The sequence below is a fragment of the Thunnus maccoyii genome, chromosome 12, assembly GCF_910596095.1.
Source record: "Thunnus maccoyii chromosome 12, fThuMac1.1, whole genome shotgun sequence".
NCBI lineage: Eukaryota > Metazoa > Chordata > Actinopteri > Scombriformes > Scombridae > Thunnus > Thunnus maccoyii.
In genome coordinates, this window is record NC_056544.1 from 22,372,847 (window position 1) to 22,500,666 (window position 127,820).

Genomic DNA, 127,820 nt, shown 5'->3' on the forward strand with positions numbered 1-127,820 from the left:
CACTAGCTAGTTGCTAACCATAGCTGCTGTCTGTTTGACATTTGGTGTCAGGCAGGTAGCTAGTGAACATTAGGTTTATCACAGCTGATTGGTTGACAATTGCTGACTGCTACTATACAGTATAGTTGCTGAGAAGAGTGAGATTGAACCATACAAATTTGCAGGTCATAAAAATCAAAACAATGAACTACAGAGCTCAATAATCTCATAGTTTGTGTGTTATGTAGGTATTTTTGAATGTAAGAAATACCGCTTCATGCATCTTTAAGGAATGCTGTATGTTGCTGAGCTGCATTCACATGAGATGATTTCACTGATTTTGTGATTTACTGTTTACCTCCTCAAACCTAATTCCCAGAATACATCCCTCTTTGAAGATAAATCCTCAGCTGCACACACAAGAATGTTTGTGAGAATATTCTCATTCAAAACAATTGCTATTGTATTGTAATGTCAGTGTGAAACTGGATTTTTTCTAAAAGTTTTATGCAGAGCTTATGAAAAAAGATGACACAGAGATTTATGGTTGACCACAACAAACAGTGTAATGAGGAACATTCATGGTCTATGAAAACAGCAACTCCCACAGTGCACTAAATCCAGGAAGGTTCATGAGTTCAGTTCGAGTAATCGGCATCTTAAGTGAAGAAGTCATGTGTCTTCATTTGCCAAGTTCTCTGCTTTGTCTTTGTTTTTTGCTCTTTTTGTCTTTTTCTATTTTCTTGTCCTCTCTCATCTTTTGCATCTCTCCTGTGTCTTCTTAGATTTATTTGTTTTTAAGTCAGTGGTTCCCAAGTAAACTGCTCTATTTGACATCCTTAATTTTTTTCTCACAAGTATGATAACAGGACATGACCTAGCTATAGGTTTTGTATGTGTCTCATTCTGTTTGTAAGCCTCCACATTCGGTGTCAGCCAGTCCCTCTCCACTATCAGTTTTTACTGCTGACGTCTGGAGACAGGGCTCAAGGAGACTTTGGCTCATGAAATACGAGATGCTTGGGGCATGTTTACATTATCACAGACCTCTCCACTTAACTCTCCATAACACTCTGTTCACTGCTGAGGGGAAAGGCATCCATCACACAGGCTTGACAAGAAACATGAAAATAGGATGGCCTCTCTTCATCTATGTCAATCTTCTGGTACACATGGAGGTTGAGTACTGCAATATCTGATCTCATTCTCATATTAACTTTTCCTCTAATATCATCACAAAGTAAACATTTCAATTTATCCAATACTTTGGTTTATGACCAAATACCTGCAAAACTAATGACATGTCTGTCAACCTCAGATGTACTATGTGTTTTGTGCTAATTAGCAAGTGTGTATAAGTACAACCTTCAGAGTGCACCTTTTTGATGTGTTCAACAGACTCAAACCTCACGCAGCACTTCTTAATATGTGTACATATCGGATGATTTTTTTGATTACTGGAAACACACAGAACAAAGGGAATTTACTGCTTAGAAAAGAGATCTGTATTATGAATGTAAATTTTAAATTTGAATGAAGTGCTTGGTTGTTGAATAAAGTCTAACATAATAGACCGATTGGGCTGATTGTTTGATCAGTGGTGTTGTGTTTGCTTCTCTGCTGCTCCCATCTGGTCCACCATGACAAAGGGTTGACTTTGCAGTATAAAAGCAGAGAATCTGAAAAAATTTGAAAGTGAGAACACACCTTCCCACTTTCTAACAAACTCCCACTAGGTGAGGCTGTCTGGGTACCACATGCACCTATAATAAGCATGCCCAGACAAACATACATTCCACCTAGTGGTTATGCGGTCTGCAGTGTCTAGTATGCATCCCTCTCCAACCCCCAGGCCGCCGCCACACACTGCCTTCTAGCTGGATAATTCATAGTAACGAGGAGCTTTTGAGGTTACATGTACTTATGATCTGGAAGAGGACATCTGAGTTCAGAGGAACTGGTTGTGACTTTGTTCTTACTGCAGTTGTTTGATGAAGGGAACCATCATTCAACCAGAGACATGGGTTCAAGTGCTCCCTGTCATTTAGGTGAAGTAACTTTGCCTGATATCAGACAGAATTGTCAACTTGTTGCACTCCAAAAATTAGTCAACTCGGGGGTGTGGACAGATTCAAAAGTCTGGACCCAGGCAAGAAGTAACTTTGAGCACTCACTGAATTTCTGTCTGATTCAGAGTTGCTGACTGCTATGTGGAGGAAGCAAATGGAAAGATTTTTTTCCACAGTCATCATGAGGTATCATACTGAGTGGCATGAGGAAATGCTGCTGTACATTTAGTTAGAAGAAGTTTCCTGGACACTGTATATTGTTTCATAAGCATTGCAAATCACAGTAAATGTACACTCATATACAGAAAAATGGTCTGTCATGCATTTGAAAGAACTTTTATTATTTTTGGTAAAACTAATAAAGTGGAACGACTGTAAATGTGCAGAGATGTGTGTCAGTCTACTGTTTCTAGAAAGCAGCATGAAGAATTTTATTCTGAAACTTAAAAGTGTTCTGATTAAAAGCTGTGTCCAATAGAAAAACAAAGCCACTGGGCAACATTTTTGAGACATTCTTGTTTTTATAGCTGCTCTGGGTTGAACCGTGTGTGGAGTAGAGACTTATTATAGAATAATTATACAATGTCATCTCGGTACACATTGGCAGTAAATGCATCAGTTGTAATCATATGCTTCCAGCTACAAAGAGGGCAGCTCTAAAATCAAGTCTCCCTGAAAATTGTAGACTGTCCCCGAAAACAATCTATAAGGAGTTGGATGTCTGTCAGTACATTTTGTCAGCTGTCGGAGTCCTGTTTGAAAGGAAACTGAAGACTTTAGTTTGGGTTGTTCAGATTTTCTCTCTGCCAGCGCAGGAGGGCTCCTCAAATTAAACCAAACATTTTGGGCCACAGTCCCAGGAAGCAACATGAACAAGAGGTTCTGACATTTTCTGCCAAACAACTCGAAATAAAATAACAAAAAGAGCCAACCATCTGCCAGAAACCTAATATGTGCAGCCAGGCTGCTTTCAAGAAACTTTTTTACTGCTGAGCAAGCACAAGGTCATCACATCGGGTAATGAATAAATAATGCAAATAATGCAGTCCAACATCAGAAAATTAGCCACAGAGAATTGAACTGAATTCCACTTAACATTTTAAAGAGTTAAAGAGTGTCTGCTTTTATTTCCTTTTTAGATATAATTGGAAACAAGATTACACATGCCGCTAGCGTGGTTGTAAACAAGTTTACAACCATGCAAACAGCTCTGTGGGGCTGTACTTAGGTAAAGGGGTGTTTTGAGAGAGATATGAAACAAGGGTAGAGAGAGGGGTATGACATGTAACAAAGGTCAGCGAATCCAGAATCAACCCACAGAAGTTGCAGATATGTGCCATGTGGCTATTGGGGTGTGCCGGTACAAGGGTGCTTTAAGCTAATTGCTAATGTCAGCAAACTGACGGCATGAAAATGCTAACATGGCATAGTTTAGTGGGTGATGCTGGCATTGCGGGTAGCTCCAGGTCTGAAAAGTGAAGCTCCAAAAAGAAGTCCAATTGTATAGATGTCTATGAGAAAATGACCCTACTTCTCACATGATTTATTACCTCAGTAAACGGTTTCCTGATGAGTTTATGGTCTCAATTGCTCATTTCAAGTCTTCTTCAATATGTTGTTCATGATGTTCATTTTGTAAATTATGGCCCCATTTAGAGTAAAATAGACGATAAAGCAGGGTATGCCTTAGGGCATGGCTACCTTGTGATTGACAAGTCACTACCATGGCAGTGCATGAGGTGCTGTAGTTGGACCCTGGGGAGCTCCTCCCCAGCTCCATGCTCTTGTCCAAATATGGTCATTTCTCATCACTTTTGGCTCCAAAAAACCAAGACGGCGACTGTCAAAATGCCAAACTTGAGGTTTCAAAATGAGAGTCCACCATGATAGATACTGGAAAAATGGCGGCCATTCAGTCCTATTGGAATTGCTCGCCCGGCACATACGCCAAAAAAAGTTTCTAGCTTCCGGGTTTGCTTCCGCGTTGTGCGGCCCACTGAATATGCGCGGTAGTGTTTCCCCCGCTGGCCTCGCCCACGAGCTCCCACTCAGCCCATAGACTTTACATTGTGATGACATCACGGATATTTAAATCGCTTTTCTCAACTCAAGGAAAGTTTTTCAAACATAAAACCTCCATGGATCAAAAGTTCATAATAGAAAGAGTCATAACTGGCATTGTTTGCAGTTCGAGGGGTCCTGTCACCAGTTTTACAGGCGTCTCTTTTACAATGGTGGTCTATGGGGAAAATCTTTTTTGGGCTGCAGGGGGATTTTTCACTGTAATACCGCGAGTGGTCACTGGGAAAAATTGGCTGCAAGGCTGAGCGGCAGCGCCCTATCCAGCTCTTATTATACATCCATGGAGTCCACCAACCAATGGGTGATGTCACGGTGGTCACGTCCGTTATTTTTATAGTCTACAATTGATCACCATCTTAGTTTAGCATGCTAACATTTGCTAATTAGCACTGAACCCAAATCTGAGGCTGAATGTCATTAGTTTTGCAGGTATTTGTTCAGAAACCTGAAAAAAGTAGAAAAGTATTTGACAAATTAAAATGTTGATCCTGATGATGCTGCTAAATAAAAACTTAAGGAATAACCAATTACACTAAATTACAAAATTACAATATTACAGTTCATCCTAAAGGGGACATGAATTTTTGCAACAAATTTCATAACAATCCATCTAACATTTAAGACATCTCACTCAAAAATACGAATGTGAACCTCTTGATGGCACTAGAGTTAAAGTCAAGAGAGATCACCTAAGCTAGTAGAAATCATCATCTGGACACCATGGATATCTGTACCAAATTTCATGGCAATCCATCAAACAGTTGTTGCTGTTTCAGACTGGCCCAAAGTGGTGGAATGACAATGCAATCCACATTGTCATTCTGCCACACCACTAGCGTGGAAAAAGCATAATGCCATTTAATGGGTAATTTCCTCCTGAAGCATTTGCTCCAAGACTGAGAGTCGAACTTTTTTTTAACACTTTCAACTCCAATGACATTTTAAGTTTGTCTTGATCTCACATTTTTATATTTATCAATACTCAGGTTCAGAGAGATCTGTTAGTTATAAAACTGAAAGGTATTGCCAGTTCATATCCCCAATCGGGTGGGAGAGTAATGTTGTCAAAAGATGAGAAACACCTGTTCCTCAACTCAGCAGCTGCTGCCAAAGTGCTCATGAGCAAGACATATTTTCTTGCCCAGTGGAGCTTCACAGTGGCCAATAGTAGAAGAATGTGGTTTTACAGAGCTGCAACCAGATGTGTACGTGCTTAAATATACAAATGTGCTGCAATTTTCTCCAAAAGAATAAAGATTTAAAAACTTGCTTGGCCATAATGAATCACACCACTAGTCCTGCACACACCGGAATCCAAAACAACAAATCAAAGCCACATTTACAGGCACAACAGGATTTGACCTTCTAAAAGGAAGTCCAGCCATTGATCCTATATTTTTTACACTTAATGTCTGTTATACCTGTACATGATCCAAACTATTATTTAATTGGCAACACCAGCACAATGTTCTACTAAATCTTTACCTCAACATACTGAGTGTCTGCTAATCCTATGGTTCTAATTTCTGCTTGTGATGAAACACGTAAATGCTGACAAATTTTCCAAAATGTGGTTTGGGTTTGTGAGACTATGGTTGCCGTTGCACTGTTAAATCTATCTTCCATCAGTACACAAGGAAAACCAAATCAGAGAGGGGGGGAGGGGGGGGGGGGGGGGGGGGACGACGACTCTATAGCTACCACCTGTGCTTCCATTCTTTGTTCCAGTCATCGTTAAGCATTAATTATTTTCAGGCCCCAAGAGCCCTGTTGTCCAAAAAAAAAAAAAAAATCTAAGGGCTTCTTGAGGAAACTCCTATAGTCTGGAAAACATTTTATTTTGGCTACTGAGGTTTTTATATTAGCCATTGGCACATGTAGGTCTATTCAGTCTCTCATTTCACATTCTTAGTCTTTCAGGAAACCAAAATAACAGCTCCACCCCACCACTTACTTTGCATTTAGTGTGTTGCATTTAGTTTGGATTATTGCCTCTCCTTCTCCATCAAATGCTCCATGCCCACGTTTATAAGCATATTTCTTCCTGGGAATTTTGTGAAAATGTGGCACTTATTTTTATCTACATTTTGTACCTAATTTAACATGATGAATAAGTGTGTTCTTCGGTGCTTCTAGGATTGCTGTTTCTAGAAGGCTGTCTGTCTAGGATACAGTACTGTGTCCTGTAATTAAGTTGCACTGGGATGTAGTGATGCTGTTCAGACCTCTTTCAAAGCCTAGGGGGCGGGTCCCGAGACAACTTTCCCGGCTGGTGATTTGATGAACGAAGGATTTTCCAGTGTCAGTATTACAGTTGGTTCAGGTTCACTCTTGCGGCGCTTGTCCAGCCTCCTGACTGTGCGCAACTCTCAGGGAGCATAGTGGTGTGCGCTTTTTTCATGAAAGCCCTTTACCATCAGTCTGAGAGCTGGGCTTAAGGGGGAGCGGATCTGAAGGGCCCAGTCTGGCTGTGAGAGGCATCGGTATACTATCACACATGGCGCTGTAGTATAAGCACACTTTTGTGGATTGTGGAAGGGATCGAATTTTATTAAAAGTCGCCCGTTTCTTGTACAGCTACGGGCGCTCACCATGGAGATGCAAAGGTGGGCCACCAGGTGGAAAACGAAAAGGTGGCTATGGGATTCAACGCTAACCGCTGTAGTCACAATAATTTTAATACTACAAGCTGCCAATGTCAGAGCAGGTAAGAAGATGCATGTTACCCTCCGCAGTAACTGTGCCACCTCCAGGGCATCCTGGACAGCTTGAGAGCTTCTTAAAGGCTGGCAGCCTGACCATAGGCAGTAGGCTTAGGTACCTATTAAATGAAATTCAGTTGATTGCCAGTCGCTGGGAAACCAAACTCACCTTAACTCAATTTGTACACCTTTTCAATGCTGAGTAGACCCCTTATCCAATACAACGGATTAATACTTTTTTTTCTTTTTTAATTTTCGAGGAAATGTAAACCTTATGATTATGTTAATAGTTAATTTAGCCTATGTCATATGACCCTGCAGTAGTCTGCTGTGACGTCAGTTGTGTCTGTATGCTTTGTTTAGGACACTGAAGTAAAAAAAAAAAAAAAACATAGCTTAAAGTATACACATTGATGTTTAATGAGTCTAAATTGATGTTAAATTGAAAGTGATATACGGTTTATTCTTGGCACAGGCACGGAGATGCTGCTCTCTCTTAGTTACTTCTAAGTAAATAAAGTCTGTAATCCAGGTGTGGTCCGCCAGGAGAGGATTGATAGTGTTGATTTCTTCTTGACACAAATACTCTAATGGTCCGCGTAAAGCGTGTGCGTATAAATGATCAGTGAGTACTGATTGCACTTGTTGCCTTTCTAATTCACACTCTACTGTGCGATTTCGGAAAAGATAATCACAAAAAAAAAATACCTTTGTGTATTGGAGTTCCATTTCACCACTTGGCAGTACTACTGGAAAGCGTTATGGTTTTACGCAGAACTTTTACGCGCGGCATTCGGTGGTACGACCATCAGCCAACAGATGAGTAAAGTACGTAAAGTCTGACCCAGATATCAGTAGTAGCCTAAATACATAGTGGTGAAATCAAATTCATAAAAGGCATCACTGTCTTAAGGTTGTGTGTTTCTTTTTCTCTGATAGGACTGCCTTGCTGATATCACAATCTGACAGATGTCAAGATCGTTTACTGTAGCCCATTTTTATATCAAACTTACACATTTGATTGTGAATTTTCTGAGAGTTTATAATGCACTACACATAACACTGTGGGAGTGAATCCTGGGAGTTAAATTCATATTCTGGCCTGAAGGACCACCATCTTTCCACATTATCCGAGCTCCCACTATGTCCAAGAAAGGGGCGTAGATGGAAAAAAGTATTTTCTCTGTGGGTCACATTAACTACTTCTTACTTTGAAGAATATTTCCTTTGTCTCTGAAGTCATACAGACATTCATACTGTACTGTAGCTTTAGCCAGGACAAATTTGTGTGTGTCTGCTGGATGCTTACTATTTGTGGTTATGAGCTCAGTTATCATGCATCCTTTAAGATACCTGCTTTCTTGTAACAAAGCCATAATACAAAATTAGGGCATTTCTCTTCATCCTGGCTTAACATTTGCTATCATAATACTGTTTCACCAAAAATTGTTTTGGAGTACTGTACATGATACATAAAGAAATTATTCAGCAGAGGGCAAATTGCTCCACAAAAATGAAAAGATCATGAAAGCAAATACCACAGGGGCAAGGCTTGCCCATTACCCATCTTTCTTCATTCTGACTATTTAAACTAACCATAATTGCATGATGTGCTAGCAAACATTTACAGGCTTTCCAATGTACTTTAATTGCTGCCTATGCTGCCAACTCTCAGTAGATGGCAGTGACACGAAAAAGACCGGCAAGCCATCCCGAGATGCTGCTGCATGACCACAGAGCCACAGAGACATTAAATCAGAATGTTGTGGATTTAACAACTCCAAACTTAAACATCAAATGTATGGCTGATGAGTTATGAGACAGTGAGTGCTGAATTTTTTGCCTATACAGCTGAAAATGGTATTTTAATGTGTCAGGGTCTGCTGGTGAAATTTCTTAAATGATTTTAACAGAGGTTTCTCGTGTTACTACATGCCTCACAGCCTCAGGGGAAATCACACTCCTTTGTCATGTTAGTAGCTTGTTAACATGGCAGACAGTATATCACAAGACTCCGACAGCAGTCAGCAAGATGTGTCATTAAAATCAGAGACTGAAAAATACCCCTCAGACACGGCTGTGGATAGTCTGGAGCTCCTGTGATACCTTTCGCACGAAAGAACTGTATTCTCTCTCTTGTGGTTTCCATCCTTATCATTAGAAGATGGTTTATTCCTTCTGAGGGGTGGAAGAGGAGTCTTTTTTTCAGGATATGTTGAAGGCATAGCATGCTGGCTCAAATTCCTGTGAGGCTGAAAAGCTTTTAAAAAGCTATGCATACTCATTTTGGGTCTTTAATGGTTTTGGGATATTGCCTGTTTTTCAGGGCTTCTGTGAAGCAATGGTTGTGGAAGGAGAGGGGCTGAAGAGTCAGGGGTGCGGGTGGTGGTGGTGGTTGGGGGGGGGAGTCCTGGCCAATTCAGCACATCTGGAATATATGAGGCCTTGAGGTATGCAGTAATGCAGAAAGGCATTCTGAAACTCACAAAGAGACCTTTAGTCCAAGCTTTTCTTTTTTTTTTCAAGAACCAGTAGCTCTGTACTTGGGACAATATTCAGAAGACCCACAGACTATTTTCCTTTTTATGAGGCATTTGGTGTGAGGTTTAAAACTTGGCGTTTTGTATCTCCCATTTGTATCTTATTCTGTCTGTCTTTTAGTCAGTCTTATAGGCTTTAGGACAAAATGAACCCAGTGTCTTTTAAATTACTCTTTTTGCTATGTCTGTCATGAAGCCTAATTTTACTCCATCTCCCTCTCAGTTGATAAAAGTTACTATGGGACTGAATTTAATCAAAAGAAAAGACTTTCTGCTTTGCTTGATTTCCCAGTAGTCTCGCTTTCTTTATGCTTATACTCTCGACAATTTTATTTCATGAACTGTGGCATCAGATGATCTGGACACATATCAGCATAAATTACTCCAGTCCCTTCCATCAGTTAAAGAGTAGATCTGCAGACTTCAAACGAACTAAAACTCGAGACACAATCCCCAAGGATGTGCTTGAATCAGGCGAGTTTGATTCACCACTCAAGCTGTTATTTTTCTGGTCACAGGAGAAGTAGCTACAGGGATGGGGCCTTCTCAGTTTAGTCTTGTGTATGTTTTAGTTAGGGGGGTATAGGGAGTGGTGCCAGCACCATAATGGGTTCAGCATGTGGATTTAAAGCTCCACCCATCAGACCCCCTCCTGGTCACTGAAAGTGAACAGGAACAGCACAATCAGCACTTCCTGGCTTCACGTGCCATAAGACTTACAAAAAAGGAAAATATAAACAGGCGGATATTTTTATTATAACATTTCTTTAGCTTTGATTATGGAAAAAATAGAAGAGGCCTGTGAGACAAGTATAGCATAACACAGTTTAGAGTCTACATTTTGCATAAAAAGAAGGAACATATGGTTCTTCCATTGATGGCAAAGTCATATGTGCGATGCAAAAAAAAAGGTTATTACACTCCATTCCTGTACATTATATTACTCTAAATTGTATTTTTTCCACCAGTGTATGCTATTACGGTTCACCTATGTGTCTCTTCCTGGTTCATGCAGTTTTATGGAGTATTATGCGGCAGCTGAAGAGATTTCCTGCAATGTGGACCAAAAAAAAGCTTCTGTCTGATCCCTTTAAATAATTTTCCCACAATGTTTTCTTGCCAGTATCAAACACATGAATCTAATTTTTTTCCCTAGGAAGCGAGATTTCAATTAAAGTCCTTATCTCCCCAGTGGGACTTTAAGCTGACCATTCAGACATTGTTTATCATTGCTGGGTCTTTGAAGGAGACACATCCTGCCTCTTGACTCTCTGAAAAGACAAATGAGCCAGAATAAAAAGATTTCTTCAAACATGCCCTTTTTCTTAGCACTGCTCTGTATGCACATCCATCCATCACAGCATACTGACCTTAAATTAATAGCCTCCTCTAACTTTATATTATTAAGCAAATGCAGCCTGAGGCAGACGTGCCATTAAATCTGAAATAACATTCTACCGTTCGTCAACATTCCTGTTTATACAGTACACTAGCCTTAAAACATACCCTATTAGGCTTTCTAAATTCCCCATAATCACAGTGTGACTAATGATGTGCTGTGGGGAGTGGGAGAGATAGCGGTTTAAGAGAAAAATGGTTACAAAGGGGAAAGAGAGAAACACTAAAATGAGTAAAGTAAAAGTCATGAGTCTCAGGAATGAAGGTGGTTAGACAATTGCAGGAGAGGGAAGAAATGAGAAACAGTGTTTACGACTGCATTGCACAGTAGTTTCACCCCTGAGTTCCAAGTCCATTGATAGAAAAGAGTCTAGTAGTGTTAAGAAGCTCATAAAGTGCCCCCCCTCTGTGATCTCCTTATTCCAAAGACTCAGTGATCAGCAGCAATGAGTTTTATCATCCCATAGACGCTGTAGATTTTGGCTATGGGGGTGATTGTGGAGGTGAGGAGGTTGAGTGCAATTATATCTGCTGACATAACATTTTTACTGCTCCTCTGCCAAAGTAGCTCATAAAAGAACAACTAGTTGTACTGACAGATTGGCCAACAAGCCCTGAGTAGGCAAAGGGATTGGTGTAAATGTTGACTTATCATCAAAATGCCAGGTCCTATTAGGTTTTCTGTAAACTTTTGAAATACGCTTACAATGGACTGTAAAATACATGCAGCTTTTACACTGTGTTCAGTAATAATACCTTATAATAAAAAGCATTTTTTTCTTTAACCACATAGAGGCCTACACCATCTTTGCTTTACTGTATTTATTTATATTTTAATGTATGTATTCAGTATTTTATGTTTAATTGAATTTATAGTGAATTAAATTAGTTTAACTCACATTGCGGCTTAAGCAGTCAATTGAGTGTTCATTTTTCACTTACAAAAGGCTGTGTTTCCAGCAGACTGAGAAACTTAAGTGATGCTTGTGAAATATCATTACATTACAATCTGACTTCTGATTGGGCAAATCATTTTTCTAATCTATACAGCTACATATGAATGCAGTATCCCAGACGACCTTTCAACCAAACTACGCTTTGAGCTTTCATAGCATGTTGGCATGCTAACATTTGCTAATTAGCACTAAACACAAAGTACAACTGAGGCTGATGGAAAAGTCAAGGGATCACCAGTTATTAACCAGAGTTATTACAAACATCCTGAGAGAGACATAAAAGTTTGTACCAAATGTTATGGCATTCCATCCAAAAGCCCATTATTGAGATATTTCAGTCTGGACCTAATTAGTGGACCAGCTGACTAAGAGACTGACATTGCCATCCCTGAGGCCATGGTTAAAAAGTATGAAAAATAAAAAACAAAATACCAAACATATTTTGGGGTGGGAACAAAGCAGTTCGGATGTGCCACCCAAAAAGATTCGACATTTGGGAAACATTGACTCAACACAGAGGATTTGGACAAATGTGCTCCCCAGAGAGATACAACGATGCAAATGTTATGTCTTTTGGCTGCCCAAGTATCATTGGGTAATAAAATAAATTCTTTGTTCTACCTCCCCAGCTGAACCAGTGGATGTACTGAAAGTGCTAGACTTCCAGAGCTCTCCTGAAGGAGTACGAAAAACAACAGGCTTCTGCACATTCCGGAGGGGATCCAAACCCGACATTGCTTACCGAGTGGGAAAAAAGGCTCAGATCAGCGCTCCAACCAAACAGCTCTTCCCAGGTAACCTAACCCCTTACAGTACATCCCACAGATGACCAACTTTCCCATTCACTTGAATGAGAAAGTGTGTCCAAACTCTGGACACGCCTTGTACTGCTCGCATGGTTTGTTAATCTTTATAATAAAAAAAAAAGCACGAGGATTGCTTTCCTGCTTCTGTTTTAGAGGCAGTTTGCATTTGCATGGTCACTTTAGGACTTACTTATGGAATATACAGGTTTATTGGATATTTAATTTGAACAATTTGGTGAAATGGAGGGATCTCATTTTCCTTGCAAACGCAGCTTTAACAGATCAACATGTAATCCCATTATAAAAAGAGTTACATTACCCTGACTTTTTTTTAAAAAAAAAGATGACTATTCAAAGTCAAACTGATTATTTTGTTTACTGTCTTGAACCACTTAACAGCAAAACAGAAACATCTTAAAGATATCTCTATTTCACAATAAAATTGCTAAAATGATGTACTAAACAGCTACAATGAAACCCTTCACGACAAACACCTGTCTTCTAAAATGCAGTGCAGATTTTCAGCAATTATTTTCTAGAAGACGCCCATAAATGCAATGATGTTTCAGTGGGATCCAATAGCCCTAAGGGGATGAGAGTCACTTAACACATGGTGTATGTCATGTAAACACACGACTCAAGTACAAAGAACAACACCAGATTTTTGTTATCTCATATTTGGAGAATCCCATAGTTTATTACAGCAAATCAATGAGAGGAATATTTCTTTTGATGTTTTGTGGACTGATCTTGTCAATAAAGAGTCTTTCCTGAAGTTTGATTGCTGGCAGACTCACTTATGCTGTATTTGGCTGATGTAGTGAAATCTAGCAGAGTTTTCATATTGAGTGTGTAATGTCTGACTCAAAGTCTGTTGCCCGGCTGTTTGTAAAGAAAAAAAAAAAAAAACAATAATGAAAATAAAGTCATATTTATTTCATCAGGAAGGAGTTCACTCAGAGAAATAGAAAAGGTATTTGACAGGTGGTTGCTTCTTCCTTACACTTGTTACTGTTCATCAGCTAATCTGATGATTTGATAATTAACTATAGAGGATAAGACCTCTGTCATTAATCATGGCTGCAGAGAACCAATGATCTGTGGACAGATATAAATAAGCTTTTTGTCTATTTTCAATCTTGCCAGAATATGAAACATTGTGTACTTAAAGCATAAATCAATTGTCTTATGATATAGAACATTAAAGTTCACATCCATAGGAGGCCTTCTCTATTACTTGGCCAAACTGTAAAAAGAGCCTCCAGTTGCTTATTCAACTCAAAATTGGCAAGATAGTGAATAAAAATTTAGTAGGAGCTGAGTGCTGTTAAATAAATTGTCCCTGTCTCAACAGTGCGTGGTTGTCTTTTCGAATTTGACTTGATTTCAAAGTACAAAATAAGTTGAGTTATTAGAAAGTAGTTTTCTGTGATTTTTGGCTTCAGTTACCTGCACACATTATGCTTTCAGGAGCGGAAATTTGAAAAGTATAATTAAGCTAGAGAGGTGAAACATTGGCGATGCCATGAAAGCAAAAGTGTCAAAATGTCCTCAGTCAGAATAATGTGACTTTTATTTGATCAGGATGAGTTAGTTTTTCATGGAACCGAGTTATTTATGGTTTTCAAAATTATTTTGTTTTGAGTTATATTTACAGCCCTTGTAAAAATTAATATGGCTACATCACCACTACTGAGTCCTTTCAGGGCATTGCCAAGTTCTCCTTCAGCTTCCTTAATAAACAGTTCTCCAGGTCCAGTTGTCTAGACGATTGGTTTTAATATGAGAAGAGAAAGTTAGAGAACCAATAAACTTGCCATTATTCAATTTAGTCATTACAATACAATTGCTCTTGTAATGACATCAGTCAAAAACTGATGTGTAAAAGACAAGGCATAAGGTGAAATGCAGTAACATGAATGCCTTGCATTAGAAGTGGCTACTATATGTTTAATATAGTCCAATGAAGAGGTCTCCTTTCAAAGAAGTATAGTTCCATAATTTCTGTAAGATAGGGGTAGAAAGGAAGAGTAATGTTTAAGTTAGAGGATTAGTTTGACTTTACGCAAAATATGCACCTACTGCTGGCAACCACTCATCTTAGCCTAGCACCTATTCATCTTAGCCTAGCTCAAAGACTGGAAAGTTCTGCCCATATGTTACAAAATGTCACAAAATCAGCCTACCAGCACCTCTTAATCTCACTGATTAACATGTTATGTCTTGTTTTTTTAATCTGTCTAAAAAATTAAATGTAAAAATTACACATAATACTTTAACTGTTAGTTACTAAGACTAAGCTAATTGGCGGCTGGCAGTAGCATCTTTTTGTCTAACTCAGTGCAAGAAAGCATAAAGGCAATTTGGCCAAAATGTTCAACTTTTTTTTTTTTTTTTTAATTAAAGAAGGGAGATAGGTTATAAACCTTCACTGCAACATCCTAATAGATGATAGAAAACCTTTTACTTCTACTACCAAACATCCCCACGAGAACTATTGAATTAAGTTTACAAATTTTGTAGTTATGTATTAATAATTATATAGATCTGAACCAGAGCATTGCTGTAAGACGTTAAATATACTCTGACAAAAAAGGTGCATTTACCTTGATCTTGTTAACTGCGTATTCATTGGTCTGGTTGATAACATATCAACATACATGCCTGCTGCTTGTTCCACCTTCAGGGGGGGTTTTCCCAGAAGATTTCTCCATCCTGTTTACCATCAAGCCCAAGGCTGGCCTCCAGTCCTTCCTGCTGTCTGTGTACAACAAGCAAGGCATCCAGCAGCTCGGTGTGGAGGTGGGCCGTGCCCCCATCTTTCTGTATGAGGACCAGCATGGCAAGCCTGCCCCGGAGGAGTACCCTCAGTTCCGCTCCATCAACCTTGCTGATGGCAAGTAAGTGACCAGCTGTTTCTCAAGAGGTCTTGAACACACTGGAGGTCAAATGTGGGTGGTAGATTGTTATATCTCCTGGATCTTGCATTTCTGTGTCCCAATGTACCAGATTGACTTTGACTTTTCAGAGTTGAATTTTCAAAAAAGTCTGTTGCAAGTCTTTGTTGACCAGCTCACAGCAGCACATTTTGACGCCCATTTTGAGTAATTTATCTTGATTAATAGGTTATATTTTATGCTAAACAAAATACAACTCTGCTTAATGTATTTTTCAAGCACAGAGACTGTATTTAGTGCTCCTAGCCTGGTGAACTGACACACAGCTCTTAGGATTTATTATCACCATTATTTGTTCAGTCATTACCATATGGAACAAGTCAAACAGTAATGACAAATAGATTGCTGGCAGAAAATTGATGACTGCCTTTTCTTTTCCAGATTATTTACAGCAGTGGTATACTGATATGCAGTAATGGGCAGGATCTTCATAAATTGCATAGTTGTTCAGTGACGCTGATTCAAATCACTGTTAAAAGTCACCATCAATCATTTGCACAAATGCAAACAGGAATGCCTTGAAACGATTCCATGTGTGGTTGTTCGTCTGTAATGAATTGTATTAGAAAACAAAACATTACAGTGTAAATATTCAGTACAACAATCACATTATAATTATAGTTTTGCAAAATGTAGCGTGCTGTAATGTGTAAATTGTGATACCACTGAAATATACTCTTTCAACAGCGACAGCAGTGTTTCAGCTTTCTCTGTTCTTGTAAAGAGTTTGATGAGAAGATCGATACCATTCTCATGTTTGTATGCTAAATATGAAGCTACAGCTAGCAGCCAAATTAGCTTAAATTATCTTAAAGACCGGAAGCAGGGGCTGACAGCTAGCCTGGCTCTATCCTGTAAAGTCACACATTTAAAAAATTGAGCTTTACGGTTGCTGGTAGGCAGATTTTTTTTTTTTTTTTTTACTTTGGACAGAGCCAGACTAACTGTCTCCCCCTGCTTCCAGTTGTTATGCTAAGTTTAGCCAATTAGCTGCTGGCCTCATAATTAGTGTACAAATATGAGAATGGAATTGTCATCTAAATCTTGGCAAGAAAGAGAATAAGCGTTTTACCCAATTAGTCACACTGTTCCTTTAATACACTAGTGATTGTCTTAAGTGGAAGTGGTTGTATTAATGACCTTTGATCTTGCGCTTCACAGATGGCATCGTGTAGCTATCAGCGTGGAGAAACAGAAAGTCACCATCATTGTGGACTGTAAGAAGAAGGTGACCAGGCCGCTCGGCAGAAGCGATAAGGCCATCATCAGCACAGAGGGCATTACTGTCTTTGGCACCAGAATCCTTGATGAAGAAGTCTTTGAGGTAAGGTGGCAATATTGAATTCCTTCTCACATGGGCTAGGCTGGTTGCCTGTGATGGCTATGGTGTTGTTAAAGGAATTGCTCTACAGTTTGGGAAATACGCTTATCCGCTTCTTCCCAGAGAATTAGATGAGAAGAGTTAAATGTCATAAGTATGGAGCTGTAGTCAGGAGCCAATTAGCTTAGCTTAGCTTAGCTTAGCATAAAGACAGGGAGCAAGATGAAACAGCTAGTCTAGCATCACTGCAGCAAAAAAAAAAATTGACGATTTTTACACCACGTAAGTCCCTGTAAAAGCTCAAAATCTCGCTTTTACATTTCTGTTTGATTATACAAATTAGATGCAATGTGTTTATTATGAGCTTTAGAGGTGCTAAGAGGCGTATTTTTAGACTTTGGAGAGAACTAAGCTCAACACCTCGTGTCTCCAGCTTCATACTCAAAGCACAGTCGCAAGTCTTTTCACCTCACTCTCGGAGAGAAAACAAAAAAGTGTACCTTCCAAAATACTGAGCTATTCCTTTAACATAATGCTTTCCTAGGTTGAAGAAGACTTTGGTAGACGTAATGGCTAGATTAGCTACATTGTTGCTCTTATTGTCTTCAAAAGTCTGCTTTAAGCTGTCTCCACCATTTATACAGGAATGTCTTTCACAAAATAATGCAGACATTCACCTCTAGATTGAAGTGATTATGTTTTGAAGGAGTTTGGAAGGCTTACCTAGATGCCAGTGATTTGTCCATTCTGGTTCGGTATGGATGTAATTGAAAGCATATTGTGAATCTTAGTCTCAATGAATCTCATTTACTATTGTGAAAGGGGACAATTTTAGTGTCTAATACTTTAAGACCAAACGCTTTAAGGCCAGACATTTTATTTGTCTTTCATTAACTTGTGCATACAGTAAATGGTGAATTTTATTGGCCAGAACAACAATATTGGCTTTGTGTACTTGGCAAGAGCCATGTCTGTGGAAAGGCTACTTGCACAGTGTGTTATTGAAAGTGTTCTTTTCTCTCAACACTGGTTGGATTTGTTTGAATAGTTGACTTAATAAAAGAAAGACTGAGTCCTAATAAGCTTCAGTTGTTCATATTGTAGAGTGTGTTGTTTCACACACATGAATTTTGCCTCTATTTGTCAGTTGATTCCAGGATATTCCTTCAATAACTGTGACTATCAAAGCTCAAAATCAGAATTCACAGCTCAGTTTATGGTTACTGAGGTTGCGATTATGAGATGGAGATCCAAGCTACCAGGTTTAGCACAGGTAACTCTGAGCTCAGTGGAAAATGTGAGCTGAATGCTAGTACAAAAGACAATAGCCTCTCTTTGATGTCTGCATGTGGAATGCTTGCTAAGTAGAACAGCCTGCAAAATGTTTGCCTCCAGGTCAGAGAGGACTTTCCACAGAAGATCCACTTGAAAATGGGATTCCACTCTTCTTCACTGATAGGCTTTTGGCAAACAAATCACCTTGATAGATATGGAGGTTAAACATATTGACAAGTAGAGGTCATGATAAGGAGAGGCAATGTGGTTTATTGCATTATGTTTGTGCATTTGGCATTTATTTTAACTAAGTACACAACCATAGTAAATTAGTTTTATAACTTTATGAACAGTAAAGAATGCAGTGAGTGAAAGCCATGGTCATTAGAGTTGGGACTGTCATTAAGGTAATTGAGAGTTGAGTGGAGAGGATAAAAGTAGTATAGCACTTTCACCAAGCCTTTTCTATTTTTAATGCAGATTTAAGACCAACCATTTGGATTTTGTGAGTGTTCTTTGTTTGAACATATATTACACTAAATGATGTAGAATTACCAGGTAATTTGTTTTGTTCTCTTTTTAAAAACCTGGAGAGAAAGAGAAAATGATTCCTTTTGTTCCAAGGTTTGAGGGTTTTTGCCCATTACATGGTGGTTTTTAATCAGTTTATCACACAAAAGCAATGCTGTGGTGGCCCGGCAAGACATTCAGCCATATCTTTAACTGTAAGTATTTCCACTTCAAGTTTAATTGCCTTAGATTTGTTGATTGCAAACTGGCTACTTGTAGGTGAACTGCACTGCTAATGGCAAAAGTTATTACTGGCCATGAGGGACTTGGTCAGTTATTGTACTGTATATTCCTATAGATCAAACAAAGTTTGCAAAAGTAGATGTAAGCCATGCGTTTGGTCCAGGATTTGTTGCTTATGGGATTATACCTTGGCATCTATTTCACATCTATTCCTCTGGAGGTATACTACAATCATTATACCTCAGAGGCTATGGAAACTTTTGGAAAACTGCTGGCTGTATTATCTAGACACACTGTGAAAATTTGAAACATCTTTGCAATTAGGTTATTGAGACCAGTTCTTCCAAGGTCTTGTATATATAAATTGCATTTAAATTGTGATATAAATCTACAGTATTTGTTTTTTAGTGGTTCTTAGGATTCCCAGACGGCTTTATTGTGTAAGTGTTAGGTAAATATGCTCTTCTGAGTAATGTAGTGGTTCCCAGATGGTGGAGAACAAAACATATTGAAAACTACTAGTCAGATTACCAGTTACTTTGGTAAATGGGTCCAACAACAGGCAATTTGCTATAGCTTGTCTTCCATTGGATTATTTTAAAAATGATACATTTACAGCCATCTAAAGACTAACAGATTAAGAAATTGTGGCTGTTTAGTGTACCAAGCCTGAGTTTCACAACTTTATAGCCATTCCTTAGTTTAATTACTGAGGTTTGCTGTGAGCTCTCTCACTAAAACTTCTTTTAGCTGTAAGCACATGGCTACCTTACTGCAGTAGATTGCATAAGCAGGTGTCAAAGCTGGAAGCACAGAGGAGAGTGAATGCTAGGGGAAAATATGATCAGTGTGTGCTTAGTCTTGGCTCAGACTGCACAGCTGTTTAAGAGATATGCTCACTGACCAGGCCTCCAAATGCCTTTTTTCCCTTTCTTCGCTTTTTTCTTCTTTTCAATAAATGCCACAAGATATGTGAAGTGAAATCATCTCCCCTCTCATTTTTTGCAAATCCATTCTTCAGGCTTTAAAGGATTGGGTAGGATTATTTGTTTGTTCCATAAATATGTGTGTCTGTTGATATGTATGTGCATGCATGCATAAAAGTATGTGCATGTGTGTGTGTGTGTGTGTGTGAGAAGGGGAGAAAGGGAGAGAGAGGCGAAGATAGTTTGTTTATGTGTCTGTCATTACTGCATACTTGGCTTTTCCAAAACGCTGCCCTTCAAGCAGGACAGTCCTTGGCAGAAGAATCTAACAAGGCTCTGATGGGCTCTAGACCTTAAATTGAATTGTTGTTTATGGTTGAGCTGGCAGGAAGAGAAACTTCTGACTGTTTCTCATCTGTCTCAGTCACTTCTCACCCTCCAGTACCTGTCACAAAAATGTTTTGGTTAAGGTTATGTAATAGGAATATAGTAATTAATTCATATTTGTATTTGTGTTACTGTTACGGAGAAGGTCTTCAGGCACCGCATGTGATATTTTCAACATGTATATCTGCAAACAAACAGATTACTATAAAGTATCTTTGTTATTTAACTTTTTCTCATTTTCGTCAATTTTACTTGATTGTTTTACATTTTTGTCTTCTACTGATGTAGATTTTATGATATTAGTGATCTTACCCTCTAAAAAGTGAATGAGACCTTTGGAATCCTCCTGGTGTGGTTTCTCCGAGTCTCATACCGCGTGGAGGTATACTCCCTATGGATCCAGTGATGTAAGAGAAAAAAAAGTTCTGAAAAGATCTTATAGTACCAGTTTGCCCTTTTAATCCCAGTTATTTCCCAAAGCCCCCCCTTTTTCAAATTATAGCTGCATCTGACCCTCTTGTCCCTTGTGCTTGTGACCAAACATATGACCATCGCTAACAGTTCCCAGCACAGCCAGGAAGTAATGGACCCAAGGTGCTTCTTAACATTTGCTGATGGAAAAGAGCAGAGCGAGGAAAAGGGGTGGGAGAGAGAGAGAGAAAGAGAAAGAGAAGTGAAGAAAGGGCAGGCAGACAAGCAAGCAGATGGTTCAAACAGTTCAACAGTTTTGTGAGCTACTGGCAGAAGAAATGTTTTAATATTCGAAGGGTGCAAGACATTTGTATGCCCTCAGTGCTTGAAAAGAAATCTTATCCCTGCACTGACCACAAAGGCTGCATTTGATAAAAGCTGGGAGAAATCTGGAGAGTATTATACATTTTCCTCTTCTCTGCTTCTTGGTTAATTGTTGTCCTTGTACAGTTTTGAAATTCCATCTGTCTATTTGTTCTTTGTGTTCCCCTCCCAGAGTTTGGAACAGCAGGCTTTTTAGATGATAAGTGTGTCAAGTGTGTGCAGAGATGGGTGCAAGAGATAAAATAAAGAAAATACAGAAGTAAGCTATGGCTACAAAAGATACTGCAAGTTTGCACAATATACACTTGAAAAGCAAAAACATATGCAAGAGTGAAACTTAAAAAACTGTTCATTTGAGCAGAACTATTCCACAAGGCCTCTGAGCTGTCCACATCTGGCTGATGATGCCATGGGAGGTTCAGTGTCATGGGCAGGTCACAGAGATATTGTCAATTTTCATTTGATGAAATGAAATGAAATGAATGAAATCACACATCAAGGTTTGTGGATTGTACTAAGTAACCTGGACATTGTTTCTGGAAAGGTCGGATGTAAATATACACTTTATACTGTCATCTACTGTAATCTCAAAGTGGGATTGCTGTTGTAAAAACCCTTAAAAAATCTTTTATACCCAGTTGAGAAACTGTACATTCCCAACCCAAATGGAATTCTGTTGTGTGGTATGCATATTGTATCTTTAATAGCAGTGACTTTATAAGTACTTTATAAGTTTTTAGATACCAGTTGATCACACAGACATATAATTTGTGATTTTGACGTCCTTTTTTTAAAACCTCTGCATAATATGCATTTGTGTTTTAGTGGGTCAGTCTGCAGATGCTTTGGGCATATTTCCAAATGTGTGTTCCAGGTGCTTTAATATCCCCCAGCTGTTCCTAGAGGCAAAGTGGTGACCTGATGCACCTGGCCAACAAGACAATAATCTTTCAACCACGTAATTACATACTTACATGTTGCTTCGTAGGCATTAGTTGGAACGACATAACATTTGTGTATAGTGTAGATTAGGGCTACAAAGTGGCCTCATTTTTGTTTGTGATTAATCTGCCAATTATTTCCCAGTTAATTGTTTAAGTATATGTCTATAAAATGCCAGAAATTAGTTTTAAAAAATTACCAGTATAATTTCCCCAGCCCAAGGTGATGTCTTCAATGTCTTGTTTTGTCTGATCAGCAGTCAAAAATCCAAATGTATTCGATTAAGAATAATATGAAACAGAGAAAAGAAACAAATCCTCACATTTGAGAAGCTCAGACCGGAGAATGTTTGGTCTGTTTTCTTGAAACAGTTGAAATGATGAATCAATTATCAAAATAGTTGCCAATTAATCTCGTGATTGATTAATTATCTATTGTTTCAGTTCTAGTGTAGAGGAAATTGAATGCATTTGGCCACATCCAAGTCAAATCCAAGACATTAACTCTTAAGACTTACTGCTGAGACTCAAACTCCTGAGATTCACAAATTGATGTTCATTCTAGTTTGTAATGTCTCCTAATTTTGACGCACCCACTTTAAACACAAGCACAGACGTGGGAATATATTCAAGGGAATTCAGCTATGCCCCTTGAATGGTTACCAAATGCAAAACCACTGCTGCATCTGTTAAGCTTCACAGGCATGTTTTCCTCAGAATTTGTACTGGCCAAAACAAGGTCTACCAGTGAAATGCTTTTTTAAAGAGCCATGTGTTAGAGCCATGGGTAAGATAGCAGTATTGATGAAATAGGCCCTGCACGCTAGCAAGTTCAGATTTAAGCACAGCCTAAGAAGAAGGTCTGTCTGTGAGGCTTAAGTCAGGGCAAAATGTCTCGAAGGCCAAAAACGAGGCTGGCACCCCTATTAAATTTGAAACTCTAAAGTTGATGAAGTCATAAATTAATTACTTAAAAAGTAGTCCAACAAAGGCAGGATGGGAAACCCCCCCCCCCGTGCCTGCTGTCATCATTGATGCGCTGCCAGCAGGAGCTATATGCGTCTATTCAAAGTTACTGAACGTCTTGATTTTTGAGGCCAGTCACATCCTTGTTTCTTGTGAATGAGGTAATGCATGCCCATAATTCCTTTATCACAATTCCCCCATACCTCTATCCTTCTGAGTGGCATTCGGAAGCTCATATTTGACGTTCTGCTAACAATGTGATGCCAAGGACGCATTTTATGGTCTGCTGAGGTCTTGTTTTATACCTCCCACTACTAGGTGATCATCCAGCTGCCAGTCATTTTCCTTAAGTGACTTCTGTTCCCAGTGGGTGTTGGCCATGTGTTGGGAGGGATACTCTTCACGGCAGATGTCAGGGTCACCTAGCCCAGGGAAAATCTAGTGGTGTCTGCCTGCTGTTTCACATTTGTTAGCTTAAAATCAGATGTGAGACCTGCACGCTGGAGGAAAAAACAGTGGTGTGCTTATTTCCACTACTCTTGTGTTTACTTTATGTTCTTTAGACAAAAGCCCGATGCAGCTTTGCATACTCTGAAATTGCTTTGACTATGGGTGGAATGTGGATGGAAGGAGAGTTTTCATAATCCACTCTTCTTTTGTCTTCGATCAGTCAGACGCTCTTCCTTTTCAGTTTGTCCTTTTATGCACTTTTTCTGTTGAATAGTTGTGTTTGCAGTGTTAAATGAAGGTTGAGGCATGTTGTATTTACACACACATGCACATTGTACACAGACGCATTAATAGATCAATTGTAGTGTAGCCTAGACGGATAATTTATCCCATTGTGTCTTTGCCAGCTCCAAGCTGAGTCAGGGCATTGCTGTAGATCATTCCTGGAACTCTGAGGAGGAACCTCAACAGATGCCAGAAAGATGCACAATCCATTCCAGACAAAAACATCAACAAAAGCACCAAGCTGCAGACAAGGGAATCACACAGGGTTAAAAGAAGCGAGGGGGAACGGTGTGGGGGAAGCCAATCAGGGAGTATGGGAGTGACTGAATAACTGAATAGCTTTATAAATGGGCTAAGTGTGTGTGGTCTCTAGACAAGCCCTGTATGACATTTTTGGACTCTCCTGGACATCTCCACCTACTTTTGTCTTGAACACATTCTTAATACACTGTACTTTCTTACAGAATATATATAAACACAGATATTGAAGCAGACTGTTGGAAAGAAAAAGGTCTTGCTATCCTGAATGTGTCTTGTCAGTCTTGACTGTCATCTCAGTTTCTGGCTCTGACTTTGGAACTATTTGTGCTAGTATAAAAAGCACGTACAGTATGTCGTGGTTGAATGACTGTCATTAGTTTGAGTCATTCTGTTTTTCATTATAGTTTTTGTTCACAATTTTGCTGGTCTGAGGTTCAAATTGTCAAACTTTCAGTCACAAGATCACTTTAACCTTTAGGACACTGCTGTCCAGCACTATTTTAATGAGCTTCTTATCATATAGCTATATGGAGGCATCCTGTCCCTCCAGAAATCCACACACAAATAGCTTAAATGCTGAATCTTGCAAGACATTTTGTTGCCTGGTAATTGTACATACATGAATAAAAACAAATTACCAGTGTTACTAAATCAAGTTTTAATATTCATTTGCATGAGTAAAAAAAGTTATTCAGTCCATTTGAATGAACATGAAATACTCAGTGCAGAATTAATAAACTTGTATGAAGGATATGAACTTGATTATCAACAAGATTGTGCGTGAGAGAGAGAGAGATAAATAGAGTGCATTTGTTCGATTGTTTTTTTTTTAAATCTCCTACAGCCTATCGCTTTATGACAACAACAGCAAAAAACATTGTTTGTAGCCGTTACTGGTTGGGACAAATGTGTAGTATTCAAACTGTCTTCATGTCACCTTCGAGAGCGAGAGCTTTTCTTGCCTGATCTGCATTTTACGCTAAGATCCTTTGGATTGTAGAGACCTGTAAAGAACCACAAGCTCAGAACAACAAGGCGAGACCCCATCTGTCTACAGTCAGTCTATTCTAAATTTCGAGATCATGTCAATAGTAATGGAACACCGCTGACATGTTATGATGTCAAAGGAGTCATGCATAAGAAAAAATGTAGTGTTTTCTTGTGGGAGGTAGGTTTCCATGAGTGAGTGATAACCAATATCGACTGATTTATTAATAGCACACCTATTAAATAACACAGTAGGTAAACTGAAGCTTACTGAACATATATCCCTCAGCTCATATGTAATATTTAAGCATGTTTATATTTCCTGGTTGTCATTTCAAAACCTGTTGAGATTTACTGGTCAGGTATGATGGGAACATGAGGCAGTGAATATCTAATGTATTCCAGAGGTCTAAGCTTGTACAGATGTTGCCTCCTGTAATTTAATGCAATCTGCATGTATGTGCTTCCTCTTTAGGGGCCACCGTGATCGCGGCCTCCTTTCACCTTCACACAGCACTTATTTTCCCTGTTTATTTGTCCTCTTTTTAACTTACTCCAGGTGGATTTTGGAAAGGCTTGTCGAAGCACTGGTAGAGGTAGATGCAGGTCAGCTGAGGTGCCCATATGGTTGATGGGTATAGATAACATCATGCGTATCAGTGGCATAGTAGTTCTTGGTTTAGAAATTCCTTAGGAGACAATCATGGAAAAAGAGCCTTTGGCTGATGGAAGAGTTCGGAGTGGGGATCTAATTTCCTTTTCCAAAAGCTCATGAAAAACAGACGGCCTCAGATAAGTGCAGACCTTGGTTATTTATCTGCTGTGTAAGGGGACTTGCCGTCCCTAATGGCTGAGTGAGGGGACGGTACAATAGTTCTCTTTTAAAAGCTTACAGACTCCCCTAAAGCCTTGATTTATTCCATAAAGTTATATGTAATTAATAGTCAAGAGACTATTGCCTCTAGAACTGTACAACATCCTCCTTGTAGTTTTGTGGTCACATTTTATTATCGCCACATTGTTGCAAAGCTGTTGTAATCAGGAAGAAGGTGCATACTTCATGGACATTAACATTTGGTTTCTATTTGCACTCAAGAAATAAAAAAAGTGTTCTCTGGAGAGATTTTAGAGATCGGAGATTGTAAGGTTGTATTGTAGGTGAAGTTTTTTGGATGTCCAGGGTTCAGGAAGTAAAAGTTAAATTCATTTTCAGCGTAGACTATGGGGTATGATTGGTAGTTGGAGCACTTCCAAGGCTTTTATACCTGTTTCCTGTGTACATAAAAAATGTAAGGAATGAGGTCAACTAATTCTGAAGAAGTCTATCATATCAAATCACTTAAAGAGCTTAAAATTCTGTCATGTGCATGCACCGCTAACGGAGTGTGAAAGATGAGGATTAAGTTTTGTAGAAACCCAATAAGTTTAAATCAGTCCGCTTTCAGATTCTGGATAAATCTTGTGTGAATTTGGCCACTACGCTTTGGGGTTTTGGTGTCAATTACAATAACAAAGTGTTCTGTCTTGGCTACAGCTTTAATTTGTGCCTCTGAGTTGCTTCTCCTCAACAGCAAGAGTGGTTGAGGCTCCTGGGTATTGTAGTATTTTGAGCCATTTGCCAAGCCAAACTGGAAAAACATGATTTCTCAGAAACTAAGTTGAAATGAATAAAATTGTTGGCTATAACATAGACCTATAGTATCATAAATTATCCAGGAGAGTTCTCTGTTGAAGAACATTGAGGATAAAAGAAAACTTTGACGTGGGAATTCACAGAGACTCTATATTCTGCTGACAGGCTGTTTTTCTTCTCCTTCTTCTTCCAGGGTGACATCCAGCAGCTGCTGATAGTGGAAGACCCCAGAGCAGCCTATGACTACTGTGAACACTACAGCCCTGACTGTGAAACCCCCAACCACCATGACACCCCCCAGGCTCAGGAACCTGAGGAAGAGGTCAGTATCTGGAGTGGAAGAAGGCAGGCTATGGGAGATGGATTGTCATTGGGAGGGAGTCATAGTTGTCCAGAAGGAGGGAGGGGAAAAAAGTTAAACTGGGATAGAGGAGGGGAAGTAGTGAAGGGTTTTTGGTTGGACTGCAGAAAGGATAGGAGAGAGGAATAGTTGTAGTGAGGAAAGGAGGGAGGGAAAGTAAGGGAGTGAGTAAATATGGGAGCTGGAAATTCAGGAAAAATGATAACAGGAATTTGGAAAAAGGCCTTCAGACTTGCTTTGTAAAATTTAGTAAGCAAAGGATGAAGTAAGAGAATAAAATAGGAGACCAATCCAATCCCCTTGAATTGATGAAAATGGAATAGAGCAATACAAAAATTTGAATTCTCCTCACTTTTTGTGTAAAGGACTGTAAACTATAATGAAACTTTTGAACGTATTTGTGGAAACAGTATCTAAGATTTAAACGTCTGGGTGGGCATTTCCAATGGCATCAGTTGACTGACATCTGACAGCCATTGTTTCTAGGAGATGAGCTGTCAACTGCGCTACTGGCTGAAGATCGTCATACGGAATAGCCAAGGATCATTGATGCAAGATGTTTTTTCCCCCTTTTTCTAACAAGCCCACATAGCATTGGTTATGTAAGTTACGGCTAAAAATTTAAGACTTCTGTCCCTTTATAGCATTCAAAATCTGGAGAGTGGAAGCCAGCAAGCTAGGCTAAGCTAGCCAGACAGTGCTAGCACAAATACGTACAAAAGTCAAAACAAACACCAGCAATATATATTTACTAAAGATGAAATTTAACTTCAGTTTGGATTTTATAAAAGAAGGCTGGTGTTGTTTTAAAGATGAGGGAAAAGCAAGGAAATTATGCTTTGAGGCACAGGGGAAAGGGTTGGGCGTTGGGTAGTAGGTGTGATTTGAGATGCAACAATGCATCACATTTCTCCAACCTTGTTTTGAACATTTTTCCTTTAACACTTTTCCATCTGCCAAAAGTAGAGAAAAAGAACTAAAATATTCTCTGTAAATTCTGTGATCTTTAAACGTTATTAAAACATTTCCTCAAGGCATAAGTACTTTGACAGAGACAGGCAGTTTCTATGGCAACTCTAATTTGTCTCTTTCCCTACTCTCTGTTTTCCTGATGGAAACATGCTGACATATCAAACACATTTTAGAGTTTGAACACATCTTCTGAATTTTACATTTTATTGCTACTGGCTCCAAAACATCACTTGTAGCCTCTTTAGCCAAATCTCTCACTTGAAATACAATGCTTTGTGTCAGAGCCTCGTTTTTCTTTTTTCATCTTCATTTTTGTTAATCTGCTAGTTCAAGCCTTTCTGTCGACTGACATTTTCCTTCAGTATTTCACTAAATAACTGATGAGCTCACACTGGAAACTTTTCCCTTTTCCCTGCCACGAAGTCTGAGCCCACTTTGGAGTGGCCCCGTGATTTATATCACTAACGAGTTCTGCAGGCTCTGCCCAGACTCCCAGGGAAATTTAAGCTTTTCCTTCCCCAGCTAGACTCCCAGTACCTGGAAAAGTAGACTTGAGATCCCTGGTTCAAGAAAAATCGGGAGCTGGTTCTCTATTTGAAAGTATTGGCTGTACAGTGGGTACCAGTCCTGGAAAATATAGCTTAATCTTCCAGTTTCTCTCAAGCAACAAGACAAGGAGCTTGTCAATTCTAAATAGACAGTAGGGAATCATTTGGTTACATGAACATTGTAAATCTGTTTTACTCATTGTCCAGTTTTGTAAAGTTGTAACAGGATTGTTCTTCCTACATTCCAGGCCAATATTTTGTAGAACTATTTAGTCCCGCACAATTGAAAACATTTCCTCCATAGAACGTAACTGCACACCAGTTTGTTTTTAACTGATTGACATCCCTTATTACTTAATTAACTAAACATCTACGATTCTTCAAAAGCATGGAGCATGGCTTTGACCTTAGCGTCTGAAGATGCTCCTTGACCTGAATCATGCTGCCTTGCAGTTGTCAGCCACATGTGTGCTTCTGGGTTAAAAGAGGAAAAGAGAGTGATGCAGGAGGGGGCTTTTTTATGAGCAGACTTAAGTATTTATGCCCATCATGCAAGACTGTGGTGAAGACCTTCAGCACAGACGCACACTTCAACACCATAAATCTTTATAAATCCTTCCTTCATTCTCTATCTTTCTCTGTCTTTCTCCCTGACCCTCTTTTTCTTCCTGTTTCCCTCTCATTCAGTCTGTCTGATTTGGCCAGGGCTTCTCTCTTGAGTGACCTCTCTCTGGGTCACTGCCACCGAACGGAGGCCAGGCCAGTATTGCAGCAGGCCATGGAACTTGTATTATTTTTATGAGCTTAGCAGTTGTTCCTGGGACCAATATTTATTTCTTTGCTGATAGAGCAATGCATGTCTGTTAACTTAATCTGCCTCCCCACTATTTTGACAGTGTCCCGAGAAAGGCAGATCAGGAGGAATTTTAAGTTTTTGACACAGGCCTAAGTGTTTAATTTGCATAATAGTGTTGGGCAGCACCAATAAATGTCATTGTGTGTTGGTAATTTAAAAGAATAGTTCGATATTTGGAGAGCTAATGGTAAGATGAGAGGAATAATGACACTTTAATAGCTGTCTGTTAAGCTGGAGCCAGGAGATGGCCCGCTTAGATTTGGCTCAAGCTTCTTATTTAACTTACAGAAATGATGTTCTCATCTAACTCTCGGCAAGAAAGCAAATAAGTATATATTTTCCAAAATGTAGAACTAGTCTTTTAGGAGAACTTAAAGAAACAGGCAGATCAGGAGGATTCTAAATTTTTAAATATAGGGCTAAGTTGGCTAAATTGCATAATCAATATGGGTAATGGGCAGTCCCCAACAAATGCCATTAGAGCTAATGGTCCTTGTTGAAAGCAACAAGGAGTTTTTGCCACTTCAGGTTTATGTCATTGCGTGGTGTTATTATGTTCCCTGTGTGGTGTGTCATATTAAAATTATCTCTGAAATGTACGTAAACCACAACGTAATATGCAAAACAGACCATATTATAACCTAGTGGGCTGTTTTGGAAATCTAAAATAGAATGATCTGTTAAAGAAATTAATAAGAGAGAACACATGTTATTTTCACTGAGACTGTTCTGAGGCTCCAGAATTTTTTTTTTTTACAATGATTTTACTTTCTGCTACTGTTTTCTGTATGTTTCCCTTAATCTACCAACCTGCAACAAGTCAAGAAAACAGATTTCTGTTTTAATTGGCCCATTACTGAGAGCCATGGGCCATTGTTGGCATACAAAGTACAAAGCAGAGACTGATACATTTTCATTGGCATCATATTAACCCTCTAACACCTTGGAAGCAAACAAGAATCTTAATCGCTGTTAGCTCGGTGAACCGCTCAATAGGGTCATGTGACATTCAGAGTGTTTGGGTGGGAAGGGAAGCATAAAGGAACGCTGCATTCATCCATATTCAAAATTGTTAATTTTTCTGATATGGATGTGATGTTTCCCCTTTCATCATTTGACCATGTTATTTCTAAAATAGCATGACAACACACAATATTGTGATCATTTAATGGTTTAAATTTGGTTTAAACTGTTTTGAGAATGACATGCTCTTACATACCATGTAAATAATGTACAATATGTCTCTGAGACATGGTGCTGCCTTATTTACATGATTGCACTGATTGCCCCCCATCCCTTTTCCCTTACAGTACACTAACTATGACTACAGTGAGTTATATGACTACAGTGAAGGAGAGATAACCACTGACACTGTCCCAACTGAAGGAGCCAAGATTGAGGTAACACCTCTACTAATATAGTTATCATGGCTGTTGTCATGAATAACACATATACAAGCATGTGATTTCTTGTCGTCAACCTTTCCATCTTTCATTGTCTCTCTCTTGCCCTCTTTCTTTGTTGATTTAATGGTCTATCTTGATGTCATTATTTCTATTTGCTATACTTTTAGCTAAATATATGCTATGTACTCCAAATGTATCTAAAAATAGGTCCACCCAATGGTACTGAGGATATAACAACAATTAATAAATAATTTACCCTCGTCACTTTAGTAATGTTTTACTTTGTGTGCTGTGCCTGCTTTGATTTCAGACAAATGTGGGTGGAGACTACTACACCGGTGAGTATGACTACAGCACAGTGGACGGAAATCAGCCTGAAACCCCCACTGAGAATACCGGACAAGGCCAGGTAACTTTTCAAATATGCTTTTTTCTTCTTTTTTTTTTTTGCAAATATCAAGACTTAGTGTTATCTTAATTTTGGTCAACAAGAGAAATAATGAACCATCTGACAACATGTTAAAGGAGGTGATACAATATGAAATCAATGTTTTTGATTATTTCCACAGCAGTCAATAGAGGCACAAAGATTGTCCATATCCAAACTGAAAGATACCCATTTATACAATAAAGGCGTCTTGAGGTTAGAAATTGGGAAAGATTATGTCAGATTTTATGGTGGAAGTTTATAACGAATCCTAGACAATATCCTGAATTTCTATAAATCAAAAGCTGTAGAGAATAAGTATTTTGTTTGGATAACAGATATTATTTGGTTCAAACCATAGGCTGGATATAAAGATGGACATAGCAAGTTGTGACATCACCCATTTGTTTGCATTGGAGGCAGTTTGAAACCCAGAGTTGCTGCTTACAGTTAGGGCCATCTTTTCCATTTGGAGCCAGAACCTCCCAAATAAGTAGTCTGAAAACATGATGCACTACCTCGGACCCAAATTAATGCTAGTTTACCAGGAACACTGAATGGTGCATACTTGTGCTAACTTTAGCTAACTAACGTCTTATTATTTTTATTCTTATTTTTATTTTATTAATGGAGCAATAATTTCCAAAATGACCACCTGCACAATATTAGAGGGCCTGAATTTAGTGATTTAGATGATAATGACTCATTGAAAAAATGTATTGACTTAGTATTTCATGAGAGAAGTTGACACTTTTTGAATGGGAGTCTATTAGAGCCAGAGATTTTTTGGAGCCAGTACCTAGTGACTGTCAGTGGTATTGTACTTTATGGGACTTCCACATTAGCTCAAATTTCAAGCCGTGGTTGTTGCCGTTTTGTTCAAACCTGCCCCATCGGATATACTTTTAGTTATCATTGAAAATGATCTGTGCATCAGCTGACTTGACCCAAACATTCCAATTTCTAGTTTTGAATTACTGTTTTGAAATTGAATACCAATAAAACTATTTCAAAACTGTGCTTCACTACCAACAAAAACATATTTTTATGATCTTCTTTGGAGGTTGAAACCCAACAAGGTTTCACTAAGATCAAACTGCTTTCTCCCCTCCTTGATTTTCATGAGACATCGCCTGGATAAAGACCGAAGCAGGAAAACTTTGTCATTTAATGAACCATAACCAATGGGAAATCAGTAGACAGACGCATCCTCTATGTTTCTGCAATATCCTGAATTTGGCAGATCCTGTCTTAATTTGTACTAAACCATCACATAAAACACAACATAATTAGGAACATTTGGGGGTTAAACTAAAACAATATGGCCATGTGCTTTGCCAGGCAAATGTCTGCCGACTGAATTGTGATGTACCTTGAGGTGGACAATGCGGCATCAGTCAGCTTTAGACATTACATTCATGAAAAGAGACAGGCCAGAAGGCTATCCATGGAAACTAAATATATACCATCCCATGATGGAACAATTGTCCAATTACGGAAGACTTTGATGCACTGGACAACTTTTTAGACAATGACATGGGGTCATGTTGCCCATAGACCTGAAACAATACAAAAAAAATACTATGAGTGGATGCTTTTAATAAAAGTGTTTTCCAGTATTGTGTTGTCAGTGAATAATTTAAGTCATGCTTTACAGTCTGTACGGGCATTTGCATTTTTGGGGGGCATTTTGCACTGGGTGTCACTGTTTAAAACTGATAGTAGGTACTATATTCTCTGCTGGTAGTTTGTTGCTCAAAACACTTCAGATTCTCTAAGTCTCACCTAGAGGTAGCCTTGGTTTTTGGGTTGTTAGATGCCCAGTTGTAGAATTAACTTTTTGGTACAAGAAATGCACATTACATTTATGTAAATGTAATGTGTTATAGATAAGATTAGCAACTATTTTGCGAATGATTCAACAGTAAGCCAAAGAGAAATAGATGGGTGAATTACAAGTTGAGAGTTTAAGCCCTGTGTATGTAAATCTTAAAAAATCATTACCTGTTGAGAACATGGAAGCACTCTAACAGAATGTTTAACCTCTAATAATTCTGTCCAGATGTCTTGGACTATGATAAGATCCCATCAAGTGAAATTTACTTTTGTGTTTTGCAATGAACTCAACTGCAAGAACAGCTTTTTACAAATTCAGCTTCGATTTTCACTTCATTGGGTCTTAATTGGTTCTTGAAAAAATGTTTGTCTGTAAACATTTGCATTTGACTTTAATGAAGATTGAAGTATTTAAGATTATTCTCTTACCCCACTAGTCCCTCATATTGTCAATTTACAGCATGAATATATTTTATATACCATATATATTTTTTTTTTGTCATGTAGTACCATATTTTACTGTTAACCTTAACATTACACATTAATACCATCAATGTGTCAATACTTTGGGACATCCCCCATTGTGCTTTACAGAGAAAGAAATGATAACATAAGATGTTAATGTTAATAACAGTGCCTGTTGACAAACATATGTGGAATTTCACATATGTTGAGTTTTGGATGCAATCCCAAATTAGACACATGAATATGTGTACAACTATGTTGAATCTGCCTCAGGGAAGTTTCAACTCAGTTGGTGAACCAATAATGTTTGCCTAGTTAACCAAAGTGCTAAATGCTGATGCTTTAACTGCGAATTATGTTATAAAAAACATGTGAACCATTGAAGCTGTTCACATGGTTCCAATTCACTAACCAAACCTCCATGTTCCCTCCCATCTTAACAACCCCTGCTGCCTCTTTGCGATGCCTGGATTGATCCCAGAGCTACGAAGGGGAAATTGTGGATGATTACATCACTGGTGTGGAACAGGTTGGGGTGGACCCCACTGTTGCTGTGGAAGCTGCTGCCCCAGTGGACCCCCAAGGGAAGGCGGATCCTTCAACTGATGTGTATGAGTTTAAGGAATACGACCTGAAGGGATATGACAACAAAGAGTCGTCATATGACTATAGTGATTATGGCGATTACGGCACCACTGACGCCAAACCTACATCTGCAACATATGAGGAGGAGTTTGGTCCTGGTGTGCCAGCGGAGACAGACTTCAGAGAGAGCAGTGTAAGTGCTGGAGTGGTGGTGGAGGGAAGTACGGAGGTGGTGGTCAGGAATGTAGGAAAATGGAAAAGACACTGGTGGCATTTGTTTGATGGGGTGTTTGCAGTACCCGTTTTGTTTGTTGTTTCTAATGGTATCGGGTTATAGCTTAGAGCATTCTGCATGCACATGCACCAAACACAAATACACCAGCAAGCACAGACACACACCCTGTCTATCTAAGTCTCCCACAGATAAACAGATGTCAACCCAGCTGTCAACACAGACACACCCTCCATAACCTCTTGACCCCAGTGACCTCTGCTGTTTATTAAAGACAGCTTTTCTCTGGTTATCCCACCAATGATCAGTTTGGATTACCCGATGACAAACTAGGTCTTAGGAAATGTTAGTCATACCCATTTAGATCAATATCTAGACCCAGACTGAAATATCTGCTGAGGTTGTGTCTGTAGTGGCTAGTTTCCAGCCCCTTCCTTGCCTCAGGATCCAGATTCTCAGAGGCAGGAAGTGACACAGTCCCTGTCTGGATGTTGGCTTGAGATCTGTCTGCCTTGGTTTAATCTCCACCACTCTATTAGAACTCTCCACCCCACAATCTCAGGACACCGCAGCCCTACTCTATGACTTTCTCAAAAAGCGTTTCCTCTTCAGGCTAAAGTGTACAATCTAGTGGTTTTTGGACACACTGCTGTAGATGGTTTGTGAATTCTTCTCATGTGAAGTCATTGTATGGATAGTGTCAGGTAACAACCCCTGCATTTGTGCGCAGTTGGGGTCTTTTTTGCAGTTACTGGCTTCAAGGAAGCTTAATAAATAGGAGTCAGACCAAAGTCTAAATTATAGCTTCTTGCAAAATGATTCTTGAGGTTTATTTTTCCAGCAGGCCGGGAAAAAAATCAGCTGTTTGCCTTAGCTAACTAAATCCATTTAAGCATGCAGAATACCAGTCAGCATTCTATTCCTAGCAGTTTTGTTGGTGTTTTGAGTCACCTCTATAAAAAAGAAGATACCCTTCAGGACAGGGGATCTGCTGCTCTTGGTCTCACTTTTTCAATTTTTGGCTTTCAAACCATTGATGCTCTGTCTTAAGCGTCTATCCCATTACTGTGTAATAAGCTCACCTTGTTTGTCTTATGTCCATAGGTGAGTGGAGGTCAAAGTTACCTGGGAGAAAAAGGAGAGAAGGGTGAACCCGCTGTCATTGAGCCAGTAAGTAATGCATGCATAATGCTATGTCATAATTCTGATCATAAAACTTACTGTTGAGTAGGAAGGCTTAGCTTTGTCCAAGCTACTTTTGTGTACCAACGTAAAGCAGCTGACATTCAAATGTTTGAAGTCACATTCAAACATTCCCCCAGTGTAAATGTATTTGAGACAGAAATATTCAAAAACATTTTGATACAATTCAGTTCACAGTTAAATATAATTCAGGATGTCTTTACCTGGCTTTACTGCTCATAAAGTCTGACAGCTAATTATCTATCTATCTATCTATCTATCTATCTATCTATCTATCTAGATTTATTTAGATAGATATGTTGACTGGCTTTCTTATCAACTAAGACTCTCCAACAGTTGTACTGAATAATTTAGAAGAGCCTATAAAAATGCAAAATCAGATTCTCTACATATTTTCTGGAGAATATGTTTTCTTTTATCTATTCTCTTGGACAGATACAGTAAAAAACATATATCTCTTGTGAATATCTTACACTATTAAATAGGATACTTTGATATCTGTTTTTCAGTTGTTTATGTATGTATCTTTATTTTTGTAGTTTTAGTGCAACTGAACTTAAGGTTTTGTTTATTTCACTGAAGCAATGATGAACAATCTTCCCTCCAGATGAGACATAACTAGGTCTAATGGCTGTAGACAAAACAACCACCGTCTACACAAAATGCCCTACAACATAAGTTCTTTGGAAGACCATCCTTTACAATTTAACATGGCAGGCTAAAATTGACTGAAATAGCAGCTGCAATTAACTTCTCTTCTCCCATACCATCTGTACCACCACAGTGTCCCATCCAAATCTTTGACCACACACACGCACACATTATAGAATGCTGCCTCAGATAGCTGAGCTATTGTTAACGTCTCACTTGTAGCTATAAGTAAACCCCTAAACCTCAAAGCCACAGCACCCACTGGCTCTCATTTCTTTCTCCTATTCTCTATTGCCTGTGGATCTACAGGCTGCCCTATAATGCTACTGTATCCACTTTTTCCTTTTTCAGGGGATGCTTATAGAAGGACCCCAAGGAGCCCCCGGCCAAGCAGTGAGTATCACGTTCTCCCACACTCCTGTCTGCCTTCCACAGATGGAGAACAGCTAAAGAGGGAAAAAATGTCTTTATGGAAAGAGCGTCAATCCTGATCGCCAGTGAAGCTTGAGTTGGGAGAGACAGTGAAAGTGTGTATTTGTGCATGAATGTGTGTACATCTGTGTCTGTGTGAGCACAAGAGAGAGTAGGAAGGGGGGTTGGGGGCTATTTTATCTTGAGGCTTATTTCTTTTTGAACCCATGTCTTTGCTTCTGTCTTTGTTGGCCTATGCATGTTAAGTATTGGATAGACTGACTGTAGTGGGAATGCTGGTTAACAGTACTTTGGGATATAATAAGTGTATTTGTGTCTCTCTGTGTGTGTGGTTTCAGGGTCTTCCTGGTACCCCAGGATTGCAGGGTCCCCCAGGTCCCACAGGAGATCCTGGTGAGAGGGTGAGTGAAGGCTGGCCTCATTTTAGAGCTGATTACAGCTGTTTCTGAGAAGCTCTGTCACCCATTTTGTACTCATCATGAACATTTCATTACACCCCTAACAGCCAAATGAAAAAACATACATGCATCAATTCATTTAAATTCCAAATAAGTTGCATATCAAGCAAAAATAAGCCATAGCTCACTTTGTGGGCCCTAATATACTGGAATACTGAGCCATCTTTAGCCATTCATCTTACTTCTAGAATTATGGGAGTCAGCATATATAAACACCCTTTCATTTGTTACCCTGCTGTCTTCTCCTTTATTGGAAAGTCGTGAAGTACACTCAATGCAATGGAATGAATAATACAATTGGACGCAGCTTGCTACTGCAGCAGGAGGGGGGGATTAGCAAGGAGGGGTGCAGGGAAATGAGATATGCCCATAAACTGTCAATATACCAACAAAGAAAAGTTCTGAGAAACAGCTGTGTTGGTATGCTACAGGATTTGTTCAAAGAGTTTGCTGTAAAATATGTAGATGCCTAAACTCCTTTAAACCCTTTTTCCCAGCACTGTGGGATTCCACTCATTTATTTGATTGATTTGATGACACAGAAAAAGTGCCGGTCCCCTCCAGAAGGCTGGATCTCAGCTTGTTTTTCCCAAATGTGGTGATTGCCCCCCACCCCTCTTTCATCACTCTTTTAGCACATCAATTCGTCTCTGGAGGTTAACCCTTGAATTGCTGACAAAAATATATAAACACGCCCCCCTCCAGTATGACCAGCAGATCTCGCCAGTACAAAAGACTTATTGTTCCACAGGGTAAAAGCGATTAGAAAATATGTTGTTGGTCCAAAGTCTGTCACCCCTCCCTTCATTTCCTCCCATGAGAAACCATCTTGCTAAGGATCGACAGGGGGATTAAAAGTGACTCTGTTTCTGTAGTCTTATGGTTTTCCATTGTGCAGTATCTGCCTGGACTCGACGTTTGATCGGCTCATTTCTGTCATGATGTGCTCCCTCCTTTCCCCTTTATCACCACTTTCACAGCCATGAAGAGCCATCATTAACACTAGATACAACTATGCTTACTGAAACAGCCACGGATGAAGAATATTTACCACCTCTGGGTAAAGGCAGATGGGAACACATGGCATCAATTTGAGCCAGCCAGTCTGACATTGCTTCACATGACAAGACTGCTAAATAGATCCTGGTTTCTCTGGAAACAGTGTGTACTACTTGGTCTTGATATTTAAGATACATTTTTGTCTTTATTAAATCAAAATCTAGTCTCCATTATAATTTAACTGTCAATTCATCATGTCATTATTCAGTATGAGCAATTTTTATGCGATCAGTTTGCTTTTTTATAGTTTTAAGCCACACTTCAGAGACATGGTTTAGGATGTCAGTCGGTCTGTCACTTAAATATCTCATCAATTATTGGATAGATGGCCATGGAATTTGGTACTGACAGTCATGGTCCCCAGAGGATAAATCTTAATGACTTTGATGACCCCCTGACTTTTCATCTGGCACCATAAATGCTTTTCCATCTGTCCAACATTTTAGTTCATGACAAGATTTCTCCAAAACTAATGACCCAGTTTTTCTCAGCCTGGGCTTTTTGAGCTTAATACTAACATGCTAACACACTAAACATTCCATACTTAAAATTGTTAGCATGATAATGTTAGCATTAAGGTGAAGGCACAGAGTTCAGATGAGGATAATAAAAACAGCTGTGCCTGACAAAGTATAGCCTAGACTCATGAAAGTTAAGCCAAATATGACAACGTAGAGCTGAGTCTGACAAGCTGAGCCTGAGATGATGTCCTTAAATAGCTACTGTAAAGAGGACTGTCAGGCCAAACATTTTTCCACATTTGTGGTAAGAATCTAAAAATATCAAAACTCTCTCCACATTTTTCATTCACCCACCAATTTTGTTTTCTGTGATGTAATAAGCATTATAGCCTCACTGGGCTGTGGAATTTTTTAATCTTGTTATAAAGTCAGTGCTTTCTTGCAGGCAATACCCTTCGGCCAGCTCATTCTTTACAGAAGGATTAGCTAGTTACATGGAATAGGCAACAACAATGCAGACCGTAGCAAAGTACCCTCCCATTTAAATTATTATTATTATTATAGATAAAGATGGGGTTTGCTATGAATAATTAGTTGTTCAGTCTCTGCGCTGTTACTTTGCTATTATTTGTTAGTACAGTTATCAGGTGTTTTTTGTTTCTTCCTGTTTTTAATTTGCAGTGAACCTCCAGGGGATTATAGAGAAGCAAAATAAATATTTTCTTGTGGGAAAATAAATGGCTTGCTTAACCAGATTTAATTAATTGTTCCTAGCAGAGTTGTGTACTGGTATACAAGTCAATGAAATAAGAGTTAATAATTTGACTTAAAAACTTTGATGATGTGGTTTGTTAACAACAAAATCCTATCAGTCCTTTAAAAAAGCATTATCGTACTTAATGGGGATTCTGTATATTGAGTGGCTGTTGACCTTACATGTCGGTCCGTATTGCATAACACATTCATTGGAAGAACCAACACTCTTTCTCTCCCCTGATTCTCCAGGGTCCTCCAGGGCGTCCTGGAATTCCTGGTTCAGACGGTGTTCCTGGGCCTCCAGGTACCATTCTGATGCTTCCAGTAAGTCCTGCCGCTTTCCACAAGCCCACTGGGCTGTCTTATTTCCATCACACACTGTTCACTCTTCATCTCAGGCACTAGCCCGTGAACTCACTTCATTTAGTAAGACTACCTCATAGCAACACCAGTAGGCCAAAGATCTCAACCTTATTTTCTTTGGTTTACAAATCACTTACCTTGTAAATGTCAGCCAGTGCAATGGAGTGGAACCAGTGACTGTGCTTTTAAAGGCTTGGTGACACATATTTGTGTGTGTGTGTGTGTCAGCTGCCTGTGCTTGTATGTCAGCATATTGATGTGTGAATGTGTGCATATGTGTGTGTGTGTGGCATGGTGACAGCTTTACAGATTTAACACACTCACTAGGGGGGACCATTAGATGTCTCAGTCTGTAAAAAAGGACAAGTAAGTTTGTTTTTCATTGTGTTTCTTTATGTTTTGTGGCTGACAGTTCCGTGCAGGCGGTGAGGCACACAAGGGACCTGTGGTTACAGCCCAAGAAGCTCAGGCTCAAGCCATCCTATCTCAGGCCAGGGTAAGTACTGATGTTAAACATGACTGAGGTACAACCCACTCAGTTTAGAGGACATTTTACTATGTTTTTATGTCTGTTTTTCTCTATGTCTGTATAGTCAGATACTGTATAACCTCACCCTAATGCAATTCAGATAGAAAAGTGAGGTCTTGATTGATAGGAAATACTGTGATCCAAATGATTTTCTCAGGAAAAAAGTTTATAAGGGAATGTTTTTAATTTATCCAGAAGCTGTGGTGAATCATAATTAAAGCAATCACTATTCAGAAGTCCCACTTATCCAATAAATTGTTTAATTCCCAAATATGGGCCTTGCAGTCCGATTGTGTCAGGGTAGGTAGTATACAAAGCAACAGCAGATGTTCACACCCACTCAGGGGTCCTGATAACCGCAGAACTGTTGAAAAATAGGCTGAATTATGCAGCTGTATGTAAGGCGCGATCTACAGTAGAACACATGGAGATCATTAAGTATTGCACAAACAGTTCTTATTCACACATTCATAACATTCTATGGACCTGGAGGGCTGCCAGAACTCATGTTAAGCAATGTGTAGAAAGCACTTGTCACCTTTCTATATTTGTCTTTTATTCCTGAGGTTTGGCTTTAAGGGAAGGAAAAGGGAAAAAAATGTCAAGACTTGTAATTTTTTTAAAATGCAAAGTGCATAATAGGCACAATTGCTGAACAATCTGGAAATGTTCACCAGTGCTTCTTTAATGATTTGTTTTCCCCACACCTGCACCTTCACAACCACAATATGCTATATGAGTGATTTGATCTTAAGTGTAGTGTCAAGCATGAATTGCTGTCCTTTGAATTAGCAAATTCACCCGTTCAGTAATCAGGCTGCAAATAAATCCCAGACAATTTTTTTGGCAGTACCACACTGTGGTCAACCATGAATAGGAACAAAGACCAAAGTGGTAAACCGTGAACAAGAACAAAGTAAAGTTTGCACACTATATGGTTTCATGCTATCCAGAGGTTAAATGGAAGGCTTTTTTATTAGGGTTTTATTTATTATTTGCAGACCCATTTTGGCATTAAGTCCAGGTAGTTTAATGAATGTTGTATGAATAGAAGTATAACCAATTCCCACTTTATTACAGGAACTACATGTAGCATTTTAAAATCCATACCAAATTCAAAACAAGATATTTCAAGTGATTGTAAAAAAATAAAAAATAAAAAAATAAAGCCAGCTTCTTATGTTAAGTTTCTAACTTTCAACAATTTCCTCATCAGGCCAAGAACAGATGATCTCAAGATCACATCAATGAATGTATTCATACATCCTTTTGTTAGGAGAACAAACATTGCTTTTTTGCCCAGAACCATTTGGTGCAGACAAGTGAAAGTGTCAACCCTGCTGGTGACCAGTGGTTTATGGGTTGTTTCTTTCTGATCCACAGCTGGCTATGAGAGGTCCTCCAGGGCCAGCAGGCATGACAGGAAGATCTGGTCCTGTGGTGAGTAGTTTTCAAGCACTTATCCACAATCACAGACATACACATATCGTTGATCTTCTTGCTGTCCATTCATTTCACAGTTAATAAAAAACACATCAGGTGATTAGCACTCCTTCCTGTGAAAGCTTCACCTCAAAGCATCTATCATTTCCTAACACACGCCCATACATACATGTGCACTCAGTCACACACATACACATCACCCTCTGCCCTATCTGTCTGTGAGGAAATTCAATTTTATACCATCAATACCAGATATGAAAATTGAATTACTATATTATAAAAAAAAACAAATACTAATCAAATAAAAATACTTTTATAACACATTACAGTTTATTTGTTATAGTTACAGGATAATCTCACACACACTTTATTGTGTCTTGTCTCAATGTGTTTTTTTACACAGCCAGTGCTATTTCTTTCTCAAACAACACATGAATGTTACACCAATCCTGTATTTCTTGGATACGGGAAGGATTTTGTATTCATGGAAAGATGCTCCAGGAGGTCTCTCTGTTCTATATTCATGATCCAAGTTTGAAATCTTACATTATGTGTGTTTGGATTTGCATTAGGTTCTTGTCCAACCTAGATTATACTGATATTCCAGCCAAAAGATGGGATGAGAAAATATTTGGCTTCAGTAAAGACATATTCATTCACTAAATCTGTATGTCTTTGTTGATATTTTTTCAATAGGGAGGTCCTGGTGCTCCTGGACTTAAAGGTGACAGTGGGGACTCTGGACCACAGGTGAGAAGTGTTTCTTTTTTTTTAACTCTTTAATAAGTCAATATACATCTATGAATAAAGCTGAACATGTCTCATCTTTCATCCCTTTTTATACTTGTATACATCTTAACATAAACAAATAGTAACATGAATAATGTTTTAATTTTCAGTGTTCAATCTTTTATTTATTCAACCATTTTAATGCGTTATTCACAGGGACCCAGAGGTCTTCAGGGACCAACTGGCCCCCCAGGAAAAGCAGGAAAGAGGGTGAGAGTATTTTGAAACCAGGAAATGTTATACTTTATAACTTTATTGTTTATTTATTATTTATTACTAATATTTCAGGATAACAAAAGTGCAAGGATCAATGCTTCAGTGCCCAAAGGCAGGCGCCCGTCTGGTTTCAAACATGGCCTTATTTCAAATAAGTCAGCTGCACCCAATAATCGTCTCTTTGTGTTGTGTAAATTCATAAAGTCATGTTTATTTAACTATAAACCAGTTTGAAAGATGATAGCATCGTCCCTGTGTTTATTCTGCACAACCATGGAAGATAATTCAATCTTTTTCTAATGTGATTTCCATGTAGCCTGACATGATATTCATGTGTCCTCCAGGGTCGTAATGGAGCTGATGGTGCACGAGGAATGCCAGGAGAGGCAGGGGCCAAGGTAAAGTACACACCAGGTTATCCAAAAATCCAGTGTTGGTGCTGCATTTGAAAAGTTTCTTGTGATGCCCTGTGTTGGAAAAGAGTGACACCTGCCATATTGACTTATAAACCAAACTGTTACTCTACTGTTTCAGGGCGACCGAGGTTTTGACGGCCTCCCTGGTCTTCCTGGAGAGAAAGGACACAGAGTAAGTATGCAGAGAGAACATTCTGGGTTTACAGAAATGAATGATCAGGGTCAGAGGACAAACAACATCATTAAAGACTGCTATCCTTTTCCAAAAATAAGAACCTACAATCTCTCATATTTCTAGCCGCAAATTCTCATTGATCACAGTCATCGCCGCTCTGTACCCTGTCCTTACTGCGGCATCAGGGCTGATTGGTAGTTCAAAGGCCACCTCCCATCTGTCTCATGTACAACTCAGTGTTGACAGACATGAATTCTAAACCAGTGGAATTCATTAGGGCATTTGACACAGTTAGAAGTAGTGGGACCGACTCCAGAACCACTTGGGCTGCCTTTAACCAGGCCTGAAGGAGTGCTGAGCTTGGTGTTTGTGGAATTTGGGCCAGTGTATAGAGTCAGAAGAGCAAGGACAGAGTTCACAGAAGGGTATTTCGAGACAGGCCTTCATTCCTTATCCTATACTGAGTAATTACAGGGCCACCAGAGGTAGGCAAGTGCATATAGAGGACTATATATAGGGAAACCATGTAGGTCCATGCCAATTGTGGTGACCATTGCTTAGATTAAAGGCAGTTTTGTTGCCATCTTTAAAACATCTGCTCTGTATGTTTTCTGAATTTTTGACCTATATCGTATTTTTTCAAAAAGTAAAAATTTGCTTTTTTTCCACTTAGCTGCAGGGTTCAAGTTAAAAGACTGTTCAATGACCCTGCCACTCCCTCTCTTTGTTAATGTCTTTTCTGTGATATTTCCTCTCCAGGGAGAAATGGGTTCTACAGGTCCTCCAGGACCTCCAGGAGAGGATGGCCAAAGAGTAAGTAGTACCACAGTCCCAATATATACTCCCCTGTTCTCAGCAGCCTTCAAAAATATTCTGCATTCCTGAATAATCCATGTTTTCTCTTTCTATTCCAATAACCCAGTCTTTCTCTTTCTGTCACAAAGGGAGAAGATGGCCAGGTTGGACAGAGAGGTGTGGCTGGAGAGAGTGTAAGTGAATTTATCATCATCTGTTGACACAGTGAGACAGGATTGTTAAACTGCAGCTTATAGAGCATCTTGGCAAAGATAAGAATACAATGAAAATATCTACTTTATGTTACTCCTTTCTTTTGCTGCTACAGACCTCATCCCCTCATCCCCTCCACTCCAAATGAATTCCAACATTCATTTTGGCAATTACCTAAATGCACAGTCTCGCCCTCCTCTCTTCCTGCAACTGTAACAACATTCCTGTCTGCAAGGACCATTTCATTTGTAATGCAACCGTGCCAAGTCAGAATGGCTCTGAATAATAGATCAGAAAATAGGACGGGGAAATATGTTGTTCTGTCATTACCCATGAGAAACTGCCATAATCTGCCCGGTTCAAATGGACCATAGAGTTTCATGAGAAATGTCATACCCAAAACAACATTGTTCGTCTGAAGAAATAGTTGCACAGCATTTCATCACACTGTCCATAAGATGAAAGAGCAAAGTAAGTGCTCTGATTGTAAGTGCGTGACTCTCAACTGAGATGTTGAGATAAGAAACAATTTTCATGCTCATTTCCTGAATTGCACCTGCAGTTACCATAGCTGACCACATGAGGTCAGTATTTTACATACTCAAGTCACACCACTTTTAAGGATTTTCAGTTTACCTAATAGAGTAATAGAATAGTTTGTTATTGCCTCCCTATTTTTAAATAAAACGGACAGTTTCAGACAGATTACAGTTTGGCTATATGTTTAACCAGTATTTTAATTAATTTTCTTAACCTTGTGATTTTCTTAATATACAGGGTCCTAGAGGTTTGCTTGGACCAAGAGGGTCTGCAGGTCCTTCAGGACAGCGTGTATGTACATCTCCCATATCACTTGATGCTCATACTAGTCATAATATTCATTCTAGCTCTATGAGATGGCAACTTTCTTTGTCAAATTCTGATCCCTGTAGGGTCTTCCTGGACTTGATGGGCAAGCTGGTCCTAAAGGAAACATGGTGAGAAATATGTTTTTTTTTCTGTGTGTGTGTTGGTGTGTATTTTCTTAGATATTTAGCTTGAAAGAGAATGGAATTATATGCAAACATTTGTCAAGACCACCTAAGCAATCAGTTTCTTTTGCCTGCCTGAGGCTAATTGAGGCTTAGTGACCTTTAACACTTGTGCAACATGACAAGAATGGAGGTCATAACTCATTTGCTAAGTAGAGATGGTGGTTGATGGCGGGGGGTGCCTTATCACAGTTCTCAGACCTTTTCCATAAACTACTGATGAGTGAAAAGGCCCTGATGAAGCTGCCTTAAGCTATAGTAAGGGATGAAACAGAAAAGCCTGTTTGTGCATGGTCCCATCATGCATTCAACTTTCCAGAGGGTCTCAGTGGGAGGTTTGAATGAGGATAACAGATGATTGGTCAAGACAGCTAAATAAGCCCACACATTGTCTGTGGTCACTGAGTCACTGAGCTGAAGAAACAAGCAGCTGTTTAAAGGACACAAAACAATAGAGAGTTGGTCATGCTTCTCATGAATATCTTCAAAGTTCAGTGTTGATCACAAAATATTTTAAAAATCAAAGCAGGACACTTAAAGGGAAAACTCACCACTGTTAATATGATGATTTCTTAAAACTAGGTCAGCTATGTAGTAGAAATATGCTATTAATTTTGAAATTGGTGCCCTATGACTAGAGAAAACTGAGAAAAAGGCTGTAGATTCCCCATATTGTTATTAAGGGGGAATCCTACAATAACAACAATGCATTGTGCGCAGTCTCGTCCAATCCACTACTAATCAGCTATTAAGGGTGTGTTTATGGCCAGCATAGCAGCCAGTTAGCAGAGACAAAGTATTATATCTCTTTACTGGGGCTTATTTTCATTTACAAAATGTTTTTCCTCATTGAGTCTGGATATATCGTACTGGTGCGCAAGGACTCAGTTTTGCGGATCTTGGCAGACCTACTGAGAGTTGCACACAAGCCAGTGCTGCCAGAGCTGCCTGTAGGCATTCAAAAAATCTCAGAGTCTGCCGTCTTCATTTCAGCTTGATTTTGGAAACAGTTGGACAACAAGGAACTGGGACCTAAGTGCTCAAGCTGAACGCAGCCACATAAGTTACAGGACACAGTCACTGCTGTGCTGTTCTGTATTCAGAGTTGGCAAAGTCTGAAATAATGTTCTGTCAGAAAACAAAGTCAGGTCTCCCAAAGCACTGTGAAGTTTGTTGCAGCATGGAGTTTTCAGTTCTGTCTCCATTCTCTCTGTCTGATTCTACAGCACTATATTCGGCCTCATAAGTTGTAATAGTTGCACCACATCTCTGCTCCAACATTATATTGTAAAGATAGTTGTTTGATTGTGTTAGATTCAGCTTTTCTGTCCGTGTGAAGTTCGAAATTCTCTGGTTTGCTGTTAGCGGAATCATGGAGAAATTCAGCAACGGAAGTTTGTGTGTCATGCTGCAGCTGTAACGTCGCTCTGGTGGTTGCATCCTCCTCCACACTCTTGTGTCTCATTCCACAGCGTGATATTTGGCCTTGTATAATGAAACTAGTAGATATATATTTTAAACTATTTAGTAGTATGATATCTTAGTGTCTGCTTTTCCTTATCGCTAGTTTACATGGTAGATTATGTGTTTTGACCGTCCTTGAAGGCACCACTACAGAAAACAGCATTACCGTAGTTCTTCCTTGCCCCCAACTATGTCATTATACACATCAAATGATGGCACTGGTGCCAGAGGAACAACAGATTTTGCAGCTGCACCCCAGGGACACAGACAACATCGGCAACAACTGCAGGCATTTTTCACATTATATCCCTAATTTGGATAGCGAGAGATAAGGTTAAAAATTGCCGAAATGGTCCTTTAAGTATCCAAAGTAGTTGAGCTTCCCAAAGGGTTTATGAATCCTTATTGTGCTCACACAAGCCTTTAACATATGGATGTTTTTTAAGACATCCTTAAGGAGTGAAGAACCCAAATGTGTTTATTGACCCCATTTGACTCTTAGATGAATGCCCAGCTTTGCATTTTGCACTCAAGGCTCTGCTAACAATCACTGTCAGACAACCTAAAATTCTCTGAATCAAGCATTTATTTTGTGTTTGTTGTAACAGCTGGAGCAGACTCCTTCCCAGAGGTCTTGTCTGTTTTTGTATGAGTTAGGTTTGTGACACACTAAATCTCAGCAGGGATACAAAACAACCCACCATTCCAGTTAGCTTTATAAGTCTTAATCCATACCCAGATGGCTCTGTAGCCCCACAGAGTGTATTTAGAACAAACTGTATTTCATAGCCAAACGTAGGTTTTGATCAGTTACCAGATTTTAGGGTGATTGGAATTAAACATAACTTTGAATAATAGAGCAGAACACAGACATCTCTGATTCATGATCCAGCGTTGTCACTTTAACCAATTTATGTAACAATAGTCCAGGTCACCCAAAGCTCACCTGTTTTACCTAACCCAGTACCACTCTTTTGATGTGGACAAGTATATTTTCCCTTAAATTCTTTTAAAAACGATTTTTAACATGAAGTTCATTGGAACAAAAGAAAAGTTGCACCTTATTACTTTGTAGGTTTTGCCATTCATTGCCATTTTACATAAATTAGATTAGTTTTTGACTGTTTTCATTTAAATGTATCTGAATTCTTTGGCAGTGTTGTTTGTTATTGTTCTCAGGATACACATTAGAATAATACTACAGAGTGAATAGAAAGCAATCAATTGCAGCGAATGGAAATATTAATCGCTTTCCTTCTTTTTCTTTGTTATGTACAGGGTCCACAAGGAGAGTCAGGGCCTCCTGGGCAACAGGGTCTGCCTGGTCCACATGTAAGTTTATTTCCTTTCTCTCTTTCTCTCTCTGTCTATCTCTCTGTATCTTTCTCTTTTTTCTAACCCTGTCTGATCCCTGTGTCTCTCTTGCTCTGTCTCAAATTCTGCTCTTTTGCTTTTTCTTCATTCCTCTCTTTTCATCTTTCTTCTTCTTTTTGCTCCCTGTCCTATTCATGCTCCATCCTCCTTGCCATATCCATTGTGCAACGGGGAGTACTATGAACTCGGACAATTTTGACAAAGAAAAACATCCCTTCTGTCCTGCTGAGATGAGACACATTGTACTCATTTGATAGTGCTTAACCTGATTACATTGTCCAGTTGGTGGCACAGTGAAAAATATTCCATTTTGTAGTCATCTATAATACAAAACAGTACACCCAATATTGTAGCCAGGGCTAAATGTCCATTGCCAGGTAAGATTTTCAGTCCGGCTTACGCTCACAGCTTGGACAGGATGGCGTCATTCCCTTGGAAAGTGTTAGTAGGAACCTATCCTGATGGTATACAGGTTGAATAAATAACTTGTTCATTTTAGTTATACCTGGCTAGAGACAAATGAATGCCTTCCAGCGAAGGCATTGGCCTGTAGAAAAATGACAAAGTTTGCTTTTTTAACTGTTAATAATTTTTATTATTCTTCATTAGATGAATGCTCAAGAAAATGCGTGGCTTTAAAATGACTATTAAATGACTGTTCAAATATAGAACTCTCTTTGCACAACTGAATGAACAGATCTGAGTAATCAGTGTGAAATAATAATAATAATGGTTAGAATTGTAGAGGGGATAAGTTGAAGACATTACAAAATAAGCAAATCACTAATACAGCACACCACGAAAATTAGATATAGACCTTCCCAAATTGATTTAACAGGAGCTTTTCTCCCAAATGTACCATTTAATGTCATATGAATATCTTGTGGAAAAAGTCCTGAACTAAATTTGGCTGGCTGTTCTAATAACAGACCTATCTCCATTGTTTTTCAGGGTCTTGTGGGTCCTCAAGGTCCGATCGGGCCTCCTGGTGAAAAAGTAAGTATGGAGGGAACACAGTCACCCCTTGAGTGCTCCCACACAACTCTGACCTCATAAGTGATTCTGCAGATACACTGCTGTCTAAGCTATACATAAGCCTTTACTAGCTCGTCTGCATGGCAATGAAGGCAAGGGATAGACACACATGGACATAAACACACACATCGAATACATAATTTATGACTGTGCCTGCATAAACACTTAGTGTGTATAAATGAAAGTATTCTATATCAAGATTTTATGAGTTGTTAATAAAATTTAAAGCAGATGAACTTTTGTCAATAATCAGTCCATCTATTTATCTATTAATCTACATATATCCATCTAACTATCATTATCTTTGTGTAGGGACCTCAAGGTAAACAAGGTTTGGCTGGCCTCGCTGGTGCTGATGGTCCTCCTGTAAGTAACACACCTCTTAAATTTCCTTGCAATCAGTCAAAATACCAAAAGAAAAGATAATCAGCTGTTTATAAACTTAATCTTTCTGACTGATTTTATAGGGTCACCCAGGCAAAGAAGGTCCTCCAGGCGAGAAAGGAGCAGCTGTAAGTATAATGTAGTATGTTAATTATTTTGGATTTTGAAGTGAAGCAACCAATAATAGAAGTCGTCAAAGATTCATCAAATAGCATTTATTATTATAAATTGCACATTTTGCAAATAAGTATATTTAGCATTTATTTAGCCTCCTTAGGGTGAGGTTTAATATAACCGCACAATTTAGATATCATCGGGTAAGTTGTCTCAACAATGGTTGGCATGCACATTTTTTCCTTTCAGTCACTTATGTGTAAAACTACAATGATGTGGCACCAATAAAAATATAAATATAAAGTATTTGCAAATTAGTTTTTTATCGTCAGTATAGACTTTTTAAATATTGGCTCATGTGTTTAAGTGCAGTTAATTCATAGCAGTTAGTTCATTTTCAGACATGGTGATTATAAAGTTATTCCAACAATAGATTCTCAAGTAGAATTATTACAATCATATGTACATATACTATTTTTACTAGACCCTAACTAACCCTAACCCCTATCCCAATTTAGCTGCGGAGGGGTTACATTTCAATTCAATCCATCTGGTGTTTTATATCATCTTTCCTCCCTGTTGTGTTACCTATTTAAAAGAAACTACAGGCTTAGATCAAGCATCGTCAAACTGTTCAATACCAAAAGAGATAAAAGGGTTAACTAATTTAGTTGAGTTTGTTAAAATAATTATGGCTAGATTCAAGTACAGTAGGTTTTCAGTTGGTTTGTTTATTTTCTATTGTAATGCATTTGTCCAATATTTGATTTAAAATAATTTTGTTTTTCTTGTCTTCTTATGTGTATGTGTTTCCAATATGTCCTTGAGGGGACGTTGTGGAATAAATTTAATTGCAAATCATTGGAAATCAATGGAAAATATCTTCAATGAATGTTATCTAATACAGCAGAAACACTTTCAGCCGTAATTTACAGCCGTACATACTAATAGTCACTTCACCAATCACTTGACACCTTTCATGTCTTTTAGGGTCCTACTGGTCCTATGGGATCCCTCGGCTACCCTGGGCCTCGTGGTGTGAAAGTGAGTACTATCTTAGTCACACAGCACAATACTGCCATGATAAATTTCCACAATCCCTGAACTTTATCTTGACTCTATTCTCCACTCTTTCCAGGGTGCTGAGGGAATCAGAGGCCTTAAAGGTGGCAAAGGAGAAAAGGTAAACACCTTTCCAGTCTACTCCTCTTCCTCAACATGGTTGACAGATGTCATTTCTCTAAAAATGGACCATCAGAGTTGTAATTCCTTCTCAAATGAGGTTTCTTTCGAATTCAGAACATGGAAAAACTATTTAAGGCCCATCAGTTTGGCAGTTAAGTCCTCGTGCCACTGAGCTGTAATGGAGTGTGGAACATTAAACTAGAATGAGGCTGTTTGTGGGGCAATTTCACTGGGGATTGATCTGTTGCCATTGTCTTCTTGGATTGCCGAGGCGGCCTGTTGGTACTTAAGTGCCACTGAGCAGATTTTCCACTCGACTGTCAGGAAATTGAGGCTCTTGAAGGGTTACCTGAAAATACTGAGCATGTTGTTAAAATTATACTACTTTAATACTTCTGTCTTACAAGAAATCCTGTGCGACAAGTATCCAACAAGCCCAAGGTTACCTGTTAGGTTATATGCTTACCATAATTTATTGTATAATTGACCAAGATGTATTATCTTAATAAAATACGTCAGAAAATTGGCAGTATATATAGTGTGTGTAGGGAATACAGCTTTCATAAACCATTGATAGCAGGGCCTTGGGTAAGATTGGAAGCTGCATTCTGAATTTGAACCACCAGATGTCAGTAGACTGACACACAAAGAAAGACAGACAGCAACTTAACTTGAAAACTGCTTACGTGAATGTTTTATTTAATTGGCCACTAGGTGTCAGTATTAATATTTCCTGAGGACCCTTTAATCTTCAGCCAATAGTAAAACTGCCATGCTAAACTTTAACCATGATTCACATAAATGATCAATCAGTATTACTGTTTTTTTGATATTTAAAATATTTCAGATGTGAACTATTTTGCTAGAAGTTATGAGTTTTGTCCCTGTGATAATGGATAATAACACTTTTTTTTAAATCTCTGTCATCTTTAGGGAGAGGATGGATTCCCTGGCTTCAAGGGTGACATGGGTCTCAAGGGTGACAAGGTGAATCACCATCTTTAAAGAGAATACTGATGTTTGCAGCTGCAGAAAGTGTTAGGGTGGTAAAGAAAACGACATAGGTTACATCTGTTTTCTTTGCATCTAGGGTGAGGTTGGAGTATTGGGACCCAGAGGAGAGGACGGCCCTGAGGGCCCCAAGGGCAAATCAGGACCCAACGGAGAAGCTGGTGGCATGGGATTAGCTGGAGAGAAGGTAAATAATCAATACCAGCAAAGACTGAATTGTAAAATGTGGATTTTCCTTTGGATTAAAGTGTTCTATTGTCTTACTCAAATTCAAGTTTAATTGTGTATACAGTAGAATAGTTTTATACAGATGCAATTCAGTGTGATAATAGGTTAAACACGTGTATAAATACACTCATATATAAATAGATGTAGGAATACAATGGCTGTTGCAATGCTGTGGTGGGATTGAAAACCAGACCAGGGGAAAGGTTGCTCTTTAAGAAGTCCAATAGCAGATGTCTTTAATGAAGTGAACTGGAAAGACATAGGACTGTAGTTTTGTAGCTCTCCAGATCATCTTGAAGTTTAGATTTTCCCCACCTCCTCTCAGCTCTACAACAGTCTAATTTTAATTGGCTTATGTTGCCAACGTTTCTGCACAGAGCTTTGATCTCTGAGTATGTTGGTTCACAGCGCTGCTGCAGTATTCATACTCTAACAAATTAGTATTAAAGGTTACAACAAGACCTTTGCAGTTCACATTAAAATATGAGGATAAAAGTGACCACTCTGAACAGAAATGATGAATGCTTCAGTAAAGGTTTAATTTGATATCTTGTTTTTTTTTATTAGGCAGATAAGCTTGGATCAACATGTTTTGTAGCTAAAATTAGACTACATCATAAAAATACAGTAATGGTCCTACAGAAGAAATTCTGATTTCAGCAATTATAGATATGAAAATCTGAAAAAGAATTAGAAATCATGTCATAAGGGAGACTTGAGGAACATTACTGGCAGGTCTAAAATTGATTAGAATGTTATTTTAGGCATTTTAGTAAAATTGAAATTATCATTTGAAACACAGGTGAAATAATCTCACCTGCTGCTAATACAGCCTGTTATTTAAGTCCATTTTCAATACAACTACTGCTGTATCAATAATACATTTCACATTTTGCTGACATCTTCATCCTGACTTGCTTACACTGAGTGCAACAGTAGAAGTACAAATTTAAAAATCTGAATTTTTGCATTTTAAGAAATCAAAAGTTGCAAGAAAGAATTGGATTTATACTCAAATCAGGTATGACCTGACCTGCCACAGAAAGCCATCTCTACCTTAGTTTAAAAGTACAGGGGACAGTTACATCAGATTGGGTATACTTCTTAATGACCATACACCATGTAAAATGACCAAAATGGACCAAAGTGAATTCACATTTCAAAAAAAGCGTCTGCACATATCCCAAGTCAAACTTTATGGTTATAAGTTTATTGCCTTTTGCAGTGCTTCTGTGAACTTAACTGCAGTCTCAAACAATGTCTCTAGTGACACAATGAGAATTCATCATCTTTGTTATGTTTTTCTTTGCTCCTTTTTAGGGAAAACTTGGAGTCCCTGGATTGCCTGGGTACCCTGGAAGACAAGGTCCCAAGGTATTTGATGCGCGTTATAATATACTCTTCTGATCAATGCATGTCCCCACTACACTTGGAGGTCAGAGATCAGGGCCAGCTGTGTGTGTTCACGTCAAGGGCAATTCAGCAAAGAAGAAGTATGCCCACAATCTATTGATTTGCCTTACTGTTGTGCATTACGCATTACCTGCATGTGTGTACATACAGTATAGTATGTGAATGTTAACTGTATATATGTAGTGATTTTCTCAGTGACTTCATAACCTTCTATCTATGTCTGTCTGTCTGCTAATTTGCTGACTAACACTTAAACCAACAAATACAAACCCAAGCAGACACCTACTGTACTCCCACCACAACTCTTATAGGAAACCTAAGTGGCATGGTCACCTGCTGGAGTCATCAGCTGTCCTCATTTCTTAAACTCAGCCGATTCCAGACATAGTCTAACATTCGCACATTCCTTGCACTGTAGAGCTGACCACTGTGCCACAGCTCCACTATCAAGATGTGCTGCTGCAGCTGGTTCCTCTCTGCTGCTGTCAGCACTGACAGCTTGGCACTGATATGATGGGTCAGATACACCTACTCTCACAACAACCAGATAGGCAAGTCTCCTGCTCTGTATGTTAATGTCAGCAGGATCTGAGCTGAGCGTGGTCCACAAATTAATAAGAGACCTGGACAAATTACACGAGTCGGAGAGACACAAATTAAATGAGATGAGAGTCCCAATTCCAATCTATTTATTCCAGTAATTTGTAAGCAATTCTTTCACAGTGAAATAATTGGATGTTTCACTTTTGAATAAAACTTTTCACAAGTGGAACCAGTGTAATAAATATGTAGTAAAGTATGCAATGATAGCAAAAACAAGAATACTCGTTTGTTTGTATCCATAAATAATTTTAAGGCTGCCCACAAAGGTTCCCAGTGGGGAACTCTATATGCTTCAAAAAGCAGTTTTTGGAAAGACAATAAAGGCATGCTGACTTTGGCACTGTATAAACAGTGCCAAAGTATCCTTTCTATAGCCTGTATTCGAAGAGTTTTCTTCTTTTAAAAAAAGCTGAAGATATCTGGCTTTTAAAATTCATGAGACCCACTCTAAGTTAAAACGAAATATGAAGCTGTCTGTGGTAACATTTAATGAGGATGCTTTTATAGAGCAAATCCTTTATCATTTTAAAGATACTGTATTTATATTCGACACAAACTTAATATACCTTTTTTTCCAAAGTGGATTCACAAATCAACTGCTGTTCACTGTGTGTTAAAGTAATTGAGATAGAATCAAAAAAAAGCCCATTATCACATTGCACAGTAACATCAGTGTTACAAAATGTCAAATAGTCCTCAGGAGTAGGATCAGGGTCAAAGTCCTGGCGCGTTTGCAGCCTTTATCCCCCTCGATCAGCCTTTGCATGAATCTCCACTGGCTGTGTTTTTGGCTGCTGCACCCCATCACTCTCTGTTAATAGCTTTCCCACACTGTTAATTCTGGATGCCATTTGCAAAAGCTTCAGTGGACTGTCTTATCTCTGTGGTGCAAGTCAGGCTTGTCCAGTACCAGCTCTCCTTTCAGTTTACCATAACTGCACCTCTGTGAAAAACAAATTAAGCAGCATAGATCTTCCTTCCTGCTGTCTCCACAATGTTGGGCTGTTTACTTCTTGCAATTCTGCCCACGCCACCGTGTTGTGGTGCCCTTGCTTATACTGCACAGTATTATACACACTATACATATGCATGTGAACAGTAATGAGCACTATAGATGTGCATTGCATCAGAGAATGAACAAAAACCCAGACATGCACATGACCTTGCTGTGCAGCTGAGACAAATAAATGTTTAACTTAAATTGTTTAAATATATATATATATTTATCCTACCTAATGCTGCATAAAGTGAGGCTGTATTGGTAAGCTGCTTGGTACTCCTTTTTTTCATCCAACAGTGATTGCCCTTCCAGTGTTTGTTTGACTGGCACCATCGCCACTATCAGAGGGCACACAGCCTGAGAAAGCCCAATAACTAAATTGCTGATGGGTATCAAAGGGGATCTGCTGTTTCCTCTTCCTTTGTCTTTATTTGCTCCCACCGCCTGTTTTATCTTCCTATTCTGCTTCTTAACTGTGCTAACAACCTAACAGCACCTCTGTGTGTCTATTGTCAGAAAGTCTCTAAGTGGTGGGGAGGAGGAGGCTTTCCCATTGGGCTCTTTTGATGCTCATTTATCTATGTGGATCCAAAAATTATAAACTGTAACCCTATGATAACAATCTGCCGGATAGTGTGGCAGGACTTTCTATGTAAGAACTTCAAAGTTTCTCTATTAATTAGCCTTGGTCAGTAAAGCGCAAAAGGGATTTTGCTATTTCCTCCTCAGCCTCTGTGACATCGTTACTGGACAGAAACTATGGTCTTATTTTAAGCCCTGCAACTCTCTTATGTCTTTCCCATTCCTGCCTCTCTCTGTCTCTCACACTTTTTTCTGTACTTGCCTTGCAGGGCTCCAATGGCTTCCCTGGATTCCCCGGGTCGAATGGCGAGAAGGGCGCAAGGGTGAGCCACAAACTTCATTATTCTACCTCCTTTTAAAGACATTATACTCAGTCACTGGGGGCTTTCATATGTAGCAAAGGGGAGTACGTGTAGAAAGTGTCGAACACTGAAACGCAGGATGGTCAGTATGTGTTTTAGATAGCCACCAAGTCTGCAGTAGCAGTCACACATAACGTTACTAAGATGTTGCTGGTTTGAGTCTGACTGAAAGAAGCCAAAAAAAATACCATTACGTTTTAATTTAAAACATGTGTATCCTTGTTTTTCTAACCTACTTGTGTATGGCCTACACTACAAAAGTACACCTGAAAATGACACCTACATGTGATTGTTGAACATCTCATTCCAAAACCATGGGTATTAATAGGCTGCTGTAAGAGTCTCCACTCTTCGGGAATTCTTTGGAGCCTGACTGCAGGGGTTGCTCCAATTTGGCCACAAGAGCATTACTATGGTTGGGCTTTGATAGGCAATAAACTCTGGCATTCCAGTTCATCCCAACGGTGTTAGATGGGGTGAGGTCAAAGCTCTCTGCAGGCCAGTCAAATTACCAAAAATACCAAACTCAGAAGACCATGTGTTTATGTACCTCTCAAAGTTGGAAGCGCACCATTGTCCAAAATATTGCATGCTGAACCCCTAGTTTCCCTTAACTGAAACTAAGGGGCCTAACCCAAACCATGAAAAACAACCCCTGACAAAAAATACTAAAAAGTAAAAGGACAGAGTTGTCCAAATACTTTTGGATTAGGGCTGGGCAATATATCGACATTATATTGATATTGTGATATGAGACTAGATCTTATCTTAGATTCTGGATATTGTAATATCGTCATATGGCATAAGTTTTGTCTTTTCCTGGTTTTAAAGGCTGCATTGCAGTAAAGTGATGTAATTTTCTGAACTTATCAGGCTGTTCTAGGTGTTCTATTATTTGCCTTTACCTACTTTGTCATTATATCCACATTACTGATGATAATTTATCAAAAGTCTCATTATGTAAATATTTTGTGAATGGTCATCCCTACAATATTGTGGCAATATCGATATCAAGGTATTTGGTCAAAAATATTGTGATATTTGATTTTGTTCATGTCGCCCAGCACTATTTTTGATGTAGTGTAATCAGGATTTATCTCTTGAGGGAGGACTGACATGTATTCAACTGTGTGAACATAACCATAGAGTGGGTCCAGTTGAAATGGGTTACAGACGAAGGGATAAGAGGCAAGAGAGGCAATGGTGGGGAGGGTTATTGACGAGACAAGCTTGTCTCTGCTCTCAAACAGACATTGAGAGGCAGACACCCCTGGCCCCGGTGTGCTAGGACTGACAGGTAATTCAAGCTGTCAAGTGCCTCTGGGTAACCACTTACCGCAGCAATTTGATTATTTATTTTTGTCCAAAGATGCTCAGATGGTTCTATTTCATCCCTGCCTCAAACCCCTTCAGTATTAATGTTTGAGTGTATTTGTTATTATAGAATTGCTGAAGCTTAATCCTCTGAAATGTTATGAAAAACGTACTTACAATTGCTGATGACTTTTCCTTGAATCAAAGATTTTGTTTTTCTTTCTTAGGGAATCGCCGGCAAATCTGGTCCTAGAGGGCAACGTGGCCCAACGGTAGGCAATTCAGCTGTCTGCCAACTCTGCCCCAAGCCCTATACATAAATGATTTATTGTGCTCAAATGAAATACCTCTCCTTTGTGTGTTTGTGTACGGGCTTATTTTCTTGTCTTTTGATGGGGATATGCACTGCATGGGGAATCATAGAGATGGGCAGGCAAGACACTAGACATTGATTACCTGCCCTTTATATTTCTATCTTGTGCTTTTTACTTTTTTTGTTACATTTAATATAGAGCAAAAAAGTAAAAATTGCATTAATTTTCCTTACAATTACTTTATTGCTTTATATATCGTGCATATAGGGTCCACGTGGTGGACGTGGTGCTAGAGGACCAACTGGAAAACCAGGTGCAAAGGTGAGAGACAGATCCATTTTTGACTTTTCAAATTTTTGATGGTTGGACCAATGATTATAACATAACACCACTGTGTCTATCTACATCTAAGATTATTTACAGAGTGAACAGAACATGAACAAAGACAGTTAGTTTGAATATATTATATACCTGCAATGTAAAATGCTCACATATTGCATTTTTATTTGCGTATAAAACACAATTCTTGACTGCCAAATCATGCTGCAATATAAATGTGCTCCCTTGCTTATAAGACCCTAGTTTCAGTGCTCTACATAAATTTTACTCACACCTCATACTTTGACAGTTTTGACAAAGTCGACAATTCTTTCTCCTCAGGGCACCTCAGGCAATGATGGACCTCCCGGCCCGCCAGGAGAGAGGGTTAGTATCACATTCTGTTTTGATCAGTGGCTGTTACACTTGTGAATTGGTGGCAGCAGTCTGAAAATACAGTGTGTCCCATGGTCTTTCCTTGAATTTCAATTCAAAGTGAGTTACGGGCATTTTTTCAAATCAGAATCAGATCAAACTGTGTATATTCTCTAGCTGCTTCAAATTACTGATTATATATGTGTCTTTTATTATTCTGAAAGGACCCAAATCTGTTTACTTGACTCTACATCTGGCTGAAAATATTCATATGATATAAAAAAATATTTATAGTAAAAAAGTGGCTAAATTATTTATCAGTTACCATTTTACAAAAGCTGGATTTGCAGACTTCATTGTAATTCAATTTAATTCTACCTACCTGTTAAAGTTGTGTTGTGTCTCTCATCCACTTTTCTCTCTATTCATTCAATTAATTTTTTTTTCATTATAGGGACCTCAAGGACCACAGGGACCTGTCGGTTTCCCTGGACCCAAAGGACCCAATGTAAGTAGCTGCTGTCAAACTGTCATGAGAGTTGGCACCATCCACAACAAGTCCATGTTGACACTTTTAATATAAGCTTTTCAAATATTAATACACTCTTACAACCTGATGTCTTGATTTTTATGAACTGTCTACCTGTTCACCCCCAGGGCCCACCAGGAAAAGATGGACTGCCTGGTCATCCAGGACAGAGGGGAGAGACGGTGAGTGGGTAGTTTTGTCCATGAATGTGTTGTGTCGTGCCATTTGACCCTCAACATTGTGCATCAGCGCCCACTCACTCCCCACTCAGTCTTTCGCCCTCTCAGATAGGTTATACAAAAGATAAAATCATGGAAGACGATAACTGAAACAGCATACAAGTTGTGTGCTTAGGGTGAAAGTGAAGCAATAGAAAATGGAATATGGACATTGCAATACAGCAGAGCTGATTTAGTACATCATCGCAAATGTTAATGGTCACATTTTTCAACCAAACCTTTTGAGATTATAGATTAGTTGATCATTGACAACACTGCTGGTCATCAGGGCCTTTGATGGTATCCACTTCAATACATTATACAGTATACTAACTTGTTTTAGGAATAGTCGTAGGTATTATGACATACACATGTTTTTCTGCACCATTCTTCAATCACATGTCCATGCTGCATTCATAGAGCAAGAAATTCTCATATTTTGTTGTTTGTTGTAAGCATATTTCAATGACAGTAATGTTTAAGTGAATTTAATTAAGCTAAACTGAGAAAAGTTTTTCAACTTTTCTGTTCACCATGTGTGTAATTTTCTTAAGTCAAGTGCCATCATCTTGATGCAAGTGCAGTTATCTGCCCTATCAAGTAAGGCATTCATTTGTAGAAAATATCTAATTTGTTTAAAATTATTGAAGGCTGAGTTTGAGACCAAATGAGGTGTAAAGATGTCAATGTTTTTTTGCAGTGTACAACCAGAAGACCATAGACTGCTCTATATAACTGAAACTGTTACTATGCTGATATTAACAACTTACACTGTAATATAGTTCCCACTGATTTTCTACACCCTTACACACAGCAAAAGTAGACAGTATTGTACATACTATATAATCCTCCTTTTGTACAGTTAACAATAACTCTTTTTTCCCCTTCAGGGCTTCCAAGGAAAGACAGGACCTCCAGGACCTGGAGGGGTGGTTGGACCACAGGTAGATGTGCATTACACTTCACTGTTATGGTTAGGTTCCATCTCCCCCAATTGTGCACACATCTTGTGTCTATTGTTGGGGGCTTGAAACTAAAATCATGAGACACTGAAATTGAAGTATGCAGCTGTAACAACAGATGAATCTTGAAAAACAATACCCATATGCACAGATTGTAATCAAGAGGCATAAAATTTTTTGAAAAGCTTTAGAATTTTTGATGGCTTCAGTGAGATCTCCTGTCTTTAGAGAGTAATGAAGCGTGGGCTGAAAATAAATTATTCCATCTCATTAAGGCTCCCATTCAGCAATGAAAAACAGGAAAAGTAGATAAAAAGGTAAAAAGTATTTGTTAACCAGTGCTGTTTCAAATCTGAGGAATCTGAATCATAAAGTCCTATTGTCCTAAAGTACCACTTCTGTTACAATATTAAATCTCTTAGTCAGTGGAAGTTTTTATGGTACATTCACCTTAATGTGTCCTTGTTGTCCCTGTCAGGGTCCAACTGGAGAGACGGGACCCAGTGGAGAGCGTGGGCATCCAGGCTCTCCTGGTCCACCTGGTGAGCAAGGTTTACCTGGAGCTGCTGGAAAAGAAGGTGGAAAGGTAAACAAGCATTTTTCATAGCCTTTGTATGCTGCAAAATGAAAGGGCACAAGTTATGAGTATTAACATGTATTATGCTGAATTAGTTCCTGGCCTCTTTGTTTTTGCATGACTTTGAGTCATGGCTGAAGTTGCATGCAGTTAAATTATAATGGAAGTAATAACATCTTAAGTCAGATAAAGGTCTTTGGTGCTATAAAGAGTGTGTTTCTGTTTAAGTGTCATCTAATAGAAATGTGAGTTGTTCTTTTCACAAACACTTCTTATGAGCTTTTTAAGATTTTATGCAGTTTACTTCTGCTGTAATAAAACAGCACTCTTATTGTTAAAAATGAATGGTTTTAAAAGATTAAAGATTGAACATATTTTTGTAGAAGAGCTGGACAGGGGGTCTTGGTTTTGCAGTTTTAAAGTCTGGAATGTCGGTGAGATAGTGTTAAAGGAAAACTACAGTGATATAATAGAGCGGTACAGCAATTACAAACTAAACATGGTGCCTTTGTTTAATATCTGGTGTATTCCCGTCTTTATTATTCCTTTGATGGTTGTTTGTTAAAAAATGGCACATAACTTCTTTTTCGCCACTTCTTAATCAATTGCTGCTCCCACATAATAAGGTCTAATTTAGGCTTTTATCAAACAGATCAATCACTGTAATTGTTTTTCTTCTCTTTCCTTTGTTGTTTTCAAAGATTCAGCTTTGGTCATTGTTTTCACCTAAAGCAATTCTATGTTTAATGATTACCTGATGATATATCAGATGTCACATAAGTGGATGTTATTTTTTCTCTCTCTCTGTAGGGTGATCCAGGTCCCCAGGGTCCTGGTGGAAAGCCAGGGCCTCAAGGCCTGAGGGGCTTCCAGGGGGCAAGAGGTCTTCCAGGGGCCATGGTAACACACAGACCACCCACACATTAACACTCACATGTGCACACAAAAATGTGTCATCCCACATCCTGAGCACACACTCTGTTGAATTTAGCTCCAAACCCCAATTACCAGGCTAACTACCTGCTGTTAAACCAAATGTCAGCCTTGGCAGCGGACCTCACTAAAAGGTGTAGAGTTGGCTTACAGAGAATTAATAGAAAGGACTGAGCCAGAAACAATATTAATGTACTTCATCATCATTTATTACAGCAAGGTTGTGTCCAATCTGCATGGATGACACCTTTATGTAAACATTTGGACATATTTAGTTAAATGATACTGAGATGTTAAAGTGCATCTGATAAAAACAGTGTGGCCAGCTGTCAAATTTAGCTGGAAAGCAGCTGTATTCTTTGTGTTTAAGAGACATTAAAATACACAGACTACTGTATGCCTAGAGATATTTTATACTTTTCTTATGATCAATAAATCCTATTAAAAGGCCAAAACCAACAATGAACTGATCCTGCTAACAATTATTGTCTGTGTATCGTAAACCTGATATAGCTTATTCTTCTGTAACATAGACTTACACATCAGTCGAAAGCACATCAGTGAGCCACCCGGTAGCACTGGGTGACATGACATGTTCCTTCATTACCATGAACATGGACACCAGTAGTAGGAAGAAGCATTCAGGTCCTTTACTTAAATAAAAGCAGCAAAGAGAGAAAGACTAAAGCATTTGATTTGTTTACAATAAGCAACATCTCATCCTTTGATTCTGGATTTAGAGCTGCACTAGTGGCAGATCCTTTTTCTTTAAGGAGTTCTTGTTGTTTTCAATCGAAGAATGAGTCAATGTCCTCTGATTCTGATTAAAACCCAAACTTTGGGAGTACATTACATCACATCAAGGCCTGCTGAGTAACCCAAATTAATTCTCAAAAGACGTGGGTGTAGGTGAGAATAAGTTCAAGGTGAGAGAGGATCGCTGTTAGAGGCTGACTGAGGATCAGCTTGAGGGACTGTGGCTGAAGCTCATTTCAAGGCTGACCATTAAGAGAGCGCATGACAGCACAGCCCAGACTTATTGCCACCGTTATGTTTGTCTCATATGTGCAGAGGGATGGCTTTTACTTCATAAGAGCAGCACATATACACACAAACACACACATACATACACACAGTACACAAGCAAACAGCCTCCCACTCTTGTCTTAAAGTGATCCTTTCCAGTCACACACAGAGACAAACATTCATGTACATGTACACCCTTTGTATAAGCAAGAACATAAAAGTTAATCTCATTCTGTTTGCTTAGAGAGCGAAGGCACACAGAGGCACACAGAGGCACACATTGTGCGAGCAAACACACACAAAATGTTGGGTTGCACATTTGTTTTTTTGGGTTTTTTTTGGATAGGCATGCTCTCATAGAGCGCACACACACACATAGACACACTGTCCTCCCATTTCTCTGTCTTGAGTAAAGGCAAAGTAGCGATATACGAGCCAATAAATATCTTTTTGTGTGTCCGGCAAGAAAGATCCTTCCAGCTTTCTATATGCAGTGTGGTAAAATGCGGAGGCTGGGGAGGTGGAGAGCCTGCTTGGCAGCTTCTGCAACCCCCTGGCTCTGTTGGAGCCTGTAAATTAGTTATTATAATGAAAGTCTTTACTGCCTCTGGTGAACTGTGTTTTCCATATGCAGTCTCAGCCTCTCCTGGTGCTATGATTCAGCACAGGCATTGCCATTCAAGGGCCGGGATCTCAAGGCGATGACAGATGTCCAGAAATAGATAGACTATACCTGAACTCCTTGGCCTTGTCATTCCTTCACTTTTTCATTTTGTTTGAAGATCATTTAATGACTCCTTTTGCATCAATAATATAAATATGCCTACATAACAGGCTATTCATAATTCATTAAGTAATAGCCAATATTTCTCTGGTAAAGTTGAACTGCAGCCTAAGTAAATGTTTTGGTATTTTGCTCCTTCATGAATGAGTATTTCTGTGCACCATCCGTCGTTATCATTTCTTTTCTGAGTTTGGTGATTTTAGACAAATCACACCACTGAACTCCCGCCTACTCAGCTCATTCACAGGATGCAGCTGGGATAGTCTGATTGCTTAAAGAGCCACCTACAGCCATGATTTTGTGACATCACAACTACTTTTGAAGCCAATTGTGATTTAATATACTAGATTAGACTAGAATATTACTACTAGTAAGTGAGAATATATGTGTTTTTATAAGGAAGATGAAGCTGCTGCCTCTGTAAATTGGGTGCTTATTACATGTAGATATTGAATGTAATTAAATGAAAAATTAAGCATGTTTGCTCTATGCTTTCATGTACATAGAATAATACAGTAAATGTGGCAGATGCAATACACAGTAGATTCAGAAAATTTAACTTAAGAGTCAAAACAAAGAAGTGGACCAACTTGACACCATTACTAATATATAAAAACAGATATTAGCACTGCTTGATAGAATACTGTATATGCATCACATTTCTTTCCCAAATCACTAGTTATTGTATGCCTTTCTTTTCTAAGCCTTCTCATACACAGGTATACACACACACACACATGCACACACATACACGCACACAGTAACATTTAAAGGCCTATTTGACAGCTGTGATTACTGCTCTTTCAATGGCATTGAACGGCGGCCTGCAGTGAACAAGATCTAACCCTCTCTTCTCCTCTGCTTTCAGGGTCCAGCTGGCTTAAAGGGAGGAGAAGGGCCTCAGGGTCCCCCTGGCCCCATCGTAAGTAGCCCGTTACTATGGTTACCCCATCTCTCCTGCCACAGAGATTGCAGTGAAAAGTGACTTGTGCTTTTGGAGAATGGAGTTGCACATGCTGTGCGCAGCTCCACTCTCCAGTCATTCAGCAGCACACACAATGCAAACTGCAGTGTAAGGGATGGTAGAGTAGTATAACTGAACAATAATAATAATAATAATAATAATAATACACAAAATAATATTTTATTCAGTATGAATTAATCAGAAATGTTTGCAAAAGATGACATATAAAGAAAAATCTCTTCTATGGTAACCTTTGCAACCCCATTTATTAATTAAGGTTAAGATTTCTATACACTTATTTCAGCCTTATTTTTCATTTTGTTTGGATTTATGTTTCCATGTGTGAAGATAGTGAATATGCAGATTTATAATCACACGTTTCTTCTAAATGAAATCCTCTCTTAAACTGAGATTTACTGAATTTGGTGTTGTTCCACTGTTGTATTGCTCAGCAGAAGATGAACATTTCAATTTTGTAATGTTTAAAATAAGGAGCTTATGAATGTGTGTCTCAGTGTTGGAAAAAGCAATATGCAGCTTGATTTATGATGTTTTTGGAGCAGCCAAGAGAAATTCTTAGGTATGAAGTTAACAAGAGAGCTGAACAACATCAGTTTGAAGCATGGCTTAATCATTGCTTAATTGCCTAATTGAACAACAACTAGTTTCATTCCAGTAACAAGATTGGTCTGCGATGTTTTCCACTCACATTTAGTGGGTGCTATAGCAACTGTTGTGGCAGAGAAGGAGGAAGTTTGTGAGTTGTTTTCACTTTCACAAAAAAAAAAAAAATGTTTGAGCACCACTTTAAGGGAAACTTTTTAGTTAATTGATATCACACGTAATACATTTAGGATGTTTTTCTCTGTGATTATGGGTACTTGTGTCGCATCTCCTGCATCACTGATTCACCTTTAACCACACTAAAGGACATCCTCTTCAATATTATAGCTGCATTCATATACTGTACTGTGTCAAATCGACTTCCTCTGACATAGTTTGGGACCCTAAAAGGGAGCAGGAGTGGCAGGGTAATCCATAAATAAGTGGGACAATTTTTTCTTCCCTTTGTCTCTGAGCCTCTCAGTTAGCGATATATGCAATGAAAAGCCTCAGGAGCTCCAGCGGTGAATCTGTACAGAAAGCTGACTGACAGGCAGCTTTGAACTGTCTGACATTTTGTTCAAGCGTTAAACGCGGGCTCCCGATAATTGCCCCTGCTCACCAGCGACAGAGCAACACCAGATTAGATGACAGCGGATATGCAGAGCACGGATGAAAAGATGATGAAAGCAAGAAGAAGGGGCATTCTCTGAATGAGTGAAACCATTTCCACTGCGAAATGAGATAGTTTTCTTAAATTGGCTTGAAAGTGAGTCATTGGCTGAAAACATGTGATAGACCATTTTGGTAGTGTTTGAAAAACTCCTTGAAAAAGAGACCGGTGTGCAATGCCCACGCACACAAGAGATCTGATATTTTCCTCCATCGATTTCCTGCCAGAGATTGAGCTGCTGTTGTGCTGTGGGAAAGTCTGTGAGTGCTGTATGTGTGTATTGCTGTTTCATGTGTGTGTTTGAAAGAGGCAAGCCAAAAAGAACAGCACAGAGAAAAAAAAAAACAAAAACAGAAAGGATGAATGCGATGAGTTGAGTCACAAACTTTGGATGTGTGTCTGAATGTTTTTGTGTTGAAGTTTTGATTTCTAGCCAGAGAGTCATATGTGGGAGAAAAACATGGATGAAATGAAAGGGAGGGAAACAGAGAGAAAGAATGTGATGTTATGAGTCAAAGAAACGTGTGTGAGTGTGTATGTGTGTGAGTGTTCGTGTGTGTGTGTGTGTGTGTGTGTGTCCTGGCGGGCAGGTTGGCAGGCTTTGGATGACAGTTTGGAGCTGTGTGTGTCACAGGCAATGTCTGTCATGAAATGGGCCAGGCATATGAGTGCCAGGTGGCAGCTCACATCAGCAGCTGAATCAGTGTGTGTGTGTGTGTGTGTGTGTGTGTGTGTGTGTGTGTGTGTGTGTGTGTGTGTGTGTGTGTGTGTGCATCAGGGTGAATCTTTGGCTTGTACACATACATGTGTTTTATTCGAAAGCAGCCTGAGACCTTCCCTGGGTAGGAGGATGCTGTAATGACCTGCTGATCAAAGATGTAATCACAGATTAAGTGATTTGGGCCACCTACACAGCGATGAGCATCCACCTGGGCACAGTAAAGAGCATAATAATAAGACACACTGGTGTGGGAAGAATGGCAAGACCTTGCATAAGGTCTTGGCAGAGGAAAGTCCCTGAAAGCAGCTGAGTCCTATTATTACTATTGCTAGATAAGAGCTTGCTCATCACCACAGGTGCTCTCATCATTGAAGCTGACAGCAGGGTCAAAATACTTATTGTTAACAGTTTATAATTCATTTAAGTTAAGCCATAGGTTACATGATTATCTCCACCAGGCATAAGCATTTGGTCGTGTGTGTTCTTGTGTCTGTGTGTCCATGAGTCTGTGTGTATCTGTCTGCAGTTAATCTTTCATACTACTGGACCCAACAGCCTAATATTTGTTGTGCACATTTATGACTGCATGCTCAAGGACCTCTCACAGTTGTGGTGTTTAACAATCTCTTTATGAGCCTATAGTAAAACTTGGACTTCTGTGTTTTCATCAGTCCTCGCCATTTTACGATATACATTACGACATTGCAAAATTCTTTCCCGGCAATTGGCTAGGCTAAAAACAAGTCTGCTGCTGGCCTCATTTTGACCTCTGTTGTGGGTCAAAACTGACATCTATCGAAAAGTTTGGTCTCATCTTGAACCAGAGCATCTGCGGATTAATTTCATTCCCAATATGTTATGATCGACTAAAGTTAGGCATGATATGAGATGAATCAATCCCATTTTTGTTATCTTCGCCACCATCTTGACTGTAAGAGAGCCAAGAGGCTCAATTGAGGGAGATTCAACTGTTCTTTGTTTGGGAGGAGAGAGGGAGGAAGGGAGGGGTTTTATCTTGTGTGGTGTGTTACAACAAAATGTTCTAAATAAATAACAATGTTTATACTTAGAAGTTTGGACTTATCGTCCTGTTTATTGTTTCCTTATTAAGTTTCTACAGTTAGGCAAACCCAGGGTGTTCGGTCACAATAAAATTACACTATTCTATGCATCTTCAAGAAAACTGAGACTCTACTATACAAAAACTTAAAAAACTATGGATACATTTATATAAAACTTACACACTTGGCAGAGATCTGCACTCTACTGAGTGCACTCTTCTTGTTATAGCCCCTTAAAGCAGTTAAATAAAAAACATGTCAAAATAAAAACCAAATTAAAATCATATTCTAGATATTCTAATGTGCTCATTGCTAAAGACATTAGACCTCAGTGAATTATGTCTTTGTATAGAGAGAAATATTTATGGTTGCCTGGGCACATAAAATAAACGTGAAGGTCTTTGTATTTTTCTGTGGAAATTGGTAAAAAAAATGAAAACAATGAGACTTATCCATTCAACTGTATTAAGGATACTTCACATAAAAGTGGCTATAGTTTCTTAAACAAGTATTCCTTGAGAATTTCTTGATTAGGGCGATCTTTCTAATGAACTCAGATTTTAAAAGAAAAGATTTTTTTTAAGTTGATTCAAGCACACTCTCTGTGGCTGTCACACATTTTTCTGTAAAAAATTGACCTTTCTGGTTAGTACCACATAATGCAGCAATGACTAATGGGTCTTTGTTCATTGGTGACAGGGTTCTCCTGGAGAAAGAGGTGCTGCCGGCCCTGGTGGTCCCATTGGTCTGACAGGTCGCAATGGCCCCCAAGGACCACCCGGCCCTGCTGGAGAAAAGGGAGCTCCTGTGAGTATCGTAAAGTTTGAGGAAAAGAATGATTTGATTGCCAGTGAAGCAACACTTCCTGATGACTGTGATCCGTGTTGTGTTTAGGGAGAGAAAGGTCCCATGGGTCCCGCAGGCCGTGATGGCATTCAAGGTCCTGTTGGTCTTCCTGGCCCCGCTGGTCCTCAGGGTCCCCCTGGAGAGGACGGTGACAAGGTGGGTAAATCTATCTAAATATCTACCTCGGAGAATGACATACTGTTCAAACACAACAAAAGCATGCATAATACTGCATTTGGTCTTTAGTATTTCTGCACTATCATTGTAATCACTTATGACAGACCACGGCTATTTCAGGCTGCTGCATTGTTGTCACAAAAAAACATGTATTCCAATGTCATACAAACAGGCATGTCATAATAATCAGTATATATATATATAGAAAACACAGTATTTAAAACATATAAACAAACAAGGTTCTTTTTCAGTTACTCTGTTTGGCCTCAAGCCTGCAATGACAGAAGATATTATTAGTGGTACAGTGGATTGTTGCACTCAGTAAACTAAATAAGTACACACTGGGTGCATTAAAACATTACAACACCTCTCCGATCTCAGTCATGTCTCCTATCACACCATTTTGTCAATCATAGTGCCGATGGGGATAGACAGGGAGCCAATCAATTAATAGCAAACACCCGCCCAAGGTCCTTTTGGGCCAATCAAATTAGAATCTCTTGAGAAATATTTACTGCTCAATCGTGGCAAATGTGACACTTTAAGATATTGGACTTTGACTAAATGTTTTAAGATGGAGATGAGAGATGTGAGCTCTGCTGTATGTATTGCACCACAGGGAGAGGTTGGCGGACCTGGACAGAAGGGAAGCAAAGGAGACAAGGGTGAACTTGTAAGTCTTTGTTTTCTTTCTCTGTTACTTCAAATGTATCTCTTTTTGCATAAGGCAATGGGTTTTACATAATTATCCTTACAAATTAAGCAAAGAACACTGAATTCTCAAATTAACTGAATAAATCAAAGAACACAGGTTATTTGTTGGCATTGACTCATCTAAAGTTATCTTGCCCTTAACAATCTGCAGAATATAAAATATTAACTGAAGTGTTGTTATGTTTCTTAAATGATTACTTAGTTTTTAATAAAAATGTCTGTTCTCTATGTTGTCTATAACATTTATATTTCAATGGACTTTGGTTTCAGTCATCACAGACATAATTGGGTCAATGTGAAATAATTGAATTAAATATTGCAATGTATTTTCCTTGCCTATATAAATGGCATTCCTCCATTTAGACAGTCTGTATGAGGATGCCTCAGCATGCAATTGATTTCATTAACTTCTATTGTTCCCTCGTGTAAATGGAAACTGCAGGTATTTCTTGTCTCAGACTGCATATCTCTTTGTTCCCTGTACTTTCAGGGTCCACCAGGCCCAAGCGGTCTTCAGGGTGTGGTCGGAGCTCCTGGTCCAGCTGTGAGTATCACTTCCTCTGGCCATCCTTGAAGTATAATCATACACTCTCAGCCCACTTTTATTAATGGTTGTCATACTGAGGAATAAAACATGAAATGAAAAGAGTCCCGCAAATGACCCCCTTGTACACCAATATTTCCTCCAACTATTATTTCACCTTTTTAAAAAGGTATCCAACATTGATTTGTCGGATATTGAATTTTTAAAAATTCTGTTTTCAGCATTTCAGATGCCTTAAATTGTGTGTGTTCTCCTAATGTTAGCTGGCCCCTGGTTACCTAGTTACCATTGTTGTGGGTCAGAACAATGAAATAACAAACCAAGTTTGAAATATTTACACCAATTCAAGGCCTCATTAAGACAGTGATTCTTCAAAACAGAAATTGGAAAAGGACCGAAAGTGTGTGGGAAGATCTTTATATCATAAATGTCTGGTTCTACAGACTGCCACCTGTTATCCAATAGTTTCCAACCATGTTCCATTAAGAGAAATGTGCACTCGATGCAGATTTTCACTGATTTATTTTTACTTCACCCTGTCTGGCAAATGGTGTGATAATCAGTTAAATGAGCTAGATTGGAAGACTTGGCTCTTAATGGTGCACAGTTGGAGACAACGAGATACCCTGATTTAAGAAAACATTTTATTCCCCAGATTGACAGAAATGAAGTACTTCCTCCAGCCAGGTCAGGGACAAATTATGCAAGTAGTATTACTTTATAGTGCCGCCTCTGCAGTCCAAATACCTTTGGCTGCAGTCCCCATTCATCTTAAAATCCCCATCCTTTTATCATTGTAATGTTACACAAATTTTATTTTAATTGCGACTTTTACTTGAGGCAACATATTCGTATTAGGGGACCCCACAATGAGTTATGTCATCACAGCTGTTAACACCCTGTTCTTTAGTGGACAGTTTTTTAACAACCAGCCATGAGTTACATGACTATTACAAAAAAATCAATTAGTGCAATTAAGAGTTTGTATTGCATTGCCATTCACATATAGGATTAAACTTGTGGCCCTCCAGTTTCAAAACTGTCTCACAACCCACAATAATATGCCGACTCACCAATCATTTCCATGTCTTACTTCATATGGCACCAGACATAGCTGAAAATACTGCCTTGTATGCTGCGGACCAGCCTCTACTCATCCATCTCATTAACACAACAGGAAAAGTCCTGTTTCTACAATAGCTGATGGCCTGAGGGCAACTAACAGCTCATTGCTGTAAATTATCAGGCCTTAACAACCATTCTAGCAAAAATTCAGCATCTGCAGGGCTCCGTGGGGGCTAGAATAGACCTGGTGAGACGGATTGCCGTGAGCAGGTAGTGCACCCAAGCTGAATAACAAATTATTTAACAGTTGTTTGTCCTGGTGAGTCAGTCTGCTCATGTGTATTCATACCTTCATAACAGAGTTCTGAGTCATGCTGTGTAGTTTCAACATTGTCTGCTTTCTCTTTATTATTGAACGTCCTAATGCTGTTATCAATTTTGACTATATCTACCCCACCTCTAAATGCAGGAAAATTGCTGGTGTTTGTAGGGGAAATGAATGATCCAATTTCCTTTTCAACTAAGGCTTAACGATGTTTACAACAGCTCAGTCACCAGTGCTATTGTCTTCAAGATGCAAACTGTTGGAATGAAACACTCTATAGCAGCACTATTGAGCTTCATCAGGATGTGGTACACATCCCCTCTACAAGTCAAATGTGTTTTTGTGTTTAGTAATATCTAATAAGAAGACCGTGTTGTTGGAGAAGAACTTTTTAAAATATGAAATCTGGCAAAGAAAAATCCTGAAATTGCCACTTACATTTGTTTAGTGGTCAATCTGAACAAAATACACTTCAGGTGACTTATAACTTACACCTGCCTGTGTGGTGCCTTAAGGCATCTCTCATCCCCATAGGTACAATAAAATACAAGTGCCTTTGCTAAATCTTATCTCATTCAGTTACATCAGCTATATGTATATTTCAGATGGGCCCATACAAAAATTCTCAAGTCTCAAACTAAAGACTCACAGTTGTTTATAGCACATTTAGTGCTCTACATTGACTTATAATGATTAAATGAATAGTTTAACATTTTAGGAAATACACATATTTGCTTTTTTGCCAAGCGTTGGATGAGAAAATCAATACCACTCTCATGCCTGTACAGTAAATATGCAGCTACAGCCAGCAGCAGATTAGCTTAGTTTAGCACAAAGACTAGACACAGGAGAAACAGTAAAAAGGTCAATCCATGTACCTGGAGTCTTGTTATTACTGTGAGGTTGCCAGACAAGCAGCAAAGACTCCAGGAAGTTACTGCACCTAGCGAAGAAATAGATCAGCACATAACCTTACCTGAAACCACAATGTGTGACACTACACGTTTTGTACAGGTTCTAGTTGGTAGGCTTTTTTTTTTCCTTGAGAGAAAGTCAGGATAGTTATTTCTTCCTGTGTCCACTCTTTGTGCTAAGCTAAGCTAAATTGCCGCTGGCTGTAGTTTCATATTTACCATACGGACATTAGGGTGGTATCAATTTTCTCTTGACGAGACAGGAAATAAGCATATTTCCTAACAGAGTTTCCAAAAACTGTTCCTTTAAAGCCCTGACAGAAGCTTTTTTCTATAGAGAACTTCAGCATGAGTTGAATGCATACATTTTTGCAATTGCTTCTCTCTTAGAGATTTATTTCAGTATTTCAGAATATGTGAAAATTTTTAGAATAAGGTCAGTCATTTCTGGAGATTATAGTCTTACATTCTGAGCATTTACTTTGGATGACAAATTATGCGGGAGCTAAATTCAAGCACTCTACATCAAATCACATCACTGATGCTGATTTCCCAAAGCAGCAGTTTGGGCATTCAGATTTGTGACTTTTTTACGTATAAGTCCTTCTAAACTTTAGCCCACCTTGTCAAAGAGTCTTCAGTCCAAATCTGTACTCACGCTACCTGTAATCACCTAACATTTCCCTCTAAATTGTTTTGCATTTAGTACGAGCGCCCGAGGCTGCCTTCATGTCCCAGGGCTTAGCCAGAGCTCCACAAGCACTTTCAAGTGCTGACATGCGTTTGAACTGAAAACTCACAGTTTGTCAGCACTTCACTGCTTCCCTGTAGTCTCCCCTTTCTATCCTCTGTTGCCCTGTGCACATCTGACTTCACAGATGAAGTCAGCATCTTTCACATACACTGTTTACCATAACCCTGTGGCTATACTGTACTGTAGCTTATGTTTCCAGATGAGAAGCTTTGGTAGACAGGCTGCTATTTTCCCGGGTAGCCCAGCAGTATGTGGCTCAGTGGCTAAAACTGTTGCTCCGTGATAAAAATGGATGTAATCTCACCCTTGATCCTTTTCGGTTTTTAGTTTAAATGTCTTCCATAAATTTTTCCTCTGAATGCTCAAAGTGCTGTCCCATTCAAAAGACTTTCACATCGACTCTGAACTCTGTTATCACTACACAGTGAAATGTGCCAAAACTCTAAATGGCCTGTGAATGTCTGCTTATGAGTTAGCCTTGAAATACATTGTTGACCTATTCGGGGTGCATGCTGGGAAAAGCTCCAGCCCCTCATGACCCTGAGCGCAAATATGTGGGTGTAGTGAATTGATGGATGGATGAATTGCCATAAAATGACCTTCAGAAAAAGCTTTAAGGTAACCGTCCATCCTAATCTGTGTTTGAATATGGGCATCGACCCACCGTCTACCATATGAGCCTGGATATACTCCATAACCTTGAAAAGGATTAAGAGGGTAAAGAAATCCCATAAGAGAAAATCCACGTAGATATGAATGTTTGTGGACAAGCGTTCACTGAAGCTCCGGTTAATGGGGATCAGAATGAAGATGTTTGGATTTAATGAACTTTGACCTCCCACAGGGTAGCGACGGTGAGCCTGGACCAAGAGGACAGCAGGGTATGTTTGGCCAGAAAGGAGATGAAGGACCCAGAGGATTCCCCGGTCTACCAGGACCCATAGGACTGCAGGTAAGTTTATACCAAATCTGCTCACACACACACTTTGCACAGATGCCTACAGATGCACGTGTTGATTCTCTTTCTTCCATTCTCTGAACACATGACAATCTGATCATGTTGAACGCAGCCTCATAGGTATACACATCACTTTTCCTCTGTCAAAGCCAGCCGGAGCAGAATTAGTTCCTCCACACCCCTTAAAACGACAACATTTCATCTCTCCTTTCATCATTTACATTACATCAAAACAGAACATAATTTATTAATGCAGCCTCAGCTCCTAATAACACTTTGTATTGCTCCTGGGCAAATAATGCTTTTTTCCCCTCAAGGACTTTTCCTTAGCATAGACAGTGCTAAAAATCCATCACCATTGCTAACATTTTGCATTTGGCATTTTGCCGTGGTGTTAATGGTTGGGGGAGACTGCCATTGGTTTTCCACTCAGAGTACATCATTATCATGCAGTAAACCTCTCCCCTGCAGTGCTCCCAGGTCTAAATAAGAGACCAGCTGCTTCGGTAGCCTGTATTTGTTTAGGTATTTTCATCCATCTATAGTACATATGCATTTATCCTTTGCAAATATGTCACATAATACACATATTACAATACACATATGCATTTAGAGCAGATGGGCACCTCTGAATCAGTCAGGCAGTCAGTGATTTGTTCAAGGCTGCTTGGACACATGGCTGGACAAAATTGCTTTGTGTAATATTTTATTGATAAATGACCAGCAGTTTTATTTTCCTCCTTAACACACGTTGGTCTGCAGCTATTTATCTTATTTTTAATTTTTATTGGTTAATCAATTCATGCAAACGTTTTTCTTGAAATCATGCACAGAGAATAGCAAGCATTTTTCTCATTTAAATGTGATTGTGTATCTCTGAAAGAAGAAATAACACATTCTTCATCTTACAAATGAAAAGTTTAAATGATAATTTATACAATTATTCAGTGCACTAATTCAATGATGCAACCTTTCTTGTTCTGGTATGACCAGCAGGTTATGGTGGCTTATATTTGCTAATGTTAGCAAAGTTTAGGTAGAATTTTCTGTGTACCTGACATTACTGAGTCAGTTCACTGACTTGATGACCCCTTCTTGTGCTACTTCTACGCTATGTTTTAGTATTTACAGTGCTATTATTGTTGGTGTTCAGTAGGAGTTACAACATACTAATCGTATGTTTGTATGTTTGTTTTTACCAGATCTTTGGCATAAAGAAAATTTGTCCAATAAGGATGTAACACTAAGATTAAGTCTAAGCTTTTCTACTGTCGCTTTCTACTTTGCTCTATTCAACTTTCTTTGATTCAAAACTGCAACAGAGTGAAAGAGGAGCAAAAGGGCAAAGCATTGGATCATTTAGGCCAATAAGCTGAAGTTGAAGAAACTTGCTTTGGTGGCAATGAATAAAGAAACGGCACACTTTAGAATATCTCAAAGTCAATTATCCAAGGACTCACTGAGGATGAAATTAGCGCGAAGCCCCGCTGGTCAATAGGGCCAGATAACGTTGTTATTAAGTGCAATTGGCTTTTAATTGGGCATAATGCACTCCATCTCCACTCTTTTAATTATGTTTGGCTAAGCTGCCCTTCAATAGATGGCAGCAGTCACTGCGAGCTCAGCTCTTCAATGCAATTATCTGTAGCATTAATGATTTTTGACTATGGGGAATGAATGGCTTCGGTTTGAAAGTCTCCCATCATTTGGGGCTGTGTTTGCCGTAGAATATTGGAGTCCTCACTGAGTGGATGAATTCCTCCGATTAAGAGGTTAAGATGTGGACATAGAGGAGAGTAAATGTCAGATTTGATTACACCAGAGTGCCCTTATAGTTCAAGTCTAGTGTGGAAAGGTAGAGGGAAATGCCTAATCATAAGTAAACATTTATTGATTTGCTCAGATATGTGTGCCGAAGAGTAGTTGTGTGTGTTTATGTGCCATATGTTAATGCTATTCATAATACACCTCTTCTTTACAGCCTTCTAATCCATTAGATTTTACAAACAAGCCTAACAAGCTCATCATTCATCAAGAGCCTGTCACATCCAAACATTATTTATGAAAAAAGTTGCTTTATTTTCCATTCTTACTACCCTCATGCTTAAGTCCCAGACAGGATCTGTTATAAATTAGCCTTCTCTGCCTTTGCAAAGGTACAGTAAATCAATGAAATGGGCTGAAACTACACATATGTGATTGCAATGATCGATATTCGTGTCATTTTGGCTTTACGGTAACTTATCATTACCGCCGCTTTCCACCCACCTATTGATTATGCATGCTCCATCATCCAAGTTTAACTAACACAACAAATAATAACGGCAATTATGCAGATAGACAATAAGCAACAATAGTGAGTGAGAGCTCCTTCATTTTCATTGCAGATAGACCTTCCCAAGTTGTATTCAGACTGTTTTAGTCAAGCATGATTGAATCCCAGAACTGGATAATACGCACTGCCTGCGCTGTCCCCTTTGTTTCCACTTTACGGTGGACGTAGATGGATGGAGCTTCCATCCTGTAATTTACACAGGCTGATTATACCCAAGCCTCCCATACCCTTTAATTACAATAGGCATCCTTTTTGACTAATTGTGTGTTTACACTCAGGGGTTCTGGTTGTATTAATGCATTCTCCATCACATCACATCCTAAAGCCCACTATTCAATACACATCATCCGAAAGTACCTGTTAATGAGCAGCAAAAATGTATTAATGCTCCTGTCAGTATATTTTCTAATGCGCAGTTTTGTCTCATGTGGTGCCTCACATGACCTTTTTCTTTGTTCTAAAGAATATTTGCCTTCTTCCTAGGGTTTGCCCGGCCCTCCTGGTGAGAAGGGAGAGAATGGAGATGTCGGAGCAATGGTGAGTGTAGCTCTCTCTGTGACTTTTCTGTGTTACAGTGATTCACATTGTTTTCACGTACAAGCCAGTGAGGTGGGAAATTGTGCTGATTGTTCTGAAGTTTTAGCTGGTGGTTTAGTTTGGCAACTCCACCAGCCACTTGGCAGATGTATTTGAAGTCTTTGGATGATTTATTGACACAAACATTTTAGCTAGTGAAACCTTTTTTTGTTTTTTCTACAATAATTCAGAAAATTTTCACTATAGTTAGACTACAACAAAAGTGTTCTCAATATAGCACTTAGAGGCGAGTTCAATAGTTGGCAGAAATGAGTATTACGTCCAAATTTTGTATGGGGGACTGATTTTCTTACCTCCCATATGATCAAACATATTCTGTGTTGTACTGTCATACACAGGTGAAATCAACATGATAGCAGTTGGTGAATATTTACAATGTATTTTTTATAGTTAAAAGTGCATCGTTCATTTAATTTGCTCCCTGCAACGTGTTAAGAAAGCCTGTAACACTGCACTATACTGAACATAACTTCTATGTCGACAGGGTCCACCTGGTCCTGCTGGCCCCAGAGGTCCTCAGGGTTCTAGTGGAGCCAATGTAAGTATAATTGTTTGTTTTCACTCTTTTCTGTTTGACAAGGCTTCAGTATTGCTCAGTATGGTCAACATTACATTTTTTGATTGGATAGTCCCTAACTGATGACTCTGTGATTTGTCTACAGGGAGCTCAAGGTCCTCCAGGTGGTATTGGTGCAATGGGAGGCGTTGGTGAGAAGGTACACATCCATATCATTTTGTACATACTTGATAAGTTCTTTCAGCTTCCAAAAATACTTCCATTCCTTTTCTTTGGTATGTTTTGTCCCAGAAGTAGTTTCTCTGTCTGCCTCTGAGGAACACTATAATTTTGTACTACTACATATAGCTTTAAAAGGTTTGTGTATTTTAAATGAAAGTAGAAGATACATTGCAAACCAGAACCAGAGTTGGGGTTTGTTTACTATCAGTATGATAATCTACATTTTCATATATTAATCAACATTTTCGCTGTCATACAGGGAGAAAACGGCGAGGCTGGCAACCCAGGACCACCGGGAGAGCCTGGTATCGGAGTAAGTACAGTAACATGCCAGATCACATTTCAGATTGCATTTTTATACAGAAAAATAAAAGCACTGACCATTCATACATGTGTAAACTATGTATAAAATATACATAGCAAGTAGCATGAACACAAACCAGCAGTGTATACTTGTGTGCTATTCATCCTTTGGTTAACTGTGACTGTTTAAACTTTGCCTCCATATTACTGTAGGCTGATGTGTAGCAATGCTAGCAACCTGAGGGCTTGTCAGCAGATAATTAGCTCAGTTGCATTTGGACACCCTCACTGCGGTGGTGTCATTAATCTAACCTCCTGTACTGTGTTGCTGCAAGAGCAAAAGTCATAATATTCTATGAGTTATTTTGTGTGATAAAGTATCACAACAGCATGCAGTTTGTTTACAGTAACATTTTGTCATTTGACATTTCAGAAATATGTTTTGACAGGCAGTTCCCTTTTTCATAACTCATTTAACACTGATTCACATGGACATCACCTGCACTGATCCACATCAGTTTCATAATGCAGCATACTGTGTTTGCCCACAATAACCTCATTGATGTTTACTTTTAAATGGTATAAATTAAGATAAAGTATTCACAGTATGCATGCTGATGTTGAATATCTCAGATCAGAGCAGTGCCATCAATTCAGGCTAAGTAGTAGACATTGGATGTGTAGACCAGGGAGGCCTCACCATAGTTATGGGTACAGACCAGTCACCCTCCTTGAGTCTGAGTCCATCAGGTTGTATTGACGTATCCGTCTGCTGCCGTGTATCTGTTTACAGTGACAGATAGACCCGGTGTTGCACGTCACATCGAGGTCAATTTCCGAGGTGCTGTGCTGGCATCGACTAGTGAGGTTCTCTGCTCTAATGGGCCAACTAACGAGGCTCTGCTTGTAATTATGCTTCAACTGCTCTGAGTCATAGCCAACACTTTTAAGACACTATTTCTGCTATTACTAGAGTTCAAATGATGTTGTAATGATGAGTTTTAGTGTAATAATTTAATGGAACAAAATATGAATTTAAAAAGAAACCCAGTTCAGTTCAGTTCAGTCACTTTATTATCCCAGATGGGAAACTTGATTTGCAGTCAGGGGCACAAGATAAAAAAAACAAAAACAGCACAAGTACAAAACCAAAAACAAAAGTACAAAAACAAAAAGTACAAAAATGTTTCCTGTGCATACAATATACAGAACACAATAATACAACAAAACAATCTCTAAAATGCTAAATTATATGTGCAAATTTAGCAGGATTATTGCACGGGAAATAAAGGAGTTTTTACTCCTATTGCACTTGAACTGGGGAACTCTAAATCTACAGCCTGAGGGAAGAGTTTCAAACTCAAAGTGAAGGGGGTGGTTTGTGCAGTCTAATAAAGACCTGGCCTCTCAGAGAACTTGCTGGTCAAAGATTGTCAGCCACAATCACAATATAGCTCAGGTGGTTTTTGTCCTTGATGTTCAGGTTACCATACCAACAGATTCAATAAATGACTTGTAAAACAAAGACATAATTTTCCTATCTACATTATAAGTATTTAATTTCCTAAGGAATTACAAAAGTTGCTGTCCCTTCTTACAGACGACATCAAAACTGACATCAAACTCGAGGTTTTTATCAGTGACTGTTCCATGATATTTATAATGTTCTACAAATTCGATGCCAATTCCTTTGATGAAGGTCTGAGATAGTGGGTGGGATGATTTCCTTTTAAAATCAATGACCATATCCTCGGTCTTTGTGGCATTTAATTGGAGAAAGTTCTCATCACACCATTTGACAAATTCATCTACCACTGGCCCATGCTCAGATTCATCTTTATGGAGCAGGCTGATGAATTTCAGGATATGCCTGTTCCCATGATGACTTCTACAGTCGCTGGTGTAAAGAAAGTACAGCAACGGGGACAGGACACAGCCCTAAGTACAGCCAGTGGAAGTCGTTCTGACAGAAAGCCATTCGCTCTCACCCTCTGAGACCCTTATGTTAAAAAATCTACAATCCAGCCCACAAAATTTACATCAAGATTAAAATAAATCAGCAATTTCCTAGCTAAAACATGTGGCTGGATAGTATTAAAATCAGATGAGAAATCCAAAAATATGGGTACACCTAGAAGGTCCTGGTCCTCATGCCAGGTGTTTATACAGTCAGCTCTTTAGGGGTTCCACTTTTAGCTACCGAGACAACAATGAGCTCCTTCCATAACTCTTCAACCCTTTGCTGCTCTAGAGACATCGTAAATATATAACAGAACACTTCACATAGCTGTTCTGAACAATACTCAAGCAGTCTTCCTGTGATACAATCCGTCCCAGGGCTCTTTTTTGTCTTATTTTTCTGAAATACTGCTTTAACATCATGAGCATCAATCATCTGGTTTGACTTCATAGGACTCTTTGCATATTTCCCTAAGTTCATCTGCAAAGTCATGGGTATCAAATCCTAACTAAAAATATATTTAGTGCTTCAGCTAGGTCTTTGTTGCTATCATAGACTGTAATGCTAACTGGCTTGTTTTCAGTTTTTTGCTGGCCTGTCAATTTCCTTGTTCCGTCCTGCGCTGTCTTCAAATTGTTGCCGCTTAATTTTCCTCTAACTTATTTTATATTGGAACTTGGCCCTCTTAATTTCCATTCCGATCTCTGTCCCTGACTTTCTTTTTTCTGTCTAATTACCTTTAAGGAAGGTCCTATGTTTTCTATCTAGCACATTTTACAGGGATTTAAGTAACCCATGGCTTGTAATTAGGGTACACTTTTAACAAGCTTCTTAGGAATGACAGTATCTTCACAAAATGTGATATAACTGCATACAGTCTCAGTGAGTTCATCAATGTCTGAGTCCTTAAACATAGACCAATCAGTATAATCAAAGCATCCTGTAATCTAAAAACCCAAGAGCAAATTATCTGTTAACTACTGTTGAAGCTCGATTCTTGTTTCTTTTTTCTGCTGTCAGAGCCCTGTTTAGAGGTCTTAGAGCCCATTTGGTGTACATTTTGATGCCCGTTGGAGTGACAGATTTGACAACACATTTGTCTTGTGTCTTAGTTTAGCATGCTATTGTCAAAGTGTCATGGATTGCCCTTATGTGGTGTTGACAAGTCTGTGATTCATTTTTCCCCAGGGCCCAAGAGGAGAGACTGGTGAGAAGGGAGAAACCGGCCCACCAGGAGCTGCTGGACCCCCCGGTGGCCGCGGACCCCCTGGAGATGATGGTCCCAAGGGTAACCCTGTATGTCAGCTCCACCGACACACACAGCCATGACTTATGCATTATTAGAGCTGTCAGCAACAGCATCACTGTGTCATATTTCTCAGTCGAGCTGTCTGCTACCAGAGCTGTTGTTGACGTGATGTCAAATATCTGAGTCAAGCTCAGTCGTCTCGGTGTCTCAATCTCTCTGCAGGGTCCTGTCGGCTTCCCAGGAGACCCTGGTCCTCCCGGTGAGCCTGGTGCTGCTGTAAGTGCAACATTTATCTTTCAATCAACCTGATGTTGTGATATCATATTTAGGTTATTATAACATTGATGAAAACTTAACATTTTTTTTATGTGTCACTCTTGATTTTCCCATTTTGCATAGAAGTTTTACTTGCATATTTTGAATTAAGTTGAATGTTTCCATTTGTGTATTTTGTTTAGGGTCTTGACGGTTTACCAGGTGACAAAGGAGATGATGGAGAAGCGGGTCAACCTGTAAGTCTCACATCATCTGAATTGTGAAAGTGAACAAATGAAGAATATCAGCTAGTCACATTCTGCTACTAAGAACAATTTCCCATTAACAATAATGTAGGAGAATAGAGCAGGTGTCCCACCTTAATGTAAATATAACCTGAGAATGTAGAATATTTTCAATTAAAAACACTTTGTAGTTTACTATACATTTTAATTTCAGTGCTGTCAAAATGGATAATGCTTACAATGAAGCAACAATGTGGTGAGAGGAGGATACATGCCCATTCTGTGAAAGTGGATCACTTTTTCAAATGTAGAGATATGTAACAAAACTCTTCATTTTTCATGAAGTGGATTCAAGTGTTCTATCTACTCTAATATAGGGCCCTTCAGGTCCATCTGGTGAGGCTGGAGTACCTGGACCTCCTGGCAAAAGGGTGAGTACATTTCCAGAAAGTATGCATGAGATGATACTTCTTTTAAGCTCTTGAGATGTTCTGTATTTTTAGATTCACAATGATCATACAGGCTGCTATTACCCACTGCAGGGTGATACACGTTTACGATCATACGTTTAGATTTTGATTAATATTAATATACACATGTGTGACAGGAAATGATGCCCATTAGTTTAACTGAGTGTCTAGAATAGCCAGTAATTGCAGATACAGATCATCTTGTAAGAGAATATTGACATATTGTGATTTGACTTGCAGTAATGTGAAGGCAATTTGACTGCTGCTGCTGCTAATGTCGGAAAATTAAGTTGTCACATAAATGTCTGGCACTGGATGCCCTTTCTGTCACGTCAAACTTGAGCTGAGATTATTACATTTCACTAACGCAGTATTTGGACTATGCCTTCCATTACAGTAATAATGTTTTACAGTTAGCAATAAAGCATGTCATTAATGTACCATATGAAAGCCTGGTGCGTCATGGCAAGACAGGAAAAAGATTTTGATATTTAAAGTCAATTCATCTTATTTTGTGTACTTCAGCAAAAATGCTGCTGAGCAAAGTCTAACTTATCCTCTGCAGAGTGACTCTCTCAGTCAGCTCTGCTGCCATCTCCATGTATTAAAGGATAATTCCTTTATATTTTTCTTATTATCAACAAATCCCATGAGAAGACCAAAACCAACAATTGATTCTACTAACAAGCGTTGGCTTTATAGTCAAAGCTGACATATCATATTCCTCTGAGAAACACAGCTCCATTGTTGTCCAAAAACTATTAATAACACACCACTGAGCCATACTGTTGCACTGGGTGACATGGTTCTTCATTGCAAAGAACATGGGTACTGTAGTTTATTTTGAGTCAATCCCACATACACCGTCTAAGTGGTTTAAACACTTCCTACATAACACACAAAACCGCAGCTGAAAATACTCCCCACAAAACTGACTTTTTGCTCCTGTTTAAGTAATGTTTCGATTATGAATTATTGAGCCGTTATATCCTTGACACATTATTAAAATTTTACCTCTTCAGTAGGAATAAAAGGGTTTGGGCATAAGAGCCAAAGACAGGATGGAGAAGCCGCAAAGTATTAAGAGATAGAATGTTGGTTTTGATCTTTTCATGTTTTTGTTGTTGACAACAACAAAAATACATAATATCAGCAGCTGTATCCTTTAAAGGTATACTATGCAGGATTTTCCTTGAAAAAAAAAACAATGTAAAGACTCATGCACTCGGGACTCGTAGCCTAGCGGCAGTGTTACATCACTGTCTCCGTCTCTCTCCTCTGCTCCGCTCTGCTCTCTGTCTCTGTGTCATGGATATCTAAAGAGCTGCAGGTCTGCGTGTCCGCTTGACTGAGCAGAGAGGCCACAGCGGGCAGGATGAAGCTCTGCATTCACATAAAATCTGGCAATGCCGCACCTTCCCGCAGGGTTGTGCAGAGATGTGAGCGTGTTTATCTGTGCTTTAAAATGTAACCGCCATAAAACAATCAGAAAATAACATTTTATTTATCTGATTCACGGCTTTGTTATCGCCAACGCTGCTCGCTCTCTTCATTCACTCTCTAGCTCGCTCGACCACCGCTGCTGTCTCTCTCTCTCTCTCTCTCTCTCTCTCTCCGGGGAGGAGAGGCCAACGTTGAATGCTGTGTTTACAAACACCAACTGACAAATCCTGCATAGTATACCTTTAATGTAAACACCATATACATATTCAATAGAACTCTTGCATGTCATGAGAATATACATAAACCCTTATTTTCTGTCTATGATCATTAATGGAGAGGAAGTAGTTAGTGAAGCCACATGGTGGATAGATCCTTATTACAGTTTTCTTCAGCATAGAGATTTCAAAATGTGATTAAAATAGTCTGTTGTGGCTGAAACACATTAATTTCTCAAGCTTATCATGACCACAGAGCCTGCGTGAAGATACAGTCCTGCACGTTGTTGGATAGAAGATGATCACTTGGTAGACAACAATATATGAGATAAAATGTGCACAAAAATATCTAACCGTGGTGGCGCTTCACTGCCAGAAATGTTAAAGTTTGTTTGTTAAGCATTAGGGACACTCATTTGCATGTTTTCAAAGCAATTCTGTGGCAATTATGTGACAATTATGTGTGAATTAAAATTCAGGCTTGGAAGGTTGATTATACATTTTAAACATGATGGTATGGTAAGCACTTTTTGGAATACAGAATTTGTATTCTAAGGGATAATATCCAGGAGACAGAGGCTATGGAACAAATTAGACCCCAGTTCCATGTCCATATTAATGGACTTTGCGATATGATTTTTCATCCTTCACCAAGGTAATTCTAGGTTAGTCTCTTTCCCAATATCTCTTCGAAATTGACTCAGGTTCGGTGCTCATTGATGCATGTGGCTGCTTGACTGCATTAGCACACATGCACGCACGGGTGCACACACACATGGATGGCCGCATACACACATACACACATCCACTAATGCACATACACAGTTGCCAGGGCTCATAACCTACATTGAAGACCGGTGGCTTTTGTTTGGTCTATTTGATTGTGGTTTCTAATGGTAAATGACAGCCCACTTACAAGGTTTTGACCAGAGGCTGTTTGGTGAAAATGCTGATGTGCTTTTAGCTCAGTGTGTTTAGAATGTAGGGCAGTTTGCTCTTACTGATGTTGCCTGGCCCTGCATAACCCTCTCTCTTTAAAAAGATTCAAGGTCAGATTATGCATCAGCTGAACAATTAGTATGTATATAACTACTTCTTGTCAGCAAATGTCAGTTAATCGTCTCATACCCCTGTATACAGAATAATAACCTATTTTGTGTTCTTTTGAAAAGGTTTTGACATGAAGAACTGTTGGTGCTTTAGTTAGTTTGATAATTCTGATATATTTGTATATTCATGTACAAAACAATAATTACATGTGACTGTTGTTCTTCTCAGGGTCCTGCTGGTAAAGCAGGTCAGGAGGGCAGACAAGGAGAAAAGGGATCCAAGGTAAGTTGTTAACTGTTTAGCTTCAATATTAATTTGTGTTTTACAAATTATGTAAATCTGATTTTTGCTGGGATCAAGGTTGGTTAATGTTATGGAAGCAAAGAAATGCCTTAACAATTCAAATCTTAAGTAAATTAATGTTGTAATTTAACCACCAATTAAGTTATGGCATTGAAATTATTTATTTTTTAAAACCTGAATCTGAATGTATGTGGTTTGAATTCTCCAATTTCTATTTTCCAGTAGGTAATTATAAGTTGTACAGTTTATTTTGTTTTGTTTGTTTGTTGTTTTCGGGTTCACAGATATCCAATATTCAAACAAATACATTCAAGATGCTCAAAATTCATGTCAAGTCAAAAAATTCATTTGGACATCGGTCCTATCAGGTCATATTCTGTCAGTCATGTGATCTGAGAAAGAGAAGTTCAGTGACTGGAAAACCACCGGACACTTTTTCTATCTCTATTTAGTATGTTTTTGAAACCAGTATTTAAATTTCAACATTAAATATACAGTAGTGGTTAAATTCTAAAATTAAGTATTAAGTGGCTTATACAATTCTAATTATAATAGCCTCTCTTTGCTTCCATAAATGGCTGCCAGACTTTGCTGCCTCGGGGCATCCGAGCCAAATTGAACAAAATGACTGTGAAGATAGATGTCCAGCAGATAAGCTAAAGGACAAAGCAACACCCATTCAAACTATTTCCCTCTACAATCCTTCCCAGTTGTACATTGTATGTGTTTACCACAGATCCTGAATATTTGTAAAAATTGACAAATCAGTCTCACTGGAGAAGAAATGGGGTTTCTTGAGGCTATAAGCGAATCTGATTGCTTTGTTAAAATCCACAAGATGCTGGTGTTTGCACAGTAGGAGAGCATCAATCAGAAAAACAATAGAACAACAATAATAATAATAATAATAATAAACTTTATTTGTATAGCACCTTTCATACAAGCAATGCAGCTCAAAGTGCTTTACAACAAAGAAATTGCAAGCATCAAGTGCTTCACATGAAAAAAGACATAACATTAAGATAAAAACATGTTAAAAAAACATTATTTAACATAGGATGAAAGATAAAACCCACTGAATAATGATAATGAGAATATATAGTGAGAATAATAATGTTCCAAGGCATAATGGACCTTGTGCAATCTCAAAGCAGTTGCCATGTTCCTCGGACACAGGATCTCCAAGACTGACAAACCTTTCTCCCATTTATGTATGTTTTGAACCAGTTTAACACACAGTCAGAAAGACCAACCATTAAAGAAGACCAACCATTGATTAGGATATCATGGTCAATCGTATCAAATGCTGTGCTTAGGTCTAAGAGGATAAGAATTGAGACCTAATTTTCATCAGCGTTTAGTCTAAAATCGCTGATTATTTCAGTAAGAGCAGTTTCAGTGCTCTGGTATGCTCTAAAGCCTGACTGAAATTCCTCAGGGATATTATTTTCTTTGAGAAAGGAATTTATTTGCACTGAAACTATCTTTTTCAATTATCTTACTAATGAATGGAAGGTTGGATATCGACCTATAGCTTGTCAGTGCATTACCATCTATAGTAAGGGTTTTATAGCACCTCTTTTGAAGGCATCCGAGAAGATTCCTCTTTGAAGAGATGTATTTATAATCCTCAGGACATGACTTGAAACACTGTTGAACACCTTAAAAAATGCTGTAGGTACATGGTCAACACATAAGGAGGAGGAGTTACATTCAGTGACAATCTTGCAAAGCTCAGTAAATGTAATACAGGTGAATTTTCCGATGGTTACATCATTTTTTACAGGATTTGCTGAGATCATCTGTGTTTACGTCAGCTCTAATTGAAGTTATTTTGTTATTGAAGAGCAATGAAGAGCAATTTTGATGCAGAGAGCTGTGGGAGATCGAGGGCAGTGTGGAGTAGGTGGGCAATAGTGGAAAATAATATTATTGAGTTCCCAGTTTTTCTGTAATAATCTTGGAAAAGTAATCCTTTCCTGCCAGACATATTGCTTTTTTATTGGCAGTCATGGCTTCTTTGTATACAGTATATTAAAGTGAACTGTGAGTCTAGTTTTCCTCCATTTTCTTTCAGCTGCCTGACAGATCCTCTTGATCTCTTTAACACTGTTATTGTTTAACCATGGGGAGATTCTGTCAGTCATCTTCTTTTTAACCTTTAGCGGAGCAGCACTATTTAAAGCAGATGACAAGTTATTGTTGAAACTTTCAACCATGTCATTTAAAGAGCAGTCATAACTGTATGGCTCAAATGATCTCATAATATTAGAGAACTTTACTTCAGCTTTGCCAGCTAGGAATCTCTTTTGAACCAAAAATTCCCTTTTAGTCTTTGTGTAGATTAGGTTGGCATCAAAAACACAGCGATGGTCAGAAATAGGTTATTCAAATACTGAAACATTATCCCATATAATTGTTTTGTTATGTTACTAAGTCTAGGGTGTTACAATGCTGATGAGTGGCTTCATTTACATATTGGATGAGTTCAAAGCTGTCCAGTATATTTATAAGCTCCATAGCTTTAGGGTCATTCTTTTTGTTAATCTGAATATTCAAGTCTCCATTCAGGATTAACCCATCATATCTAGTGATACCAAGTGAGATCAGCTCTGAGAATTCCAGTAGGAATAGTGCTGAATATCCTGGTGGCCAATATAATGTAAAGATGAGTACTTGGACCTCTGCTTTGAGTTCAAGAGCAAGATATTCAAACAATGTAAATTCACCTAGGTCAATGTCATTACACACAAACTGTGTTGAGAAAATGGTTGCAATCCCTCCTCCTTTCCTGTTTTGTCTGACTGACTGATAAATATTATAGATTAGAGGACAAGCCTCTGTCAGTGTTACTATACCATTAAGCCTGAGAAATAGTTTGTCTCCAAGTCAGATGGTTCAAAGTAAAGCACAAATAGAAAAAACCTGACAAATTTCAGACATAGCCTCGCTCTTGCTTTTGTTCTTTATCGTTCTCCATCTTTCTCATTTACACATGCTGGCATGCACACACTGTTGCACAGACACACACACACACATACAGGAAGTGCACATTCTATCCACATTGAGGTAAAGGATTAGAGTTGATTTGATGGAGACAAGACAAAGCCTGTGTGGTGATCCTACAGTGTCAAATCCAGGCCTAATTAGTTGTCAGAACAATTTAATCCCCTCTTCCTATCATCCTAGTTGATATGACATCTCTGGAACTTCAATACATAGAAACTGACTGTTCTTGTGGGACAATAGATGAAATCTGGTAGCATTTGATCTGTTTGGATGTTGCAAATCCTCAAATCCCTCCATTCTGTGGTTTTTTTTTTTAAAAGAAAACATTGCAGAATATCGAACAATGTGACTCAAATACAATATTGCTTCAATTATCAAGCTGGATAAAGGTCTTGTCATCACTTGTGCAGATACATATTTGACATTCAGTCTAACACGCATAGTGCACCATGTGTGATCAATTGTTAATTTCTTTTTTTTTTCACAGGGAGAAGCTGGAGCAGAGGGGCCTGTTGGGAAAACTGGACCTGTGGGACCACAGGGGCCCTCTGGAAAGCCTGGCCCTGAGGGTCTGCGTGGAATCCCTGGACCTGTTGTGAGTAGATTTTTGATGATGAATGTCTGGCATTGTGGAAAGCAATGACACATCTCAGAACTTCAGGTGGTGAATACATTCAAGTTTATGGAGTAATTATGTGACTGAGAAAGTACTAATAGTTAAACTATATCTGTATTAAACCTTTAGCACCACAGATATATTCAGAATGTGTTGTAACATGAAATGCAAAGTTCAGTATCTCTAAAATCTAGATTTAAATCATGCTAATGCCTCAGCCAAATACTTTTATGAAACATTTTTTCTCTCATTTTAGGGTGAGCAAGGACTCCCTGGTGCGTCTGGAAAAGATGGACCTCCTGGACCTATTGTAAGACATATGCTTCCACTTCCCTCCCAGTAAAATACTGTCACAGATGTAGTTGTTGAATAAGTCAAAAAATATGTGGAATGTATGATACTGCAGCACTGCTGGCCCACCCCTTGTTTAAAAACATCTGTATGTTTCATGCCTTTTACCTATCAGATGACGTATGAATTGGTCATCTTAAAGAGAATGCCTTTTATGGTACAATAAACCAGTTTTTGGTCTGATAATTTGTTTATAGCAGCTATTTGCAGTACCTCTGCAGGGTAGATACAGAATAGTCACCATGAATGCATCATTCTGCAATAGCTGTCTCTGTAAAATAATCTGAATTCATTTCACTGTCATTTATGCTTGACAAACTGATTCTCTACCTCCACAGGGACCCCCTGGACTTCCTGGTATGAAAGGTGACTCTGGATCCAAGGGAGAGAAGGCAAGACATTATTACGATGCTAATCTCAAATTGCTTTATTGTGTATTTCTCATATCTGCTTATGCACCTTATCTGGAGCTTCCAAAGTAAGCAACGTACCCAGGCCTATTGCCTCTATCTCTTTGTTCACACTCTCCCAGCAAGATGAAAAAAGGTTTTGCTCTATGAGGAGTTTTCACAAAGTGATTTAATGCAGTGGATGAATATGTATAAGTCCAATAATATCATCTTTGTAATGGTCATTGGTTTAATGCCAGCATGCAGTAGTCAAATGGGATAGAAGCAGATGGCCATAACTGCCTAGCAGCAGGTGCTGAGACAGAACGCCATTGTTAAATATGACGACCACTATAAACATACTAATTATTTATAGGCAGAACCAAGAAAGTATTGAGGTCGTCTGGCCAGGCATTGTGCATAAACTTGCAGCTGAATTTGCATATTTGTTTCACTGCCTTCATTTTCTTAGGGTGATAAATGGACAGACATTAAACTTTAGTATATATGAAAATTACTTGTTGTCAAATGGATAATTAGTACAAATATTTTTTTGTTCTCTAAATTTATTTCAATGTTTTTGTCTCACGTTTTGTTTCTTTATTTTCTTCTCTACCTCCTCCAGGGTCATCCTGGTCTAATTGGTCTGATTGGACCCCCTGGTGAACATGGAGAGAAGGGAGACAGAGGATTGCCTGGACCTCAGGGTACTGCAGGTGGCAAGGGTGATCCTGTAAGTCAGTATCTGTGCCAGGCACAGTATGCTCTCTATTATCTCCACAAGAATGTGAATCTCATCAAAGTCATAGAGCTACATAAATGTATATATAGTAAGTGTGTCTTCCCTGGAGTTAGAGCTGAGATTAGCAAAACCACCAACACTAAAAACGTTGATTGTTTGCCTGACCTGCACTGGATTAAGGCCGATATTGATATCTATATTTGAGAGTTTTTAAAAATCTGATAACAATATATATCAGCTGTAATCCATTTTTAACATCCACACACATAGAATCCATAAACAAATTTTTGATGACAATCTTGTTTAGTTTTTTAAAGAATACATTTTATCTATGTAGCTATACTTGAATTATTTTTAACTTATCAGCCAGTATATACATTGATACCGATGTATCTGCAGTATGCTAATAACGGTCTATATATCGCCCCAGATGATCTATTGGTATAGCTCTAATTGTTACTACAAGATGTTATTGCATTCTGATGTAATTTATTTTCTGTTATAAGGGTGCTGGTGGTCTCCAAGGTCCTCTCGGCCCTCCCGGTCCTCCTGGTATTCCTGTAAGTTTCACTTCTTGTTTAATTTTTTCACTCTGTTACATCATGATTGTTGTTGGTCTCTAAATGTTCGTCTCTTTGTGTTGTTAACAGGGCGCTCATGGACAGAAAGGTTCTAAGGGATCAGTTGTAAGTTATGTTTTTGTTCTTTTGAGTGTTATAATAACATTAATTTACCACTATGTGATTCATGAGAAGCTGTTTTGTTTTCTGTCAGGGTACACCAGGTCAGAAGGGAGACACTGGATTGATTGGACCACCCGGACCACCTGTAAGTTAATTGTTAATTGTACTTGTTCAATCTAAGTAGATCTATCCAAATATTAAGATATGACTATGTACATTATAAGAATTCTTTAATTATGAGTTAACAATGGCATTATGGTTAGAAAATACTGTACTGATCATGTAAACTCTTCTAACCTGGAAAACTTGGGGTGTTGACTCATAGAATTATCCTTTAATAAATACTTATCATTAGCAATAATCTACTTTGGCTATGACCTTCCTCTTCCGTGCTGCAGGGTCCACCTGGTGATGTCATCCAGCCGCTACCCATGCAGCAGGTTACCAGAAAGACCAGGCGGCAGGCTGACATGCAGGGAGATGAGGGGTTGGCAGACTACGGCATGGCCATGGAAGGAATGGGGGATGTCTTTGGATCCCTCAACAACCTCAAACAGGACATCGAGCGCATGAAGTTCCCCCTGGGCACCCAAGACAATCCTGCCAGGACCTGCAATGACCTGCACCTCAGCCAGCCTGAATTCCCAGATGGTAGGATGGAGACAGCGTTGACCTTCGTAGTATTAACAATGGGAGCATTTAGTTTCAGTCGTAGTACTTTAAACACTGTAAACATACGGGTGAGGTGTAAATATACAAATCCTAACTTTTGCCTCGATAGAAACAAACTGTTTTTAACCTCTTTAAAGACATTCTCCTCAGTGGAAATCTGTCTTGCCCAGGATGATATAAACATTAAACAAGAGCAGTAGTATAAACTTCAGACAAGGGCAAAGCAGTGCTTTATACCACTGTCCTGGCTATATCTCACAGCTGTGTTTCTCTCCCAGGTGAATACTGGATTGATCCAAACCAGGGCTGCATAGGAGACTCCATCAAAGTGTTCTGTAACTTCACAGCAGGTGGAGAAACGTGCATCTACCCAGATAAGAAATCCACAGGAGTAAGTACAACACCTGAATCAAATGGTATTTGCATTTTTTTGTTGTTGTTGTTGTTTTAAACTGCTACCAAATTATTTGGGGGCAGCTTGCCAGTAAATGCTGTTAAAGGCAGAGAGCCAATGTGACTGTGACAGAAAATAATTCAATGTACTGTTTTGACAAAATGGCAAAAAACCTGTAGGAGGTCTTTGCAGCTATTTAACTAATGTCTGTGTACAGCCATACATGCACTAGTGACATGTGAAAAGCTCTCTATTTGTCATTAATTGAATTATTTGCTTGTTCTTTATTGTAGGTTAGAATATCTAACTGGCCCAAGGAGGCTCCAGGTTCATGGTTCAGTGAATTTAAACGTGGCAAAATTGTAAGTCATCCCACAAACTTCTTATTTTCATTTTCTATTATCTCCCAGTAGTAATTCACATCCTTTTTACTCCTTTATCACTTTGTTTCATTTATAGTATCTCTTTCCAAACATTGTCTTGCCTTCCTCTGTGATACATCTCCCTCCTTTACCCTTCTCATCACTCCTTTTCTTAATTTTCTTTTTGTTACACTCTTTTTTCCATCCCCCTCCATCTTTTCTGTTCTTTCTTTCCACATTCCCTTGTTTACACTCCATCACTTTATTTACCTACTCTCTAATTTCTTTCCCCTCATTTCTCTTCCCCACATCTTCTTTCCTCTAACCGCTTCTCCCTCCGTTTGACTTTCTCTCCATCTGCCCCCAGTTGAACTACGTTGACATGGAAGAAAACACCATCAACACAGTGCAGATGACCTTCCTGAAGTTGCTGAGCTCCTCGGCACGGCAGAACTTCACCTACATTTGCCATCAGTCTGTAGCGTGGTACGACGCCAAGGCTGACAACTACGACAAGGCACTGCGCTTCCTGGGCTCCAACGATGAGGAGATGTCTTACGACAATAATCCCTTCATCAAGCCGCTGATTGACGGCTGCTCGGTAAACACTCATCTTCTAACTTTCAGTTTGCAATTAAACTTCTTCTAAATCCCATGAAATCCGAATAATCCTCATAAATATGTAGACTATGCTGAGACTGTCAACAGAAAGAATGTCCAAAACTGTAAAGATTAAATCAGCTATTGGGAAACATCTGTTGTGTTGTCCGATTAAAAGTTCAACTATGTAAACAGGTAGTCCCTGCAGCATCACAGGTTATCGTATCAGTTCCCAAAACATTTTTTATGGGGCAAGTGATATATTAAAATATGAAATGTCAATTAAACTCTTCCCAGATAAGATCATTATTAAACAGTGTTTTGAAGTGTGAGGTCAGATATGTCAACCATATCACATTACATCCTTTTCATCGAAACAGGTCATATGTAGAACGTTAGTTTTGTCCATCGGTGCAGCAGTTACACCTGGCAGTTAGTAGTTGTAAATTTTAATAACTTATCTTCACATAAGAGCTAGTTTCTGTAGTACAACCTGTTTTAATTTAGTGATGCAGAAATCTCCACTTAGTAAACACAGACCATGATCGGGTACAGACCAATAGGACTGAGGGATCAAGTATAGCTTCAGATTTTTGGTAAAAAAAAAAAGCATAGACAGTTCCTCATCAGTTTTGAATTTCTAAATTAAGTGTTATATGTTTTCTAATTAATATGTTAAAGTCTATGGTAGATGCTTTGTTTTGGTTGATTGAATGACAGTTTGGACTTAGTAGATTTGAAGCTGCACAGTATTGTTTTAAGACAGATATAGTATGGCTGCATCTGGTGAATATTTTTATTATTGAGTAATTTGTTAATTTTTCTTCGATTAATTGGTTAATTGTTCAGTCTATAAAATGTTTTTTGTTGTTGTTTTTTAAATAGCCTATTATCATATTCCAGAGCTTAAACTGACATCTTCAACTCCTTTGTTTTGTTAAATTAACCTTCAGAGACCGAAAATGTTTCAATTTACAATGAAATAAAACTTAGAAAAGTAGCAAATCATCACATTTGAAATATGCCTGTAAGGAATATTTGCCCAACAATAATAATAATAATAATAATAATAATAATAATAATAATAATAATAATAATAAAAGAGAAAATCTGTGCTTTTCTGACTGATTATCATATAAGTCCTTTTATTTAACGCTTTCCCAACTCACTAGATTCGTGTCTTCTCATGTGCCCTTTCTGTTTGCAGGTGAAGCAGGGCTATTCAAAGACAGTGATGGAGATCAACACCCCCCGCATCGACCAGTTGCCCATCATTGACGTCATGCTGAATGACTTTGGGGACTCCAACCAGAGGTTTGGCTTCGAGGTCGGCTCTGTCTGTTTCCTTGGCTAGACACGCCCCTACTCCCCGCTGATAGACAGGGTCAGAGGGTACATATTAACACCCACATGCTGAGATCCGACAACCTTTACCTTCTCTCCCCGCGAAGCGAAACCTGTGTTTTCTTTTGTTGCCAAGAAGATCCACTCAAGCCCGGAGAAGAAGCGTGCCCCCAGGCCCTGTCATGAAAGCGCTGACCAGGGGAAACTACTCCTCGCCCTTGTAGGGCCAGTACCACATGACTTTAACTTAGTAACGGGAGTGACATCAGGAAAAGGACATTTGATGCCGTGGCGGACAGTGGCGTACTTTCAGCAACAGAGAGAGGATCCACTCACCCCAAGCCCCATCCTCCCTTGTCCTTCCCCTCCCACCAAGACTCCCTCTCTGGATGCTCCAGGTGCTGCTCTGAATACAACCACAGAGGTGTTTTTGTGCAGAATCACAAAACACTCAAGGTGCTACAAAAAGTGCTTTTTGATAAAACTGTAATTATTATTATTATTTTGTACAATATTGTTCCTTTCCGAATCCACTCTAAAAACTTGCATGTGCCCCAGCTCTTAAAGTTTAAATGAATATTTGGTAAACTATATAGAAATAAATCCTATAAATATGTTTGACATCTGTTTAGAAACAAATTTGAGGAGAAATATCATGTCCTTTGAAAACAATTAGGACATAGATTTGACAAAAGTTCCAATTTGTAAGTATAAAATAATCCTTTTGTAAATAATATAACTTTCAATATTTGACTTTTATGAGAACAAACAAAACTGGATAATGACACCTAACTCAAAAAGCATTTTGTCTTTTTTTTCATCACATACTATTTGGTATGCCCATTAGGAAATCAAGCCATAAAAAATGAGATAGTAATATAAATATTGTAATAAAAGGGATTATTCTTCCAGACAGACTCTATTCATTCAGATCTCATACCTCAATTTCTTTCAAATTTGTGGACATATTTGGCTGTTAAACCATGTTTATATCTTGATTACACTATTAAGTGTATACAGTATTTGTTGTGGCAAACCTACAAAGAAAAAAGATTTTTGTGTTGTTAATTTTTTTTTTCTTATAAATTCACAAAAAAACCCTGTTGATTCTTTTCTTTGTAACAGTGAACACAATGTTTTCATGTGCCTTGAATTGTTCATTCAAAAATATTAAAACTGGATTCTGAAAAATGTTGGGTTGAACGTCTGTATTGTTGGCTATTTGAGTGCAGAAATGATTAGTGCTCTTTTTGTTACTCCACGCTGCCTTATACATAGTACTTTCCTTCGCCATGATAATTTAAGATTAGGAGGATTAGTGGTTCCAAGTGTTTGGGTTCATGTGATTGATTCTGCTGAGCCCAGCTTTGATCTCTTCCAGTTTCTGACTCAGATTTGACTTTGATCAAGATCTGTTTGCATCTCCACCTCCTTATCTTAAAGCAATGATAGCAAAGACTTCAGAGCCGCTTTCAAACCTGTGTAATTACAGTATGTTTACATCCTATGTACAACTGAAATAAATGTTTGGTGCTTTGCCAAATGCACATTGCAATGGTTTGCATTCACTTATAGATTATGCTGCATCTATGATAGAGGGTCATACAGTGTATGTTTGTTGAAATCATATGTACCAACACTGAATGACAACAATATTCTCCAGCCTGTTTTGGGCTTCCTAGTTGCACTACTGTCTTGTTGACTTTACCACTCTTTCCTTAAAAACTGCCCTGTTTTCAGACTAATTATCACACATTACTGATTTTCTATTTTGACTACAATCAGAAACTGCATGCTATCTGTGAGTTTGAGTGAACAGATCAGCATTCAGTTCGATTCAAGACGACCACCCAAACTTACACATTTCTGCGACCTCACTGATCAAGTTATATCAATCAAACAACATGTTGTGTCATTTCAGGGGCATTTCTTTATTTATTCAGTCAAATGTATCCACATAAAGACAAAGAGCGGGCTTTTTTACATTTCATATTTTATGTGTTTCATGTGACTCCTCGATTTCCTGTGAAATGAAATGGTTACAGGTATCACATAGAGTGTAATTTACTACATAATCCACGTAATGTTGACACAGTAATATCCCACAGAGCTTTTGCCCATGCTGCAGAGGTGTCTCCAGCAAATGCAAATTGACAGTAATTACCTTTTCTTCCCAGGGAGTTTGTCAGTTTAATTGTGGCGAGTATGACGGACCAGATTACATTTATGATAATGAAGCATGTAAACCTTGGGATAGATTTTACAAAATAGACATTACACAGCAGTGAATGTCATTCTCCATTACTTCAAAAAGAGTAAAACAAAAACAGTATGTGACTTCATGTAGCACGGTAATTCCTTTTTAAAAGCTTTACGCACAGTTTTAGACAAAATAACGGCTACCTTAAGGCCCCCAAAATGACTTAATCATTGAGATGCTTGTGTTTTGTGGGTAAATATTCAAAATTTAAAAATAGCAACAAAGCAATGATTTCTCCATCTGCTGAGGATTACTTTTAACACTCCTTTTTGGCCCAGAGCAGGACCTTCTCCACCCTTTAAAATTTCAAGACACATCTATAAAAAAAAATGACTAAAAAATAAAACACTCTGTTCATTTCTACATGTTTATGACCAATGTGCAAACGTGTCATGGCAGGCAAAGTGTTATTAACCTGCCAAATGTAACAACGCAATTTTGCCTGCCATGAACCTGTATATGTTCCCCATTGATAATGTTAAGTTGTCAGAACAGAGAGCCTTACAAAAGACTGTTCATGTTTCAACAAAAGTGGCATTATAATGAAAATAACAGCTATTGACAACAGTCATGAACATACAATTTTAATCACACTCATGGCATTTTGTGCAGCACAACATGACGCTTTTATATAAAACCACTGGACTTTACCTATTGTTGTGAGACTCATCCAGTATGCCATGAACAGGTCTGCTAGCTGATTTCTGCTCACACGAATAAAGCTTCACTTTTTGACAAATCTTTGACATCATAAGAGACCTTGGTTGTAGCTGACACGCAGTACAGCATTACAAAGACTACTGTGCTCAGTCAGTTACCGGTGGTAAAATAAAATATACAAATCTCTATTTATTTTCAGTTAAAAGCACATAAATAGTCAAATAAACAATCTTATAGCATCGTTATCTGCCAGGCTTCGGCAACGCTTTTAACCTACATACAGAAAAACAATTTGACTTTTGTGAGGTCTGTTTAGCTTTGGCTGTCTGCACACAATCCCAAACTGTTTTCATTTTGCTGCATGAATCATTACATCTGTTAGTAGAGCTTTCTGTGTAAAAAACCTCTTGAACCTGAATACTGTCATCATGTTTTGTTCAGTGGAAGCACATGGTGATGAGTAATAAGTTGTGCGTGCCTGACAGTTTTGATGGGCTGTCATCTTTCATTTTTTTAAATTACAGTAATAAAAGGCCATCTGCTTTTAGAGATAGATAGATAGATAGATAGATAGATAGATAGATAGATAGATAGATAGATAGATAGATAGATAGATAGATAGATAGATAGATAGACTTTATTGATCCCAAACTGGGAAAGTTTTGTGTTACAGCAGCAGGTTATCCAGGCATTGCATGGGAACAGTAAGTAAGGTAAGGGGTTTCTTGCTCATTATACCCTATATATAACCTAACATAACAACTCCAAACCCATGCCTAGACACAGCTAGTCACAGCCGATCTGTTGGGACACCCATTTTGGTCAACATGTCTCTATATTCTATATTCTGTCCAAACTCCAGGGCTGCTGTGGGCTATAGTCACATCTGATGAGAGGCAGTTTCCAAAGAAGAGAGAAAACAGGGGAGAAGATTTTTTTCTCTATAGCCTGCTGTAGAAGTGTCAAAGTCCCTCCACTATTCTTTCAAATTCTCTCCTCCAATTTAATCCTTTCCAGGGTCATGAAGGGCTGCACCCTATCACAGCATGACTTAAGGCTGAGGACAAGAAAGCACCGTGGAAAGTTTCCACTCTGTTTGAGGATTAACATAGAGAGACAGACAATCAAATGTAAGGCAATGGACAATTCGGTGTCTAGTTCTCCTTACTTGGGTGGTTTTAAATCGGAGGAAATGCCCGAAGAAGCCCACACATACATACATTCACACACACACATATAAATACAAAGCAGACAGACTGGAACACCTCTCCACACTTATTCTTTTGTAATTGTACATGGTGATTCTCCCCATATCAATATATGAAATGTGCTCCAGGTCATGTCGTAGTAATGTTAGCATAATTTTTCTCCTATTCTCCTTTCCATTGTTCTGAGTGTCCGTCATCAGGATAGCCTTACATTGAACTGTTATAGTGGTACTTTAACACAATGGTTCTCAAACTTTTTCACATCAAGGACCCCTAAACTGACACAAATTAGACCACGGACCCCCATTTGATAAGATTTTGTCCCAGGGTCCCCAATCTGATGATATATTTGCTTTTAGATGCTTTATTACAGAAAGTGTATGAAACCCGTGACCAAAATAGTCATACATTCTGTCATTGTTTTCTTTATGGATCGAATTGAATTGAATTATTCCACTTTTTGCTGGGGAAACCCTGGAACCCCCTTAAGGAGAACCACTGCTTTAACACTGGAAATTTTACTCTGTGAATTGCTGGTTTAAAAACTCTCAGACAAATGGGGGCAAAATCTGGGCAGCTAAGTGTCAACAAGCCGCTCTCAACAAAGGTACTTACCTCCAACTGCTTCAGCAGAACTGCTTAGAGACCAAGAGAAAACTTTTTTTTTTGTACTTGAAAGATCCCGGGTGTGACAGTTTGTAAATGAAGCAAAAGAGAGAAAAGAACAAGCATAGCCTACACACTCCTAGATAAAGGAAGATAAAATTACTTGTTTAAAATCGCCAACACCATGTAATTTTCAGCTATTTGGAGAGGAACACTATTGACTGGTGTCTCTTTTGTTGCAAGATAATTGCTTGTTCTCTCTGTTGATATTTTCTTGAAAGAATTCCTACAGCAACAAAATATCTGCTATGTTTACAACATTAACATTTTTCAGAAGTCTATTGATTTTTTTTTCACCGCTTCAGTAAATACATTTTGAAAGTGTATTTGAACTGCAAAATATACTTGGACTCATCATATGTCATAGCCAATTTGAACTGGATTGAGCCACAAAGCAAGCAGCAGCCACCTTTATTGCTGGAGAGAATCTCATCAGGAATGCAGGTCATGGCTTACAAAAAACCCTTTGTTCAAGTGCGCCAAGAAACTTCTGTCTCCTTCTCCTGTCAAAGACACTCCTTGAGTTCAAGTATTCCCTGTTCAAACAGTTCCACTGGGAACCACTCCAGCACTACAGTGCTTCATTTCCCAACCCATCACCTCATCCATACCTGCTGCTGACTGCTGATCTGAAGGGGCCTTGGAGACACCCCTAGTCCTCAGGTCTCAGGTTTATACTAGTTGTACTTACATTAGCATTGCCTTGACTGGCCAAATCCTTTACATCCTTTTGTCTCACTTGCTGCTTTTCCACTATCTTAACAAAGACAAGAGGAAAAATCTGTCCGTTTTCCTTGTAAAAGGTGAAAACATTGATTGGCAACAAGGTGGAAGGCCTTCCCGCTGGGATGAAGGTGACTCCTGCAGTCAAGAACATGCTGTTGCTGCGGCCTGTGAATAGCCCGTACTCTAGGGGCAAGTCTGAATGGCAATCCAAGTTCAGAAGTCATGGCTCAGGCCCATGTCAAGAGCTCTTTGGGTGAAGGATTTTTCAGGTAAATCAGAGATGAGAAAAATGTTAAAATCTATCTACCAATCAAGAATTTTGTTAGGGGATGAGATATCCACTAAATTGTCACACCTTCTTTTACTAAACATTTGATAGCATAATATCTAAACCAGCTGATACACTGATAGTGTTTTTGTGGACTGGGTCATCTCGTTATCATTATATAAACGTATGATATTACTGATGTTTTACTCATATGTTTTTCTCTCCAAATGATTGTATAGTATTATTAAAGTCATCTCTTCAAATGCTGAAGAAAATGGTGCAGAGAAATGAGATCAATGACAAACTTAAACAGCTTTAAGCATTTTTCTTTTTTCAAAATATATTTCCAGTCTTACTTCAAAACAGAAAATGTCTTAAGGTTTATGTTCAGACAAAAATTTGCCAGTGGTCTCTTATTAATCTCAACTGAAGTGAAGCAGCTTGAGCATGAAAGCTGAATAAACAGCCGTGTGTCTTGCTCCTGCACAAACTGTGAACTCTCTTTGTATGCATAATGTGCGCTCCACACATTATTTAATACCACGTTGCAATTATTTTAAGCACTGAAAACATTGTGTCATATGAGAGTATGACTAATGGCTTTGGCCAGAGAGGAACATTATAACCGCACTATGCCACAGAAAGCTTTGTGTCATTTGTTGCAGTAATATGACAGATTTCAGATTCCTCTACTTGGTAATCGGGTCTTCTTTCCCATATTTAAAGGGTCGGTTCACTCAAAGTACAAAAGAAACAAACATGTTTTTTCACTTACCTCACATTGCACAGTATCTAACCATGCAGATAATTTTGTTTTTATTGCTCAGGTTTGGAGATATCTGATGGAGGATATCTATACAATGGAAGTGAATGGACTTTTATTTGTGGTGCTCACAGCAAACTTTTTTTTTCCAGAGTCAGTGTCCCCATTACTTTGGATAATTCACAGACCTTGATGTGTGTAGTTCTCGTGGAGGATATTTATTCAGTAAAAAAGTAGCTCCAATGAAAACTGTCTTTGGCTATTTAGCTTATTTCTGCCAGGGAAAGAAAATAAAAATAATTGCAACTACTAAAATGCTAAAATTTCCAAGGTTGACAATCTACCTCAATACTCAAAAAAAAAAAAAAGAAAAGAAAAAAGAAAAAGGAATGACACAAATGAAAATACTAAAGGTAAGGAAATGAAATTGTGTGGCATAAGGTCAAAATCTTGACTTATTGAGTCAAAGTTATGAGATAGTCAATCTTTGAAGCCGGGAGTCGTCTGAATAATTATAGGCTTTTACTGTGTTTAATTATCTATAAATAATAAATGGATTGATGTAAAAAAGGTTATTATAATTTATTTAACTAATGTAATTAATTTAAATTAATTTAAAGACGACTCTCTTTAATTGTAAGATATGTAAGCAGTATGCTGTTTAATAATCAAATAAAATCCACCTTACAGAGCAGCATCAGGGCTCTGATTGGTCAGACTCCTGCCAATGTGTAACACCTGTCCAATCAGCAGTAGCACTTCAATCAATTTTGATTTAGTCAGTAAAAATGTTAACTCATTAATCTCATATTTTGCCTAAAAGGATAAAATATTGATATACTATCTTGTAATTTTGTCTTGCCACAAGAATATATATATATATATATATATATATATTTTAAGATTTCTTTATTTTTCCTGGCACAAATCGGCTTCCATACAGCACACTCACATACAGGTGGACGTGTTGTTTATTTGTTTTTGTAGTTTGTGTGATCCATGTAAAGCTCACAAATTTCACAAAAACATTCAAGTCCTCATAGTAAACTAAAAGTACTTTGCGCGCGCTGCTATGACAGCATCCTCTCACGCTCTTTTTCTCTCCCTCTGCGCGTGCACTCAGACACAAAAACGCAGCAGCAGCAGCACCTCTGATCTCACGCCTCTATTTTTCTGGTGAATACTGCCAGCTGCAACTTTTGTCACCGCACAGCTGCCGGTGGATCCACCTCACACACAACAAGCTGGACTCATTAAAAGTCAAGAGAGGCAGCTGGATGATGTCATATCCGTGAAGAAGGTCCCTATAACATAAACGCAGATAGGATTTTCACCCCTCCGCTGCTGCATGCATGCCCACAAACTTTTTCCTCTTTCCAGTGACGAGGTTTCTCCCCGCTGCCCACATGGCATGCGTAACAGGGACGAGTGGATGGATGTGCCCTCCTCCCCGGAAAGCCTCGGTTCTTACCAGCGCGTAGTGGACGCAGTGGCGCGAGCCCACAGGCAGAAACTTGCGTGAATTTTTTTTTCTGTTCCCGACGAGGAGGAGGTAGCAGCCGGCAGAATGTGGTCGCTGTCCGTGATGCTGAACCCGCTGCTGTTTCTGCTACTGTTCGGATACTGCCCTACAGTGGTGAGTTCACTGTCTTCACATTTCTCTCTCTCAAAAAAAAAAGATCCCACCTCTGCAGAATAAACTTCAACACGAGCTCAGTTTTTCATGTAATGCCGCTGTTGGAAAGTTCAGGTGATCGGGGATGTTTTTAATTAGGGTGGAGCATTTCTCAGCGGTTGGTGAAAGCCCAACAACACAGAAACGAGTCATTTCAGTGTCCAGCCATTATTGCATGTTTGGCTGATTCTTTGCTATTGTCATTGTATTGTGTACACACTCCAACACTGGAAATAATTAACACGAATATGCCAAAATGTTTTGGAAAAGATCATCTGAGATAGAAATACTGAATTGAAAGTGGTTGGTGGAGGAAGAGACACACTCACAGCACTCATGTTTATTGCCTACATCAACCATATAGCACTGATATCGATCCTGGAGTATCGCCAGGCATATAACTCACTTTTAAGGGAGAGTTCAATCATTGTTAAAAAAAAAACAAAAAAAGAAAAAAAACAATTGCTGCTGTGAATTATATCAAAATCCCTCCCAGACAGAAGAAGCTGCACTAAACATCTTCATACTGGCAAATGCTCTCTCTCTCTCTCTTACTCTGGAAAACTGACTTTAACTGAATTCATCCATTAATTTCTGATACTGTGTGTGTTTTCTTTTTCATGCAACCACATTATATGTTTTTTAAAATGTAGCCTAATGTTTTTAAAGGAACATTTTCTGGCAAAATAAGCTTCGGAAATGGGGATGCATTTGGGAACATTATCACACATTAGGGGGAGCAGCTTGCAGATCACCAAGCCATTTGGACAAGAACAATGGTCGATTAGGTTCATCCCACCCATGCAGAGTACAAATCCCTGTGCCAGTGTCTTGATTGCAAAGCGGTGTCCTCACATACTATCACCTTGTCGTGATTGAAAGTGGTGTGCTGAATTAATGTTGTTCGTTTGTTCATGAAAACAGAACATGTTTACAGGGCAAGGCAATGCTCGAAACTGTTTCCACATAAGCCAGGAAGTCTAAATGAATGCCCAAAACAAAAGAGGAACCAGCTGTCTGAATTATTTAATGAGAGAAAAACTCTTTGTGCAGAGTTCCTCACAAAAGCCTAGTTGGAGAGTGCATCTGGCTTGGCTGCGCTACAGATTCATTTTAATATGAGGAAATTGAAAGTGAGAAGAGGGGGAAAGGATGTGCGTCACTCAAGAGACAGAGGAGAAAGACCGTTTTAACAGATTAGCAAATCTGGCTTCTTTTTAGGAGCCTTTCAAAGCAATATAAGCAAAAGAAGAGCTGAGGTTGTTTTTTTTCTCCCCTAATTTATCCTATTTAGCTACGATGCCATGAAAGGGAGAGGCAGATTGCAGCTACATTCATGGTGTAAAAAGCCATCCACTCAGTCTAATCATTTTTTTTGGACTACTACCACACATGACCTCCTGATGTTTCAATGCAACAGCACTTTTTCGATCACCGTTAGAGTTCATAGGTGGCACATACTGTGACATTTTAAATATATATATGTATATATTGTAAAGTTAAGGTTATTCTATTTTTGTGGCATTTATCAAATACTCATATCAGGACCAATTTATCATCAGGGCATCAGTAGAATAAGCCTCAATTCCTAGATCACAAACTTTACAAGCAACCAATAGCAAAGTGGACAAAGATCAAGGTCTGCAGTGCTTTGATAATACCTGAAACAATTTTCTTAAAATCTGATAACGGCAACATGAGAGAGTTGTGTCAGGAAGAGAATGAAAGCTCAGGAGATTGATAGCATAGAAGGGATTTTTTTTTTTTATTTCTTGACTTCAAGATAAGAACATATCAAGGTGAAAATAAGATGTGGCAGAGGAATCATGGTGCAAGTGTTGAAAACCAAGATAGTGATAAAATTTGATTCTACATTGCAAAGTACTGATTAATGGTGTGAGCAGCTATTTTATTCTTAGGAGACATGACTTTTGTGTGGAAATGACACAGTATAAACTGATAATCCATTATTAGATATTTGTAATGTAGACTACAGAAAAGCAGCCTCTCTGTCGGTGAAAATGATGAGTCAAAGTCTGTGCTTTCTCCTCGGCGTGATGTCCTCGCCTGCTCAGAGGGGACGTGATCTTTCATGGCTGATTCCAAACGCTTTTTAAACTGTTCACGCTGACAGGCAAGGATGAATGGGAGAAGGAAAGGATGGCTGCACAATAAATAGGGCACTTCTCTTTTATATCCACAAGCTTCAAAGGCTGGTGGATACCAAAGTTCACATGTTTCACATGTTATTCTCCAGCCAGATTGAGATTTGGAATGTGAAACTAAATCCAGATAATAGCTGGTTGTGTGCCAAAGTGGCTAATAGTGCCGAGAATGTACCCACCGCAGTCAAAGGTTGCCAGTATTTGGCTGGGGGCTTGTGTTAATTTCCCATGCTGACAGTAAACAGCAGTATTGTTCAAATACTGATGCTGTTTGTATGTCTGATAGGCATCAACTTTTCCAGCACTTCAGGACATTTAGATCAATATTTGAATCAAAACTTGTTTTTACTGTGTACAGTCTGACATTAGTTGATGGTGTTGCATTAAAATATGCTGCATAAGCTCATGATGCAAAACTTTATGTTCTTTAAGCTTTATACTGTAGCGCTGTGAAGCATATTGAATGTATTATAGAATAGGTTAAAGCTCCCACAAATCAGGTTTATCTGCGTATCCCAGCAGGACTTTCAGTTAAGGTACCGGAAGACCTAGTGAGGAGAAACAGAGGAATTTGAGCTGTTGGGTTATTCATCAAGGCCAAGAAACACTATTTATTGTTGAAGAGGAAATTCACTGGAGACCGTATACCGTGAGCGGAGGAATATCTTACAGCAAAAGCACTTTGTTCCTCCAAAGCTCAGAGTTTTTATAAGTCAGTGGAATTGGTTGGTGTCAAAGCTTTGTGTGCATAAGGCAGAGGGATGGATGACCCATGAGGAAAAAAATAAGAAACCATAACAGCTGTTTGCTGCAATTTTATGATAGTATCAGTATTTAATCCATTTCATGCGTCTGTCTGCGTGTGTGCTGTATATTTACAACTGTGCCTGTGTCTCTGCATGCAGACCATCCGGCCAAAGGAGGGGTGGCAGGTATACAGCTCAGCTCAGGATGCAGATGGGCGTTGTATCTGCACAGTGGTGGCACCTGAACAGAATCTGTGCTCCAGAGATGCCAAAGGCAGGCAGCTCCGCCAGCTCCTGGAGAAGGTTCGCACACACAGCCACACACATTCCTGTTTACATGACAACACACACTCACTCTCTGGCGTAGAAACATTCACTGTAAGCGACTGACATTTTCCATGTGCACACTTAAATTCATAAAGACATATCACATCGATTTCTATCATTATTCATGCTTCTTTGTTGCCCTAATCCTCAGAGAGATTGCACCAGCCAGGTCCATAACCCTATTTTCCACTTCTGCATACATTACATGGATGACAACAGCTGAATGGCTGCTTGTGAAGATGAGAACGCTCCCCATCTCACCTTAACAGAACTGAAGTGCCCCTGTTTTTGGCACCAAACCATTAAAGGCTATTGCTAAGGTTTCAAGTATTATCAGGTTTTAAGCATTTATGTTTGTCAGAAAGTGGACTATCCTCAAAAACATTTTTTTTACAACTACCATCATGGATTTTTCAAATAAAAGCATGCGTTTTGAATGGATCTCCACAGTCAGTTAGCTCTGAATATACTGTCCAAAATTATGTATTGAGGTAGAAACATGAAATTTAATTCCAAATGAAACAGTTTTGTTTTTTTCACATGACAGTGATTTAATGCATTATCTACAAACAGCAAACAGACAGCGCAGCACTGGAGTCACTTTCCTCAATTAACATGCCATATAAGGAGACATTGCTTTAGTCTACATTTTAAAGTTGTACGCCAAAGGGTGTTCTCTGTCATTCACTAGTGCCTTTGACACTAATGTACTAAGCTGCCTCAGGGCTTCAGTAGGGCCATTTTAGGATCCCTCATCTACAGCCATAAAAGTATGCTGAACACAATGTGTGAATGTGGTGCCACTTTGCTAGTGCTGTGCTCCAGTAATGTTGGTTGGCTACAATTAGAGCCAAATGGAGAAGAGAGAAAGGACCACATGTCTTCTTGTTCAGATGCCCCATAAACCTAGTGAGCTTTTGTTCAACCAGAGAGAGACTTTGTGAGGTTTTGGTGACTCATATCTACCAGGAATCCTGTTTTGGGCTGTGAAATATGTAAACAGCCCCGGTTCAGTCGTTCATCCGTAACATTTAAAAAATGTGGCAATTTGTTTTGAATGAGAACTCATAAAGTGAAAAGTATTAAAAACTGAGAGAAAACAGAACTGGAGAAAAGAAGGAATCTGCAACGTCACAGTCCCATGTCCATGTAAAATCCATTCAAAGCCCTATGTAGCTCACACATGAATGGTTAAAAGACAATCATGTTAGAGGTCAAAGTGTTGATTTGTTCCTTGAGAAGTTAAAGCATAGCGGGCTACCGAGCGGCTGAACATGGGGGACATTTTAATCTCGTGGTAGAAGGAAAAATCAATGCTTCGCTGCTTCATTCTTTTCAAAAGGTGCAGAACATGTCGCAGTCAATCGAGGTGCTGAACCTACGGACGCAGAGGGACTTTCAGTATATCATGAGAATGGAGAGCCAGATCAAAGGACTGCGGTCAAAGTTCCGACAGATCGAATCGGACAGGAAGACGCTGGTCAACAAAAACTTTCAGGTATACTTTGTTTGATGTTTAAATCTGTGAGAAACATCACAGGGAAGCCTGTGAAAGTCCTCTAAAGATACCCGAGAAGCATCTGAATGGATAAACTTTCATTCCTAATAAGATCAATACAGGTCTACAAGTGCCCAGCTAAGGAGAAGATGTCTTAAAAACTTGACATGGCTTGAAGGCAGCAGACTGCATGAATTATCGACACCCTTGTATATTAACAGATATTAATGGTCACACAAAGAATATACAATTTTAACTTTAACTAAGAGCACTATACATTTAACATTAGGGACCAAGGAGAATAGTTGCATGGTTTAGATTTAAATGCTTTCCTCAAGCTCTGTGGATCCGTTTTAAGTCATAGTTTTTAGTTACATGCACTCATAAAAAAATAGATTCTGATATTCCAATTCTGAACCCCACTATAAAAAAGATGATGATAGTAATGGACAATACAGTAAATTTTGTTGGGATCTGATACCAAGTAGTGCTTGGGTATGATACCTTTCATTGAAAATAACTTTGAATACTTCACTGAAAAGAGAAACCTTTCATATAATATGACATTGACATTACATGATTAGAATCCATAAGGGAAATGTATTTGGGTCCTACTTTGTTGCAGTTCTGTGTGCCCTTTCCTCTGATAAACTTGCATGCACTGTAGCAGACAGCCTGTCCTGCAAATTATCAATGTTTTTTGTAATAATCAGTCAGAAGTGAAAGAAGAATTTACATTTTGTGCAAAATAGAGGGAGAATTGTGCTAATATTCATCAGGTATTGGCCCACTAGTATAGGAAGATGTAGCTATTGCAATACTTATGCATTTGGTATTGGTCCACCTATAACTAGATATATAATCTTAATTTACTCACACAAGAGAAATTAAGTGCCCGAGGGAGGAGATAATTTGTTTCAGTTTTCTTGAATCACATTTTCTGCCTTAGTTAAGGATGGTTCCTTGTACCATAAAACATCCTTAAACTGCTGCACTGAAAACAAACTGAATCATTTCGCCAGACTTAGAGATTTGTTGAGACAGTTGTTACTGCAGTGAAGTATTCTCTGTTGTATTCCAGGAGCTAAAGGGAAAGATGGAGTCCCTGCAGCCGTTGATCCCTGTTCTAGAGCAGTACAAGACAGATGCCAAGCTCATCTCCCAGTTCAAAGAGGAGATCAGAAACCTGTCTGGTGTGTTAATGGGTATCCAGGAGGAGATGGGAGCCTATGACTATGAGGAGCTACAACGGAGGGTCCTAAACCTGGAAAATCGGCTCCGAAACTGTATGAGCAAACTCAGTAAGTCCATCGCAGAAAAGGGCATGCATGCATGCATGCATGCAAGGGCATGGTGACCGTAGATTATCAGATGACAGAGGGATCAGAGATGCATTTATTGCGGCCACCAGCAGAATGGCATTTAGATATAGAGCAGAGCTTCTAATGGAGGCAGAAATAATGTTAGTGGCTTGAGAAAACCTCCATCTGCAGAGCCAAAGAACATTTTCTACACAAAAAGTACAATCCAGGCTTATACAAAGATGTAATGGATACGATTATTTCATCTTTTCTTTTTTCTTCTTATTTCTTCTTTGCCCTTTGCAATTTGTCAATGATTGTGTGGTTCCCTCATTCTACCCATTGAGGTTTAACTCGGCTAATAAGATCACTTCTGCCTCCAGAGCAGCTTTTCCTCTGATAAAGGTTTGCATAACTAGCTCCAATTTGCCAACTGCCAGGTTTTCAATAGTGATGAGAGCTGTCAAAGTGTCAATGTAAATAGCTAACATATGAATGCTAATGGGTTGTGGCTCAAAGTCTTACTGAGCTCAAGATGATTACTTTCACATTCACTGTGCATGAGCTTTGATTGATTAGGTAAAATAGCAGCTAAATACTTAATAGGGAACTTGCAGGCTTGCGTGCAAGTGATAGCCTACTGTCATTTGGCACAATTAAAGTGTCTGGCGAAGATGAATTAAGTGCACCTCAAGTACTTCAAATATTAAACCATGTGTGATAAATGTTCACCCAGGTCTGACACATGGGAAGGGGTTTTATTAGTCGCAATCTTGCATTTTTTTCTGGTTATCCTTCGTGTTTCTGTGACAGCAGAGAAAAGCATGTGGTAGAGTCCAGATGCTGACCGCAAACCATCCAGAACATGAACTTTTTTTGTTTTGTACACCCATTTTTTAATTAAAAAATGAGCCACTATCAGATGTAAGCGGTCCATTTCTTTGTGATTTCTTCCAGTATAGACATCATAACATTGGCTGTTGTTTTATCATTTGGAGCGGGAGCAATTTGTGTGCTGTATGTGACCAGAGTGTGTGATGTGTTCGCAGCATGTGGCAAGCTAATGAAGATCACTGGACCGCAGACAGTGAAGACTTCAGGAACCAGATTTGGAGCCTGGATGACTGACCCACAGGCGTCTCCCAAAAACAACAGGGTGAGCTGAGTTAATGTGCTTTGGTTTATGTTGCAAGCCTTTGAAGCAATATGGAGTGGTTTAATAATTTACATATAACTGCTTCCCTCCTGTTGATCAGAAGGGAGAGATGTTGTTAGACTACTGCATCACACTCACAAAAACTTTTTCGCACATTTAACTGTTAACATAAAACTTGATGTTCTTGCTGGACATTTTGATGTGCATTAAGTTGGATGGTCGAATTCTTTTATCTGAACGGGAGAAATAAGTCAACACTAACTGCATTATTTATTTCTTGGCACAGGACCTTCATCGTGGTGTTTTAGAGAATGGGTAAAAGCTGAGCCCTCGTCAATTATTTAGTGAGAATTTGACACATTAATAGCCAGTCACTGAAGAATGCTGCATTTTTAAAACAAAAAAAAAAAATCAAAGTAATGCACACAACAAACTGTTACTTGAAAAAGTAAAAACTACCTTACAAAACAGTCACAGAACAGTCAGAGAAATGAGTGTGGTACCCCGTGGAGTTTTCTTGAAAAGAAACAGTTTTGTTTACAGTATTTCTTGCCAAACTGCATTATATGTATCCTCGAGGCCTAAGAAAACGTGTTGATGCATTTCCTCCCTCATAAACATTTGAAAAGGCAATTTTTGGAATTACAAAATAACTGCAGAGGCCAAGTGCTCAATGGGTTTCACATGCAGTAAATCTAAGTTTCTCTTTGAAGTAAAACAAAACTAGTCATAGTAAAGAATATTACAAACCTTATGCCTGACTATTACTTTATCTTTTATCCTCTGCCTTTTTCTTTTCTGTGTCCAAGTTTTTAAATATTTTGAAAATTCCTTGAGGCATTGTTTCGTGCATTAGCGTGTCACCGCCACCAAACGTTGATTAATGTAATAGCATGATGTGTATCACCTGCCTGTTTGTGTGTAAAGGTGTGTCTTTGTGCACATGTTATAGCAAAGCACCATATACAAACAAGACAGAGACATGGCCTACTTATCAAAATATTGCTCCATTTACAGTAATGTATGACAATTAAAAACTCTCCAATGCTAAAATCATAATTCCTGGATGTAGCTTTTTAGATTTTAAATCCAGGAAACATCTTTCTGCTCCCTAAAGTCATAAATATCACCTTCCCTCACTCCCAGATTTAATCTATAAGAGAAATCTGCCCCTTTAACAGAACTCCTGTGTTCTGTGATCCAATTTTTTTTAGTGACCAATCTATTTCATGCCTTTTTGCACTACTAATCATGTAGGTCACCTTTTTTGTTCTACAGGTAATTAGGCAGATTATATTTGTAATTTCAACCTTAATCAGATGCATAAAGCAGCTGGAACTTTTTTTTTGTAACTGAACATCACAAAAAATTGTATCTGTTTGTCTGAATGTGTCCCCAGGTTTGGTATATGGACAGCTACACCAACAACAAGATAGTAAAAGAGTTTAAATCCGTTGAGGATTTTGTGGCAGGAGTCGAGTCGAGAACCTACAACCTGCCTTTCAAATGGGCCGGCACTAACCACGTGGTGTACAACGGCTCTCTGTACTACAACAAGATGCAGAGCAACATCATAGTGAGGTACAGCTTTGAGACAGGTCGCGTGGTCACCCAGAGGGCCCTGGAGTCAGCGGGCTTCCATAACGTGTACCCCTACACCTGGGGAGGTTTCTCCGACATTGACCTGATGGCGGACGAGCTGGGCCTGTGGGCCGTGTACGCAACCAACCAGAACGCTGGGAACATCGTCGTCAGCCAGCTGAATCCGGACACACTCCAGATCCTCAGCACGTGGAACACCGAATACTCAAAGAGGAATGCCGGCGAGTCTTTTATGATCTGTGGGACGCTCTACATCACTAACTCCCACCTGACCGGCGCCAAGGTGTACTACGCTTACTCCACTAAAACCTCCACATATGAGTATACAGACATTCCCTTTCATAACCAGTACTTCCACATGTCTATGTTGGACTACAACGCCAGGGACCGCGCCCTCTACGGCTGGAACAACGGCCACCAGGTCCTGTTTAATGTTACTCTTTTCCACATCATTAAAACTGAGGACGACTCTTAAAGGGAGGAACATACACATGAGAGAAATATGAAAACATGGGAAAAAAATGTATTCTTGCACCTGAATGTTCTTATGAATTTATTTATTTATTTATTTATTTGATTTATTTATTTATTTATTTATTTTCCCTGATTTGTGCATTTTATACTGTTTCATTTACTGACATCAAGCTATTTGCCTGTTTTCATATGGAGAGTTTATTAATTGAGATATCCACAATTTGGAGAGGTAACACTTTTCTCTTTAAAATAAATGACAGCAAAGACTTAAACAGATTTGGTCCATTTTGAAGCAAATTGCAGGTAACAGATTTTCAACTAAATAATTGCACTTTTACTTGTTGAACATTGAACTTCCAGTAATTTCTGCAGCTCCTCTTTCTCTCCAAAATGAAAGCTTTTCAGAAATGAAGTCTTCATATTTATAATGGTTTTCTCATTCAGGATTACATTTATTCATGCCTTGTAATTTATTCATATTTTGACTGTGTTCGCTAATTGTTCGTTTTGTTTCCATTCTTTCCTTGCCATTTATTCATCATCATCTGCTAATTTATTCCTGCCTTTCACTGCCTCCATTTAGATTTCAAATTGTCTTTTTCTTTCAAAAGTTTTTGCACTTGACCTTGTACAAGACAATGAGAAACGTTGTGAACCATCAGGCACCTGTATAGTTACTGTACTGTACTTGGCTTTTTTCCTGTCTATGAAGATTCTCAGTCATCCAGGTCATGGGACATCTTGATGTATTAAGTTAAAGCACTTAAGCAAACAGCAAATCTGGTTGCCTTTTACTTAGTACTTTGAGATATTAGCTTTTTGGTATCTTCAGCAACAGTTTGTATGCCTTATTAAGTGCAGTACGTTCTGTAAGCCCAAGAATAACAGCTCTTGTGCATGAATGTTGGCTATCCTAATAGCATTTTTACTGTAACTGTATATCTGTGTATTTTGTATTTGCAATACATCCCATTGCCCTCTCTAGCTATGTTAATGGTAAAGATTCATTCATACAGACAGCAGTAGATGACTTTATTAAGCATTCATTTGTGTAAATAAGAAGGTATACATAATCAAAATAAAAGTATTGTTTTCATTAAGCCAGTGATTTCTGTGTTTTTTGGGGGGTTTTTTTCTCAGGATAACAGTTTGTTTGATCAAGAGGTTCTCCTGCAATTGAAAGGAAACACTGGAAAGTAATGTGGTGTTGCATCATAGTTTTATCCGATGTCACTTCACCCCTACAGACGTGAGTGCAACAATGCATTTCTGCCAGAAGGGATTATTTCATTGCCCTTTAAAAAGCAGTTCCAAAGTCAAGTTTTTTTCCCCCTGTTTTCTGCACTATCTTATGCATTTTATTTCACTGTAATTCTTTTTTTTAATGCTTGTTATATTAGGTATTTTCCATTTTCCCTGTTACTTTCAGTCAGGAGTAGGACATCATTTTTAAGCTGCAAATATCACTTTGTACTTGACAACAACAGCTACAACAGCTCATAAAAGTGTAATACATTGGTTTGTATGTGACTGGGTTGTGACAATTGATATGATGCTTACTTTCCAAGCAACATCTAACTACACCATATCTACAGTATATATACACAGTAGTGGAATGTAATGAAGGCATTTACTCAAGTACTGTACTTAAGGACAATAAAGTACTTGTATTTTACTTTCCGTCACGAGCTACTGAATTATTCTACAGAGGGAAATATTAGACTTTTATGTGACAACTACTGTTGCAGTATGAGTTACATGGCAGACCTTAGAGAATAGAAATTAGCTTCACCTCCACCAGCTATGTCAACATGCAAATTACAGTCATGCATCAGTAGTTACTAATCCAATAATACAATATGTAATGTAGTATTTTTATGTATATATATAGTATAGTTTGTACTATGTTCTAATGATGAGAGTAGACTGCATTGGCAGTAAGGAAACATAAAATAAATGTGTTTCACCATTTTGTGGTAAATGACACATCATGGCATGCCAGTCACTCAGTGTGTGACTCTGGAACATTATTGTTAGTTTCAAAAGGTGTTGAGTGATGGAGACTTATGGGCGCAGCAAGTAGATTGTATTTCATCAGCTAAAAATACTCTGAGATGAAAATTGACATCAGAAATGCTGAAAGCATTTGTGAGGCTGACTTCATTCAAATGTTTATGACCAAATATTACTGATCTGATCATCTAATCTGAAATTCAGTTTTCACTAAAACTGGTGGATCACCTTCTATCTCATATGTTCCTAAATGTAAAGTTGTTGGAGGTGTTTGCCATTTGGAACTGAATAGAGCAGTTGCAATCCAAAACTATCTATTAATTCTTTTTTTTTTTCTTCACAGACCATCATGATATGTAAGAGGAACCACGAAATGATCCAAACTCATAATAGATAATAAACCTGCTCCCTGAGACTAGCACCATTAACCACAGGCTCCCAGACCAAAAAGACAAGTTACACCTTCAATCAGGAGCCTGTAGATGACTGATGAGGCTGAACAACCTCGTAACTCAGATGGTTGAAAACTGAAATATCTGTGAATAAAACCCAACAAGCAGACATAATATAAGTTTTTATGTCACATAGACATTTTCACATGATTCTAGAAACACTCAAATCAAACAAATTGATGTAAAATAAATATCTCACTCTGTATCTCAATTTATTTGTTCTAAAATAAACATTATAATTATTGCAAGTTGAGGAGATTAGCGAGACAACAGATGGATAGCCTCTGGACAGCCTCTTGTACATACAGTGGAATCCGAGAATAGAATTGTTAATTGTGAGGCAAACACAAGGTTAATGAGGGAGGCAGATCTTTCCACAGTGTAAAAATATTCATGTTTCCAAGCAATTTAATGTTGCCTAAAATAAATCTTTGCTTCCAAGGCCATGATATTGTGAACTTTGTCTTGGGGCTGTGATGTGATGTGACAAATAACTAATGCAAACAAGTGCAATGACAAGTGAAATCTCCTCACTACATTTGATGGCATGATCACAAGGTTTGATAGTTCGATACAAACTAAACATTCCTTGTTAGCATTCACACCTTTCACAGTGATGGTCTGTTGAATCATGTGGTTGTTGACTCAATAAGGATCTGTGGCGAGGAGTGTGATGTCCTTGAGCACTTTTTTAGTCGTCCTCTGCTGCATGCCCAGAGGTAGCTGTCAGTGTTGAGCCAAGAGCCCCTACACCACAGGTACATAGCGTTCGTACAAGTATGCAAGCACACAAACACTTATAGGAAACACTGATATGCAGTGTAGGAGTACTGACCACCCACAGCTCAATCTCTAACTGGCTGGGTGTTGAAGCGCTTGTACAGGTCAGATCAATGCAGGTCAGCCAGACAGGAAGCGTTTGAAAGGTCAGACAACCAGCCACACCAACTCCATGCCACAGGAAACACAGTATGGATCTCCTCAGATATTGATCCCTGGAGTGCACCGATGTCAAGCGCCTCCCCATGTATCAACTCGTATTCTTTTTTACAGCATCAAGAGGCATTGAATCTGGATTTTATATTTCTGAAGTTACAAGAACTTCAAATCTTACAACATCACAGTTGTACTGTAGATGGAGGCGTCGCTCCTACTTCTGTTAATCCCCTACAGGACATGAATCCAATACCACCACCTGGAGCTCCACCTTGAGCTAAATGAACCACAACCCTGCCAACCCGCTATTTTTGCCAAAGGCTAAAATGAAGTTTCATCATTAGTGTGCTCCATTCAGTGAAGCACTCTGTCTTTCATTTTGTTATTAGGGTGTTCTTCAATACATTCTTGTTCAGTTGGACTTGCTTAAATGCTCGTACCCCTCTCTCTGAACCAGAGAATGCTCAATTTTTATGTGGATCCACAAACATATATGTGAGTGTCCCACGGTCTATGGGGAATGACTAGTAACCTACTGTAAATCTAGACTACCTCTTCAGAAGAAATTAAAATGGCAATGCTAAACCAAACACCACACCTGAGCTGCACCGAGGCAATCTTCATCAACCTGCTTTTTAAAACCCTAATCTGACCTAATCTGACCTGACCCAGACAGTCCTGATGAAGCAGAAAACTGATCTCTTTTAGCGTTAAATTTTTAAGGTGGACATATTATATACATCCTTATTTAACTCCTTATTTAACTCATACTGACCCGTTATGCAGCCCCTCAGTTCAGCCTCTGTCTGAAACAGGCTGTTTTAGCTACTCTCTTACTTTGACCATGTTTAGTATGGATATCAGTTTTTAGCTTTCCAGCCCACAACTTTACTGTTTTGGTTCACTCTCACTGCTCTCATAGTGTCATTTTTGTCTACAGCAGGCAGCTGTTTTCAGGGGAAAAGCTCTAAAGAAACCGACTGTACATCAAATGACAAACAGACACAGTTAGCGACTAGCTTGAGAACATAATGGATATTTAATATACTGGCTCTTTAGTAGTAAAGAGCCAGATATAATTGATAGACACCTAAAACAGAGCTAAAGGAGGGTGAATATTGGACTTACATTCATCAGGTGGACAGAAACATGACTCTAAATGAATGATAATGTTGTTCAGTAACTACTGGATGTGTAAATAAGCAACTGTTTGCTAACAAGTTTGACACATCAGCTCAAAAATTGATGATTTGTCAGTGTTGTGTTCACAACTTGTGGCCAAAAAATCAGTCAATGCAGTAAAAGATTTTTTTGTAAATAAAGGCATATTAAAGCTTTCCCATTTCCCCATTCCCTTTTTAATAGTAATAACTTTAGGTAAATTTCTGTTTGAATCACACAACATTTAAACAAATGGCGATACAGTTGACTTGGTGCCATGGCTCCACTCTCGCAAATGGTCCCTATAGAAATACAACATAACAGCATGGGACAGACAACAACACGACAAACAACATGCAGGGAGCATTGCAAATAAAATCCCAGTGTGAATTGATTTAAGAGTAAAGTCTCCCCAGGGTGCACACAAACAGAGTAGAAAAACAGGTGGGAGCTTGAGTGGAGGAACTTCTTGTCAATAATTGTACACATAAACATACAGAGTGAGTAATTGCTTTTTAACAGACTGGCAAATCACTAAAGATATGAAAGGTATGATATGCTAGTTGTCAGCTTACACAACATAGTATGTCTTGTACCAGAATTTTTCCATTTGTTTCCAGTGGTGTCAATTCAAATGAATTGAATTACACATGTGCATAGGGTATTAATGTCTAAATTAACAAAAAGCATCAAAAAACATTTAAAAACAAGAAGAGAGCACTCAGTGGTGTGCAGATTTCCGCCGGGTGTGTACAGTCAAGATGGCGGCGAAGATAACAAAAACAGGGATTTATTCATCTCATATTATGCCGAACTTTAGTGGATCATAACATATCGGGTATGGAATTAATCTGCAGATTCTCCGGTTCAAGATTAGACCAAACTTTTCTTTGGATTGCAGTTTTTGAGCCATGACAAAGTCCAAAATGTGGCCTGCAACAGACTAAGTAAGCCCTGTTTTCAGCCTAGCCGATTGCTGGAAATGCCTTTTGCTATGTTGTAACGCATATCGTAAAATGGCGAGGACTGACTAAAGACAAAAGTCTAAGCTTTACGATAAGGAATCTTATCAATATTTACTGTATTTGAATTTACAACACAACCCACTCCAAAATTTGGCACTAATTGATCTAATATGGCAACAAGGTATGATTGGTTGTCCCTAGCGGATACAAGATTCCAAAGTGAAGCAGTTGTTGATCACTTGTGGTCCCTGCCAGCCAGTTCAGAGGAGCGAGGAGTCAGATGTCAATAGAGGTATAAAACCAAGCAGTCAATGGTATAAAGTGGGTTTTTCAAAAATTGTGAATCACTGCAACCACGAGAGATCCTTGAGCATATAGTCATAAATATGCACAAAAAAATATTAGGCTGATGGGTCTAGTAGTATGCAAGATTAGCTGTAGACAGATACACACACACGGACACACACACACACACACACACACATGACCAAACGCATGATACCCTCCAGGCTCACGCCTGGCGAAGATAAAAATGTTAATTATGGGGCATGTGCACTGTATAGTGACAGGGTGTTACAGTGACATTGAGGATTATCCTATTCCTGAATTGTGTTGCTAGGTAACAGCTTGGGTTCAAATTTATTTCCTGTCAGCTATTGATAAACACCATTGCTGGAAATAAACCCGGGCCAATTTAGAATGCTGAAAGGGAAATCGTCTGTGGAAACGAAATAGAAGCTGTACTTAACACACAGTGCAACTTTTTGTGGAGAGTCATTACATCATTAACATAATTACTCGTGTCCATTTGATGCAATTTTATGAGCATCACAGCATATCACTGTGTGTTAAAACAGATTCAATGCTGGATTTACACAATCACCAAAGACAGGCATGGCATCAGGAAACACTGGCAAAAAGAAGAGGAACTATGTTTACAAGAAAAAAAGGGCGGAGGGGGGCAAGCACACTGAAAAATTAACATTCTTGAGAAACGGTATTTTTAAAAATCACTTTTTCAGTTCCTGTGCCAATTCCTGACCTAATGAGGGAAGAAGTTGCTTTTAGAAAACATCAATTCAGTTTCGATCGTGTCAGGTGTTCTCTTTTGCAATCAAGGCACGTTTGAGAACAGTGGAAAACAGGTTGAGTTCAAGATACAGCTACAGACTGATGTCTCTAAAACAAGTCGACTGTGGTGATTGAAGTCATTGAACATTAACAGATATTGGTGGCAGGGAACACTTAGACGTTACATTTAAAGCAGGACTATCACAAGGCTCAGTTTATATGTCACACCTGATAATTGCATTTGTTTCCAGGTGAGTAACAATGGAAATTGTATTCTGATTGCTGTGATACTTTAACAAATGACATTGTTGTTTTTGTTTTTTTGATAATAAACCAAGTCTTTTTGGTTTTTAAAAACATTCTGGATGAAAATGTAGATATGCTTTGCTTTCTTTGGTCCTCAATAAACCCCATATACAGAAAATAAAAAATCAGTGTGGCGTTGAATGATGTGAATAGTTGGAAGTGTGACATCATTGGGCAGCCAAAGTGTCACTACCAACTTAAAACCTACCTCATTTCATTTGAAAAGAAAAATACATCACATTTTACTTAATATAGTAAAATATATTACTATATATAATATATATATATAATATTTTCTACCTCTAACTCAAAATCTCTTTAATTGTATTCCCAAAGACAATATATAAACTTTATATATATAGTATAAAATTTGAGTAAAATGATGTATTGATCTTAAAAGCCTCATTTGCTAGTGAACATCTTTCTAAACAATCTTCTTTCATTTTTGCCACTCGACAATTAAAAAAAAAACAATCCACTTAATGAATCATCTTGATGAAGCTGTGTACAGCATAAGGTCTCTATCTTGACACCTGAACCCAGAGGGAACAAATTACCCTCTTGTGGTTTAGTTATGGCTTTTCTTAACAAACTGTAAGGAAAGTAGCCACAGGCACACAGTACCTTGAGACAACATTATCAAATACCCTGTGGACTGAACACAATGTAAACTCCACTTCAAAGAGCTGGAATGAGATGTTATCTGAATAGAAGCTTAAAAATCAACTGTGCTCTTTGACTTTTATATCAGAGAAGGTACAAAACAATCAAAGTGGAAGTGTGCAAGAATACCTACTAAACTACTGATATTATCACCAGAATGTGATCCTTTTGGTTTGCATTGGCAATATCCTCCTACAGAATTTGCCAACTGTTAAAGGTAGTTTTGTTAAAGAACAATGGGCCAAGAACACTTCCCTGTTGAACCCCACATTCCATTGATTATGGTTCAGTTAAAATACCATTATGTACTACATTTATGGCTACATCATTAAATCCCAGGGCTGTTGAACTAGTCAATAATTTGGCACAAACATATATATTTTCTGAGGATGTTCTCTGTGTCAGATGAGTGGGATTCCCTTAAGGCACAAGACATTCATTAATTATATAATAATAAGACAAATTGTGTGCCTATTCAGTAACTCTCAAGTGGTAAATGATCTTAGCCACTACCAGAATAAATGAATGATATGTGCATAATATGGCCTTAGAAAAATGATCATTCCCGTGGTTCAGGTTATCTGACTTTTTAGACAGTATGATGACGTTATCATCATACTGAGGAAGACAAACAGATGTTTGCAGTGGTTGTAAAGAGAGAGCTAAGATACCTTAGCCTTGCCTAATACAAGAGTCTCAGGTGTTTCAGGTGACTTTCATGCTGTAGCTAACATTTTATTTATTCCTACTCACTCTCATTTTATCTTTTTAGTATTAAATATCCATATTCATTTTTAACCTTGTCTTATTCGTTTAGGTTATCTTTATAATTTATCTTTACAATTTTGTTTATACACTGAAGAACAGTGCTCTTCCCTGTGAATCCTAAATTGAAAAAGTGAGCATTGCTCGCCTTTATTCCCACAAAATATTGTTCATCTACTGTATTCGAAATATTAATTTGGACTGTCTTTTCTGAGCCAGGTTGTCAACAGCCCTAAGATATAATGCTTTACAGTGGCAAAGCCTTGTCTACATCATGATTTTAATCACTGCAGGCAAAACCACTTTGTATAAACAATTATTAGATTAAAAGTGTCAGCAACAAAATTCTTCAGAGACTTTACTATGGACTAATGGAATTATAACAGTTGGAGACGGTTAGATCCTCAGAGTAAATTTTGCATATCTTTTGAAGCAAGGGTCGGGCACAGTGGGAATTAAATCACTAGCCTCCTTTAAAATGCCAGATATTTAATACAAGAGGAAACACTTCTTAAACAAATAGGAAACAAGCATTAAAAAGACACAACAGTAACAGCATTGCTCCACATCCTGCTGAGGTTTCTAAGACTTTGATAACATGTCCCCTTATTTCTTCACAACATCACTTTATAATTTTTTCAGCAGCAGGAAAAAAAAAACATGCATTCATAAGCAGCATAAATGTCACATACCATCAAGCTGGTACAGATGATCAAAGCTAAGCGCTGTCTGTCTACCAACCTGAATTACTGAACCCACAGGCAAAAATTATCATCTGAGATTTTTAGATATCTCATGGTGGGGGATAAAGTGGGAGAGGAAATGTAACCACTTCTTCTGAATTACTCAACCTTGTGTGGAAACTGAAGGATTCCACAAATAATGACCTGAGATTCTATAGATAAACCAAGATAGTGACAGACAGATGAAAAGATGGAGAGAATTTTTTGTCCTTCACACAGTTGTTCCACACCAATCGTGTTAATGTTGAACGTCACTTGTTCTCAGGTTTGCCTTTCTGTATTTGGCTGCACTCCTCTGTAATCATTCCTTATCTGTGTGCACAGCAGCTAAGGGTTCGTCTCTCTGAATGAATTGGCACAATAAACCTGTCACAGCCCAGACTTGTTGACTCTGTATTGACTGGGGTTACAGGGATCCATCCTTTTTTATTAGCTTCAGTTTGGCTACAGATTTACAGCGTGATGTTCTACCCACACATGACAGAGACATTAAAACACAAAGTCACTCAATATGGTACAGTTGTTTGTTGTTCTGCTCAGTTGTTAGTTTCAGCTCTTAACAACATATCAGCACCTTGCTTGGTGTGTTACTTTTCAAAGGGCCTATTGTGGAGTTGTCATCTATTCATCTAACTGATGCTTTGATTTAATTGATGCTTTTGGTCAGTGTGATAATTTAAATATAATCTAAGATAGTAATATATCAACTACAATAAACCTACAATGTTTTTTAGATGGGATAAAATATAGTTCACATATGGTAACATAAAAAAACAAAGTGTGACAACTGACGTAAGATCGTAACTGTATGAAAATTATTAGGGATTAAGGGGATGATACAATTATTCTTTATATTAATATTATAATTTATTAACACTTTCCCATGTTATTACTATTTTAAAAACATATTAATTAATATTTGTATGCTGAGATGGCCTTGCTTTTTCCTTTTTTTCAAGTGGAAAAAAGTCGTGTTTTGGTTTTTTTCATCAATAAATTAAACTTCTCACTTACTTTACATTCAAAATGTGAATTTACTTCAAATTATGAACTGGCCCCCTGAAAATATCCTTTTCTCTTATTATTCATTGCATTTCTCTTACATCATAATTCAGTGACAGTGGTAGAACTGTCAAACAACACATTATTATAGTTATGATCTTTGCATAATTTGATTAATTGTTTATAATGTAACGGATTTACATGTAATTTAAGCTCATTAAACTGTTGTGCATATTTTTAGTGACTCTGGATGAGGGCATCAGCTAAATACCTATATTATAACAACTAGATATTAGATATTTTAAGATGGTACATGGGTTGTAAACACATTCAGATATTTTCTGTAAGTAAGTTAAAAATACACAAAATGATGATTTTCTATTGATAACTCGAACTACTCATTCACTGTATTTGATGTCACCTCAAATTTAACATTTATTGTAAAGAAGTTATCAACTGGTTCTTTTTTAGAAATCCTTTCTGTCATACTCTTGAGTTGTTTTCACTGCACATTTCTCTTGCATCATCATTTGGTGACAGCAGTAGGATTGTCACAGCACATCATTATGGTTCTGGACCAATATAGTACTATTGGTTGCTCATAATGGTGCATTTACATGCATTTACAATATTAGGAGCCTGACCCCACACACCTGCCAACACATAATTTTCAATCCCACTGCTTACACATCTTTAAAATAAAGAGATAAGTCTTTGAAATTAAAGCATCCATGTAATGGAAACTTTAAATGTTAAAGCAAGAAACAAATTAATTATGAGACACACAACAAAGTAGACATGTAAATTAAGAGTGGCACACTCTGGGCCTTGTATATTCAAGCTAATATATATTGTATGTTTTTCTATGTTGCTCTGAATGTAGGTGTCATCTGTGTGAAGGATTTCAAGGTTAAGTATTTTTGTGACATATAGCATATAAGCACATATTGCACATATTAGTCACATTGTTGGTCAACCCTCAGTTGACCCAATTTTTGGTTTAATGAAGTTGATGATGACCTTCGGCAGGTCCTAGGAGGGCGATTGGGGTGTTAGCTTCTACATTTGTCAGGACAGTTGCACTGAGATCTTTGATTGACAGCCGAGCATGTTGAGGCATAGATGAACAGGCCCCTCTTCCAGATTAACTTTCTACTGCCGAGCCTCAGAGATTGATCTGTGCCAAGGACTGGCAAGGCCTTGGTGCAGGTATTGTAAAAAGAGATTGGATCTATTCTTTCAAGGAAAGAGCTCCCTGGGTTGCGAGAGAGTGCATGATAAAAGAAATATGGCACTTTTATTAAATCACTTACAATCATTGTGTGGGATATGCTCAAACACACACACACACACACCCACACACACACACACACACACACACACACACACACACACACACACACACACACACACAGTTGTGTTTCCATCACTTCAGAGGACATTACATTGACTTACAATCATTTCATGGAGACTTATCCTTACCTTAACCATAACCACTACTTGCCGAACCCTAACCCTTACCTTAACCTGAAAATAACCCCAAATTTACCTTAACTTTAAACCAAGTCTTCATCCTAAAACTAATTATTTACATTATGGGGGACTTGCTTTTTGTCTCCATAAGGGAGGTGAATCCCCACAACATGAGAAATACCTGCCCCCCCTCACACACACACACATATACACACACAGGATCACATGTTATGGTGCATATTGTGAATTAATCAGGTGGAAAACACTGAGGTCCATTCAACCAAGAAGATTGATTTCTGTTTTATCTTTGTATAAGTTTAGAATTGCATGAAAACAGCATATAGCAGTTACTCCTGTGCACATACAGTAAGACTTTTTAAAACTCTGTCAAATTTTAAAAAACAAATTCAGTCTCACCTTTTTAGGTAAAAAAAAAAAAAAAAAAAATTCAGTATAGTTGTTTCTGAGTGAGAGTGATGAATGACAGTATTTGATTTTATCTTGCACACTAACTGGACAGTATGTATAAGTAAATTTGTATATGTGCGATTATCTTTAATCATTACACAGTCTTGCTGTTTGAGTTTTGTTGAGCAGGCTCCAGAGGAATAGTTTGACATTTAGGAAATTACATTAATTCGCTTAGCGAGAGTTAGATAAGAAGATTGATACCACTCTTGTCTGTGCCGTCTGTGCGCTACAGAGCTAGCTAGAGTTGGCCTTTGGCAGGTCCTAGGAGCAATTAGCTTATCTTAGCTTACCCTTAAGCTTGGAAGCAGGGGGAAACATCTAGCTCTGAATTAAGAAATCCACCTATCAACACCTCTAAAGCTTATGTTAACATATAGTATCCCATTTGTTTAGGAAATGTGTTACTCTCGGCAAGAAAGTGAACAAATGTTTTTCCCCTAATGTCAAACTACTCTTTTTACAGAACCATTAGTGCAAGTTTTCTCTTAAAGCATACAATTTGTTACTGTAATGTTGTTTTTTTCTTATCCTGAAAATAGCATTTTGTATTACCCATGGATGCAATATTATTTGTATATATTTTATAGGTAATCAGGCAGTCTCACTGATTAAGATCTCTTTTCCGAGAAAGACCTGAGAACGCGCTATTTATGAACCGCGTTCACAGCCAAATTTGTATGTATTTCCCTGCACAGCCAAGAATGGAAAGTCAAACATCACAGTGGTATGGATAGTTTTCTTGATAGAATAGAGTGTAAGGACGCAGTGGCTGTAGGCTATAATGAACAATGCACAAGGAATATGTTATATCTGCGATATCTGTCTAAGTTGACACCTCTGCTGTCTAGGTTTATGTTTAGTTACCACTTTGTGCAATAAAATAGTTAATTAACAGTGCTGTGTGCTTTACAGACGATGAGCAGCCGGAACTGTATCTTAGATTGGACAGGCTATAAAAGACCGCCTTTTGTCTGTACTGTTGTGTAGAGCCTTTATAGACCAATGCTCTGTTGGTCAAGCATGTTGGATGGGCAGTGATTTGCTGTTATTGCCTTTGTGATGCAAAACGTTGCAAAGTAAATTGGTCGCTCATTTTTCAGTTTGTCTATATCTGCTCTTTTTCTTCTTCTAACTTTTTATAAGTCCATTTTTTTCTGAGGAAAGATGACCCACCCACTTTTAGTATTGGCCCACCCAAAATACAATTTCTCCCTTTGCCACTGCATCAACCATGGATGATCTATTGGAAATATGACAAGATATTTGTTTGATTTGTGGTGGGAGATATGACCATAATGAATTCTTATGAGATAGTGTTCCAAAATTTAGTGGAACTATCACAGAGCAGACTGATAATAATTTGATTTAGCCTTCCTATTCATGCTGGTGCACATGTTTCTTTGTTGCCTAAAGGTTAACCAGTCCTCAGGAGTGCCACTGGATCTAGCCTTGGACCGGGCTTTGTCTCTGTTGTGGATAGCATTAAAGAGTTGTGGGGAGAACCAAGGACTGTATCTGTTTTAATTCTATGTTTTTATAAGGGGCATGTCTGCCAGCAATAACATTAAAAGATAGTGAAAAGTTTTCCATTGCAACGCTAGGATCAGTGATAGAGAAGGTATTATCATTGTCAAAGATGGACAAATCCTTTAAAAAAAAAAACCTGGAGATTAAAATGCTTATAATTTCTTGTGGTGATAATTTGAGATTAAGATTTAGGGATTTTGATGTCTCTGACACAGGTGATGGGACAGTGATCACTAACATCAAGGGCAAAAACTCCAGAAGCAGGGTATTTGTGTTTTCTGTTACTAAGCATGATATCAATTAATCTGGAGGTAAGAGGATTTTTGAAATTTGGTCTGGTGGGTTTGTCTATGAGCTGAAAAAGATTAGGTTCCAGGCACTGTTCTTTTAATTTGTCAGCGCTGTCAGTGCAATAGAAATAGACATTGATCTGCAATAAGATACAATAAGTTCTAGTGCAGACAATCAGCCTTATTGTGTTTCACTAACAGTAGGGATGGCATCACCGTCATTACACTCAGCCACTGCAGCAGGTTAGGTGTGATAAATATGCTGTCAGCCCACTCTGCATTAGGACGGATTGAAGCAGACTGTGGCTGTGTACATCAGCTATTTCTAAAAGCTGTCACTGAGCAACTATCAGCTGGGTTTTGTTTGACTGTAGTTGCCTATAAAACTGTTTGTTATCAGCCTGTGATTTACTGAATGTGTGTACAGTATATACCTATTGTTTCAGTACTGTAAATATGCACATTTTTAGCTTGATGTTCTAGTGACTTTGTCATTATTTCTTCTCTAAAGTTAAATCAATTAGACATTCATGAGAGATTCATATGTATTCCCCAGGCAAATGATTTAATTATGTCCTGTAAATGAGGCGTGACTGACCTTTAAAAGGCAACTATTCATAGTTCAATTTCTCACAATTGTCTCCATGGTTCAGCTAATCTATTTTGCATTTCCTGATGTGTCAGATAGAGTTTACAATAACAGAACATTTCAGATAGTGTAAGGTGACAACACAGTCTGCAAGGATGACCTAATAACTGCCTTATAATCTTAAAAACATCATTATTGTTGATGTGGCAGTCATATTGCAAGTTCTCAGCTGTTGGGCAACTGTGATGAAAGGTTTCAAAATGTATAATTCAGTTTGACTATCTCACTAGAATTTAATAGATATAGTTCATGTTTGTGCTGTGTTTGACAGGCAGATAATCATTCCACCAATAATAATTTTGGCTGCTTGATAGTATCTGGTAGAAGTTAGTGTGGTATTTACCAAACTTTAGCAAACTCATGCTAAAATTAGCAAACTCATGCTGTGGAGCCAAACATTTTTCTAACCCATAAAACTGTATTTTAAATTCTAGTGGCAATCCCAAAGTTTCCAGAGAGGCCCAATATGTCAGCCTGAATTATGGGAAAATGTGTATTAAATGAAGAGTTGGAACAAGCTGATACATAATACAGTATGATGCTGTCAGACATTGTGGACTAAGATGATTTGTTCCCATCTTAAAGTATCTGGATGTCAAGGGGCTAAGTAGCTGCCCTAAAATGAATGATTCCTTTGATATAAAAGATGTGTGATGTAACTACAGTCCCTACAGTCCTTTTTTAAACAATCAATTTTTCCATTTTGATGATGGTGCTTCCCAAGAATTCTGACTGAATCATCCACACTGACATAAATGCTTGTTATAAATTTATACAGGCTTCTTCAAATGACATTGTTTAGTAAACTAAGACATGAGTTAATGCAAAGTTATCAATATTCAGATAAATTATTGTAGATCACCATTAAATAACCAAGACAACTTTGTAGATCTCCAGCAAAGATGAATTATTCTTCTTAATTTAAAAATCAGTCTCACAAAATGTGTAAACAACACTGCACACAGGAGTTTGGAGCTTAGAAAAGTCTTCACAGCTGTTCTTTCTTTATTTTCCTGATCTCTAGGTGGGGAAAAAACAAACACTTCCTTACATGTCATGACATTTTTCATGACATGTGAATTTCAATCAATAGGCCAAGCATAGCACTTGTCAATCCATCTCTTACAATCATCTTTTCCTCTCCTACACCTGGAGTTAGTACCGCCACCTTTAGAGGCAACAACAAAGTTATTCACATCCCCCCCAGGGAGTAACAGCGTGGAGCTGAGGTGCTGTGAGGAAGCTAATGAATGTATTTGTCATATCTCTAATGGCTCACTATATCACCACAGCACCTCGGCTTCAGATTAATGGTAATCAGGACTGCAAAAACGCAAATGCATTCTGTCTCAGGATTTTTAGTTTCTGTGTAACAGCCTGCGCTGATGAGACACCTTGGGAGAACATTAAATTGACGGCATCAGAGTCGTTCTGAGCCAAACTTGTGAAAACGCTGACAATGTGCCACGGTAAGTGATAGCCGAAACACACAGAGCTGGAAAGTTGGTATTCACATCAGCAAGACTGCAAGAATGGCAAACTAATGATGAGTCAACTCTACTATTGATTAGAGCTGGCTTATTTTAGTCCCTTGGGCCCACACAAGCCCACACACCCAGACCAACAATATCTGTTTGCTCTCAAGTAATGCTGAGATGCCTCTGCAGATACCAACTTCACAAACTTTTTTTTTTTACTGTCCCTTTCTTGCCTCTCAAATCTAATCCACCAGCAGGACTTCATCTTCTTCCATTAAGTCTCAAGTAACTTCATTTTGAGACTGTGTATTTTTTTATCTACAGTATGCACTCTAAATGCAAATGACCGAGTGTGTAGGGTGCTGGCAAGTACAGAGCTCACACTGAAGATGGTGACATAGACTTGTGGTCACGAAAATATATTAAGATTAATTAAGAGATTAAAGTAATAAGTCTACAAATT

The 127,820-nt window shown here is 38.6% G+C and overlaps 2 protein-coding genes across 3 annotated transcripts; both read left to right on the forward strand.

Annotated features, from left to right (window-relative positions):
• Window positions 1-6,473: 6,473 nt before the first annotated feature.
• On the forward strand, window positions 6,474-95,421 carry LOC121909108 (collagen alpha-1(XI) chain-like). Of its 2 annotated transcripts, XM_042429524.1 has the most exons (68): window positions 6,474-6,613; window positions 6,708-6,837; window positions 12,356-12,520; window positions 15,219-15,432; window positions 16,651-16,813; window positions 26,663-26,791; window positions 30,517-30,606; window positions 30,923-31,021; window positions 33,822-34,118; window positions 35,262-35,327; window positions 36,363-36,404; window positions 36,782-36,844; window positions 39,427-39,501; window positions 39,953-40,036; window positions 41,453-41,509; window positions 42,209-42,262; window positions 42,458-42,511; window positions 42,862-42,915; window positions 43,052-43,105; window positions 43,868-43,921; window positions 44,053-44,097; window positions 44,894-44,947; window positions 45,049-45,093; window positions 47,890-47,943; window positions 48,937-48,981; window positions 49,333-49,386; window positions 49,488-49,532; window positions 50,509-50,562; window positions 50,657-50,701; window positions 51,637-51,690; window positions 51,794-51,901; window positions 53,263-53,316; window positions 55,810-55,863; window positions 57,444-57,488; window positions 57,798-57,851; window positions 58,191-58,235; window positions 58,678-58,731; window positions 58,881-58,934; window positions 59,861-59,914; window positions 60,411-60,518; window positions 61,320-61,409; window positions 64,121-64,174; window positions 67,974-68,081; window positions 68,169-68,276; window positions 68,917-68,970; window positions 69,502-69,555; window positions 73,458-73,565; window positions 76,390-76,443; window positions 76,988-77,041; window positions 77,166-77,219; window positions 77,502-77,555; window positions 80,694-80,801; window positions 80,977-81,030; window positions 81,213-81,266; window positions 81,632-81,685; window positions 84,661-84,714; window positions 88,232-88,339; window positions 88,617-88,670; window positions 89,050-89,103; window positions 89,726-89,833; window positions 90,349-90,402; window positions 90,493-90,528; window positions 90,617-90,670; window positions 90,924-91,176; window positions 91,476-91,588; window positions 91,885-91,953; window positions 92,321-92,554; window positions 93,761-95,421. In XM_042429524.1, exons 2-68 carry the CDS (start codon window positions 6,723-6,725, stop codon window positions 93,905-93,907), a joined length of 5,454 nt encoding a protein of 1,817 aa, XP_042285458.1. In that variant the 5' UTR covers window positions 6,474-6,613; window positions 6,708-6,722; the 3' UTR covers window positions 93,908-95,421. The 2 variants fall into 2 exon arrangements, with proteins under 2 accessions (XP_042285458.1, XP_042285457.1); XM_042429523.1 differs by having other exon boundaries at window positions 6,474-6,837.
• Window positions 95,422-101,465: 6,044 nt separating this feature from the next.
• Window positions 101,466-112,492, forward strand: LOC121909361 (noelin-3-like). The gene is made up of 6 exons (XM_042429873.1): window positions 101,466-102,084; window positions 105,194-105,337; window positions 106,704-106,859; window positions 107,941-108,160; window positions 109,210-109,316; window positions 110,716-112,492. Exons 1-6 carry the CDS (start codon window positions 102,016-102,018, stop codon window positions 111,391-111,393), a joined length of 1,374 nt encoding a protein of 457 aa, XP_042285807.1. The 5' UTR covers window positions 101,466-102,015; the 3' UTR covers window positions 111,394-112,492.
• Window positions 112,493-127,820: the final 15,328 nt, after the last annotated feature.

Excerpts from the sequence above, each read along its gene's own strand:
- LOC121909361 (XM_042429873.1), top strand. The coding sequence starts at position 102,016 with ATGTGGTCGCTGTCCGTGATGCTGAACCCGCTGCTGTTTCTGCTACTG. Across the intron at positions 102,085-105,193 it reads TCGGATACTGCCCTACAGTG|ACCATCCGGCCAAAGGAGGG; the intron begins GTGAGTTCACTG and ends CTCTGCATGCAG. Across the intron at positions 108,161-109,209 it reads AAACTGTATGAGCAAACTCA|CATGTGGCAAGCTAATGAAG; the intron begins GTAAGTCCATCG and ends ATGTGTTCGCAG.
- LOC121909108 (XM_042429523.1), top strand. The coding sequence starts at position 6,723 with ATGGAGATGCAAAGGTGGGCCACCAGGTGGAAAACGAAAAGGTGGCTA. Across the intron at positions 35,328-36,362 it reads AACCCGCTGTCATTGAGCCA|GGGATGCTTATAGAAGGACC; the intron begins GTAAGTAATGCA and ends TTCCTTTTTCAG. Across the intron at positions 58,935-59,860 it reads CAGGACAGAGGGGAGAGACG|GGCTTCCAAGGAAAGACAGG; the intron begins GTGAGTGGGTAG and ends TTTCCCCTTCAG.